The 121,896-nt window shown below is 38.7% G+C and overlaps 4 protein-coding genes across 6 annotated transcripts; 2 read left to right on the plus strand and 2 right to left on the minus strand.

Annotated features, from left to right (window-relative positions):
- The first annotated feature begins 13,197 nt into the window (after positions 1-13,197).
- LOC149081728 (uncharacterized) lies at positions 13,198-38,071 on the plus strand. 2 transcript variants are annotated; one of them, XM_089237148.1, is made up of 7 exons: positions 13,198-13,368; positions 23,374-23,788; positions 32,293-32,560; positions 34,106-34,252; positions 34,778-34,854; positions 37,033-37,136; positions 37,314-38,071. In XM_089237148.1, exons 1-7 carry the CDS (start codon positions 13,356-13,358, stop codon positions 37,955-37,957), a joined length of 1,668 nt encoding a protein of 555 aa, XP_089093274.1. In that variant the 5' UTR covers positions 13,198-13,355; the 3' UTR covers positions 37,958-38,071. The 2 variants fall into 2 exon arrangements, with proteins under 2 accessions (XP_089093274.1, XP_089093275.1); XM_089237149.1 differs by lacking the exon at positions 13,198-13,368 and adding an exon at positions 18,219-18,575.
- Positions 38,072-44,889: 6,818 nt separating this feature from the next.
- On the plus strand, positions 44,890-45,647 carry gdl (gonadal protein gdl). Its single transcript, XM_089237150.1, has one exon. It carries the CDS (start codon positions 45,017-45,019, stop codon positions 45,590-45,592), a length of 576 nt encoding a protein of 191 aa, XP_089093276.1. The 5' UTR covers positions 44,890-45,016; the 3' UTR covers positions 45,593-45,647.
- A 15,276-nt stretch (positions 45,648-60,923) lies between these two features.
- LOC149081730 (uncharacterized) lies at positions 60,924-79,362 on the minus strand. Its single transcript, XM_089237151.1, has 2 exons — positions 77,087-79,362; positions 60,924-63,300 (listed from the first exon to the last, which is right to left on the minus strand). The coding sequence occupies exons 1-2, from the start codon at positions 79,190-79,192 to the stop codon at positions 63,217-63,219; spliced, it is 2,190 nt and encodes a 729-aa protein (XP_089093277.1). The 5' UTR covers positions 79,193-79,362; the 3' UTR covers positions 60,924-63,216.
- Positions 79,363-82,987: 3,625 nt separating this feature from the next.
- Positions 82,988-110,754, minus strand: LOC149081731 (uncharacterized). 2 transcript variants are annotated; one of them, XM_089237154.1, is made up of 3 exons: positions 110,507-110,754; positions 92,417-92,520; positions 82,988-89,969 (listed from the first exon to the last, which is right to left on the minus strand). In XM_089237154.1, exons 2-3 carry the CDS (start codon positions 92,504-92,506, stop codon positions 87,246-87,248), a joined length of 2,814 nt encoding a protein of 937 aa, XP_089093280.1. In that variant the 5' UTR covers positions 92,507-92,520; positions 110,507-110,754; the 3' UTR covers positions 82,988-87,245. The 2 variants fall into 2 exon arrangements, with proteins under 2 accessions (XP_089093280.1, XP_089093279.1); XM_089237153.1 differs by lacking the exon at positions 110,507-110,754 and adding an exon at positions 106,964-107,216.
- Positions 110,755-121,896: the final 11,142 nt, after the last annotated feature.

The following is a 121,896-nucleotide window of genomic DNA, read 5'->3' on the forward strand; positions in this document are numbered from 1 at the left end:
GTTTATAGAGCACCTAAGCTACCCGCGGCACATTTAAATACCATTTAGTGACCTACGGAATGTTACAAATCAGCGCAGTTCCAGAGCACCAGCGGGATTCGCGGCACATTTCCACTTGAGTGACCCGCGGCACATTTATAAATCACTTACGTGATCCAGGATGCTGTTCCAGATCACTTAATTAAGTGGCCGAAGGTTTTTTTTTTTTTTTCAAGCCGAGCACTATTCAGGTCTATCGCCATGGGCAATTTACTACCTAGTGAGTTGTGTTGGAAGTGTAAGTGCGTGTACCTAACAGTCTGAGTGCGTATCTAGTGTTGTGTATGATTTTTCAGTGCTGCCATCTAGATCTCAGAAGTGAAGTGAGTGAAGTGTAATGACTGAATATTTGTACTGTTTGTGGGACTGTTGCTCTCTGTGGCAAGACTTTTTAACGGGGAGATCGGCTCGCATTTGCACCTTGAAGTTGGGAACCACAGAAGACCAACTTCAGGCGACCACCACTGTGGTGACGGTGGGGCTCGAACCCGGGTCCCCGCGATAGTGGATGAAACGTCTGCTACAAAACAGTTTGGAACACGGCATAACGGCCCGAAAGGTATGAAATTTATTGTATGAAAACTAATTGAAAAAAAAAAATTAAACAAAGCGTTGCGCAAATGCAACCAACGTCAGTCAAAAATGTTGTTAACAATAAACCATTCCCATCAATGAGACAGTTTTCAGACAACCGAAAGTGTCATATCACACCAAGTCCGAATCATAGACATGTTCCTATGTTTAATGTAACTCCCCCTTTACCCTGAGAAATACATATCGGGAACCCAAGACCAATCTCACGGCACCCTAGGGTGCCGCAGCACACCATTTGGAGTTCATCAATGTCCAAGAATGGTATTTCCCTTCCGCGTTTCGAGCACGAAAACGTGTAACGCGTTATTTCGAAACGTCACGAAATCAGACGGGTTATTTTTCAAACTCACGCGTAATGTAGGATACATTTGTTTTATTTATCCAATAACAAATTATCTTATCATTTTTATTATCACGGTGATAATAGATATCGATAAACAGTAAAATGATCTCGAACCATCAATAAATATTTCGATACCTCGGATAATAAGGAACTAACGGATTTCTTTTTTAATAACAAATAATGACACAGTATAAGTTTCTCAAAAGAAATCGATTATTAATAACTGCTTTAATTATGGTTGTCAATTAGCAGTTTCACAATATTCATGTGATAAATCCGTTATTATGCATAATAATCAATCGTCTCTGTAAGTTTTATAACTTTACCACTTTTAACGGTGATTATGCACAATACCCAAGCGTCGTTGGCAAATTCAATAAATACTAAAAAGAATTAATGCTTTTTCAGGCGATTATGCATAATGCCCAAGTGTCGTTGATAAATTTCATAAATGCTAAAAATTTATCACTTTTGCCAGTGATTAGCCTGCCCTATATGCAGTAAAAACCTCCCTTTTGCGGATACCGGCGAGACAAGAAAAAATCCACCCGTAAAAGAGTGATAACCGTTAATCAGGGGTTTGAAATGCATACTTTTTTTATGCAAAGGGAAATTTTTATTTGGTCGTAAAAGAGGGGCGACCGCATCTCAGGAAGGGGGGGGGGGTGTCCGTTAAGAAGGTTTTTACATCAATACCCAATAGAACTGGTAAATTTGATAAATACTCGAAACTTATCGATTTGCCGGTGATTATGCATAATAACCTAGTGTAAACGGTGAATTTTGGTTTGAAAAAATTCCCAAATGAGTCTCAGTAGTATGTTTGTTAAATAGCCTACAGTAAGACCCGATATAACGAATTCTCATTCAACGAATTTTTAAAATATCGGCTAAATCGTGAATGACGATTAACATATAAATTTTCTCCCTAAAAATTCAAAAATTTCATTTCATCGAACTACAATCACCGGTAAAAGTGATAATTTTTTCCCACAGTATTTATAAAATTTATCAACTTGGGTATTATGCATAATCACCGGTAAAAACCAATTAATTCATCAAACTTACCGAAACGATTGGCGATTATTCATAATAACCGATTAATCACATCTGCCCTAACACATACATATTGTACTTGGGCTGAATCCTAACAATGGAGAAAGCGAATTTGCTTGGAACGCGCCAACCTGACGGGACTCACTCCGTAAGCTCGTGATGATAGAAAAAAAAAAAAAAGCGGGGGGGGGGGCCTCCCCACGTATATATATTAAAAGAGCAGGGCATCCCTCCCCCTCTCCCCATAATTGCTGGCAAAAGGTCAAAAGAGGCCTCTCTGGTGGATCTTGTTTGCTCAACATTTGACCCCTAGAGTTCGAACCCCCCCCTTCATCTTCGTATATGATATTATGTATTTATAAAACACGGCGCACAATACTGCTCCCTGCAGGGAAGCTCCCAATTCATGAAGTGCCTTCGAATTTTGTGGATATATTTGACTCTTTCTCCTCCCCGGGGTTTTTGAATTGCCCTTCTCCTCCCCCTCCCCCTTAATACATCTGTCGACCCCCGCTTAATGTATTTTTTTTGTGGTTTTGTGGGGAGGGTTTCCTTACTATATTAATAGGAAAATGATTGCTAAAAATATTTATTCTAGATTTTTTTTTTTCTGGAATCTGAATTCCGTCGATCCGGCTATTTAAACATTTATGAAGCATGAATGGATCATTCATACATTTGTGAATCAGTGATTGACCTCAACCTTTCTGGAAACAAGGACCAGTGAAATATCTGAAACAATTTGGCGGACCACTTGCGTCCCGTATTACGGGACGTTCCTGATATTTTCGTTGTTCGACTTTATATTTTCGTTGTTCGACTTTATATTTTTCCCGTTTTTTTCAACGATATTTATTTGAATTTATTATATCTATTGAGAAGTCATTAATACACAGTGTTTTCATAATATAAATTGCTTTGATATAATTATGACAAAAATTATTATGAATATTCATCTCACATATTCGTCAGGTTTAACGTTTTGCCCTCAATTTTTTTTTTGGAATTATAATTACGATTGGTGGTTGTGCCCTCTTCTGACAATGCTTTTGATGACAGTTAGCGATGTCCCGTATTTTACGTACAGTTATTTAAGATCCTAGTTTACCGTATATCAACGAAATATGGTCATCAGATAATTTGAATATTTATGTCGTGAAATAAAGTTTTGTTTACTGCGATTTGTAGCAACAATTTAAATCCACGCCCTTCAGAAGTTTCATCAGTAATTACCAAATTGCATTTGAAGCAATAACTAGCAATTTTTAGCAAAATTTAGTGATATTCCGTATTTAAATACAAATACGCCCAACGAGGTGAAGGAAAAAAAATGGTCCCATAACAAACATTGGATGTCATATATTTCTAAAATACAACAACCCAATTAAAAATGCAATTATGCAAGATCGCAATTCCTGGATTCTCCTCGATGATGTATGGCGAACCTAAGTATGAACGTAAAATTTTATTTGAACCCATATGGATATTATTAATATCAATTACAACGGATGAATAATTTTATCAAGTGTCTGCGGATCACCTATGTTATCTTCGTTGACCACTCTGGTCCGCGGACCATGAATTGAGAAACACTAATCTATATAAATGGCTGTAAATGGAATTGCGTATTTTGATATTGTATTTCTAATTCAATGTCTTTTTTTTTTCCTTTACGAGTAATCATGAGCTTATAAACGTCACTATTCTTATATTCGAAGCACGTTACTTTTGGCATTCTTATGTCACATTATCGTCTTGTTATAAGCGGGGATAATTGTTATAAGTCATGATATAATCAAAATCGCCCCCCTCCCCGCCCACCCAATCAGGAATTGAGTTTTCCTAGAAGCTTTGAGCGAATATTTATTTTTACGAACATCTTAACTGTTTCTCAAACATGATATCTAGCACACTAGAACACAGCAGGAGGGGGGGGGGAATCCCTCACGTTCTCAAACGAACCCCCACAACCGAAAATTTCATTGATTCCTCTATAAATTGATTTTACGGTAAATTTATAATGTAAAAAAAGCTTAAAAAAATGCAGATTCCTGAACACCTTCCTTCCGGTTGGATTCCTCTGAGCCTTCAAGATGAACGGACGGGGGATATGCACGTATGGCTTAAAGAGCATGAGTTTGACAATAGATGTATATGTACCTGTCCCCATAGGCGTACGCAGAATTTTCTCGAGGGTTTTCAGATTTTTTTCCCTTCTGAGGGGAGGTTTACGTTTTTTTCTGTAAAATAACACTATAATCTTGGCTGAAGGTGGTTAGAACCCCCCCCCCCCCTCTTGCGTACGCCAATGCCTGTCCTAGAGGGACTCATAACGAACCGCTGGTCGAACACGAACTTGAAAAGTCATACTATATTCAAAACTATTTTCAAACTTGATTCAACCCAGCTGTCAGCTGAGGTTATGCGAAATATCACTGACTGAAGCACATGATCGTATATGAAATCTTTCTCATTATGATTCGAGCTAGCTTGAGCTCATACGACCGTGTTATTTGTCGAGCTCACGCGTAACGCGCCATCCGAACACTTTCTCACGTTCACTTTTAGGCGGCAGGATTTCCAACATCGGAAGGCACTGTACTAGATAGCGTAAGTGCCTAAGTACGTGCCACAAGTGCGAGAGCTGGCCAGTCATTGAAAACCGTCGGAATTTAAATTCAAGTTCATCTCTGTACTGGCCGCTGTGGTGGTCGAGTGGTTATAGTGACGGACTCGCGATGCGAGGATCCGGGTTCGAACCCCACAGTGGCGGTCGGCTGAAGTTGGTTTTCTGTGGTTCCCAATTTCAAGGCGCAAATGCGAGCCGATCTCCCCGTTAAAAAGTCTCGCCACAGAGAGCAACAGTCCTACAACGGTAAATCATTCAACCATAACACTTCACTCATAGTTAGTAAAACTGGGGGCAGATGACAGTACTACACATAACAAGCATTACACAGAAAAACAAAAAACTTTACGTCAGGTTACACTACACGTTCACGCACATTCCCGCATGTAACGATTCGTTGGGGGGTTCCGCGGGGGGAAGGGTGTGGTGTAGCAGTAGTAGGTAGGGGCTCGGGGATCCATGATGCAGCCACCTCGTTGGGCAATTTGCCTGTTGTGGCGTTGTATTTGTATTTGTACCATACGGCTAGAGTCCCTTGAGCTTCTCTTTTGTGGAGGTTCTATGCAGAGCTGTCTGTACAATATGCATCCCCCCCACCCCACCCCCGGAAAAGGGATGTTCTCAGGCCCTTGTTCTTAGATGAAGTGACAGCTTGCATATTTACATACTTACTCTCGAAAATTATGGTAGTAATCATCATGTAGTCCCTTATGGACAAGGGGATGCTGGGCCATGTCCGGATTGTCCCATACGTTGAAATAGCACAGATTCTATTGACAATTCTGATGAATTCTGGAAGTTGCCGCACTTTTTCCTTCCCACCATATTTTACACAAAAAACAAAAGCTTCATTTCTTCACATCTTTTATTTTCTTTCCCCCCACAGTTCTCTGTGCCTCGTCCCTCTAACTCCCTGTCATGTCATAGCTTCCCTTTCACTTTATTTTAATCCACGGCTCTCTTAGGGTATCCTAAGACAACAAAGGGAGGGGGGTGCATAAAGCCTTAGGTTAAGAACGCCTTGTGTAGAAGGCCACAGTCTTCGGAAATAGTCGTAGGTAGAGCCCGGTAGTTCAGGCAAAATGCCATTAAATGCACTTTTTCTGCCTATTTTCTCAAACTTTTTTTTTTGTTGTAAAAATGCCTTTTTTTGAATCTTTCCTGCCTTTAATGCTTATTTCGACATTGTGTTATGTTAGTTCTTGAAAATTTTAGAGGTAATATTTTGCAGAACTTAGATATTTTAAGCATTGACGACTTCAAAACAGAATTACTCTTTTTGAAATCGTCAACCGAAACATTAATTCTTATCAGAAAGCCCTTCCGCCAACCTCCTGGCCCCATTCAAACCCGACTAGGCATAAGTGTCTTAGAGATAGGCAAACTGGTGTTAGGAATAGAAGTAACAAAGACTTTTTATCTCTGCTGTATATAGTTTTCAGATCACCAACATATCGTCGAATCGGTATCAAGATTGTAAGAGTTCTTGACGAAAGCAACCCATGTATAAGAAATGTATAATTATTTATAATAATATAAATGTATAACAATATAATTTATTATATTATTATATATTAATAATTTTTCTTTAATTTCAGTCAGTATAGCACTAGTTTGTGTGATAGCTCATTTCATATTAAATCGAACTCCGACCTAACCTTGAAGCACCAGAAACATTTTTTTTGGCATGATAATATTGCATTAACTTGGCTAACAATGCAGTTATTATAATCTATTATTGATACAGTAGATTCAGTGAGTGCAGCAAATAGTTTAGGTACTTTTCGAACCATTAATATCGTAGCTTTTAGTTACTTTTCCTTTTTTCCATGAATTATAAATGCCTTTTTATAGTGCCTATTTTGGACGATTTTAGTGCCTTTTTGCCTGCCTACTGTGACCATTTTTAGTAGCTGAACTTCCGGGCTCGAATATAATATAATAGTCTAGGTCTCTAGGTAATAGTTCTTGCTATATCATTTCCACATATTATTATCAAAAATCTACGAGATATGTATTTTACGTTTTATCTTCTATGGGAATCCAACCAATCTTTCCAATACGATTACAAATATCTTGACAATTTGTGCTTTCATAAAATTTTTATCGTGATGGACTTTTTTTTAAAGAAAACAATAGTCCCGCAATCGACCGGTGTAGGATCGACAGGTTGCCGACCGCTACTTCAACATTTTCAAGCATTTTACGGCTAGTCTGACACGTCATTTGTGTCCAATAAAGCACAAAACAGACCTAAAAAAAATTCTAACAAGTATCCTCAAGGAGCTAAAACAAAAAGCCAATAAGACGGTCTTTACTTAATCCTACAAAATGAACCAGAAAATATAGAAGGTTAAAAATAAAAACAAGAACAAAATCTATACGTATTGGAAAGACATATAAATCGCCATCTTAGACACTCTCGTCCATTAAGAAGGATGAGAGAGAGAGAAGAAAAATAGAAAAAAAAAACAAGGCGAAGAAGGGATTTGCTTCACAATGTTAGTTTTTCTACGGTTATAAATTCTTTTCAGAACCTAATGATCTGACAAAGGTGGAGCCAACTTGGTGCTGCAACCAAAACACACTCAAAAAGTACATAGAAAAAAGAGAAGAATGGCTTCTCTGCTCCTATGTGCATTTATTTATTCCCTAGGTGCAAAAAAGGAAGTCTGAGGTCAGTCCATAAACAGTATTAAAGAAACAAAGCATAACGATCATGGCGTTTACCGAGTTTTTCTTATAGTATAGCCTCATAAAAATAAAAAAACCAAACGTAAAAATCGTTTCGATGCTAAGATTTAAGGCGTGTTTTGAAAAACACATACCCGTGGGAAGTCATTTTTTTATATATTATTATTAATTATAGTCACTAAGCTGGCGTCTGTATGCCGGGGATGATCCGTATTATCATACGAGATTAATTTACTGTATATAAAATGAGTTAAAACCATCTGAGAAAGTGTTAGTCCCGTAATAAAATATTGATAATTATATTTTCGAAAAGATTACGGATGGGATTATGAAGTGTGTGTGTGTGCATTAATGGTCATTCACCGGGTCTGGGAACTTTGCGGCTCGCGAAAAATGGGAAATGTGTGCATTGCCCCCCCCCCCCCCCCGAAGATAGCAGGTGCGGGTGCAGAACGGTATGGTGGGACGAGTCAATTTTGTGAGTTAGTTTTATCGTCCCGTATTTTAAGGGACAGAAAATTTTCCAACAGTATTTTGACTCTTTGGTGGAACGGTCGTTTCCATCGTCGTCGTCCCCACTGTGGATCCACGCCTGAGCGAAGGCTGGCATCTTTAGCTGCGGATGGAGCGAAGGCTGACATCTTTAGCTACGGATGGAGCGAAGGCTGACATCTTTAGCTACCGAGGCATCGAAAGCAGTTAGCTTCAGCTGCGGTTGGAGCAATGGCAGTCATCTTCGGCTGTGAATGGAGTTAAGGCGAGCATCTCTATCGGAGGAGCCGAGGCAGATATCATTAGTTGCGAATAAAGCCTAGGCAGACATCTTCAGCTACGAATAGAATGGGGGAAGGCATCTTCAGCTACGAATGGAATGGAGGAAGGCATCGTCATATACGAATGAAGACTAGGCAACAGCTTGAGCTACGAATGTGAAGCCTAGGCAGACATCTTCAGCTACGAATGTGAAGCCTAGGCAGACATCTTCAGCTACGAATGTGAAGCCTAGGCAGACATCTTCAGCTACGAATGTGAAGCCTAGGCAGACATCTTCAGCTACGAATGTGAAGCCTAGGCAGACATCTTCAGCTACGAATGTGAAGCCTAGGCAGACATCTTCAGCTACGAATGTGAAGCCTAGGCAGACATCTTCAGCTACGAATGTGAAGCCTAGGCAGACATCTTCAGCTACGAATGTAATGGAGGAAGGCATCTTCAGCTACGAATGTAATAGAGGAAGGCATCTTCAGCTGCGAATGAAGCCTAGGCAGACATCTTCAGCTACGAATGAAGCCTAGGCAAACATCTTCAGCTACGAATGGAATGGAGGAAGGCATTTTCAGATACGAATGGAACGGAGGAAGGCATCTTCAGCTGCGAATGAAGTCTAGGCAGACATCTTCAGCTGCGAATGAAGTCTAGGCAGACATCTTCAGCTACGAATGGAATGGAGGAAGGCATCTTCAGCTACGAATGGAATGGAGGAAGGCATCTTCAGCTACGAATGGAATGGAGGAAGGCATCTTCAGCTACAAATGGAATGGAGGATGGCATCTTCAGACACGAATGGATTGGAGGAAGGCATCTTCAGCTACGAATGGAATGGAGGAAGGCATCTTCAGCTACAAATGGAATGGAGGAAGGCATCTTCAGACACGAATGGATTGGAGGAAGGCATCTTCAGCTACGAATGGAATGGAGGAAGGCATCTTCAGCTACAAATGGAATGGAGGAAGGCATCTTCAGGCACGAATGGATTGGAGGAAGGCATCTTCAGCTACGAATGGAATGGAGGAAGGCATTTTCAGCTACAAATGGAATGGAGGAAGGCATCTTCAGACACGAATGGATTGGAGGAAGGCATCTTCAGCTACGAATGGAATGGAGGAAGGCATTTTCAGCTACAAATAGAATGGAGAAAGGCATCTTCAGACACGAATGGATTGGAGGAAGGCATCTTCAGCTACAAATAGAATGGAGAAAGGCATCTTCAGACACGAATGAATTGGAGGAAGGCATCTTCAGCTACGAATGGAATGGAGGAAGGCATCTTCAGCTACAAATAGAATGGAGAAAGGCATTTTCAGATACGAATGGAACGGAGGAAGGCATCTTCAGACGCAAATGGATTGGAGGAAGGCATCTTCGGATGTGAATGGAACCGAAGCACACGGATCCAGTAGAAGACAGAAATCCAGTTTAGAAATCGGAGGATCAAAGTTATGCACACATTTTTAATTTTTCTTTTTTTTTTTCTTTTTCAGTTTTGCATGCCTTTATCCAAGTCTAGCGTTTTGCAAAGTGTCCATCAACAAGTGACGTCTTAACGAATGGGTCCACCTAGGCGCGTCCCGGGGCCCTTATAAAACGAGATATGATCAAAAAATGTTGAAAGCAAGAATACAAATCTACCTGTGGTGCTGCAGCCAAAACACACACACACAAAAAAACTTAGAAAAAGAATATTGCTTTCCCTCTCTTTCCCCATGTTCATTAGGATAGTGTTGCTCGAAGTGCGCGTCGTGGCTCCCAAGGGCGTCACCTACTTTTGTCAGGGGTGTCGCGACGGATGTAACTATGCATATGTGTGCCTATATTTATGCTTTGAAGTGGTTCTTTTATGAATGCACAATTCTACTAGGCTATTCTGGGAACCTCAGGTGAACCATGAATAGGGGCAAGGGGGGCCACGATTAGGAAGTGTGTATGCATTAATGGTCATTCTCACTGAGCGTGGACATTTGCAGCCCGTGAAAAATGGTTAATGTGTAATAGGGGGAGGGGCAAAAGGTGCAACTGCCCGGGAGGCAAAATTTAGAGGTCGGCAAATTTGAAGTTGAAACGAAAACCCCGTTTTAAAATCATTGAATTTTGCCGCAATGGGGTGGCAAAATCATGTTTGTCCTCCTGGAGGTGGAAGCCTAAGGATTAAGTAAATTAACCTTATACTTAACTTTTTCTTACGGTTTTGACTTGTCCATATCCGAGTCTGGCGTCTTTGCGAAGTGCCGTCTTAACGTATAGGCCGACTCAAGCACGACCCGGGTTCCTGATGAAAGCGAGATCTGATTAAACATTTCGAGAACAGGCAATTGGTGGGCAGGTATTTCTAGCCATGTAGGGAAACTAGCAAACAGCCTCAGAAAACTCACTTCACCCGGGGGAGGCACATGATGCTTTTAAGACGGCTATGCAGTCAACTCTTCGTTTAAGGCGTTGTTTCTCAAAGTGTGCATCTCGGCTCCTGGGGCAGTCGCCAACCTTTCGAGGTGACAGGGTGAGTAGGAGATATTGATTTCTGTGCGTATTTATGCTTTGAAGTGGTTCTTTTTTTCTGGGGGGGGGGGAATATTTATTAAACAATTCTAAGGAGCCGCAGAGATGAATCATGAATTGGTCAAGGAAGCCTTGTGGGGGACAGTGACAAAAGTTTGAGAATCACTTGTTTAAGGGACAAATTAGGAGTCCGAATGAGGGACGATCAGTGCCCCTTTGAACAGGGTCGGAACTAGAGGAGGCAGGGGGAGAATTACCCCGGGCTTAAAAATTTAGGGGGATGGCAGCATGGCCCCCACATCCTGAAGCAGGGCCCCTAGGCTCGGATCTTTTGCGCACCCCCTTATGATGAATTTATCGCGTGAAAAAGCAAAAAAATTGCGAAAATTGTCCCGGGCCCCAGGGCTGGAGCCTTGTCAGCCCACCCCTTGTGGGGGCCATGGGTGGTAGTTTTACGTGAGAACAAAGAACGCCGTTACAAAATTATCGAATTTTAAAGTTGTGGGGTGGCAAAAATCCTAGCTACGGTCCTGCCTTTCAATAGAATTTTTTTTTACCTTTGGAAAAGGGACAAAATATCTAGTCACAAAGGTTTCCTTTATTGAGAAGTTTCACTGTATATGGGCAAGGGCATACGCAGCTTTCCCCCCCCCCCTACACCTCTGTATATGAATATTTCTGATAGAGATTATTAGAGCTGTCTTAATGGGGCACCGTGGTCTCCCGGTCAAAGAGATGATCGGCAGCCTCACCCTTCCCGCCTAAAAATGTCTATACTTATACTTGAAAATCATACCAAATACCGTATCATTATGATAGTCCCCCCCCCCCCGAAACACCTTTGATTCGTGCGCAGGTGTCCTCATGTGACCCTGCATACCTATAAATTGATAAAATTTCAGCTATGGCTTTGAAAAGAACGCAAAATCAAAATTACATACATAATCAAAATGCATATTTTTATCCTGTTTTACGGGCCCAATATTTCTAGGCTGCAGCAGATACTGCTCTCGCATCTGCCTTGATCGGTATACGGCAATTTCGCCTCCAACATTTCTCTCCGGACATTTTGCCGACCCTGACCGCGTGGGTGACGCAGAGAGTGGCCAAGTGACCAAGTGAGCGACTGTATGAGTGACCAATTGAGTGGCTGAGTGAGTGGGTGAGTGGCGCATGAGAGAATGAATAACCGTAAGACTGACCTTGTGAGTGGGTGAGGGAAAAAGTGAGTGGATGAGTGACGTATGGTGAATGAATAACCGTAAACTCACCAGGTAGGTGATTGAGTAAGTGACCGTATGGATGAATGACCGTAACACTGATCAAGTGATTGGGCGAATGACAGTATGGATGACCATTTGAAGGGGTGAGTGACCGTATGAATAAACAAGTGATTGGGTACGTGATTGTATATGAGTGAGGGACAGTATGTGACCGTATGAGAAACCAAGTGAGTGTGGTTCTTTATACGGTCACTAACTTGACCCCGAAAACGGTGACTCACACATTTTCTGGGTCATTCATACGGTCACTCACTTCTACAGTCAATCACACACTCACTTGGCCCCTCGTACGGTCACTTACCCACTTATATGGGCACTCATACGGCCAATCACTCAGTCACTTACTTAGTCACTCACACCGTCAGGACAGGCGAAATTTCCGGATGCCGCCTAGATCCGGACCCTAATCATCAAAATTCTTCTTGCACCTCATTCACAAAAGAAAAAAAAATCTCGAATTCATAAACAAGAATTCAAAAGTAATTCCTTTAATACGGATGTATCAGATAATAAAGGAAGATCAAGACCCGGAAGGAAGGAAGCCATACTTTCTCTCTCTCTCTATTATTAGTATATTTAGATTTCCTCACGGTCTAGTTATTCGGAAGTGTCAACTGACCCTGGTCATCAGACTGCCGCCTCCACCGGGTATTATAGGAGCCATAATTCCTGGCCCAAGGGGAAGTTCGGACGGAGGACGTGGGGTGGTGATGTTTTCTTATATATATATATATATATATATATATTTTTTTTTTCTTCTGTGTCCAAGCAGGAAGTCCGGCTAATTGGAAAGCTGGACATACGGCGCCGATTCGCCGGGCGTATTTCCCAAGGACTACGTATACAGACTGATAGATAGATAATATATTGAAGAAAAAGACAACATCCCTTTACACCATAACACCATATACACCTCTTTTCTTCAGTGGGTGTGACTCTGACCATTTTTTTTTTTTTCAGCTTCCCAAACAAGTGACCACTTTTTTGTTATTATTATTTATATACTACTAGGTCCCTGTCAGAAAACGCGTTGTTTTCTTGGCAAGTCCTTTTCCCCTGTCCTTCATCGGAGGAGTGGCTATCACCATTTAACACCTCTGCTATAGAAGAGAATTCGGCAAGATAACGATCTGACACCTTCTACAGTGCGATTATCTATCTCTTCGGTCTCGTTTTACCCTTGGGGAGCAGCACTGGCGAGAATTTTTTCTTGGAAAAAAGGGTACTTTTTTGTTGTTGTTATTTTTCTTGTTGGTGCCGAGACGGTTGTCTCTGGCTGGTGAACTAACCTCGTGAGGACCTCTGCTGGTCCTCATTCAGCTATTTCAGCTCGTTCTGACCTCTCTCTCTCTCTCTCTCTCTCTCTCTCGCTGGAGCTGATCCTAACGGGATTTGTTATTATCCGGACGGACTATCACGAACTGATGGAATATTTCCGAGGATAATGAAAGAAATTGGTGAGTGAATTTTTTTGTTATTACGTTATCCATTCGTGAAATTCTAACACATGCATGACCTGCAGATCAAATGTGGCCCTAGGAGTCCTCTGATGTGGACCGCGACCACAGACCTAATTTTATAAAAATGAACTAACCGGCACATTTTTTGCTCATTTAAGAGACCCGTAGCACATTCCTAGATCACTTAAGGCAGCGTTTTTTAACTTGTTTTCGCATTTGGGCCCCTCATCGGACCATTTTTTTCTTCTCGTACCGCTCCTCTCTGTATTATTCAGATCCCCCCTCACTTTCATCTAGAAAAACGAGATCATTTAAAAAATTTTATAAATAAGATGTCTCTGGACCCCCTCTAAGCTAGAGTGTATCTAGCGAGGGTTCTGTTGTGGGTGTGTGTAGCTCTATGGTCATGAGGTCCCCACGGGGGGGGGGGGGGACTGTCTCAAAAGCCACATGACCGCTGGATGAGAGATGAATTTTCCTTTCTGAAACATCGATATCTCCTCACTCAAACCAGTTTCTGTATCTGTCGTATTAACAAGGGAGAGTGACGTCTTTTGCCATATACGTCGCCATCTGGTGGCCCTGATGTCATCTGCGAACTATTAGCAGAATGTTACCGTCGTCCATTTTACGGAGCCATTCAGCATATACATACGCTCCAAGGAGAGGAAATTCTATCTGTTTTCATAGCTTAGTTGGTAGAGCACTCGTCCGGCAAACGAGAGACCGGGGTTTGATGGCAGAGATGGATTTTTCCTTTCCTGAAACATCGATATCTCCTAACTCAGCCAGTTTTCCGTATCTGTCGTACAAAAATTATTATAGTCGGGAGCCAATTCTCCCTCCGGGCAGGAGAGAAACAGAGAGAGAGAGAGAAATACCAGTTTATATATACCAATTTAAATCCTTTAAAAACCATACTATCAGATAATATCACGGACTCCATGTATACGAGTCCGGGTGAGCCTATGGGTTAGGATAACCCTGATTCTATGAGCGTTCCGGTTAAATTCAGAAAGTAGCTACACTTTTTTCACCATAAACACCTTTTTTTACTTGAAGAAGGTTCAACTCTTCACATTTCAGGCTACCACAAGTGGTGAGTCCCCCCCCCCATCCCCCCCCCAGCTAGTTGGTCGGTGCTAGGTTGAGTTGAGGAACACTGACTTTAATGACCCGCTGCATCGATCACTTGAGTAACCTGCGCAAAGTTCCAGAGCACTTAAGCGTGTTGCGGTGCAGCTTGACATCACTCAAGTTATCTGCGGCACATTTACGGATTATTTAAATGATTCGCGTCACAATTTCAGATCACTTAAGTGACCTGCGGTGCCGTTAACCAAGCGGAACATTCCCAGATCACTCAAGGGACAGCAGCACATTCTCAGATCACCTAAGTGACCCACGGCACATTTACAAATCACTCTTGAGGAACAAATGACATAGATCCAGATCTCTCGAGCAGCCCGTGGCATATTTACGGATCACTTAAGTGACCTGCGGCACACATACAGATCACGCGGTGCTGTTCCAAATCATTCAAGTGGCTCGCGACACGTTTTCAAACCAATGAAGTGGCCCGCACCCTCCTAAAGGAGTGGGGGGGGGGAATCTTCCACTGTAACTTTCATAGGCGTAAACTTGTATCCGGCCCATGAGCCCGAGGCCTTTAATATTTGTTAGTATCTCTATCATAGCTATAGAAATATTGAGCTTTATTTCTTTCACTATTTTTGAGCCCTCCCAATATTTCCAATAACTTTACACCTACACGTGCGACCCTTGCGGCCAAATCAGGGGTGAGGGGAAAAAATAATTGCAAAAAATTGTGGAAAAAATGTTTTCTCTAAATTTATAATTTCAAAATCTCTTCGTGTAGATGTGAACAAGGTGTTACCGGTCTATCAATGTCAAAATTTATATTGTGTATGTACATATGAGATGGAATTATTTGCCGAAGAAGCTACTTTTTGATGCGTACTCATGACATATAATAGTGGTTATCAACTTTTTTTTTAGCCTATATTCTTATGGCGGAGCCCCACAGGCCTCTTTTATTTATTTATCAAATTCACTCATTTATTTCATTTTTCCGGAGCCTGGCGTATGCAGCAGAGGTCTTCAAGACCTGTTTTTTTTGTGTCGCGAGCACTGAAAGAAGAGTATCCTTACGACAAGATTCACTTAAGCATGTATGCAATCAGGATTGATTTCAATACTTGAATGCAATTTGTGCATGGTGGTTATTTTATTCAGGTGCTCGCGAGCACGGAATCTGACATGAGCATCGAGCACTCTGAGTGCTTCGCGGAGCACCGTGGTGATGGCGACAGGTTCAGGATGCCTGATACACAGATTTACAAATACAAATACAACGCCACAACAGGCAAAATGCCCAACGAGGTGGGTGAGAAAATTTGCTGATTTTCGGTCATTATGATGGTGGGGCTTTCACGGGGCGTCAAAAAGATGTGCCTCACGGATTAGAATTTTGTCTTTAGCCGACCTGGCTTCACGGGGGTACCTCCAGGAAAAATGATGTTCTGCGCCCCCTTCCTGACAGGAAATGCCCGCCTACCAATATACATACTCCCGATAGCCATATCTTATCATCAGGAGATGCACTTGAGTCCCGTGGAGGCCCATGAGTTAAGATGGCCCGAATTCAATAGGGCCTCTCACTCATGTGACTTAATAGGGGGTGCTGATTAGACTCCAGGGGAGGAGACCCCGAGATGGATGAAGTTCATCTTTATCGAAGGGGCCACCTCTCCTAAGAGCTAATTTTCTGAGGGGCGAAGGGTGAGTCACCCTGGTTGACACAATGGCAGACTTCAGTAAGTTAGCCCTTCTGAACTTAGGGGCCATTCAAGTATCACGTAAGCAGTTAGCTATTTTTGACCCCCCCCCCCGTCAGCAAAACTCAGTAAAATACTGACCCCCCCCCCCTGTCAGGAAAATTTCGTCAGCAGCTTAGAATATTTCATATCTTCAAAAAGGGGTGGTTGATGACGTAAGCCACCTTCAAACCCCCTCCCCCTTGTCATCAAAAGTCAGCAAATCCGAAACCCCCCCCCCCCGATGCTGACGTAATACTTGAATGACCCCTTTGAACTGAGGATGTGGTTTCCGACCAGTGTATCATGGCTATTTCAAGTCTCACTGAAGTGCGTCAATGTCATTTCCGCATTTAAGCTGAATTGCGCAGCTGGTATGCACAGGATGGCAAATTTTTGAGCAGCAATATTTTTTTCAAGTTAGTTTGGGAAAGTGAGGGCTTATTAGACCTTAAATGCACAGTCTGTTTGATATACAGTAAACTGTATTTAAAATTCTCGAAGATGCCAATGAACATGAAAATGAAGTGATGAATGAAGTGATCTGAATATACGAGTTTCTTGTATTTCTTAATTAACTTCGAAAATGTAATTTCTCGTGAAAGTTCCTCTTGCTATTCAAGCAACACTCGATTTAGTGACCTCTTTGAATGTGTCTGTGGAATTTTTTTTTTTAACTTTTTTCCAATTAATTACTTTTCGGCAATACATAGTATATTTAAGAATCGGTAATTACACACTAACACATTAATTTTTTTTATTCAATATTAATGTACACCAGGGATGCAACGAGGGAAATCGGGGCAATGCTCTAGAGCAGGCATCATCAACCCGTTGTTAGCGAGCACCATGTTGCTCCCCTGAAGCACCCAGAGTGCTCGATGCTCGTGCCCGATTTGGTGCTCGTGAGAGCTCTTGATCAACGTCCCAATTAAACACCTTTTACAAATTGCATTGAAAGATTGAAACCATCCGAATTTTATTCATTTGTATGTCAAGCATGCCGTAAGATGATCTTCTTTTTTATGATGGGTACAAGCAGTGAAAAAAATTGAAGACCTCTGCTCTAGAGCCCGAGCTTCAGGATCGTATGGTACAGATGGTAGCATGCTTGTCCAGTTAGCCGAGTTAACCTCCGTCTAAAATATCCAAAAAATATCTATTTCTTCAACGCCTATAAAAGATATGGATGTCAAATGCACCAAAAAAGACAACAGCCCAAGATAAAAGCAATTTTCACGAAAAACACACAAAAAAACTATAAGGAAACAAAATGATATTGACTTTTCATTTGAGAGTAGAGTTTTAAAAAAATTTACTTTCTTGTAAAAATATAATTTTTTTTTATTTCTTTGAGAGTTGGCCTTTACGTAACATTCCCTCTAACTTGGTTTATGACATGGGATCTATTCCAGAGCCTATGGCGGGAGGAGAAGGGGGGGGGGGTCCAAACTTTCAAATGACTATAAAATTATGGGGAAGTTACAGCAGTGGCTAGGAGTCTTCACGACGTCAAGGTTGGTAAGATTTCCCAAGGAGTTTGGGGGAAGGGACATATGAAACATCCCCTCTACTTGAAGAGAGGAAAGAAAAGATGGCAGTGGCAATAAGAAAAAGAGATGAGAAAATATCTTGTGGGGGAATCAATGGGAAAAAGAAGGACGGCTAAGCTTCCCTGACATCCGGTGCAGCCTCCGCAATCAGCGAACAAAGCGAATAACAACCTATAACAAAAAAAAAAGTAAAAATAAATCCGTATAGATATACGTACAAGTGCCAGGGCGCTAACTTTCAACGCAATGAACTCCACGACCATTAATCATCCTCGCAATAAACCCAACCCCTCAATAATCCCAGTGCGACTCTCCACCAGGTGGCGCCCCTTCCCGACACTGGCCGCTCCACCGCATTTGCCATTGGTCGAGAGTGCCGGAGGAGCAGATGTTTACCATTGGTTCAATCACCTGATTACGATAGGGTATACTTTGGAAAGTGGGCGGGACCAAACACAGAGTGATGGACGCTGACTTGTTGGAAGGAAGGCGTCATTTTACAGACTCGAAGGCGTCACCCCGAACTGGTAGGATCTCCACCCTTTTCTCCACCTGGGAGAACCAGTTATATGCTTCTCCGTCTTCCCTTTTTTTGTTGTTGTTAATGGTTGGTGAAGGGGGAAAGGAAAAAAAGGGAGAGAAGTGCTAAGACAAGTGTACATCGCATTAGAAGCGACAGGCCCCAAGCTCGAATTTACCCGAGAAAGTTCGCGGTCCCCGCAGTTTCTTTTCGCGTGTGTTTTTCATAAATTTCGGTTTTGGTTTGTTTTCGTCGAGGGAATACAGGCATCGCCCTGGTTACAGCAGCAAAGAGGTATTGAGTAAATCTTTCGCTTCTCTTTAAAATCGTTAACGGTTTTCCTTGAGGTGTAATCGATCCAAGGAAAAATAAATCTTTTTTTTTTCAATTCTTATTTTATAATTTTTTTTTCATAATTCATAAAAATAGTATTTCATTTTATTTTTCAAATTTCAGAAATTTAATTTGCAAATGACAAGATGTACCGTATTTTAACGTGTATTACGAACTCTATTTTTGTCAAAAATTGCGTCCCAAATATAGGAGGGGTTTCTTATACGTGGGTAGTATTATATACATATCTTAAAAAAAAAAAAAATTTCAAATTTTAATCCCAAAAAATTGGGGGCTGCTTATAGGCCTACCCGTTAAAATACGGTAATTGAAAATTTACATGAAAAATATATATTTTTGGAGGAATAGGTTTAATAGACTTTAAATCAATTTGGCAATAATAATTGTGATATACTGTATATTCAAATTTATGATTTTGTACGTAAACATCACTGAGACCAACGAATTTTTGTGCAGGTAATTTTTTCTTTCTATTTTTCATAAATACCCTCAAATAGGCCTATGGCGAAGTGAAAATTTTTTGACTAATAATGGCGACAAATTATGTTCATTGGTAGCAAAATAATATCTGTGGTTTTTTTTATCTACGTATCGTATAATTAACTCTTAATAGGCCTACATTAAGACATATGTGGAAAAATAGTCTACAGCACAAAAAAAGTGACATAAATAAATATTTATAAAGTGCTGCGAAAGTTATTGAATTTTTGTCATTTTTAATTCACAAATTAAAATTATATCTTGATAGTGTTTTTCTTGAGAAGTTTGCTATAAAAATAGTCTCAGTTTTGCAAATTTTAGCTTAGAATTTTCGTATTATCATCCCAGTGGCGACATTAAAATTTATTCTTATAATTATACATATTATACTAATATGAAAAAAATGACATAAATACAAAACAAAACCCAGATGCTGAAATTTAAAAAATAAAAAAATTGTCTAGATATAGTTGGTGCCATTACAAAATATCTTTGTCATTTAAAGTCATATAGCTAATGCCTAATCCCATACTAAGTAATTCACATTAGAAGTCACAACTTGAAAAAAAAAAGTGATATAACGACGATCATACAAATATTTAAAGCGATCAAGTTTTTTATTCTCTGATATTCTCTTTCTTACACACAATTTTCATTTTCCTACCACTTCGAGAAATGAAAAAATTCAGAAGCAAGAATAAAATTCAGTTAATTAATGGTATAAAAAAAATAAACACTTAATTTTGAAAAGGAAAAAATTTCCCCTTATTCTAAAATTATCAGATTTTTTTTGTTCTCAACTGAAAAGACAATGTACAATTTTTTGAATTCCTGAAATTCCATAAACATTTAAATGTTAGGATCTATTTTATTAAATTTATGGGAATTTCATTCACGATATTTTTCCTTCCAAACATCTTTCCCTTGTTATTTTTCATGCGTAGATTTTTAATTTTTTTTTAAATTCTCTAGTCAAATTCTTTTTCTTGAATGAGATTTTCTAAAATTCCAAGCGTGTTTTTTTTTTTTTTTGAAATTATAGGCAAGATGCATTAAAAATTCTGTTCTAGATTTTTTTTTCTAAATTTTAATGAATATCTCGAATAATTTTCGTAACTATTTAAGAAGATAAATCACGTCTGAATTCTGGTAATTCTCATCAAAATTAAATTACGAGTTTTTTTTTTTCATGTTCGAGTGCATAATTTTCAAAATCATAATCCTGTGATGTTTGTTTCCGAAATTCTAACTAACGTGTTCATTTTCCAGAAATTCAATATCACTATTTTTTGAATAATTCTATTCATATATGATGCTTATATTTTTAATTCCAATCTATATTGTCCTTTCTTAAATTGAAATCCCAAATTTATTATTATTATTTTTCTGTGATCGTTTTTCTTCGAATTGTTTCCTTCAAATTTTCTATCACAATTCTTTTTTTTTTTCTGAACTGCTACTAAAAATGCTCTATCAAAATGTAAATTCCCATTGGTTTTTCAAAAATATAAATCACAATGCTTGTTTCAAAATTTTGATCACGAAAGTAATTTATTTCTCTATAAACACTCCAGTTCTTCTTTCAAAATTTTTTAATAACTATTTTCTTTTACAAATTTCTAATTATGACATTTACTTAAAATTTTGATTACATTATATCAAGGCCTACCTATACTTTAAAATCACATAACAGATAGCGATGTAAAATATAGGCCAACGCCGAAGCTATTATGTTTTTTTTATCCAAGTGGTAATAAATTTTTTCCTTCAGAAAAGTTTGTAAAAAATATCCATTTTCAGTCAAAATTTCTTCATTAAAATATTAATTTTTTGTTTAATGAGCTTTTTTTTAGTAAATTAATATTCACTTTTGAAATTTAATAGAAACAATAGATGCTTTTTATTCTCTTTTTTTTGTGTAAACTCACTTAAACGTCATTCCAGTTTTTTTAATCATACTGTTTTCCCAAAAAACCCAATGGCCTTAAACATTCTATTGGCCTTAAACATTCTATTGGCCTTAAACATTCTATTGGCCTTAAACATTCTATTGACCTTAAGCATTCCTATTTTTGTTACTTTGAAAGAAGCCTACATGTAGGCTATCTGTAGGCCTACCTACCTAATAAATGTATCTCTTCCGTCTTTACTTGGGTTGAACATAGATAAAAAAATTTAACTGGTCAATCAAAAATTTTTAATTGATCAATTGACTGATTAATTGAATTTTAATCTAGAACTTTCAGATGCTAACTATTTATAACAAACGTATTTTTATAGCATCAATGCTATAAAAATAGTTTTATTCATTTAATGCACCTGTTTGTTAGATGTAAGCAAATGAAGGAATAGATTAAAAGAAATTAAGGCAGCCAGTTTGAAGCAATTTAATATGCTGAACAATCCTGGAATTCATTCATTGGCTTGGATCTTTGTCGTTTTTTGGAATATCAGTTATTTAGTTTAGTGACTTCGAAACTACTTTCGATCTCCATACTGTTACTTGTTTCCCTAGAAATAGCACCCAAATTTTACTGGGCACGCGGGGTGGAGGGGGGGGGGAGATTAAGGAAGCTCATGTTTCCCGAATACGAAATCTTCTGTTCACAGTGAAGGCATAAATTTTGGTCCTTCTTAAACTTCCATCAAACTCAAATGGAAACTGAAATCATCACCATTTTTCTAAATATGGTCATTTATATGAAGTGTTATGGAGGGAGAAATACAATTCACACACACACACTCCATACACACGAGACATCTAATCAGTTTTTTGAAATAAACCAAGTTAAATGATAAACTTGTAATAAAAATTTTAATCGGGTTGATCGAATTGATTAACTCAACTAAAATCTTAAAACTTCTTCACAATATTGAAAAAAAAATAACCCATTTAAAACATGTAAAATACCATTTTTTTTCTACCGTTAAACACAAAGCATTGAAATAATTATGTATTTCAAATTTTCCCAATGAAATAAATTCCTCTGATTAATTTATTTGTTGAGAAGATGAACTATTTTCAATTGTTTTTTTTTTAAATCAAAAAAAATCATTTCAAGATAAATTTTCTAGAAACTTTTCGTAAATTTTTCATCTGATTTGATCAGATAAAAGAATTGGAAAAACATTAGTATTCTTCCGACAAATATTCTTTATTTTACAGTCAAAATTAAAACTTTAAAAGTTTCTTTTTTTGACAAAATTTTTAAAAATATATATAATTTAATTCATGCAGCACAAATATAAGCAGCTATAAATATTCTGAATAAAATGGATCTACGTACAATAAATAGATTCATCGTTTTTTTCCCTAAATAAGTCGTAATTTTTTTGGATGTACCAACTATTGAGTATTTTAAGTAAATACAAAAGAGCCGATCTAAAATCTTCTAATTATTGACATTTTAATTAATAATTGATTTTTTTCCTTCTGATTTGTGCAGTTTGAGATTTGATTCGATTCGTTTAACGAAATGCTGCATTGCTTCTTCAAAATGGTTCGCCGTTATCAAAGAAATCGCTAATGTATTTTCAGTGAAAAATATGTTGGCCTATTGCAGTGTTTCTTAAAGTGAGCGTCATGGCTCCTAGTGGTGTTGCTGCCAGCTTTTGTCAGGGACGGTGCGACGAGCTGGAGATATTGATTTGTGTGCCTATTATATATATATATATATATATATGTGAAGTGGTTCTTTTATAAATGAAAATATCTACTAAACTATATATATATTGGGGAGCCCCACAGATGAACCATGAATTGGGCAAGGGATGACAAAAGTTTGAGAACCACTGGCCCAGTGTAATAATAATAAATTAGTCGAATCCCGTTACAACAAACTCCAAGAGACCGGAGAAATCTCTTCGTTATAACGAAATTTCATTATAAAGGAACTTCAGTTTTTTGCATTTTTTTCTATGTGAACTTATCTGGGGGAACTAGAAAAGTGTTTGTTAAAACGTTATTTTCGCTATAACGGTATTCGTTAAAACGGGATTCGACTGTATTATTATTTTTTATTTTGGTTGAAGCCTTTCAGAGAAATTTCAATCAGTCTCCCCCAATCAAAGCTACCAACGTTTTTTTTTTCAATTCGATGTTTTATTTTTCTCTCTCTGTAGACAACAAAATTCCTACATTTTGCCAATGCGTATTCATTCACATACACGTGCAAATTGAATATACAATAGACTACAACCTTTGCGTGGAAACCACTATTGCACAAAAAATTTATGCTATTTTTCTTCTTTTTTCTAGAGCGAGATCATACGTCCATGATACTAGACCACGAAACCACCAGTCCGTACGGGATGGCGTACCATCACCACCATCCGGTGCCTTTCTTCCAACCGTTCGTCGACGCCAGTACAAATTCGTTCCAAATCCCCTCGCAAAGTATGCCGACGCTACAGGACATGCATTGCTTCAACCCTTTCATGCAATACGGCATCGGCAGGTCGCCTATCCTCAACAATCCCTGGTACTCCAAATGCCATCCGCTACAGGGGTTTTTGGACTTGACGCATCCGAATCACAGGCCGACCCCACCTCCAATCAACACGTCGGACAAGAAAAAAGTCGACGATGATCCGAAAGTCTCACTGGAATCTAAGGATCTTTGGAGCAAGTTTCATTCCCTAGGGACGGAGATGATCATAACAAAATCTGGAAGGTATAAATAACTGAGAATTATATAATTTGTTACAGATTTCGGTCTTTTTATCGATTATAATGCTTGAATAATTTGTTTTAGTTTAGCGAAACTTTTTTTCAGATTTTAATCATTCGCTTAAACTGGCTGAAACTACGCGTAGGTATTTTTAATATTGGATATGTATTTTATTTCAAAATACGCTGGGCGCAGTTGGCACAACCACCAAAGGGCGTGGTAGCCCAGGTCGATGAGATACTCGCCTAAACTACCAAAGGATGTTTAGAGGTGTCGCGAGTTCGATACCCGGTTCGTCCTTGTCAGATACTTGCCTGACGCAAGGGTACAACAAAAACGGTGACGTGACCCCCAGAAAAAATTGCTACCGCAGGGAGCGCCACACCAAGGGGTTAGCGCACCATCCTTTTGGTGAGTATAGCCCTCGTGTGCAGAAAATTAACATGGTGCGGCAAAAATGATCGAAAAATAAACTTTTTTACCAACGCTTATTCATTCACACACACACGTGTAAATTAAATATGCAGTATAGGCCAGTACTAGAAACTTTACAATCTAGTAGAAATTTTTAAATTTTTATAATAATTTTTTCTTATTCATTTATTATGGGTGGCTAGTATTTCGAAAAATTAAAAAATACTTTTGATAAATAACGTTTTTTAGGCCGGCATTCACTATAAAAGTTTGATACAAGTTCGTTTATAAAACTTGAAAAATGCAACCAATAGACGGATTAGCCTTTATTACACTATAAAAGTTTCATAAAATTTCATTTATAAAACTAACATTCATTCAATATAAGGTTATTGGCACATTCGAAGCGAAAATGCGAAATGCGACCTCTTATGTAAAACATTCTCTCTACAGCGGGAAGGCAAACCTTCTTGCAACATCTATATAAACAGGTATGTCACTTTGATTTCCAATATAGAACACAGATGGAGGCACTTCTCGAACACAAAACTCGCAAAATTCATACATCATAAAAACGTTGGAGTTAAAACGTATGCACACACACTCTCTCCGGCACGCACCAATTCGTTCGAAATTTCTAGAGGAATGTTGAACCTAAATACGGAATTAGGCCTAGTACTGTATTTATTATTCCCCTAACAGAAAACAATTATACATTTTTTTTGTTTTTTTTTTAATCAGAATTAATTTACGAGAACCAGTTATTTTTTGACTCTTTAAAAAATATCTACCACATACAAGCTGTAATTGTAGGCAACTGTGACCGAAAATAATTTTTGTTATCCTGCATATAGATGGTTTAGTGCAGATATGTGGCGAGTGACATTTTGCCGATTTTTCAAGAGAGCATTTTCAAAATTTAGCGTTGCATAAAAATACATTCACATAGCACATTAGTGAATGCTGAAACTCAGCTTTCCTGTTCAATTACTGCATTTGTGTGCATTACAATATCTCGAACTATGGTTTCCAGCTTACCACGAGGGCCGTAGCTAGGATTTTTGTCATCCCCACAACTTTAAAATTCGATAATTTTAGTGTTTTTTGTTCCCACCTAAAATTGCCGACCCCTAAATTTTCCGCCTGGGGCAGTCCCCCCTCCAGTTCCGGCCCTGCATTGGCCTTAGTGCACGCGATATGTTCTTCAAAATTTTGCTTTCTCAAGAATTGAGTTGAGTCAAAGTAGTGATGGCTTTCATCGAGTTAATGAATCTAATATCCCGCGTTTGGCAATTGGGAGTCGGACTTTCTTGATTGACCTGAGAGAAACGTCGCTTCTAGGTTCATGTGTATTTGCGACAAGCTGGTGGTACCTTGATATTTGATTCGGAGTGCCTTCATTTTTTCCTTGGAATATCCTCTCTGGGAGATTTAATGAATTCGCAACACACGTATCTCTCTTCTTATTGTGTTTTCTTATTCTTCACTTTTTACGGCCACCGTTTTTATTTCGCCCAAGATATTTCTTCGGAAGGGGTTTTGGCGGTAATTTATTTATCATTGTTCCCATAGGCGTACGCAGAATTTTCTCGAGGGGGTTTCAGATTTTTTTCCTTCTAGGGGTGGGGGGGGGGGTTACCTTTTTCCCTGCAAAATAACACTTTTCTCGGGCCCCCCTTTGCGTACGCCAATGATTGTTCCAAACGACTTAATAGATTCGGAAAAAAGGTTTGCAAAAAAAAAAAAACGTTTCGAAAAGAATAGATTCGAGAAAAACGTTTTGCGACTTCCTAAGTAATGTAAACTCTGAGCAAGTGCCCCATTTTCTCATGAGGAAGTAAGGTCCAGGGTACAAAAGCAATGCAGTGAAACCTCGATATAATGATACTCTGGGGAACCAAGGAAAATATCGTAGTAGAAAGATTACCGTTGTATCCAGAGTCAGCAGTTTAACATTAGGGTATAGACATTTTCAAACGAGACTTGAAAAATATCGTTGTAAAGATTTATCATTATACCGAACATCATTGTAGCCAGATTTCACTGTATATGCGTTCTCAAGGTGCTAGAATAGGACTATTCGCAGTATATACTGGGTGGGCAAAAAGTCCGTAGAAACTTTGAAAATGAATAAAAACCGGAAAAATAACCGAAATAAAAAACGGTTTGCAGGGTTAGCATCGCTATGTCAAGGAAATTTTTTTGACAGGAAAAAAACAGCCAATAGGTGCCGCTGTACGAGCAACTTGGGTGGAAATACGCAAATGAGACGGTTATAAGGACTGACGCTCCTAATCCACAATCAGTTCACTGTTGTAAACCTTGTATGTGGGCCTGTTGCACTCTGCCGTTGCTGGATTTGTGACTCGCCTGCAATGTGTTATCCCCCGTGGTGGCGGTTATGTGCAACATATACTGCTGTAATAAACGATTTGAAGGTACAGTATTCTGTTTTCGTTATTTGCGCATCGTTTCTTTGATTTGTGTACGTCAGTGCCACTTATCGGCTGTTTTTTGAGTTTTTTTTTTTTCCCCTATCTTAAAAAAATTCCCGTGACCAAGCGATGCCAACCCTGCAAACCGTTTTTATTTCGGTTATTTTTTTTCGGTTTTTATGAATTTTGAAAATTTCTACGGACTTTTTGCCCACTCTGTACAACATTGGAAACAATTATACATCCTATATGCAACTTCTGTTCAGTTCAAGGATATAATCATGTCAAACATAGGGTTATGATTTCTAATGACGTTTATGTGCCGCAGAAGTGCCAATTTGAAATTCCAATGGTGCAGCGAACGTAAAAAGTTAGGGAAACCCGAAGTTTCTCAACTTTTCGAACCCAAGTAAAATATCGAAAACAATTAAACGGACCACCAACATACAACATGAGTAATGTGATCACGTGTCAACCGACATTAAGTGTGTGTTTATCGGTTGCGACTTTCTTAGGGTGACCATACGTCCCGTATTTCCCGGGACAGTCCCGGTATTTCTCTTTTTTTGGCCGTCCCGACTTTTTGGCAAAAGTGTCCCGGTTTTTCCCGTATTTCACACGAAGCCTACTTGAATTTTTATTCTTTATTAAAGTTGAAGATTGAAATTATTTTTCAACTCAAATTATTTTATGATAGTTACAACTATATACGGGATATTAATCTCCCACATTTGCCTTGGTAAACGTTTTTTTTTCCGTGGAATACATTTTAATCCATTGCAATTTGCAGTAATGCATCATTTCCCGCCATTGTGATTTTTCCGTAATTTCAACAATATTTGGCAACTTTGTTTGGTTTTAGCGTCGTTTTTGGCGATAATTGGCAAAGTCCCGTATTTTTCCGTATTTGGAATCCCGATGTTCCGTATTTCTCTCGAGGAAATATGGTCAGCCTAGACTTTCTTATTCAATTGTCCCGTTTCGGTCAACGAAGTTTATTTGAATTACTGTGCTTAAATAAAATGTAACTGGAGAAGTCTAAATGTTGAAATAACTTTCATAAAACTAAAAATTATGTTATTATTATAGTAATTATGAATTTATCTCACATATTCCTCACGTTCAACGTTTTTTTTTTCCGTGAACTACCTACATTTCAATTCACTGCGAATTCTGGTAGCCCTTAATTTTTCTGTTCATTTGTGATTATCATCCATTTTAGCAACAATTGGTGATTTTGCATACTTATGGCAATATTTCTGGGGAAAATAGGCGATTTCCCGTATTTTCAGATCTCTTTTTCTTCCCGCACTTTCCTTTCTTAATAAAATATGGTCCTCTAGTCCAGTGGTTCTCAACCGGGGCCATATGGCTCCCTAGTGGTACAGGGATACTTCAAGGGGGCCACGGAAGAAAATGCAGAAAGGGGCCATGACAGGTGGTTTGGAGGGCTGTAGAGAGCTGAGAAGAAAAATTAAGGTGGGAAGAAATAAAGCTTTTATATTTTAGTGACTATAAACTTACAGAATCCAACAAAGCCACCCATAAAACCAGGGCCGTCTTTGGACATAGACCCACCCGGGCCTCACCGCCTACATTTTGCAGCAGGTTCCCTAGGATGGGGTTTTTCGCAGGCCCCTCCTCTATATTAAATTTATAGTGTGAAAAACAAAAATGATGAAAACCATATCAGGCTCCAGGCTGCAGCTCCGTCAGTCCCACTCTTGTGAGGGGTCATGCCAGGAGGGTCTCATGTCCATAAGTAACCCCACCTTATATAAATACTGAAAATAAATAGGAAATATGTAGGCTGTTTATTTCCAGCTAAGTATGGGGCTACCATAGCATCACTTTGCCTAAGGCGCCCATAATGTTGAGACGGTCCTGAATAGAACTCGGACTAGCGGGGAGCTCAATAAATTCTAGGCTAGTGGTCTGGGGGCCAATCTTGCTAGCAAAATTTCCGCGTTCAATATAAATTCACTGAAAAAATCAATTCAGTACGTATAAAGGATCTTGCTGCTACATGAGGGTAAAAAACTCTGGGTAAGATAGGGGAGCCACGAGGAAAAAATATGGTTCAAAGGGGGCCCACGGGCAAAAAAGGTTAAGAAACACTGCTCTAGTCATGATGAATGTTTTCTCTGTGAAATTTGTAAATTTTTGTTTGTTGCAATCCCTTATTTCTTTACCCTTTAACGATTTTAGCAATAGTTAGTAAATTTGCCGTAAATGACATTTTTTTTGGCTACAATTACCGATAATCTAGATTTAGTTCATTTTGCCATTTATCGTGCTTTCCCGATGATGTTTAATTTATATTTGAAAGAACAGTCTACTTCTAAAAAAAATATAATAACAACAATGGAACAATTCTTAATTCAGTTAGAATCATAATTGGACTGTACGTAGTCTGTCTATAGGTTGCATCTGCCCTGCGGACCATAGGTTGAGAAATGCAGTGTATAAGGACTACTTAACTACGGAGCCTTTCCTTTTTCCCTCTCTGATGCATCTGCTGCCATCTGTCCATGATATATCACAACTTGTTACGAATGTTGCCCTGATCCGCCAAGAGATGGCAGTAAATATAGACGCAAATTATAATCGATACCTACGTCAAATATCTTTCAAATTTAAACTAAAATTTTTTAACGAATTTCAAAATTAGATCACCGATCTTATCAAAATTCCATCTAAAACTTCTCCAAAAATTCCATCTAAAAACTACCCTCTGTTCAGTGCCTATTCTCGCATGGCCAAACGAGGCACACACACACATGTGCCATTACCCACATATTTTTAGGAGTCGATGGGGCCCCCCGAAATTGGCTATCTTTTGCATTTTAGTCCTTTTTTCTTACTTTTTGAAGAATATCGCCACTTTCTTATCTGTTGAATTTATGAATGTGCAAAGCCTAAATATTTTATTTATTGTTTTTTGCATATTTCGCTGTTTTTACGTGATAGAGCATATTTTCAAAATTTTAACGCATATTTTGCATATTTATTTCGATGAAAAGTAAATTTCTTCCTCTCTATTCCAATTCTGCTTCAGATTGGTTTTTGCGTTTTCGCCTCTGACGAGAGCTCTTAGAGCTGGGATTTTCATGCACTGAAAATGGAACGTCGTTGCTGATTGGTGAAAAATCCTGAAACTCAAACAATCAGCAATGACATTGAATTGTTAGAGCTTAAAAATACTAGCCTCTTCAACGACACTGTTGTGTGGCTATATATATATATAAATAGATTAATCATATGAATCGGTGTCTGTTATGGTAACTTGTAGGAAAAATTGGCTAAAATTTCTAGATGGGGAAATTTTTTAGCGTTTGCGGGAAATTTCGAGAGTTTTATCAAATAAAAAGAATTATTTATTTAAATTTTGCGCTTTTCTAAAACTATATACACACTACTTGCTTAGGCATTTTTACCTATAGACGACAGAACATTAATTCTGAATTTGTGGGGAAAAACTTGCTCTCAAAAGGGAAATTTTGGCTCGATGAGATTAGCTAGTAAAACGAAGAATTTCTGTTTATACAATAAGTAATGGTTCACAATAGTTTAGACAGCATCAACACTTCTCATTATCATATTATTTTGCTAAAACTAATGTTATTTCCGATAGAAATGAAAATTTTTTAGGACATATTTTTCGTTTTATTTACAGTTTTTAAGAGTGTAAAAATGCCTATTTTATAGATAATTTTTTAGAAGATTTTAGAGCATAAAAATCCTAGCCCTAGTAATTACAGTGAAACCTCGCTACAACGATGCTCGATATACCGATAAATCCTCTGTAACGTTTTTTTTTTTTTCGAATCTTGTTTGGAACTACCTATAGCCTAATGTTGAACTCCTCTCGATACAACAATATCATTTGCAACGATAAATCCCTCTATAACGATATTTTTGGGGATATTTTGAAACTGCTACAACGTATCTTTTATAGTTCATTCAAAATTACCTTTAATATATTTTTATACTCCTCACCAGTATTTGTTCTTTCGAAAGCGTTTAATAGCATCGGTATTTTGTACTATATACCCTTAGGATGTGTTAATGAAGTTGCCGGGAAGTTATTTTTTGTGAATAACACGAAAGTACATGTTGTACGGTAATCTACATTACTTTACTGAATTTTATTCATCAACTAATTACAATTTTTTCCTGTGAATAAGCACATACGAATGCATTTTACTGTGATACTAACAACGCCAATATTCAGAAGACATGCCAACAGCATCATAAAATTGGCGGTGTGCCTGATGGCAATGCTACCTCTCGATATAACGATAGCCTTTCGTTTTAAAAATACAACGATATTTTTTCTTGGTCTGCAGAGTATCCTTATATCAAGGCTTCACTGTATACACAATTGTTCCACATTAATGCTTTGTAACTTTGCTTCAAAAAATTCCATGCATAAGAAAGGGGCCCATGAATCACATGCTTGCAAAGAGCCCCGAACCCGTGAGGAACGGGCCCTGCCTCTACTGTTTCAGTCTCACCGTCGACCTCGAGGGCTCTTTTAAACAAAGATATCAATTGCCTGGCATTAATGATATGCAAATAGCATGTTAATTCCACCTGCCAAATACAGATCGGGGAAATCTAGAGCTTTTAATTAATGATCAGCTATATTTTTTATTCTTTCTCCCCTTTGAAACCAACCATACACTGGTGTTTCTGTGAGTGTGGTTCTCGGAAAATTATAAATATTCATCGATATTTGTCAACTGATGCTATTGAGAATTCTTTTAAGGGCATTTCATTATTACCTATTATTATTATTTTGGCCTCTGGTATTTTTTGTTTTTTTTCAAATATTTCTGCCCTTTATTCGGTCGGCCAAGAAGAAAATAATAATTCCATGTCATTCTTGATTAATTTCCATCAGTGTCGCAAGCGTATAACACTTACTCATTTGGGCAACAATGTATCCGAATGGAAACGGAATTACTTGCGGTTATTCGGAAATCACTAATTGTATCGTATGTTTTGCTTGTATTTATTATAACATCCTTGGGGAAAAACCAATAGGCTGAATTCATGTTGAATGTTGGCCAAAACTTATTGTGTTGTCTTCCACTAATATTCAGAGGCTCAACGATGGAGATGTCCTACTTTAATATCATAATTAGGGATACGTAATTTTCGTACTCACGAAAGAGACGCAATAAATGCAAAATTTGTCATTTTGGATGAATAAATAGGAAAATTTGATTTCTAACACTTTTCCGCGAAATCTTGATAATTTACATTTTTTGAAGCGAAAATAAGTAGAGATTTTGATGACACTTGAATTCTAGGACCTTCAACTTAAGTAAGCCCGCTGTGGGCCTTTATTTACTTCAATACTTGATCTCTTAATTAAAGTAAAAAAAAAATGTGTCGTTAATTTGGTTCGTTTTTGGTAAGAAAAAATGAATGCAAAATTTTTGATCAAAATTTTATAGAGCATTATATAGAAAACTTTAATTTGAAAATTTTTATTTATTTATTGCAAATAAATGTTAAATTTCCGGCTTGGAAATTATTTTTTTTGCGAAACTTACGTATAATAACATACATTTGATGTTAATTAATGTGTGTCGTTTTGTTCAGTGTAAAAATTATTTTGTTATAACTTCACACGTTTTCTTTTCAAAGGCGGATATTCCCTGCATACAAGGTCAGCATCAGCGGACTAGACAAAAAAGCCAAGTACATACTGCTGATGGACGTCGTACCACTCGACGATTGCCGTTATAAATTCCACAATAGCCGTTGGATGGTCGCTGGTAAAGCTGACCCAGAGATGCCCAAGAGGATGTATATCCACCCGGACTCGCCGGCTACCGGTGAACATTGGATGCAAAAAGTAGTGTCTTTTCACAAGCTCAAGATCACCAACAACATATCCAACAAGCACGGGCATGTTAGTATCAAACACACTTAATTTAATGTACAATGCACGCCGTATAATGTCATCACATCGGGACTCAGGATTTCTGATAACAATAACGATTGATAAAAATATCCGAAAAAATCACGGTCCTAAAAACGGTGACAATATGTCCCTACGGTTGAACGAGGCGTATGGAAATGGGACAACTCCGTTTTTTTTCCAGCATAACAGGTTTCAAAATTGAATTATCGTGTATTGTCTTATTTTTTTCCATTGTTCCAAAACAGGATTTTTGTGCTCCTTTAATCTAAAATGTTTTTTTCCCCTGTTCAGAAATTGTGAGAATGTGACTGTCTAATGTATATCACAAATTTTTATAATGTACGTTCTATAGGAGGGGTCATCAACGTATGGCCCGCAGGCCATATGTGGCCCTCAGAGCTCTTGCCGGGCCCACCGAATATTTAAAGGAAATATTTGAAAATACATTGAAAGAAGTAAAAAAATTGAATTTTTAAAAAAAAAGAGTTAAATCGATGAAGAAGCGCGCATTCTTAATTTCGGAATCAGTAACAGAAATAAATAATTTCAGAATCTATGAAAGAAATAATTTCAGAATCTATGAAAGAAATAATTTCAGAATCTATGAAAGAAATAATTTCAGAATCTATGAAAGAAATAATTTCAGAATCTATGAAAGAAATAATTTCAGAATCTATGAAAGAAATAATTTCAGAATCTATGAAAGAAATAATTTCAGAATCAGTAAAAGAAGTAATTTTGGAATTGAGTAAACAAAAAAGCATTTTCCGAATTACTGAAAGAAATTATTTCTGAACAAACAAAAAGTTTCAATTTTGGGAAACCATGATTCTTCTGAGAATTACAAATATCGCAGCATGACTTTGTGTGTAAACGGCCACGGCCCACGGCCTTCACGGGAAGTTCTGATTTGGCCCGGAATGTGTGTAAAGGTAAAAGACCCCTGTTCTATAGATTCCCGTGTGAACGTCTTGAAGCTGAGGAACTGTGTGTGAATATATGGGCAGTTGAAAGAAACTGATTAAGAACTGAAGAAAGGGGCTTTCTTTCTTAAAACATGATTTCATTATAATAAAAAAAGTTTGCAAAAGCAGTACTAAACGTACATGGATCGTAGTGGCTATTATAGTCCGATTAGGACATTGCGAACTGATCATGGAAATTTTGGTCAATAAAGGGGCTTTTTGACGTACCTCCTACGTAGTCTTGCCGATTGATAACGATAACCTAAACGGGAAAAAACAAGTCTGGTTCAACCTTAGCTCCAAAATATTTAAATTTTCGGCGGAAAAAGATTGATAACATAAACCAATATCCTGATAACTATAAATGAATTTTTTCCCATGTTATGATATCGGTCCGTTCCGGAGGCTACTTCGCGCAATTGATAACAATACCCGAATGATAATATTATCGGTGATTATAAGTGACGTCTATATTGTATTTCGAGTCGCTGTTTCTCTATAGTTAAAATTCGTGAAATGATAGTTTTTTTCTGATTTTCATTTAAAAAAAAATCTTGTTTTTTTCCAGACCATACTCAACTCAATGCATAAGTATCAGCCGAGACTTCATCTAGTGCAAGCTGATGATATCAGGGAATTGCCGTTCAGCACTTTCAGGACTTTCACTTTCGCTGAGACGGAATTTCTGGCTGTTACAGCTTATCAGAACCAGAAGGTAATGAAAACAGAATCTAATGTTACTAGATTCCGATACCTAAATGTAATTACAGTAGAATTCCTCTTTTGTGGACAAAGGATACTTACATAACATGAAAATTCAAGCATTTACCATCTTCACTTCAAAATATAGAAGACAGACAGCAGTAAAAACACGAAACAAGCACAACTCTGACAACAAAAATACACACACACACACACTCGTGCACAAGAGGTTCCCGCATGTAACCGATTCGTTAGAAATTCCGTAGAAGAATAGTGCTTTTACTGTTAATTGCACAGCATATGCTTTTTTTTTTAACTGCCAAGTGTATTTTTTGGGTAATATTTCTTAATTTTATTTTCTTTAATTAAATTGAGGGAATTTACAGAATTTTCAATAGAATATATAACAATTTTTCTTAATTTAATAAACCTGTTAGACTATTAAACATATATTTAATTTATATGAACATTTTAAATTGTTTATGTTTGTATAATAATATCATTATTAAATTAATTATAATTTTTTTTTCTTTATCAGATCACGAAACTAAAAATCGATTTCAATCCATTTGCTAAAGGTTTCCGTGAATCGGGAGCTGCTAAACGTGGGAAAAAGTAAGTGTTTTTTACTTAAATTGAACAGAAAAAATATATGATCGTTTTTCTTTATTTTCGAAAGTATTTGAGAAAAGAAATTTAAGACTTCATTTCATTCTTCGAAACACAAATAATATTTTTTTCTTTTAAATTCAAACTGTTATTTTTCGAGAATTTAAAATTTTTTATCCTTGTAGAGTTCAGCTGGTTTCAACGCAAAAAAAATTCCTGTACATAACTTCCCTCGAAAACGATTTTCCCCTATAAATAATTTTCGAATCCATGCTCTAAACTTGTGATGGGAAAACTACGGCTCGCGGGCCAGCTATGACCCGCTTACAGACTGTATCCGGTCCACCACAGAGTTTAAAATAATGGTATAGAAATTTTCAATTTTCCAGTACTTTAAAGTTCATTTGAGGTGGGGGGGGGGGGTGTTCTATTTTTTTGCATATGCAAAATATAATTGCAAGAGCTTAAATTGAAAGTTATTTAAAAACTTAATCTGAGTTGAATTTTTTTTTTTTTTATCGAGTTTTATAATAAGTTATATTAGTCTACCAAAAAAATTTTTTTGGTCCGCTCCTAAAAAAGTTTGCCTATCACTTCCATAGAGCAGGAGTGCACAACCTCCGGCCCGTATGTCAAATGCGGGCCGCCAGGAGGTTTCATCCGGCTCCCGAAAGGTGTTTCTGTAGAAAAGTATCAATACACACAATATGGTAAATGCCTTGGCTGACCACATTTCCATCATGAAAATACGGGAAATTCTATCCATATTGGATACCTCCAGTTATCACCAGTAAAATTGCCAAAGACAATTGAAATAGCCAATAATAGCCCAAAAAAATTGTCAAAGGTAATTGAAGTAGCCAATAATAGCCCGAAAAAATTGTCAATGGCAAGTCAAGTTCTCAATTATCACCAAAAAATTTGTCAGACTAGTAAAGTTGCCGATTACCGCCAAAAAATTATCAAAAACAAGTAAAAGTGCCAATTATCGGTAAATTGCTGAAAAATCACCATGGTAGGAAATCGAGGCCTACTGCAAGTCGCAATAGATTGAAATTCGGTTCACTAAAAATAAAAAAATTATATGAAATGAATATACAGGGTGTTTCAAAAAGAATCATCCGATTTGAAAAAATAATAACTATTCAGCTTTTAATCCGTTTTGATAGAATAATGTATAGGTAGAAAGAGGGGAAATCTCGAGTTTCACGCAGTTGCCGACAGGTAGCGCTAACGCTCTTCCTTCCGCCGCCACTTCAGCGTTTGTCAAGATGTCGACTGCTCAACAGAAATCTCGTGTTCTAATCTTCGCGAAGTGCGAGTCCGTAAGAACTGTTCATTGGGCTTTTCGTCGACAATACCCTGGTGTTGAACTTCCTACCGATCAGAGTATTAGGCGATGGTATAAACAATTCCGAGACACAGGTCGTCTGTGTAAAGGAAAATTCCCTGGCTGTCCCCGCATATCAGACGAAAATGTGGAGCGCATCCGACAGAGTTTCGCACGTAGTCCACAGAAATCCACTCGCAGTGGATGCAAACATGCTCGCAAGAGTTTGGGACAAATTTAACTATCGTAGAGACATATGCCGTGCATCGCAAGGTGGACATACTGAGCACCTTTAATTTGGTTTGTAAAAAAACTTTATGATTAGCCATGTAATATAAAATTAATCTTAAGTGTCTATGTTCAATATTTTTCGTAATATATGCATATCAAATCGAGTGATTCTTTTTGAAACACCCTGTATTTGGATAACTAGAGTCATTATAATCGAGTCATAATTTTCATGTCACGAAAATGAAAATAATCCTAATTTGAGTTCAGTAAAGAAAAAAACTTTAAGCCTCATGGAAATACGGAAAAAAAGGGGCATTTTATAAAATATCGTAAAGGTGGCCGAAATCACGTGAACGTCCCGTAAAATACGGTTCATATGGTCACCTTTTATATACCAGTTTCATGCCAAGCGCATATCTGGCCAGCGGACTGAAGATTTGGCCACCACTGTTCTAACCTATAGCATATCTCACGGGACCTAACTCAAAACAATATTCCCGTTTGCGTTGATGATAGCACAGTTATTAAATGTATATTATATTAATTAATAAGCACAGATAGCTTATATATGCGTTTATTATACAGTACGTGCATTCTAAATTTTTCCTTTAATACTTTTCCAGAAAACCCGATGAAGATTTTATAGAGTCTGGGGAGCTATCGGAATCCAATGAGATCCTCGACGTGGAGGATTGCTCTGACAACGAGACTCAAGATGAAATCATCGGTATGTATTTCAGTACCGTGTTACTTAATATTCTGATAATAGATGAATTTCCCCAGAGAAAATGAAATTCCCTCATGCATCTCAAAATTGTTAAAAGTAGAAAATATTAGCTTTACAGTACCATATGGAACAAATCCAGCAAAATTACAGTCTCTTAATTTTCCTATTTTTCAACAGATCGGTTCCCACGAATGCAGTCCAATCCAAAGCAGACGAAAGGGTCGCCAACCAACTCCAGTGGCGAAAAATTTCTACCCTCTTCGAAGATGGACAACGAAGTGCAGTATCTTTACTCCACGAACCCATACCTCGGTTTATCCCACATAAAACCTGGACATATTCCAAGCTACATCCCTTTCGGCTCGTTCTACGGTGTACCAGGTTCCGACCAGAAGATGATCGAATCGTTGCAACATGCGTATAGTCCGGTGCTGAAACATTTCCCGTCTTTGTGCGCGACTGGCGGCAGCATCGCGACCTGTCCGTGCAACGACGGAACTTCGACGTGCCTACATTCGTTGTCGTGTCCACGTATGCAATACAGTGCGCTACAGATGGATACGTCGGTGCCTTTGCTGCAACAAGCTGCGATGCAGCCTTATTTCCCCAGTGTATTCGCCCACGATAGGACGATTCCGTTGCGACCGAGTCCGCTCATGCCGTCCGTACAGAAACAGCAACATCCAGAGACTCTGCTGTCGGATGGAACTCGGAATCACAAGTTGAACAACAACATCGGTGGTAGTGATCGCGAAAACAGTGGTTCACATCTTTCGTCTCAGTTGAAAAACCACAGATTTTCTCCTTATTATGTTCGATAATTAGACATAATTTCACGCTCAAGGATGTTAGTGTTATCATGTGCATGTACAGCATCCTCTCATCATTGATTATATCAATCGTCAAGTGCAATAAAGAAATGTTCATCTGAAAAATTTCATCCTATAATACGTATAATCACATGTACGTATATTTTTTCCCTAGCTCAATTACCTAACGTTTTGTTTATACCGGGGGTCACGACGCAAACTTGGGTCGTAGGAGCTTTCGAGATGGGTCATACATTCTGACTTACATAACCACTTTTTGCTCCACTTCTTTCAATATTTTGGAAAAGACAAAAATTTTGTTATTATGGAATATTTGGTAATCATACGTACTTAATGATTTTGGGTCGCGGCTGAGGAAAAAAGTTAAGAACTCATGGTTTATACCTTGTCCATTATGGGAAGGCTGGACAGTGTATTCCCGGTTTATGTAAATCGATTCCGTTAATGATTCTGGATCAAATCAAAATGGGGATTAAAAAATTGGCATTGGAACTTAAAATTTGCTACATATGAATACTAAATTAACGTGAACTTTTCTCAATCTATTTAAGCATGTTCCCCCATCATGGAGAAAAAGGTCATTGGAAAAAATTCCAGAGAAACCTCGAAAAATGTTTGGTTACTAGGGAATTTAGCTGGAGCCTAATTATTTTTTTTTTCGATATTCCAAACCGACGCCTAGAGCCATAGATGATCACTTTTTGCCATGAGGTTGGAACCGAAGCGAAGGCACCACGAGCACCCATTTCGCAAACCACAACCCATGCTTTCTGCACTCTCTAGCACGGGGGATCATAACGTATGGGTCGCAGGGGGTTCGGAGATGGGTCGTAAAAATCCACTAACAGCCAGGAATTCTTGAGCTATGGATCATGACCCAAAATTGTTTCCCTGGGGCTTCCGAGAGGGGTCATCAAGGTTGGAGTTTGATTTTTTTTTTTTTTACTTTTTTATCGGTGGGACATCGGATAATACGGAATGTCGGATACAGGAGACTACTGTATAATTGCGGAAATTGAATAATTTTAGAATCACTGAACAAAATTATTTTATAATTAATTTCAAGGGAAAAATCTTAGACTTTCTTTTCAAAAATAGATTTCGTCTTAATAAATGATAGGAACAGTTTCATAATTACTTCTAGAGATTATTTCATGATTACTTCTAGAGATTATTTCATGATTACTTCTAGAGATTATTTCATGATTACTTCTAGAGATTATTTCATGATTACTTCTAGAGATTATTTCATGATTACTTCTAGAGATTATTTCATGATTACTTTTAGAGATTATTTCATGATTACTTTTAGAGATTATTTTATAATCACTTTTAAAAATGAGTTCACATTTAGAAATGATCTACCTAATTACTTTGAGATTTGATTTCAGAATTATTGAAAAAAAATGATTTCATAATTACTTTCATAAATAATTTAGGAGTTTTTGTAAAAGAAAAAAATTGCCTAATTACAAAGTTTCACAACATGGTTATGAATTTTGATAAAATTTGATATAAATAGTTCTACTTAACAAGAGAAATAAAAATCCGAAATTGATGAGAGAAACAATTTCAGAATTATCGAAAATTCATATTTAATGGTTATTTTTAATATATCTTCACATCATAATCTCATATCTATATACAGTCGAATCCCGTTTTAACGAATACCGTTATTGCGAAAATCTCGTTTTTACGAACACTTTTCTAATCCTCCAAATAAGTTTACATAGGAACAATGCTAGGTAACCTGAAATTCCTTTATAACAAAATTTCGTTATAACGAAGTGATTCTTCCTGTCTCTTGGCGTCCGTTACAACGGGATTGCACTGTAATAATCATATCTACATCATCATAATCATCTTCTAATCATATTTAATGGTTATATTTAATGCTTTTACAATAAAAAGAAAATCAGCGTATAAATTCTGAATAAATTTCAAAGTAAATTTTTTTCAAATTTGGGGCCCGTTTGCCCATCCGTAAATGCACCACTGTATATTACATTAAATTCTTAAGAATCTGTATACCATCTTACAATCAAATGATACGGTATGGCTCAATGGTCCGAGGGCTTCATGGGAAATTTCGATTTGGCGCGCAATGTGTGTGTCTGAAAGGTTGGTCTAACCAGTGTTACCCAAAGTGAGCAATATCGATGGAAAGGTGCAGAGGGGTTGTAGGAGATACAGGTTTAACATAGGATCTTATGGGTTTTCTTGAGTTGGGGGACAATGAGAAGAAGAATTTCTGTGGAAGGGGGCGATGGGGGGGGGGGAGTTTCGGAACCTATAACTTATACCTTAGTTTCCCAAACTTTTTGTTCCATCGCCCTCTTCTTCAGAACTTTTTTTTCTCATCGCTCCCCAGTTCAAGTCAACCCATAGGATCCTATACTAATCTCTCCCTGGGGGCGATATTGCCCACCTTGGGAAACACTGGTCTAAACTGACACACCATATGCAGATAACTATTGAAGGCTCACTTACAATTTTGGAATTTAGAGTGGGGGGGGGGGGGAGGGAAGCTTAAGAGAGGAATGTATTCACGGGTGTGAGAAAAATCGCATAATCTGAATAATATTACATCCTATTATGGAGGCTAGAATGAAGCTATTTTTTAAATCAGCCTCAGAGGCGGCAAAATCTACCCTCGAAACAGCAACTTCATAACACTGCCAAATATTCAACCCTTCAACAGATAATCAGCAGCAGTATATGAACCAGCTGCGTAGCCAGAAATTTCGTTCGGGGTGGGGGGGGGGGAGCCAAAGTGATAGAACAATAGATTTGACAATCTTTTTCCCTTTTTTCGGTCATTTTCTCACATTTCGGGGGGGGGGGGTCTAATATAGGGAATTTTCCAGGCAGATCCGGAACTAGGTGAGAGGAGCAGCCGGGTCTGGTGTTCCTGGCGCTGGACTAGATCATAGGCGGAGATTGACTTGGAAGTCTGGGGTGGGGGCAAGGTCATTATTGCTGGGGGGGGGCACGATAATGATGATGTCAATACATATATACATTAGATCAGTCGACTCCACGTTTGACTCTGGGGGGGGGGGGGGGGGAATGCCCCCGTATCTCCGCCCATGGACTAGACGGGGCATGGCCCCCACATCCTAGAGTAGGGCCCGTAGGCAGGAATCTTTTGCGGGGCCCCCGACCAGACTTTCACGGGCCCTTTCATGATTAATTTATAGCGTGAAAAAACAAAAAAAATAATGAAAATCATCCCGGGCCCCAGGGCTGGAGCCTTGCCAACCCACCCCTGGGGGGGGCATGAGAGGGGGCACCGGATTAACCTTTCAACTACCCCTTCCACATTACACAGGGCGACCAAAATCAGTGTGATGACAAAGTATCTAGTTGTCCAGGATTTTCCCTAGAGTCCAAAGTGACAGATTATAATCTGTAAAATTATACAAGAAAATTTCCTACATGACAAATGAATACAATAGGTATAAACAAAATTTGGTTTTGGTGCTGCCATCTAGCGGGCAACTTGAGAAACATAGAAATACAATCATGAATAATCGAGTTTTTTTTTGTTTTTTTTGGTGCTCGCATTCTTGGCAACGTCCCTTACAAATGTTTACACCAGATGGGATGACACCACTATACCAGCAAAGACATGGGTCACCAGACATCAGGCGCGGATCTATGGGGGGTGACGGAGGTGATCACACCCCTCAAACGAAATTCGCATATGATAGTAGTGCATTCAATAAATCCGTTGAAAATTACTTGTATCAACGTTTTTGATTAAATACCAAATTCAAGAAAACTTCCGGCTAAAAAACGGAAAAAACCGGGGCATATTTATCAAAAAAGTCGGGACGGAGAAGAAACAGAAAATCGGAACTGTCCCGGAAAATATAAGACAAAAGGCAGGGTCGATATATAACGACGTATGGTCACCCTATTCCACAACAATTCGAAAATCAACCCCTTCCAACAGCGACTAGATCCGCCCCTGCCAGATGTCCCACTTTTTGATGTCATATCAAGCATCCTCCTCCTACATTTTAGAAAATTCGACCTTTTCCCCATAGGCAGGGATAGACTTGGAAGTCTGGGGGGGGGTTGGACCACGATCATTATTGCTGGTGGGGGGGGGGCACGATGACGATGATGTCAGTTCATCTATACATATACATGCATTAGATCAGTCGACTTCACCTTTGATGCTGGGAGTGCAATGCCTCCCTCCCCCCCCCCCCCCCCCCCGTATCTCAGCCCATGTTTTGCTCTACTTTTTCAGATCACTACGGCAAAATTAGATCCGGCAGAAAGTAACGATCCCAAAAGAAAAAACACCATCTGAGGTTTAGAGAAAACCTTTCGCCTTGCTTCAGGCTAAGTAATAAAACTGGCCGGACTGTGAACAATTTATTATAAGCCAGGGGAGAGAGTGATCGTTATTTTTCGTTTTGTGCGGTTCTGTTTCAGTTGGGAAAAATTTTCCTGGGAGGGGGCGGTTTCTTGTCGGTATAGTGCCACCATGCGTTGTGGAAATAAGGAAAACTGATGTCAACAAGCGCCCTCCTTTCTCAGTTTTTGAATCTAGTAACACAAAACAAAGAACAATAATTGCTCATGACAGTTTGCCAGTGTATGACACGCCTCATGACAGTCCCCCGGCGGTCGCAGCAGACCTTCCAGTATATAGGGAAGGAAAACTAAATGTAAGGATGTGATAATTCACCCCGCAGAAGCTCTTTTTCTTTAAAAGAGGGAGGAGAAGAAGAAAAAAGGGAGAAACCGGACCAATCGGCGGATCGAGGTGAAAAGAAACTTGTTTGTTTAAGTCACACACACCTCGATAATTTGTCTCTTTCTCTCCATTGTCTCGCTTCTTGAGTATGTGTGGTGTAGAACAAAACAATACAACTGTTTTCGTCACTAATTTCTATTATACTTATAATACTCCCGTACCTCTTGGTCGCCCCACTATGCGCGCGGCCTAAGTGTTCGAGTTTCCTGTTTAACTAAGTTTGTGGCAGCGTCAAATCTTGATGGCAGCCGAATGTCCAGGAGGTGCGGGAAGGAGGTTGAGATAACCATATCCCAGAGTTGGCTAGGCTAAAGCCCTTTCAGCCTCCCGCAAGGGTCGTATTTATGGGGTGGCACATGAGGCACTTCACCTGGGCAACATGTGGGCTCGAGGCTGTCCCTGTGCTTCATTGAAAAAACGAGACATTTTTACAAAAAAAAGTCGGGACGGCGAAAATTACTGGTGATGTAGTCACTCTAGGAAAGTTTACTCCCCACCGGCGGCACGTGAGGGTTCCAAATTTGTGATGTCAGTTGCATCCGGAATGGCACCACCATTCAACTCGTAAGTGAAACGTGAGTTGTTCAAACCAAGCTGAGTAACCATACACTTGTCAACGCTGAAAGACATGCTACAATCGTTAGTCCATGCTGCAACCATATTCAAGTTTCATTTGAAGCCTCTTCTTTTCGTTACTCATGACATATTTCTAGATCACTCAAGTGCACGGCTGTAACTAGGCTGGGGCAACCGGGCACTGCCCCTGAGCGCCGAGCCGAATGGGGGCCACACACAAAAGTTTGCATTTGTTTTGCCTAATAATAAGCCTTTCAAGAGAGGCCCCAAGAAAAAGTCTGCCCCGGGGCAGCACACTATGGCCCTTCTCAAGTGACTTATGGCGCACCTTCCGATCATCTAGGTTAGCGACTGACAACACATTTCCAGATAACTCAAGTGGCCCGCCGCATATTTTCAAATCACCTAAGTGGCCCGTGACACGTTTCCAAACCAATGAAGTGTCCCGCACTCTTCAAAAGGTTGAGTACCCCCTTACACTAGGGACAACCAACAATTTCCCGAATTTTTCTCAAAACATGTGGTCAACTCTGCAGTGGCCATGCGTCCCGTATTTCTTTATAACAAAAATTATTTTTTTATAGCATTTGGCTAACTGGTAATTTTAGCGAAAAATCTCATTTTGTCGAGCACGCTAAGAAAGTTTACAAAACTTCAATCGGAAATTCATCATTTATTGCAATTAACGAATGAATGTAGGGTGACCATACGTCCCGTATTTTCCGGACAGTCCCGGTTTTATCTGTTTTTTTTTGGCCGTCCCGACTTTTTAGTGAAAGTGTCCCGGTTTTTACACAAAGCTTACTTGAATTTTTATTCTTTATTGAAGTCAAAGAATGAAATTATTTTCCCACTCATAAATTATATTATGATAATTACAATTATAAATAAGAATAATAATCTCTCACATTTGTTTTGGTGAACGTTTTACTTCGTGGAATTCATTTAAATCACTTTCTTTCCTTTCCAAACCGAGCACAACTCAGGTCTATCACCATTTATGGGTGATTTACTACCTAGCGAGTTGTGCCGGAGGTGCAACTGTGTGTGTACCTAACAGTCTGAATGCGTATGTAATGTTGTGTTTGATTTTTCAGTGCCGCCATCTACATTTCAGAAGTGAAGTGAGTGATGTGTTATGATTGAATTACATTTGTGCTGTTTTTGTAGGTCTGTTGCTCTCTGTGGCGAGACTTTTTAACGGGGAGATCGGTTCGCATTCGCGCCTTGAAGTAGGGAACCACAGAAAAACAACTTCAACCGACCACCACTATTACCACTCGACCACTATAGCGGCATTTAAATTCACTGCAGTTTGCAGTAATGCTTTATTTCCCGCCATTTTGATTTTTAAGTAATTTCTCGAATATTTGAAAACTTTTGGCGTCATTGCTGGCGATAATTGGCGCTGTTCCCGTATTTGGGATCTCAATTTCCCGTATTTCTTTTGATGAAATATGGTCAGCTTTTGCTTGAATGAAAGTCTCGGTTTTTGTTTTTCAAATATGGTCATCGTAGTCAACATAGGAATTTTATAAGGATTAGTTGAAACGGTTTGGCAACGGCTGATGATTGTTTACCTCATTGTTTGCTTGGCGGCGCTTCAACCAAAGCTGCATTAAGAGTTTCAAGCGGCTTTGGCTTCAACCGAGGCGAAGAGTCGGCTCGTTGATTTTGAGTATTTGCGACCCAACTCGCCGATGTTCGGCAAGAAAGAGATCCTACAGCAGAAGCACTACCAGCTCCTGCAGGAGCTCCAGAACATGGCCAGGGAGTTACCGGCCATGTACCAACAAAGGCTCCCTTACGAGCTTCTGTCGAGCCTGGCCAACTCGCTGCTCGACGACACGGTGTTCGAGATCGTGAAGGGCCTCAAGGAGATCCAACAAATGACCGAGAAGAGCCTGTTCGAGAACCGACTCGCCGTGCTGAGCACCCACAAGGCCGCCAGGAACCAACTCGTCAAGAAGCACAAGGAGCTGTTGTTGGCGGCCGCCCAGGACAACGCGGATGCGACCCAGCTGCAACAGAAGTTAGACCGGGAGGTCGAGGGACTCGCCAAGATACAAGAGGAGGAGATAAACCGCCTGGAGATGAAGATCATCATTGAGCTGGACCAGGCTGTCAGTGACCAACAGGTGACGCTCGAGAAGGCAGGCGTGCCAGGGTTCTTCGTCAGTAACAAGCCCAGCGAAGTGAGGCTTCAGATGTACTTGCTCGAATTCATAACGATTCTGTGTCAAAATAATGAGCTCGCCCAGGGCAATGTGTGTTGACGAAAGCGTTTTATTGTTTCATCCTGTATATAAATGCATATTTAAATTGCTCAAATTGCATCTCAGTTAACAGGCTCTTTATTGGTTGATTTATGCAACAGCGTTACCAATCGGGGGGGGGGGGTCATAAAAATATACGTTATTACTTGTTATTGGTTCATTTAAAGCAGAGGTCCCTTTTTCTAGTCACGAGCACTACCTGTATCCATCATTAAAAGAAGAGCACCCTTACGGGGGAGTTCGACATATGAATGCATGAAATCTGGATTGATTTCAATCATTAAATACAATTTGTAGAAGGTTTTTAACTTTGACCAAGTGCTCGTGAGCGTGAAATCGGACACGAGCATCGAGCACTCTGAATGTTCCAGGGAACACTGTGGTGCTCGCGAGCAACGGGTTGAAGATGAAATAATAAACTTGTCCACTGCAATATGTGATGAACGAAGTGTTTTGTTGTTTCATAGTGTATATATATAAATGCGTGTTTAAACTGTTCGAAAGCACCTCATTTGTCAGACTTATTATTGGTTCCATGGTTCCCCCACAATCGTGGGGCTGACAGAGCTGAGGCCCGAGTAGCACAGTGGTAAGATGCGAGTCTTCCACTAGGAAGGTTACCTTTAAGGTTCACAAGTTTGAATCTGGCCAAAGAACATTAATCAAATTCTTTACTACTAAGCCTAGGGTGACCACCAATATAGATGGAGCCTTCATTTCCCACTCAACTCCATTGGTTGGAAATTTCCATATGGTTTCCATCCCCCCCCCCCCTGATGTATGACTGGAGTTGTTTGGCTAGTGTATAATTGTATTGTTGTAGGCCTGTGGTGGGACTTGAAAATTGAGATTCTGGATCCTCGTGATGCAAGTCTGTCATTCTGACTACTCGACCACTGGTAAAGATCGGCTGAGGCCCGAGACAATAACCACCATTTATTTGTTCTTTCGTATAATAAATTCACTATAGAGGGGCCCGTGAAAAGTCTGGCTTTGCCCGCCAAAGATCCCAGCCCAGAGACCTGATCTTGGATGTGGGGGCGGGGGCATGATTGTTTCACTTACAGAATAGTGGTAATAGCTATATATAGTATAATCCCAGGGTCGTCATTTCAATTCCGGGGGGGGGGGGGGGCAAAGAACATGTACTCAATATATGTATACATATATATATACACCATTTTCAGTGTATTTTGCTCTTTGACCCCCCCCCCCCCAAATGACAGTCCTATATAATCCCCTCTTTTTTCCTTTAGTGATTTCCTTTCTAGCCTGTTAGCGCTTGCTTTCCGTTGGCATTTTTTTTTCTGTTATTCCTTTGGTTTCTGGGTTGAAATTCCCTTTGTTACTGTCAGTTGGCATCTGAAGGTGACATATCCTTTAAAGGTCGCTAGTAATAATAGGCTTTAGTATAGAGCGCCACATTTGAATTCAGTCTGTTAGCACATTTTATAGTTTTTTTGTTTGTTGGTTTATGCATTGTACCGTTTCCTCAGTATGTTACATTACATTACTCAGTATGTTCATTGTTGTAATACTTCATTTTCACAGGCCGTACGTATTCCCATTTTATTCTTTTGTTACATGCATACGCCTACACAGAATTTTCTCGTGGGGGAGTTTCAGATTTTTTTCCTTCTGAGGGGTTTTTTTTTACATTTTTCCCTGCAAAATAACAGTATAATCTTGGCTCAATTGGGGGGGGGGTGGCGGTTAGAACCCCAGCCAATGGTTACATGTCTAGCCATTATAGTTTTAATCTTGCAATCATGTTTTTATTGAACCCAGAAACTGCTGCAATACAGTAAAACCTCTCTTGCTGTCATCGGCACCTCAAAAAGAATTGCCTACAAAAGAGGGGTGACCGTTAGTCAGGGGTTTGAAATGCATACTTATTATATAGGGGGAAAATATATTTTTTGGCCGTAAAAAAGAGGTGTCCGTTAAGAGGGGTTTTACTGTATTAAAAGAGAGTCCTGTTTTTATGAATGACCAAACGTTTGACCTAAACTTAGAGTGTGTGCAAGCATGGGAATGACTTGTAAAATGGGGAAATTTCTCAATGAGTGACTAAAAGAATGACCTAGAGAGTGTGAAAGCATGCAAGCAACACACAGAGTGTGGCTTAAAGACAAAATCATATTGAGAGTAAATATGATGTAAACACACATATAACTCATGTACGAGTGTATAGCCTATGATATAATCACATGTGAGTGACACTAAAAGAGTGACTGCGCAGGGTGGCAAATTCGAGGAAAGTAGACAAGAATGGAAGAAGGGTGGCAAAATCATAAATGTGCCCCTGGTTAAGTGGTATTAGTAGATACCGTTCGCTTGGGAGTGGAAATTTTAACCAATTTCAGGAACTAGAACGTACAATCATTCTCCCTGAGATATCATTTGAATGATTGACGATACAAACATACCATATCATCACATAGAAATGCTTATTACAATTGAACAGCTATGTATCCAGTTTTATTCAACTGTTTTATCACGGCAAACTGGTGAAAGTGGTTGAAAAATTTCACGAACCAGTGAGGAAGGAGTGATCAAGAATGTTGCATAGGTGTAAAAGCATTGGAAATATTGAGAGGGCTCAAAATTAGTGGTGAAGGCTCAAATCTAACATTACCACAGGTCACTATGGAGATGTTAGAAAATGTGGTAGGTGAGGGCTTGGACCCGTGGGCCAGATACAAGTTTATGCCTATGGAAGGGGCCCTTCCGAAGGATGACTAAACCATAAACCCACCTTTGCTAGAGAATGAGGGACCAGGAGGTCAGTGAGTGATCAAACGAGTGATCTATCAAAGAGTGTTTGCGAGCATGGCAGTGACCTGGCGAGTGTGTGAGCACATTAATGTGTAAAAAGTGACCTAGAACCAGGGTTGGCAGGTTTTTGACACATGGAAGTTTTTGACGGTTTAAAGCGTCACGTCAAAAACCTCAAATACTGCTTTTCAACATATAAATTCCCATTGAAAATAAACACATTGATTGCATGTAATGCTTAAATTGACTATGCAATACATAATATGATTTTAAAATAATCTTCCACTCTCTACAGAATTATTTTGGACAATATACACATCTATATATACTTGTAAAATATAGAATTTGAGTAGAGCATAGCATAAAAACTACAGAAGGATATGTAATGTATTCAATTCAAGATAATTTTCAACCTTCTAAAATTGCTTCAACTGTTTATATATACATATATGAATATATCAGGGCTACCATAAAATTTTTCGCAAAATGTGAAAGAAAATCTTAGAATGTGAAAGAAGTAGTACCCACTTTTGCAAAACACCAGGAGGTACGTAATAAGTAGGCATCCAACCATCAATCATTAGCATTGCCGTATTTTTTTTTCTAAAGCCTCCCCCCCTCTTCGTTTTTTTGTGAAAGGAATTTTTTATCTAGCTTAAACCCTGGAATATATATATATATGTATATATAAACATCTGCTCTACTCTTTTTTTTGCAACAGATACATGTTTAAAAAGTTCTTTCACGCTATAATATTGATTTCTGTTATTATTAAATTATCTAGAAAATCCCAGTTGAAACAATATTCTTATTGTTCATAACATTAGAATACATCCAGCAATCAAAATACTAAATTGTCTTAAAATAATGTTTTCACTAATGTGAAAAATATCACATCAGTTCATTATTAGCTAAAATTTTTCATTGTTACCACATTTTCTATTCTTGGGTTAAATTCTGATGGTATATCTTTAAATGGTAAAAGTGTTTTTTTTTCAAAATCTCATAAAGTGACCTGAATATACATATTTTTTTCATATAAGTTATCTTAGTTGCTTAAGTTATATTGCAATATCACAATTTCTAATTCTTACCACATTTTCTAGCCTTGGGCTACATTCTAATGTTTCTATTTTTAGGAAAATTCATGAATGGGGATTGCATCACACATCTAAATGTAGTGGTGTATTGTCTCTTGGAGGCTTTTGTTTTTATTTTTCCTTTGCCAAGAAGCAGCAATGACTGCATTACCATGCTAGGGGCAGATGTTTTTATATAATCCAATAAAGGCATCAGCTGCCCTTAGAGAACAAAAAACAGTGTGCTAGAGAAAAATCCAAGAGGATTAATATGGAAACTAGTTTCAGAAATTTCATTTGGTATTTGTTATTTATTTATACAATATTGTTGGCCCTGGTGCCTATACAAGAGGTTGCGATTGAAAATGACAAAGATATTGTTTGATATTGGACAAAAAACTAGTGATAGTGAGGGATTTGACAATAGAGCTTGGGAGTTTGTTCCATTCACCGACGGTATGAGAAAAGAAGCTGTATAAAGTGAAGCAAAAATAGGTTTTATTTTAAAGGAATGGTCGAGTCTTCTTGAGATGAAGAGAGAGGGAGGCGATGAAGTCTGTTTTTAAGTTCGGACACGGAAAGGAAAGATGACCAGCAGTTATGAGCAAATCGGGAGAATTTACTTTGGATTGATTCGAGTTTGTTTATATTACTGGAAGTGTAGAGGTCCCAGATTTCAGCGGCATAGGAAACGATGGGGGGAGATATAAGTTTGGTAACAGAGTAGTCTGATATCCTGAGTGGAGTGTTTAAGGTTTTGGCGGAGGAAGAAAAGTTTGTTTAGGCACTTCTGGTAAATGTAGTCAACATGTTTGTTCCAACATAGATTGGTTGGTTGACACCGGGATATTTGATTTGGAAAACTTGGGATAACGTTATATTATTGATGGAGTACAAGTATTCAAGAGGACCTTCTTATTTCAGTGCAGCAGGAAGAATGACAAACCCTGTAATTTGGTGGAAAGGACTTTCTAAATGTAATGCTTTTTCAACTGAGCCTGCATCTGAACTCAGCAATGCTATATAACCACTAGACATGGAGTAGCTACTGCTTATAAGCAGGTGCAAGGGGTGCGGTGCACAGTGCCGTCCATTGTATGCCCCAACCAGTAATATTTCTCGAACGGTCAAATGAAAAGGCAAACGAAAAATTCGGTTTCCTACGTGTTCAGCTCTGGGGCAGCAGAAACGAATTTAAAGTAAATTTCTTAACAAAAGTTGCCTTCTTATTCTTCCTCTTTACGGGATAAGTGTGATCTTAGCTTGGGACGATATATTCTCGCGATTTTTTTTCACGCTGTAAATTAACCAAAGTGGGATCCGCAAAGGTCTTGGCGTAAGAAGCCTCTGGAGCAGGTTGTGGGAGGGGCATGGTACTGATGGCTTATCAATAAGAACTGTCATGTCGACCAAGTTATCTGGCGTAATTAAAAGTGTAAAATTATCTCGGATCGAAATACGGGACGGTTTTTTCAAAAACGTTTTGCTTATTAAACAATCGCTTTGTATTAAGAAAATAAGGTTTATCCAGCACTTCCTCAACGGGGTTCGAACCTGATCCTCACGGCGAGAGTCCAATACGTTGACCGCACAGCGGCATGTTATACGACGAAAAAGTCGGCCATTGTTCATGAAAAACAGCCAGCCGATAAAAAAAAAAACCCGTATCTAGAAGCACGTGAAATGATCCAGGTACTGTATAAGACCCAAATCAATGCTAGTTTGAGCCATTAGAACGCCAGGATCCGTCCGTTCCAGACCGTGTGTAAGTAGGCTTTCTCCTTGAGAATCTCAGTTTCTTTCATGTTTTTGAAACACATACAGTCGAATCCCGTTTTAACGAATAGCGAAAATCGCTTTTTAACAAACACTTTTCTAATCCCTCAAATAAGCGTACATAGGAACAACCTGGAATTTCTTTATAACGAAATTTCGTTATAATGAAGTGATTTTTCTGGTCTCTTGGAGTTCGTTATAACGGGATTCGACTGTATATGCGTTTCACGTGCGTGTTTTTTTTTTGCTTGCAGATAATCTTTTTGCATTAGTGTTTTCTTTTAATCAATAAAATGCTAAATGCTATAGCTAATGTCCTACCGGGTCCATCACTAGGTAGACATTAATGCGGGGGGGGGGGGGGGGGGTTCAAAAATCAATAACCAGATCAGCATTGCGACCCGTGGGACTGTTTGTTTTTCGAGATCAGTAAAACAGTGAAGTTATAAGTGTATTTATAACAGGGCCGTAAGTGTTTTCATGTAGAAGTTTGGGTCGTGAACCTTGGACCCTTTTGCTCAAGAATTCCTGGCTGTGTAAGTGAATTTGTATGACCTGTGTCGGAAGCTCTGCGAACAGAGGCGGTTTTGCCGCCTGTGGGCTACACTAATTTTGTCGCACTTCTTTCTTTCAAGTCTGATTTTCTTGACTAGCAATTCGTTCCTCGAATTTGCTATCCTGGGCTATAATTCACTTAGTACCCCCCCATTCCTATAAACACGCCTCTGTCTCTAAGTCACTCTTTTGGTCATTCACATGCTTGCACACGCTCTAGGTCACTCACTGACCTGTTACCTTTCTTTCTAGATCCCACTTTCGATCATTCACATGCTTGCACACGCTCTAGGTCACTCACTGACCTGTTACCTTTCTTTCTAGATCCCACTTTCGATCATTCACATGCTCACACATGCTCTAGGTCACTCTTTTGGTCATTGGCATGCTTGCACACTCTCTAGGACACTCTTTTGGTCATTCTGTCATTCACATGGATGCACCTGCTCTAGGTCACACTTTTGACTGCTCACTGGCCTGGTTCCTTCGCTCTCTGGGTGACTCTTTGGTCATTCAATTGTTTTCGCACTCTCTAGTTCGCTCGTTTGGTCACTGACTTGGTCTCTCAGACTCTCTAGGCAGAGGTGGATTCACGGTTTTGCCACCCTCATTTTACTAATTTTCTCAGCCACTCATTATTCAAATTTTCCGCCCCTTTGAACCCGCCCTGGGCTATAGTCCCCTAAGCCCCCTTCTGTATATACGTCATTCCCTGCCAATCAAGTGGATCGATGTTATAAGACTATGCAAGTGTTTGGTAAATTTGATTAATGCTAAAAAAAATCATCACTTTTACCGGTTATGTCAGTAAACATGATAAATCGTACTAAATCCATCACATTTACCAGTTGTTATGCATAATCGCCAATACGCGTTGGTAAATATGATAAATCGTTCAGATCCTCTCTATTCTTCAGCCCCCTTTTTTTTCCAAAGAATATCGAACTTCATAACTTCAAATTTAGATATTCCTGCGTCTGGTTCAAAATTGCGTCCCGATGACGATTCGCGAGCACCGTGGTGCTCTTTGAAGTACTAAGAGTGCTCTCACAATGTGTTTGATTCTATACTTGCGAGATGGATACCCGTTTTAAACAAACATTTATCATTTATGTTGGTCATAGTTTAAGCACGTGAATACACAGGCAGGTTATACATGCTCAACCCATGGCCCGCTGTCCAAATGTGACCGTCTGAGTCATTTGATATATATATAGTCCGTGAGACCTCAAACCTAATTTTTTAAAAATTAACTGGGTGGCACATTTTCACAGATCACTCAAGTGACTCGCGGAGTACTTATAGATCATTAGAGTGACCTGCAGCACAGTTCCAGATCATTCAAGTGGCCGGTGACACGTTTTCACACGCTTACACTTTTGATCGCTCACTGATCTGGAATCTCACTCTCTAGATTACTCGCATAACGAAACACTGTTTTGGTCGCTCACATGCTTGTGCGATTGTTTTGGCCACCCATATGCTTGCAAACTGTTTTGATCGCTCACATACTTTCACATGCTCTAGGTAACTCTGTCGGTCGCTCATTGACGTGGTCACTTGCTCTCTAGGTCAATCTTTAGGTCACTAACATGTTTTCACACATCAATCATATTCTTGCACACACACACACACGCTCTAGACAATTCTCATGCTTGCGCACACTCTAGGTCACTCTCCTTGTCACTCACTTTCTTAGTCACTCACTAGGCAGAGGCGAATTTTTGCTTTTACCGCCTGTGACCCATAAAAAAATTTGCTGCTATTCATCCCCATTCTACTAATTCTCTTGGCCACTCATTCCTCAAATTTGCCACCCCTTCGAGCTTGCTGCCCTGAGCTACAGCAGCCCCCCCCCCACCCCTGTAGATACGCTTCTTGTCGCTGGTAAAAGTGATAAATTTATCAAACTTTACGAGACGATTGGCTGATTATGCATAATTGAATTTATCACATTTACCTTATCAGAAACTTTCCTGAGGCGGAATACAACAGAAACGGTGTCATGACCACAGAAAAAGATTGCTATTATCGCTGGGAGTCCCACACCGAGGGGTTAGCACACCAACCTCTCAGTGAGTATAAGAAAAGAAAGGCTGCCGTACGGAATCGGTAAGAAATTGTAGGTCCCGGTCGCGTTATTCCATCCTACACATAAGATTTTAACATATGGTTGCTTTCATTGGTGGATAAAATAACAGTGGTGTGACAAAAATGATCAAATAATGATCACATTTACCTTAACGTATTCATTGATGTTGCCACACGTGTTTACAACGGGTTTTTTTTTTAGTTTCCAGGAAGGTTTACATTCGGCCCAGTAAACCAAGACCAAGTTCATCAGCTGAAAAATTCTCTACCAGGATAAGGCCGTAGGATATAATAAGCGTTAGCCCGAATCAGGCATCAAAATCTCTTCTGGTCGGACCCATTCCTCACCAGGTTCAATCGCCAGGAAGATGGATGACGACTTCACCGAATACCATAAGCCGTTGACAACGGTCATGAAGAATCTCCACGGCGGTAAACTGGTTCTCAAACCCGCCGCGCTGAAACTTCTCTCTAAGATCTTGGACAACTTGCTCTGGAAGATCCTGGACCAGTTCAAGAAAATCGGTTTCAAGAACATGGTGCCCTCGACGGAACTGCTGATTGCCGCACAGATAGCCGCCGAGATGGTTTTGAGTGACGAGGGTGACCCTCTGTGGGGTTGCGCTTTCTCTCACTGCCAGAGATCCCTGGTTCTGTACAAGACGGGGCTCCTCGACTTCAAGCCCCAAAAGGCCGTCACGAAGTCCGTGAAGAAGAGGGAGGCGCCGCGTTCGAACAAGTTCGAGTACGTGCCGTGCGTCGAGGACGTGTTCAAACTGGTATGTCCCGAAAACAGCGTCCACGTCGGGGTGATCAAGGCGGTCGCGTATATCGCCCGGGAGCTGGTGCTGAGGATGGTCAACGAGTCCGTGTTGATAGCGGACGGGAGGGACGTCAAGCCGCTGCACGTCAAGCACGTCGTGGAGTCCATGATGCCGACGACGATGGCGGCCCACGCCAACAGCGAAGCCATGCGGTTCCTTTACATGTTCGAAGAAGGGTTCATCAGTGCCAAGTTCCAGTTGCCGGTCAGGGTTTACAACGCTCTCAAATCCAGTCCGAAAACGCATCACGGGTTGAGAGCTTTACCTAGCTCGTCCGATGCCGGGTCCTCAAAGGGATTCTAGATGAGTTGGCGAATTTTAGCTTGTGTGAGGGAGAGTATCTATCTGTAGTTGCATGTAATGCCAAGTGGACTTCCATCGACCCCCTTCTCTGTGTGTCTGTCTGTAAATAAATCTTTGCTCTGCTCACATTTCTGTCACTTGGTCAATGTCATCTTGTTAAACTGAATTTTTAGAATCGTTCAATGTAAGTTTAAATTTATGATGATACCAGACGTCCCGGGTCAAAAGATTATGTGTTGCATTTGTGCCAAAAAGCATATCTTCTCATTTCCTTGAGCTACATTTCTGTTTACGAGATTGTGACTTACTGGCTTACTGAACACTACCAGGCTCTGTCGCTTGCGCAATTTAAGCACATTGCCCCGGAGGGCGTGGCCATGTCTGAAAATCTTTTATTCATTCTCACAATTTACAAATAGCATAAATATACACTGATAAGGTACATAAAATCAAGAATCTTTGTAAAATGATATGAATCATCTAGTAGTAGAAGCTACGGGTATAACATGGGATCCTATGGGTTAGATTGCGTTGGGTGAAAAAAGTTTCTGAAGAAGGGCGATGGGATAAAAAGGTTGGGAAACTATGGTCTATGGCTGGTTGGCTCAGATGAGCCTCTTTTCTGCACACTCGGCCAGTTCAAGTGCTGGGCCCTTTGCTTCATCTATCACGAAACTTGTAAATGCAAACTCCCCCTCTCTCCCTCCCTTCGACGAGGAGAAGAGGGGGGCCTCAAAAAAATGCGATCCGGTTGAAATTTTCTATAATTTACCAGGTAGGGCCTCAGAAAAACCACTTGGCCCGGGAGCCCATGATGCTCTCGAGACGGCCCTGCACCTGAAGCTTCAAAAAACGACAGAAAGCCAACTTCAGTCAACCACCACTGCGCCATCAGTGGGATTCGAACCCAGGTCCTCGTGATGCGAATCCCTCACAATGCCCATATGTCCTCCAATATTCTCCCTAAAGTCATGCAAAAAATGCCGTAGCTTACTGTGAACCTTTGAAACTTCAGGCATTGCCAGAACTGAAGAAAGGGAAGGGGGAGGAGAGAAACTATCAAACTTGACAGAGAGGCAAGGTTTTGGCGTCTACCCGGAAAGTGAAAGGACGTGGGTTCGATTCCGCGCAAGGGCAATTGAATTTTCTCTCTTTCCTAAATATATTTTCGCGTCACCCAGCTGTTAAAAACCTTCGTATGGATAGCGGAGAGTGACATCATCCTCGGAAAAGATTCCTATTTGAAAACATAATGCAAAAAAACCCACTTTATAGAGTTTTGGAACAGTGAGTGGTAGCAAAACCAAGTCTGCCCCTCCTGACAAAAAATCATTGAATCCTTTCATTTAGGCATGATCATGGGCGGGGGTGGCCCATTGCCTCCCCAGCGTCAAAGGTGGAGTCGACAGATCTAATATATATGCATATATAATATATATATGAATTGACATCATCGTGCCCCCCCCCCCCAGCAATAATGACCGCGCACTCCCACACTTCCAAGTCTATCTCCGCCTATGGGCATGATGAAAATACATTGAACGCGAACGTTTCGAGTGTCCAAATGAATAACATCTTTCGCAAGTGCTTGGCGTGCCATTCAAGAGCAGAGCAAAAGGATCCCCCCCAAGAACAAAAAAGTGGCTCCTGGGAATGCAATTCCCCCCCCCCCCCCGAAGAAAAGACCACACGAATCCATTGGGGGTAACTGCATACAGACTGAAGAAATGCCTACAAATTAAAATTTTCTGCAATAAAAAATGACCAAAACACATGACCAATAGCTTGAAAATGCCCAAAATATGACGTCATAAAAATCCGACTCAATAATAACACTTTCGGGGGGGAACGGTTAAATTAGCATGTTCCTCGAGTACCCCGTGAAGCTACCCTTTTCTTGACTTTATATTCAGGGATGTGTACTCCTTGTACCCACATCCTCGAGCTGGGCCCTGAGGCTGGAGTTTCTGGCGGGTCCCCAGACAGCCTTTTCACAGGTCCCTTTATAGTTAATTTTTGGCGTGAAAAGACAAATGATGAGAATAGCCCCCGGGGCTAGAACCCTACCAGGCCCACTGATGTAGCCGGGGCCATGTCGTTGGGGATGGGCAGTGATGGTAACCAAGGTTTCTAGAATATATATGGTAACCTCTTCCAGCAAAATTTCCCTCAAAAATTTCCTTTTGACTAAATTCCCCCCCCCCTTCGCATTCCGAAAGATGTGCTGCCATCTAGCGGGAAAAATACGTAATCAAGTATTTTACAATAGAAAAGTGTTGCACTGCATTTATTTCTATTTTTTTCAAAAAATTCTTTTGTTTGATGAACTCGCAAAATTTCCCACAAATGCTACGAAATTTCCCACTTGGGCAAAAATTTGAATGGACTAAATTTTTCCCACGCATTCTGAAAAATGTGCAGCCATCTAGCGGGGAAAATACGTAATCAAATATTTTACAATAGAAAAGTATTGCACCGCATTAATTTCTTTATTTTTTTTGAAAAAATTCTTTTGTTTGATGAACTCGCAAAATTTCCCACTTGGACAAATTTTAGCCAATTTTTCCGACGAATATGGGAAATTTCCCACGTGCACTAGAAACTAGTTACCTTTTTTGTTGTTTGTTTGAAGTTTGAACAATAATGTTTGTGCACGTTGTTTATTGGTCTCGCCATATATTGCATAAAAAGTCAACTACACATGACAGATATCTCGTGACCATATAAGAAGTATTTCACGGGACACATTACAGTTTTTTCTTGCAATTCTCTACTTCTAAAATTTTTTTTAAATGTCAAATTTTTTCAACAAAGCTTGTTCAAATTTTCGATCTGAACGGTATACATGCCAGTAATTTCCCAGAGTATTGACCATTCAGAATATTTTTATGAAAATGTCCCGTTTTACTAAATTTAATTTTTCACCCTCGGGCCGTGCCACGATCTCCTATATAACCGGCTTTTGCGTGGCGTTGCGACGTCACTGCAAGTAGTACTAAACCACGTAACCAGTCAGAAACTTTTCTTGAAAGACATCGATATTTTTTCAACAATAAACACATTAATGACCTATGTTAATGACCCATTTAAAAAAAATTCTTTTGCCCTTTCCCATCAGTTATGCACTGCACTATTCACTTTTTTTAAAAATTAAACAATGACTTCATAGATCTTCACACACACATTGTAGAGTCATCTTAATTCCTTAATTTCTTTTCAATTTGAAAAAAAAATCGTGGTTATCTAGGTGGTCGTGGCCGTACCCTGGTGGGCCCATGCCTTAAGACGGCACTGTCTGCCGCCCTACTTGGGAGCCATATGCCGAAGTTGGGGGGGGGGGGGGGTTATTAATGCCTCCACTTCACCGCCTCGTGGCACAGTGCGCGTAATAAAAAAGTTTTAGGAAGAAATAAGTCGTGTCTCCACGGGTGTATATGAGCCGCTGTGGTGGTCGAGTGGTCGTATTGACGGACTCGACCCGGGTTCGAGCCCCACCATCACCACAGTGGTGGTCGGCTGAAGTTGGTTTTCTATGGTTCCCAACTTCGAGGCGCAAATGCGAGCCGATCTCCCTGTTAAAAAGTCTCGCCACAGAGAGCAACAGTCCTACAAACAGTACAAATATCCAGTCACTACACATTACTCACTTCACTTCTGAGATATAGATGGCAGCACTGAAAAGTTATACACAACACTAGATACGCACTCAGACTGTTAGGTACACACACTTACACTTCCGGCACAACTCACTAGGTAGTAAATTGACCATGGCGATAGACCTGAGTTGCGCTCGGTTTGAAAAAAAAAGAAAAAAAAAGGGGTGTATATGATAGCGCACTTTCCCGGTTTACAGGAGGACCTGGATTCGATTTCCGGTGGAGACTAGATGACTTTTCTTTACAGTTACGAGTTCACCTCGGCATAATATTCAGAAAATGTCTATTTCTTTGATGCACAAATCAAATGGCTTTTATTTTTCTGCTCTTCCATGAATTTAAATGCATCTGTTGAATTGGCTGATGTGTCGAAGCATTCGATAAGTGCATACTTCAGTTGTGCACTCTAATGTTGTGCACTTCATACTCAGTGGTAATACTCTATCTCAGCAAATGCGTTGTGAGCAGACAAAAAAATTTGGCAACAAGTGCTTCTTAGTGTGTGTGTAACTACATAATGTACCCACAAACTTAGCTCATGCTCTTCCTTTGCATCAGCGATCAGTAAATTTTACGCAGCATGTTTGTGACAGTTTTTCACTGTATGAAAAATTGGCAGAGCAATTGTGTGGAGAGAAAGCACCAAAGAGCGAGACCCAGAAATACTAAATGCAATTAACTACTCATATATTTAATGTGTCCTTACGTTTTATGTGATTCCTCAATTTCACATGCTTCTGACCGTAAAAGGATTCATGAAACTGTAACAAGAAAGTTTGCATGTTAAATCAACATGAACTCCTTAAATTTACATGAAGACTCTGCATATTTGAAAAATTTTATGCGTCTGATTTTGTAAGCACTTCTGGAGATGAAATACAAAAATTTTCATCCCTACCTTGATGATACAATTTTACAACTGTTAAGTAAGTCTAAAAGTTGAAAAGACACATTTCTCTCCAAATGTTGAGACACAGCGTTAAGAATTTTTTCAACATCACCCATATCAAACGCCCATATCTCGTACAAGAAAATTTGTCATCTTTAGCTTATCGTGCACTAGCAGTTACCAGCGGCTTCGCTCGCGTGGATTTGGTAATTTGAAAATTGCTTGGCGATGATTCCTTCCAATAACATTTGAATCCCTCATTACCCCCTTGGGTATTGCCTTTCAAGAAATCCCGTCTTGGCTAGTCTCTATATTATAAAATATAATACTGACCAAATTTCATATTCATAGCTTCCAGCGGTTTGGGCTCAGTGATGATTGCCCCATTAAAACTTTTGAACCTCTCCCTATGCCCCCCCCCCTTATAGTACGAATTTAGAAAAATCCATCGTTGGTGAGTTTTAACATTAAAAAATGAAACTACTGACCAAATTTCGTATTTAAAGCTTCGGCGATTTCGGCACAGCAATTATTGTCCCATATAACCTTTGAGCTTCTCATGACCACTATAGGGACGAATTTCGAAAAACCCCATTCTTGGTGAGCCTTTACGTCATGAAATAAAACTATTGACAGTTCAAAAATATATAGATAGCTCCTCACTCTCTCTGTCTGGGTTTCGGCTCGGCATGCTTTTTCTGTATAACCTTTGAAACCCCTTCTTAATGAGTCTTTGTGTCATGAAATAAAATTACTGACCAAATTTCATATTCATAGGGGTTTCGGCTTAGCGACACAAAGTTGGCTTTTGATATTGCAAATGCTTTCGGTTAAAAGTGCGAGAAAAAATATTTATTTGAGGCATTTAATAAAGAATTTATATATTAAATCTTCATTCAAAATTTATTGTTATTTTATTTTTTAATTTATTGTTAATTAAATTAATTTCTTAACAAACAACGTGAACCAGCATTTTCTTGTTCATAAGGAACAGAGCCTGGGTTATGTCTGGTCTCAAAGTATTTTCTGGTGTACAATACATCTTTGACAGTAGTAGAGGGGGTGGGGCACATCAAATCAAAGACGGGCCTCGCGTTTACAGGAGATGTCCGGCATTGAAAGGATCCACATTATATACGCTTTGATCAATAGCCAACAAAATTCCTGATTTTCTTTTTTTTTTGGCGTCCTTCCAATATTCTAGTTTTGTTTTTGTCAATTCGATTCTGTGTTTTATCACTAAAAGAAAGGTTATATAGAAGTTTAGGGGGGGGGGATCAGAATAGTTAAGGTAGCTTTGCGCGCAGGTGAAATTGAGACGATCTCCCCCATCATCGGAAGATATTGAATTACGAATACGATATTAAATACTCATTAGTGTGAAGTACCACTATTTATTATACAAAAAATGTTTAATGCATCAAAAATATCATACAATACCAAAATATCTCACATATGGCAAATAATAATCTATCGGTAACAACGACCTATCTTTCAGTATGTAAAAGAGAGGACCATCACAACAGCTTGTTGCATTAGAGCAGTGGTTCCCAACCTTTTTTCCATCCCGCACCTTCAGAGAAAGGCGACTTACCTTCCGACAGACCAGACACGACCCAGGCTATCGCGACTTACCTTCCACTCACACTTTTGGATAACACTTTTTTTATATGTAAGAAAATTCACGGTTTCTTTTTTTACTTAATTCATTACATTAAATATCCTATAATTAATTTTTATGAATTCTTTCACTTAATGTTTAAATTCTTTTTCGGCAATGGCTAATATTTATTTTCGGCTTTTTTTTCAAAGTAATTCAAAAACGAAAAACTACAAAAAAGTTAATATTTTTTAACTTCTGGGAGATTCTTCACTCATTGCCCTAGTCGCAATAACTATAAACTACTTCTGTAACACTTGACTGAATTTTGTGACTTTTTCCTTAGTCATGTGCATTCACGACAGTATAAAATCTAAGCACAACATGCTAATAACACGAGGTACTAATGTAAACAAACCACGAAATACAGTCGAATACCGTTTTAACGAACTCGAAGAGACCGGAGGAATCACTTTGTTATAAAGGAATTCCAGGATTTTGCAATCTTCCTATGTAAACTTCTCTGGGGATTAAAACGATTCAAACTGTTCGTTAAAACGAGATTTTCGCTATAACGGTATTCGTAAAACGAGGTTCGACTGTAGTTTAAGTAAATAATGGTATTTTTTACTAACCGAAATGGGAAAAATCGATCGCTAATTGGAAAAGAAACTTTTACAACGCAAAATTCATACGACACATTTCTGCAAGAAGTCAAAAGATGAGGCGTCAAAATATTGGTATGATTCATATTTTTTTAGGAATTGAAATATTTAATTTTTTATCTTAATTTTTTTCCATCGCGCACCCCACAAAAATGCTCTCCCACACCCCTATGGATGCACGCGTCCCCGGTTGGGAACCACTGCATTAGACATTAAAGACGTCACTAGGTAAAAGAATAAATTAATTTGAACAACATTAAACACAGTAAATTAAAATGCAGTCGGCCCCGCTCAAATCGGTTAAAAAAAATTCTCCGTTACCAAAATTTCTTTCATAGAGACAACGTTAAAATTCCTCACTTAATGAAATAATCTCAACGACATTTTCCCCGTTTAATCGAATATTACGCTTCACGTGCCAACTGTTAATACACAGTGTTTTTATTCAATGAAACATTTGGAATTAATGGAATACATGTTACTAAGTTAAGATAAAAACATTATAGGAGTAGGCACTGTACTCCGAATATTCAAGTTTCCTTCAATACGTACATTTGATTATTTTATTTTTGTTCTCCGTTGAGCCGATATAGAGCACTAACTTTCCTGTTGTAAAGTAAAACTGTTAGTGATCATTGTAATTCAATATAATTTTCCTATCATTTTTGATGCCTGATTTATTCGAGAAGCTTTATTAATTTTGATCCTTCATCAGTTTTCAATATACAAACAATACTAACGTTGTAAAATGGAAATTGCATTTTCTCCCCGCTTAATCAGATATCCAGCTTGATCGCATATGGGGTGCTGGAATCGTTTATATGGGACCGACATTGGTATGCGGTTGTTCTATAGTTCTGACACATTTATAGCTGCAGTTGAATAAATATACATTGAACATTGAAGGACCGGACACACCCCGCTTCCCATCTCAGAGAGATATCGATGAATAAATATACAATACAAACGAAAATAAGATCACAATTTCTCGATTATATTAGTGCATCAGATCGTTGGACACTCTATATCAGTGTTTTTGGAAATATATTCCACCCATTGGGTGAAGAACATTGCACTTCACCAAACGATGAGAGAAATATCTATCCATCACCACCTCATGGGGAACCATTCACCGAAGCCTTCGTGGAATATGTTTCCATCGAAACCTCGGGAATCCATTTCATGGAAATTTCTGAGAGTTTCTTCTGCTTCTTCGGGATCACGACCTGCGATGACATCATATGCTGCAATGTCGAACAAATCGCTGATTGGCTCGGAGGTGGAAGACAGCAAATGCCCTTGCCGTGACGTTTCGCTACTCGTAAAACCGAGTTCATCAGATCCACTTCCACTCATCGAGGGCAACGATCGCTGAACGCGCTTCTCGTAATGCCGCGATTCCTGTTGTTTACTCGCAGCTGGATAAGCTGTTGTGATGTGGTTGATAGCGATGATCGAAACCAAAACGAAGATTACTGGAAAGCTTCCCATTCTGTAAATGATAAAACGTTTCTTTGTAATGCCAGAATTATAATATCAATAAATAGCAACTCTATTTGATCAAACAAAAGCATTTCAATCAAAACAAAAACTACAAACATGTGCTTCTTACGATTTCAGGATTGACAGTGGACAGACTACTATAACTTAACCAAGGGCTTCCACTCGTCCTACTTTTTGGTAAAATGTCCTACTTTTGTCCTACTTTTCCTACTTTTTTACCAAATCCTATCGACAAAATTTGTGTAATTGATTTTAATTGAGCAGGAAATTATTGATATATTGCCAAATATTACAAATGTTGGAGAATGCAATTAATGATTCTGTGAAAGCAGAAATTTTATCATTTTTAAGGTAATTTGGAGGAGGGAGGGGGATGTATGTGGACCATTTGATTGATTAATTTTTCATTTGCTTAGTTTGAGGGTTCAACAAGTCTAGTAGTCATTGAAAACTTCTGTCTGGATGGAAAAATAATTTTGTATTTATTACTTCATGGTCGTGGACAGTAACTAACATTCATCATTCAAAATTACGGTGCAAATAGGTGAAACAACAGTTTGCATTTCAAAGCAGTTGGATACATAGGCCTATTCTAGGTTTGATGATTCTGATGCTACCCAATAGCATTCAGTTGTCTTGTGTATTTTTAAGGCATGAAGAGGCATAAACAATATTTACAATGCTCAGCAAAGAGCTAGAAATGGAAGTGCTTCATTTGTCAAAAATGATTACACTAGCATTGAACAGTAAAATGTGAACAAAACAGTAGAATTTAAAAAATGATGAACAACACAGTAAAACTATCTGGTTCACCTTGCCTTATTTACGTTGGATCTTGTAATTTACACATTTTGCATTGTGCTTTCGAAAGTGGTCTTGAAGGTGCCTCATTTTTAAAAAACTTACGTCTTCGAAATTTGCTGTGCCTTGTCGAAAAGAGTTGACAAGCTCTTCACTTTGGAAGACTCCAAAAAAGAATGTAATATACTTATATCAGGGGTGGGAAGTGACTAAGTCCATTTCGGAGCAGCCTTGGAGCAGCAAAATTCGGGATTCGGAGCAGTTTTGGAGCAGCAAATTCGGGATTTGGAGCAATTTTGGAGCAGCAAAATATGGGATTCGGAGCAGATATTTATAAACTGGAGCAGTGAAATTAACAAGAATATTTTCGTCAACCCTCAACCCTTTTCAAAATAAAACTGCACTGTCTTTTGTTATCAAACATCTTTTCATCAGCTTGATTTTTGTTTTTAGTGTTTTATGCTTTTGACACCTTGTTTGAAAAAAATTTAAAATTTTTTTGCACCCGTCTATTTAAGATGATTTTTGCTTACTGAGACACTATTTGCTGCCTTGAACAGCAGCACTTCAAATGAGCTAGAAAAATTTTATAAGTTTATAATTTTTTAATACTTGGAAAGAAAATGTTGCAAAATGGGAGAGAATTTCGGAAGAATCAACTCGATGTTTGGCGATTCAGCACTCATTATCTGGCGAGATTGGCGATCTGACACTCGTTATCTGGCTGAGATTGGCGATTTAACGCTCGTTATTTGGCGATATTGACGATTTAACACTCGTTATTCGACAACATTGGTGATTTAACGCTCGTTATTTGGCAACTTAACGCTCGTTATTCGGCAACATTGGCGATATTCGGCAAAGTTTCTAAACTTAACATTCGTAATTCGGCGGACATGCGCTTTTTACTTCCGGAATGAAATTTTTTTTCACGAAACATCGGGATTTAACACAATGACAATCGACTACAGTAATTTCTGCTGCTTCCAGTGACGACTTTTTTTTTTAAACGGAAAAACTCAAATTTGCACTTTAAAGCTGAAAGACATTGCAAACTATCTTCAGTTTCACCATCACGGACAATATCGGGGTTTTGCGATGGAAAGCCCGATCAGGGGCCGATAGTTTAAGTATAGTGGAATAAAACACGCTCTTCTCGTAAAGAAACGTTTCGTGGCTAGCAGGAACAAAAATTTTTTGGCATCCTTTCCGATATTCCGGGCATACTGAAGCGAAATTCGCTATTTGGCGCAGAAAAATGCGAAAATACGCTATTGGAGCAGGATGGCGCAAGATATTAGTTTTGGCGCAGTGCGGCGCAATTGACGCAGAGTTCCCACCCCTGTTATATATGAGGAGAGAGACAGCAAAGAATTATCTGTGGTTACTAGTGCACTGTTTTGGCCAAAAATTGGTTTTGTAACCAAGTCATTTGTCATTTTGTTTTGGCTTGACTGAAATAGTGCTAGGGAAAAAAAAGTTAATTCAAAATTAAAATTTTTTTTTTAATTAAAAAAAATTTTTTTTCCCAAAAAAAAATTGATTTTAGGGATTTTTTTTCCCATTATGCTACGATTATGTTGTCTAAGGGGGTTACCCTCCCCCATCCTACTTTTTAGTCCTGCGTTTTCCTACTTTTTCTCATTTTTTGAGTGGGAGGACTGACTTAACCGCACATGCACCTGGTACGCATTCCTCTGTGGAATTTCTAACGAATTGGTACATGCCGGTATGTGTGCAGTAGTTTAAGCGAGGATGTAAGAGAAGAGGTGCGTTGTAAGGGGTGGCATCCTAAGTTTTTGTTTTGGAATTTTTATCACCGGTAAATTTTTAAATTTTAGAATAATAAAAAAACGAGACACTACACACGAACACTCTTTTGAGCCATACCTGAGATGAGAAAACATGAGGGAACATACAAGGCCTCGGGAAGTGATAGAACCAAGAATAGACTCACGCGGGGTAAGTGTGCATTTTGATTACCCCACCCAGTAATTTTTCAGGAGCGGTCAAATAAAGACAAAGAAAGAATTTGGGTTTTCATTTGTTCCTGGGCCTGTAGTACCAGAACTCCTCTCGCTCCCTTAGTTTCTGCCCTGGGAACCCTGGAGTAGGTATTTTGGTGTGAGCAAGGTTCACCTGTATGTTGGAGATTTGAGATTAATTGACAAAAAATCAACCCGAAAGGAAGGAAAATGCAGTAAAACCTCCCAACAACGGCCACTAACGGGACTGTGAAAATGTAGCCGTTATTGGAGAGTGGTAGTTTTGTTTCTGGAGAAAAAAAAAACTACCAAAATTTCCCGAGAGAGAGATCTCTACGTTTATATAGCACATAAAATGACATTTCATTCTCAAAAAATTAATACCCTGAATATTTCTATTCCTATTTCCGAGCACCATTTTTTTTTGGACGGAACCGTCCCTTGGAGTAGGGAGTGCCGAATTAAACAAAGGGTTCCTAGTAACCGGATAACTTGCATATTCCTCTAGTCTAGTGATTGAGTGCTGACCACAGGTCTCTTGCGTTGTCCCCATATCAGTATTTCTCAACCGCTGGGCCGTGGCTCAGTACCGGGCCCGACATCATTTATACAGGGCCACAAGTGTGGCTGGACCCTTCCCCCCCCCTCCTATTCATTTTCCGTTATTCGTGTGTTTAACTGGGCTTTCCACTAACAAAAATAAAAGAAACATGGGCCGCGGGCTTCCGAAGGTTGAGAGAACCACTGTCTTATATATTTATCTCACCAATTTTTTTTCCCCTCTCCACTGCCTTCAATATGCCCATCCAGCATATTGCTTCTCGGTCTTTTGGCAAAGATCAAAGTCTAGTACCCATCCAGCATTTGCACCCAGGAAAAGAAAGCATACATAATCTTTTTCCCGATATAAATTTCGGGGAGGCAACTCCCTTAATGTTCAGCTTGAGAATTATATTTTTCCCCCCGACTTCATATCCATAGTGGTCGTTGATCGGAGGTTTCTTGTAATGTTAAGTCTATGGACTAATTCAAAGAGAGGAAATATATGGTGCTTGAACAAACGCATACAAAAAAAAGAAAAGGTTTCAACGCGATTGGGCCGCCTATGTTTACATTCGAACGACGTACGTTTGGAAGCCTTTGATCAACGTCCATAGTGGGTATTGCCAAAGCCTCCTAGATACTACTAGTCTATCTAGAAGGCTATATAGTATTGCGCCTAGAGTCAATCTAGTGAGATGTCGCAAGAGCTTTTTCCCGTACGGGTTAGGATGATCACTTTACAAAGAAAAACAATGGTAAGGAAAAATTACAAACTAAAAAAAAGAAGTTATGAAGTTTTTACAACAGATACGGAAAACTGGCTCAATGAAGATATATCGGTGTTACAGGGAAGGAAAATTCATCTCTACCCTCACGGGGACGCGAGTCGGACGAGTGCTCTACCAACTAAGCTACGAAGACAGAATTCTTGCCCCTTGGAGAGTATATATATGCTGAATCCGTGCAATGGACGGCTGCAACATTCTGCTCGTAGCTCGCAAATGACATCAGGACCACCAGATGGTAACGTATATGCAGAAAGACGTCACTCTCCCCATTAATACAACAGATACGGAAAATTGGCTCAATGAAGAGATGAATTTTCCTTTCCCGTAACACCGATATCTCTTCATTGAGCCAGTTTTCCGTATCTGTTGTATTAACAGGGGAGAGCTTTCTGCATATTAAGTTTTTATTGGCTTTATGTTGACGGCAGCAATTGAAAACCAGCAATACCCGACATTGCCGGAAAAATCTCGTAAATTCGCTAGCTCTGCGTAGAGGACCGGATGCAAAACCTTGTTTTCGGCCATAAGCAAGGTCCCACACCGGGAAGGGGAACTTGCAGCACTTCAGCACGATGGACAAATATTATTTTTGTTCTTTTTACACTATGAATTCAATATAGAGAAGCCAGAGATCTCAGCTCACGGGCCCGTATCCGGGATATGGGTCAATGCCCATGAAGCGCAATGGATATTGATCGAACGCTACTTGAAAAATATTTTTTTTCATTACTAAATTTATGTATCAGTATTCAACTCATTATACAACAGGTTTACGTTGTAGAAACGAAACATTTAAATAGGTTTTTAATTCAGAAACACTATTTTATCTACGAAACAAGGGTGGCGATAATGTCATACAAAGTTGTACGAAAATGGTACAAAGCTTTAGACTAAGCCAGGTGGGTCGGAAAAATCTTTGTTTTTTAAATTACATTACAAAATATATACACTCAGAAATCAATTTGATGAATAGAAAGAGGCCCTAGAAACTACAAGAAGAAAAATGTATGGTCCAAAGGGAAGCCACGGGAGAAATAAAGGTCAGAAAAAAACTCTGGTATAGTTTCCCCCCATTCATGCTACACTAAAATTATTAAACTGTTTCTCACCGGCACGTCGATGCTATCATAACACTTTTTTTTATTCCATTATAACAACTAGAATTACCAAGTTATTTTCCGTACATCCCCGCTTTATATAATTATAACAGCTGCAAATCAGTGCCTGCCTGTTTCTCACCTGAGCAAAAAGGGCATGCACTCAAGGCCGACAAATTTTCAGGGCCCAAAATAGGCTACTTTCTGTATTGTATTACAAGCACGAGCCCACATTCCTTCCTCCCTGAACACGCCTCTGCCTCATAGCTCAAAGAGGAAATGCATATACTGCATAAGAGGCCCCCGAAAATTCATAATCGCCCAGGACCCAAACTCATGAGGAACAGACTTGCAGACGTATGTGCAGTTCTAAAATGTGTTATACTTTACAATTTATCATTACTTTTACTTTAAATTAAAAAAAAAAATTTAACGCACTGACTCGAAGAATCAACCGTCTTAGCAGATCTATACCAATCATAGGTGCTGGAACCTAGGGCCTGAGAGCCCCCCCCCCCCAATAATTTCCTGAAAAAGAAATGCAATGCACCCTCTCTCTCCTGTGTATGTGCTCAAGTCCCGTGTATTCGGGACGACCAGCAACTTTCAGCCCTCCCAATGTTTTCTTCATTACTTCGCCTCTAATACCAGTAATACGGAATTTTAGTAACATGCCGAACACGATCTCGGAGTTGGTTCTTAGGACTATGTAGTTGATCATTTTGGTTAGCAACATCAAACAAGAACTAAAGAAGCAGCAGCTAAAAGAAATAAATGTAATCTCACCTCTGTATGAATTCCAAAAATATCCAACAGCAAGATTGTTTCCCCTGTTAAATCTCGGCAATAATTTCTAAATCATTCTACAGTGATTTGGCTACGATGCTTTTATATATAATAAGATATATTACAAAAAAAAAGCAATAATTTGTTTTCTTTTATCGCGTAGCGGATTTCCGCCCACAATAACGTCATCAGAACAAACGCTCGTAAAACACAATTCTGAGAAATAAATGTGGAAAGAAATGGTCATCCTAATGCATTTAATAGCTTTTTTTTCCTCTTTTTACACTGCAATAGACCTTTTTTTTACAGAAAAATCAGATCTACAGGCATCTGATTTATCCGCCACAATCAACATTTTCTCTACAGTTAGTTATTGCGATTGGCAATGTAACGCCGAGGGAGAGAAGAAAAAAGGTATTTATTTTAAAGGAGTGGCTCGATTTATGGCTTCCAATATTAAAGTAATGTTTCAGTCAGGGCCGTAACTAGACTGGGGCATTGCCCCTGGGCCCCTAGCCGAATGGGGGCCCCACAAAAGTTTACATTTGTTTTGCCAAATAATGTTTTCAAGAGGGGCTCCAAGGAAAAGTCTGCTCCAGGGCCCCGAGAAGGCACACTACGTTTCTGGTTTCAGTGGATATGAATACATAGAATGTGATCTTTTTCTCACGGAAATTTATTTATTTATTTATTTAAATAACTGGCGATTGCCCCAGGCGGCTAATCTTGCGGGAAAACAAAAAATATTGTTATATAATCGTCGACTTTTACATTAAAGGGTCTCGCAAAATTGCATTTACTTCCCTGTGAAAACCTCAGTTATACACGGCCATAGATGCGAACCGGTCTCCCATTTGAAAAAGTCCCTCCGCAGAGAACAGACATCAATATGATACTTACGTAACAAAAAAAATTCACACAAAAGCATTTACTATCTCCATTTCAAAATATATATGACAGGTGACAGCACCACAACTCTGACAACATAAATACGTTGCGGAAGGGGGGGGGGGGGGAAGAGGTAGGGCTATCGGATTTGAAAACTGAGAAAGGAAGACATCCGTGCGCGCACCCTTAATAACGTAACTTTTCCTGATTCCCACAACAGACGGTGCCACTATATTGATCAATAAAACCGGCGCAATACTTTTCCCCCACGTAAAACATAATTCTACGAATTTCGACGGCTATTGGTCAATGCGTATGGGGGGAAGCACACTCATCATGGCCCCCACATCCTGAAGCAGGGCCCCTAGGCTGGGACCTTTTACGGGCCCCCCCCCTGGCCCCTTTAAGATGAATTTATAGCGTGAAAAAACAATAAAATCACTACGGACCCCAGGGCTGGAGCCCTGTCAGCCCACCCCTTGTGGGGGGGGGCATGACACTCATATCAATAAAAAAAAATTTCTCAGGAAAACAAATTTAAAATCGGAAAAGGGGGACAAAAAGGCGAATTTTCTGAAACGTATGAGGACGCTTAAAACGATATAAAAAAGGACGTCTGGTAACCAAAGTTGGGTGGGGGGGGTTCACACATACACTCAGAACAGACATTCTGGCATGCACCAATTCGTGAGAAATTCCGAAGTGGAATGTGTACGAGATGCATGTACGATTAAGTCAAGGGTTCTTGACCTTTTTCAGCCACGTCCCAAATTCCACAAGATCAGCTTCGCAACCCATGGGTCTGTTTGTTTTTCGAAACTAGAGAAACCAGTGGCAGTGCCGTCTTAACGCATGGGTCTACTCGGGCACGGCCCGGGGGCCTCAGAAAAATGAGAAGTATCTGCATTTTTCAAGAATTTGCGAGGTAGAGCCTCAGAAAAATCACTTGGCCCGGGGGGGGGGGGGCGCCCACGATGCTCTTAAGACGGCCCTGACCAGTGGATGCAATAAGTGTAATTATAAAAACTATTAGTGAATTTGTACAACTTTTAAGTACTATTACAACTACAACTCAGGTCTATCGCCATGGGCAATTTACTGCCTGGTAAGCTATGTGTGGACCTCAGGTGTGTCACCTCAGCTTCACCCATTAGCGCAAAGGGGTTTTTTGGGGTTCTAACCCCCCTCAAGCCGAGATTATAGTGTTATTTTGCAGGAAAAAACTTAACCCCCCCCCCATTCGCACCTGAAAGTTAGGAAAACCACAGAAAACCAACTTCAGCTGACCATCACTGTGCTACCGGTAGGATGTCAGGGAACACTGCTGTAATTAAAATTCTTGTTATTATAAAAAAACATCACTTGCACACAATAATTGTTCCATTGGCATTAACACAAATATAGAAAATACATTTTTCTTTGTGTATTTTTGGAATAAAATAGACCCCAGTTTCAGAGCTGGACAGACCCCCGCCCCCCCCCCCATTGATCGCAGGCATGGCCCCCAGAAGGCCAGGGCCAAGACAATTCTCATAATTTTTTTCTTTTTCACGCTATACATGAACTATATAACGGCCTGTGAGAAGTCCTATAGGGGGCCAGCGAAAGTTCCCAGCCTAGGGGGGCCCTACTCCAGGATGTGGAGGCCATGATGGCAGGACTTGAAACAGATACCTCACACAGTAAATTTTTAAATTAGTCACAGGCAGTGTTGCCAACTTAGTTATCTTCTTCCAACTAGATCTAATAGTTTTTTTTTCTTCTGTCGATTAACTGAAAAAATACCCATCTAGATGTTTTTTATTAAATCACGTTAAAAAACGGGACACATGATCATCGAAATAATGGGTAAAATTAGTTCTGGTTGTTTTGATGCAAAATCAAGTTGGATATTTTTTGACTATTGGCAACACTGGTCATAGACACACCAGAAGGTGCATGACGCAAACACTTACACATATACAATACTCTCCAACAAGTGCGAATCCCAAAAACTAGGAATGTTTATGAGGTGCATGTGCAGTTTTCTAGTGTAAACCTATTTGTCTGTGGCAGGCAGGCCCGTCATTTGCAGGGGGAGGGGGGAATTTCCCCCCGGCTTTTGAAACAACACTAAAAATGGTATATATATATACACACACATTTATACATACATTGAGTACATGTTCTTTGCCCCCCCCCCCCCAGAAAAAGTTGAAATGACGGCCCTGGGGTGGCAAGGCTTGACAAATCTCAAGTGCCATGGCAACTAAAAAGTTGAAATTCATGCCTAGTTTTCCTCTATGTAAGACTACTGAATGGAAGTCTGAGGACAGCCCAATATTGGGGATAAATCCAATTAACTGGCTGTCTGTTAGCATAGAAAGTTCCCAGAGCTGGAAAGGTATACGAGTACACTACTGTGGACCGATTTTGTCAGGAAAAATGATTGGCGATTATAAAATTTTGCTACCGCCTAATTTTTTTTTACTTATCAATCCCTAGGTCTAAGGAACAGGAATACTTTTAAGTACAGGGTATACTGGACTGACTGTCAATTAGTGCATGGAAAGACAATTGGATTTCCACAATTATAACTACACTTAAAATTTCATACATGTTTTTTTAACCATATTTTCTTTAAGTAAAAAAAATTCAAGCCATATTTATCTGGGTATTGTTATCACTATGAGGTATACAATTGATACTATTAGTATTATTCATAAAAGTTGCCAATATGAGACAAACTACATTGTTATTACAGTTTTTCCACAATAGTGGGGGATTGCTATAACTGACATTATTGCTAGTACCATGTAATATAGTTCCCCCAAGGGTAGGGCTGACAAGACTCCAGCTCTGGGGCCCGGGCTAATTACCATAATTTTTTTTTCCTATAAATTCATTATAGAAAGGCTTGTGAAAAGTCTGGCCTTGGGACCCTGCTCTGGAATGTGGGGGGGGGGGAAATGTGGCTGTTACCAATACTACTTTACCGCTCACCCACTGTGGTCATATATTGCCACACTGCAATTTCCAACCAGTGGAGTTGGGTGGGAAATGAAGACTACATCCACGGGGACTTACTGCCTCAGATGTTGGGCATGCTAATGCAAATCTTAAAAAGACACTTAACTTTAAACACACTATAACTTTAGCAATCACACACTGAGAAGTTAAGCTGCCAATACCAATTTCTCAATGGACATGTGACCTGGAATTAGTAAAGCCCAGAAGCATATTTGCACGGGGGGGGGGGGGGGGGGGGCTTAGCAGGATATAGACCAGGACGGCAAATTTTATGAATAATTAATTGGCCAGTGGGGGAAAGGTGGCAGAATTCGGTCCACAGCCATGAAATCATACGTGGGATGTGGTATAGAGTAAAACCTTGACATAGCGATACTCAGAGACCAAGAAAAATATTTTTGTAGAGAGGGATTTTTATTGTTATATTAAGTAATTGTTCGGTAAGGTTTTGCTGTATATCTGGGCTGGAAAAATCCCAAGTGCCAGGTCACCCTAGGAAATTAGTATAGGCACCTAAAATTTTCTGCATGGCCCCCACATAGGGGGAGGGGACTGACAGGGCTCTAGCCCTGGGGCCCGGGACGATTATCATCATTTTTTTGCTTTTGCACGCTTTAACTAACTACAGAAGGGGCCCATTAAAAGTCTGACCGAGGGGCCCGCAAAAGATCCCAGCCTAGGGGCCCCGCTACAGGATGTGGGGCCATGATTTTCTGTGTGGTTACCAAATTTTAATCTGAGGACAATACGAAATTTTTGGAATTTATATTAGTGTATCAACAACAAAGATGGCAGTTTGCAGAATAAAAAGAAAGGAAACTATTTGTGACCTGTTTTTGTAGGAAAGTATGTTTGGTGACTAAAAAATTGTTCTGGGACATCTTTTTGCAATTTGTTGAGCCCTATAGTATATGGTTTTACATAAATACAGTGAAACATGTATGAAACGGAACATTAAAGAGCAAGGCACCAGGTCAGTGAGAGACCTAAAAAGTGACCTAGAGTTTGCAAGCAAGTGAGAGATCAAAAGAGTGAGGGCCTATGTTGGCGAATACCAGAAGTAGAGATGTGAGGTGAGAATATTCTCCTGGATGTAAAAATTGGAGAATAATCGCGAATATTCATTTTTCTTTTAAATAATTTAATTTTTTTAACTAATTTTGTTTATATTGTGAAGTATAAATCAGTTTTCATTGCCTAAAACATTTACAACAAAACAATTTTTGGTATAATCACCCCCAATAACAACTTTAGTTCGAGAATATTCTCCAGGTCATGATGAGAGGTTTTAAAAGTTTGGTTATAAAGATTTTTTATACAAATTTGTACAAAAATTGCCACGTTTTCAAGACAAATAAATTAAATTGGTCGAATGGTTGATGCGTTTCAGCTCTTCAATGGAGAGCCGTCATCAGGACCTCGTGGTCAGAATTCACATGAATGAGTCGTGGAGGGGTGATGTTTACGTCTGGTCGTCCGAAGAGTTCGCCTTTGCATTTGCTGCGTCCGAGTGGTCTTTGGATGCGAATTGGGGAGCCATCTGTTGCAAAGTGTTGAAAGTTTTTTCATGACTGAGGTTAATAAAGCCTGTCCAAGCTGACGAAGAAACACGCCACCCATTTCGTCAGCTTGGACAGGCTTTATTAACCTCAGTCATGAAAAAACTTTCAACACTTTGCAACAGATGGCTCCCCAATTTGCATCCAAAGACCACTCCGACGCAGCAAATATAAAGGCGAACTCTTCGGACGACCAGACGTAAACATCAGCCCTCCACGACTCATTCGTGTGAATTCTGACCACGAGGTCCTGATGACGGCTCTCCATTGAAGAGCCGAAACGCGTCGACCATTCGACCAATTGAATTTATTTGTCTTGAAAACGTGGCAATTTTTGTATAAATTAAAACCAGGCAAAGTTTCTCATTTTTGTGATAATATAAAGAATTTAGAAACCTTTAGATTAATACCTTAAGAAATTATTTTAAAATTAGATAAGTTTTCAAAAATAAGTTCAAAACAAAAGAATTAAACCAAAGTTGATTGATAAAGGAAGCTATTCTAATATAATCACCTTCATTCGAAAATAAAGAACTTGTTTTCTTCAATACACATACACTTAAATTCTGTATCACTCAACATTTCTTTAAAAGTTGTGTAATAAAATCGTAGAAGGCGAAAAAAGTAGTAACCACTTTTGCAAAAATGCGTACAGGAGGTACGCAACGAGTAGACATCCAACCATCAATCATTACATTAGCATTGTAGCATTTTGCTAAAGCTTTTACCCCCATTTTAGTTTTTTTTGCGAAAGGAATTTTTTATCCAGCTTAAACCCTGTTACAAACTTTAATATTGTGGTGTCTACGAACTTCAATATTCCCATCTTAACGAGAAGAGACGGGGACAGAGAATATTCTGTCAAAGGACTATTATTATAAATTATTAGAGAATATTCCTATCGAAAATAATAATTATTCTCAAGTTATTTATCAAGATTGTTTATTATAATACATGTATTACATATATCCTTGATATTACTCTCTGGAAATATTTTGGTAACTGAAGAATATTCTCATCGAGGAGGATATTTGAGAATATTCTCTGAAAGGACTATTATTAAAGAATAATTCTTCAAAGAATAATTCTTATTATTTTCTATAAGAATATTCCCCAGTAATTTAAGAAAGTAGTTCTTCCAGAGAATATTCTCAAGGATATTATATGTAACTATATTATAAATAACAGGAGAATATTCTCATCAAGAACTTATAAGAATATTCTCCCAAGTTATTTATAATAGTAGACCATAGTATAACCAAAGAATATTCTCCGAAAGATTATTCTCGAGAATTTTACATCTCTAACCAGAAGAGAACTCTAGAGACTTTGAAAGCATGTGAGTGACCTAGAGAGCAAAAGACGAGGTCATTGAAAGACAAAAAGATCATGTTGAAACATGTGAGTCATCAAAACAGTGTGCAAGCATGTGTGTATGACAAAAGAGGGAGTGAGAGACCAAGTTAATGAGGGAACCTGAAGAGCAACACCGAAAATGTGCAAGCATGTGAGTGATCATAAGAGTGGCCTGCAGAGTTATGGGCCATATTAGTGAATGACTGGAGTAACTTAGATAGTTTTAAAGCATGTGAGTGACCAAAAGAGTGAGGGCCCATGTTGGTGAATGATCAGAAGATGGATCTAGACTTTGCAAGCATGTGAGTGACCTGTAGACTTTACAAGTGTGTAAGTGACCTAGAGAGCATGTTGAAGCACGCGAGTGATCAAAATAGTGTACAAGTATGTGTATGATCAAAAGAGTGGCTAAGAGCTGTTTCTCAACTTCCGGGCCTTGACACACATATCTCTTTTCCTCTCGGTCAAACCGGGCCTTCCACTCACAAGAAAAGAAATCAGCTGGGCCACAGGCTTCCAAAGGTTGAGAGCCACTAACCATCTACAAGCATGTGAATGGCAAAAACTTAGAGAGAAGCTACATCGCTTTGAGGGAGGGGTTAAGTAAGCTACAGTCCACTTTCGAGAAATGAGTGGTCTAGAAAATTTGACTAGAATTAGGGAAGAGCAGCAAAATTTGTGAAGCCCACGGGAGGGAGACAAAACTATGAATCCGCCTCTGGTAAAGCCTTGGTGGGTAGCAAAAAAATAAAATAAAAAATGTGCACTGAACCGACAGTTTTTTTAAACAATAAATCAAAATTAAAATTTACTCATGACTCAATTTAAACTTTTCTGGACTAATGAAACATTAACAGGCATCTAACTGACAGAACACAAACAAAAAAAAAATATATATCTATGTGTGAGCGATTCACGATGATCAGCAATATTAACATAACAAAGTTGTCACATGGATTATACCTGAGCTGCTTCAGGGTTACACTTGATTATAGTTCTTAAGTCGAAATTTGTCAAAAGTCGGAAGATTTTTTCCCTGACCAACAAAGGCAGTTCCATGAATTTCGAACGCTGCATGACCAAGTTGCTTTTCTGCAACAGAAGTGCTCTGTCATTCGCTACAATAAACTGATCCATTATCATCTCAGAATACTCAGGATATGGTTCAGCATAAACTGTTTTAACTTCGGAAGGTGCCACAGTACTCAAATTAGAAAAATAACAAACTAATTTGTCTTCATCGTCCTCATACAAAAAATCCCTCAAAGAAACATTACTTTCTTCGATAAAATGATTTCGCATTTTAAACACTTCATCCTGGTATTTCTGCAAATCACTTTCACTAATAATATCAGATATTTCTGACTTATTATCACATATTACTGCATATTTGATCATGATCATATCAGAGGAAACTGGAAAACCAGAATCGGTGAAAGCAGTACGTCCAAAATGATTTCTTATGCAGATATTAGCATTTTTTCTTATTAAGAACTTCATAATTTTATCTGAGGATTTTGCAGCTGCTAGGTGCAAAGCTGTGTTGGAAGAATAATCAATGGCATTTATATCAGCACCAGCATTGATGAGACTCGCAACCACATCAAGACTACAATGTACAGCTAGATGTAAAGGCGTTTCACCTTCCCAACAGTTTTCAACATTCGGATCTGCCCCCGAATTTAAAAGTAAATTTACTTTATCTCTGTTATTCTGATGAACAGCTACATGAAGAGGACGATTTTGTTGCGCATCTCCAGCATTCACATCACAGCCAGCTTTTAAGAGGAGTTTCAGCATCTCAATCTTTGATTCGTTGAGGCAAGCTGTATGTACAGATGCGAATTCTTCATAGTTACTAGAATTCACATCAGCACCCGATTCAAGGAGGTGCTTCAGAATATCAACACTGTTATTTTCAACAGCCATGATTAAAGGGAAATTACCAAAGCTGTCCATTTTATCAACATCAGCTCCAGCACCAATGAGACGTGCAACTATGTCAAGATTGCAGTTCTCTACAGCCACGTGCAGAGGTGTTCTTTTCATCCAGTTCTCAGTGTTAGGGTCAATCCCAGAATTCAGCAATTCATCAACTTTGTGTAAATCATTCCGCCGAGCAGCAACGTGAAGAGTGTTCTCATCATTATCCGATAAATAAATGTCACAACCTCTTTTTAATAAAAACCTCATTACTTCATACTTAGAGTCAACGTAATCTAATTTCATGAAAGAAGCAACTTCATATCTATTTTCTCCATCGTATTCATAAAATGAATGAATATGCTCTTTCTCAAAGCGTTTTAGCAAGTCAAAACTATTATTATCAACCGCTACAAGCGAAGGGAATTTGAGCACATCCGCTTTATTCACATAAGCACCTTTAGCGATGAGACACGCAACTGTATCGAGGTTACAATTTTTAATCGCTAAATCCACTAGTCTCTCCTTCGATGAATTCCAACAATTCGGATCGGCGCCAGAACTCAAGAGAAGATCCACCATCGGTAAGTCATCGTTAGAAACTGCGTAGTGCAAAGGACGCGAATTAGATTCATCTCTGGAATCAACTGTAGCTCCAGCGTCAGTGATGAGGAGCTGGGCTATGGGCAAGTTACCCTGCTTTACAGCAACATGTAGAGGAGTGGTGGCAAGAGTCCTTTCTCCCCAGTCATTCACAGCTCCATATCCAATCAGCAACTCAACCAAGTCCAAACGATTCCTCACCACAGCGGAATGCAACGGAGTGTTTCCAGAGCCATCTTTCGAATGGACAAGCGCACCGTTTTTTATCAACGTCTTCGCTACGGCCACGCTGTCCACCACGTGCAAAGGCGTTGACCCACGCCACACCAGGTTGATGTTCGCTCCGGATCGAATGAGCAGCTCCACAATGTCTAAACGTTGTTTCTCTACAGCTCGGAATATAGGCACGACACCACGTTCAGGCACATTGAGATCTGTTCCGGCTTTGATCAAGTTTTCTATTATGTCCATGTCATCATCGGCACACCATTGTGGACCATCATCACCGTCGAGTTTCCTAATCTTGCGCGCTGGAGCAGCCATGCTATCTATCACTTTGAGCCGAAGCAACTCCTAATGCAGCTTTGCTTTTGAGTTCACCAATAAATTTAATGATTCTACTTTCATAGATGAAGACATTCCCCCTCGAGCACTTTGTCAAAGCTACGTTTTTTTGTTTGAACGAAGAGTAAACAAACAAAAGCATGTGGAGGTTTTCTACTACCACGTGGGCTAATTGTGGCACCATCTATTGCGGAGAAAGATAACTACACACCAGAGAGATATAGTGTGACCATATTATACCCGTATTTCCCAGAACACTCCCGGTTTTTTCCGTTTTTCTCGCCTTCTTGACTTCTTTTCCGCAAAAATCGAATTTTTTTCTTCGTTTTAAAAACGACGCGCTTACTTGAATTTTTATTCTTTATTTAAATCATACATTGATATTATTTTTCAACTCATGAATTAAATCATGATAATTAAGAATATTGATCAGGGTCGCGCAGCGTCCCCTCTCGGGGCCCCGGGGCAGACATTTTCTGTGAGCCTTGGTCCCTGGTGCCCCAGCCAAGTTACGACCACTGATATTGATCTCATATACGGTGAACGTTTTATTTTATGGAATTAATTTTAATCGGCAGTAGTAATGCTTCATTTATCGTCATTGGTGATTTTTCCGTAATTTTAGCTTTATTTGGCAACTTTGCTTTTTTTTGGTATCATTTTCAGTGATAATTGGCGATGTCCCGTATTAGAAATAACAATTTTCCGTGGGCCTATTTCTTTCGGAAAAATATGGTCAATCTTTATCAGACGTCTATTTCACGAGATATTAGTTTTTTTTTTCCTGGTAATATTCGTCGTTCAGACTTTTGAATAAAAAAATGTATTTTTTTTATTGCAGGCGTTGATCCAGAACAATGTGATTGGTGGAGCGAAATGCGTAGGTTCTTTTGATCGTCCCGTATTTTGCGGGACAAACGAATTTCCAGGCTCTCGTTCCTGTCGAATCTCTCCGGCCCCCTCCTCAGGATCCATGCCTGAACGAAGGCAGAAATCTTCACCTGCGAATGAAACCGAGGCAGATTTCTGCAGACTGCAGCTGTGAATGGAGCAGAGGTAATTTCAGTCATATATTGCTGTCCCGCCCCTAGAGGCATACAGCGGGGAGCAGAGGTAAACATCTTCAGCTTCGAATGTAGTGGAGTCGCGCGGATTCCGGGTGATGTGTTGGAGAAGCAACTGACATCGGATCATCGTTTTGCGGGCCAGAAAAATTTTTCTCATCCCAATGGAAGGGGGCCTCTTCTTGGAAGAGGCCAATGCCCCCCCCCCTCCCTAGATCTGTGCTTGTATCAACGAATTTCATTTGAATTTTTGATTTTTACTTGACTGACCATATGACCCGTATTTTCCCCAGAATGCCGGCTATCCCAAATTTTTCTTATAAAAATGTCCTATTTTTTCCATTAAATTCAACAGAGACAGTTTACATTCAATTGTTTATTTGAATCGAGGAATAAAATTATTTTTCTCATCTTATTAATTATTACAATTATGAACAAAAATAAAAAATAAAACACTCTCTAGAACTACTGGAATTTCCATTCCTCCAAGAATTACTGGAGTGGTCAAAATGTCCCCCCCCTCCCTCCCACGCAGAGGATCCGATAAGGCAAAGCAATTAAGTGTTACCAGGGATGCCAGACTTATCGTATTCAGGGTATCCTGTGTCTTTATGCGGCCTTTATCTCGTCAATCGTTCGTCTTACAGGTAAGATTCTGATTTGAAAACTGTTCAAAATGTGTTCAGAATCACTCTGTACGAGCTTCGAGTAACAATACAGTGTGTTGTAGGATAAAAAAAAAAATCTAAATTTTTACACGGTCCTTCGTCCTCTAATTTACAATTAGAAAGTTGTTGCCCTGTTTCCTTGAGTAATTAATTCTAAATACAATATTCGCTAAGATAGTTGAATTTAAAAATCGGAGAAAAGTTGGGAGGAGGACACACACCACCAGGGCCGTCTTAAGAGTATCATGGGCCCCCGGGCCAATTGATTTTTCAGAGGCCCTAGCAAACAAATTCTCGAAAATTTCAACCAGATCTCATTTTTGTGAGGCCCTTTTTCGCTTGAGGCCCCCGGGCCGTGCCCGGGTGGGCCCATGCCTTAAGACGGCACTGCACACCACACGCTAACGGAAACGCTCCTCTCCCTTATTTATGCGTAAACATTGGTGTTTTGCTAATGAAAGAAGAAAGCAAAGGGGGAAAAAACAGTTGGACTCGGTTATAACGACATCGACTGTAATGACACCTTGATTGTAACGTCAGTAAGTTTCATTCAAGTATTACGTCAGCATCGAGGAAGATGTTTCGGATATGCTGACTTTTGATGACAGGGGGGGTGGGGTTGAAGGTTGCTTCATCAACCACCCTTTTTGAAGATGTGAAATATTTTAAGCTGCTGACGAAATTTTGCTGATAAGGAGGGGGAGGGGGGGGGAGTCAAAATTGCTAAAAATCTGCTGACGTAAGTAATACTTGAATGGCCCCTAATAATCAGTGGCCCCGGCTGATTCTCATTGAAAAATAATGTTAGTGAACATTGCATATAGCGTCGATACAAACGGAACGAACTAGGATATAACTCCACATTTTTATTTCTTATTGCTTATCATAATTATGATAAGCGTGTCATACATTACTTTGATTATAATCAGAGTGATGTACGACACGTATTCGGGACATTTCGTCCCTCAATCCCGACCTTTTTTTATTAAAAGTGTCCCGCTTTTTCAATGAAAAGTTTACTTGAATTCCTAATCCTCACTAGCATCGGTGATGAAAATAACTTGAATAATTTACGAATTATTCTTTTTTCCATATGTGACTACAATAATATAAACACTAATTTTCACATATATTTGCCACCCGCGCACATACGCGCGCGCGTTCAGTATTTTTTCCATAAAATACATTCCGATTCTCACCAGGAAGAAATTTATCAGTAATAACTATCAACGACAATAGGGAACATTTTTGGCGAGACTGAGACATTTTCCGTAGAAATTCTATCGAATTCCCGCGTCTCTCGATCAAATATGATCACCCGCAATCAATTATTTAGCTGAGCGTAAATAGGGTGACCATACGTCCTATATTTCTCGGGCATTCCCGTATTTTCATTGAATTTTATCCATCTCGACCTTTTCTGTAAAAATGCCCCGTTTTTTTGACGTGTTTTCTACGAAGCCAACTTGAACTTTTGTTCTTTATTGAAACCGAGGATTGAAGTTATTATTCAACTCATAAATGATATTATGATAATTACAACTATAAGTATATTCTCATATATTGCATATTTGTCATGTTAAATGTTTTATTTTCGTGAAACTCACTTTTTTAATCCACTGCAATTTGCAGTGATGTTTCGTTCCCCGCCATTGGAGATTTTTCGTTTAATTTAGCGATAATTGGCAACTTTGCTTACTCTTAGCATCATTTTTGGCGACAATTGGCAATTTTATGAATTTTGCCCTATTTGGAATACCAATAACTCGTATTTTACTCGAGGGAATGCGATCAAACAAGGTTTTTAATGGATTAATAGGAGATGATCTGCCTTTATTCTAATCATAATAAATCTTCATGCACACTCACTATTTGATTACACCATATTTGAGAGGTCTTGTAAACGTGAACGTTGGTTGTAACGACATCTCGTCTATAACGCCAAGATTTCGAGGAATATTCGATGTAATTGTACGATTCGATTATTTTTTGCACATTATAACCATATAAGCTGTGTATTCAAAAACAGAAATCCAAACGAAGTCTCTTGAAAGCAATTTATTGACACTATAGATGTTAGTCCTTTATTCATTGTGACTTTATACATAGGCTACATTAATTTATATCACAGAATGTACGTAATTACATAGCCAATGTTAAAATATAATGTAAATAAAAAGACCTTATATCTGAGTGTATAAATCGTGTATGCGAATAAAACCCGACGCCGGCATCAGGTCGATTTGTACATGGATTTTACATGAGATTATCTCGTGAAAAAGTACAGTATTTATATAATTAAATGTAACTATATATAAATAGACTAAAAGTATTTAACATCCAAAATGTTCTTCATCGCAATTGGCACTGAATGTCTTGTACAGTGGTACCTCCCATACGACCCAGTTAGCGCACATCTCCCATTAGCGGACACTATTTCGAATTACGACGACAGGACTCAGTGTATTTTACTATCCTTAACTTACACTTCTCGTTTAGCGAACAAAATTTTTGGTCCTATGGGTGTCCGTTATCGAGAGGTTCTAGTGTAGTCTTGCGGCCATTTCATATAGCGATGTCACTTTTCCTTTTTTTATTTTATTTCGAGAAAAACACGTACTGAACGTTAACTTTCGACTACATGTTGATTAATGTTCCAAATTGTATAACCCTTTATCTACTGACGGTGAGTACCAGGTTAGATAATTTGTGTTATTTACCAACTAATTCTAAGAGAAAAACATTTTCTTTTCAATCTTTAATTAGAACTGAAATTAATTACCAAATAATTGACATAATATGTATCTATTACTATCATATTTATTTTCTATTTTTATCAATATTTATTGAAATTTTCTTCATATTCGACTTTTCATAATCTGGTAGATAAAGGGTTAACAAATACAGTCAAACCCCGATGTAAAGCTCCCATTTGTCTTGCAGATTGTGGCGCTATAACGAGTTTGGCGTTGCATCGAATCACAAATTCACATGTTTAATCCATATATACATGTAACATTTGTTCACTGGAAAATTTTGGTGCTAGCGGGATTGGCGCTAAATTGGGGGGGGGGCGCTACAACGGGGTTTGATTGACTGTATTTTCGTGAGACGTGCATGTGACTCGAGATTTTCTTTTTTTCTTTATATTATCCCCCCCCCCCCCATCAAAGGCAGAGCTTTACCATTAAACTTTTAATTCTATTTTGAACATCACAGTATAACTGAAAACACTGTTGCAAAACAAGCCTATCTCGGGCACCATCAAGTGCCACGAAACATATACACATCGTTGGAAATTACTGTCTTAAGGCAGGGCCACACTCGTGTCAAGCCTGGCCCAATAGTTATTCGAAAATATTTCGAAATATTTCCAAATATTTTCTTGATGCAATGAGGCACTAGCAGCATAGGCTGGCTACACACTGGTCTAGGCCGGATCAATGTTCCGCATTCCTTGGCGAATATTTGCCAAGAACAAGAACAGATCCAGTTTTTCCCGGAACACTCTTCGTGTTGTGACTGTTGGCGTTCTTGGACGAATGTGTGGCCAGACGGATTGAAAGATGGATGGGGGGGGGGGGAAGGAAAGCGGCTCCTTTGAATTGGCCTTCCGATACCTTCTAGCCTCCAATGTAACGGGCCTACAACGGTACAATCATTCAATTATTACACTCCACTCCACTCATAGTGATTGCAGATATAGTGATAAAACTGATTGCAAATGGCGGCACTACACACAATAAGCATTACACAAAATACAAACTTCACGTCTGGTTCACTACACGTACACTCACATTCCAACATGAACCAATTTGTTAGAAGTTCCGCACAGGAATGTGAAGAGGTGCACGGTGGTTTAGTAATAGTAGCCTCCAACATTTGACAACCATTGCCAATAGTGGGACGGCCACACTACAAAGAGAAAAGGAAGTTATCAACTATACAGGAGATTCATGGAACAAGAACAGGAGGCCTATAATGCCGTGGAAATCGAACGATTTAAATTGAAGATGAAACCGAATATATGGATTTTATAACTGATTCATGATTGATTTCAACATGCGATTTAGGATTTTATATTCGAATTAGGATTTTATATGCGATATAGGCTTATACGGGGTGCTCTGTTAATGGACCGACAAATTCAGAGGGTTGTTAGTAGACATCAAGAGGAAGAAAAATTGCAATGGAACATGGTGTCGCAAACCACGTTGAGAGGGTGAAAATCGCGAAACACGCACGTAGGTTTCGACGTCACACTGGAACAACACCCCCCCCCCCATTTTTCCAAAAATTGGAACCCAAAAAAGAAGGGGTGTTTTATACATGGATATTAAAAAATACCCTTGATCAAATCTTTTTTCCAAATTTTAATCTAAAAAAATCAGGGGGGGGGGGGGGGGGTTCCTCATATACGTTAAATTACGGTACTTTTTGCATTCTAAAGTACTCTCTCCAAGCGTCGCTGTACACGTGTCCCTAGAGCATGGGTGGAGATACTGCGTCCAAGGTGGAGTCGACTGATTTAATGTGTATATGTATATAAGAATTGACATCATTATCATCGTGCCCCCCCCAGCAATAATGGCCGTGTCCAGACTGACTGAATGAAGGACTTTGTTTCATTAAAGCAGAGGTCTTCGAGGTCTTGCGAGCACTGCCTGTACCCGTCATCAAAAGAAAAGCACCTTTACGGTGAGTTTAACTTACGAATGCATGAAATGACGATGATTTCAATTCCTGAATGCAATTCCTCCAAGGTGTTTAATTGGAACGTTGATTAAGTGTTCGCGAGCACGGAATTGGACACGAGCATAGATAATTCTGGGTACGTCAAAGAGCACCATGGTGCTCGCGAGTCGCGACCAACGGGTTGAAGATGCCTGCTTTAAAGTAACGAGCCACCTAGGATTGTTTTTCAATCCATTAAAGTCCCGGACCTTAAAATATCGGACCTTGTAAAAGCGAAAGATTTAAGAAGTTAATATAACACACACACACACACACTTATATACTTGTAGTTTTTTCAGTTTCTTCATAACTTGATTTTTTGATTTATTCCCTTTTTAAAACTGACGATTCAATTGGTATTTTCAATGAAATATTACTCTCAAGACAGATGGCCCGTGGCATATCTATCCGCCCAACCTCGTGCAGCAACCTAAAGTGCAGCGTCATACTTTATTTGGAAATTCTCGTGTTAGACGCGCTTCTTGGCTATAATTAGCTGGATCTTCCCGTTTTCTTCTTAATAAAATACAGTGGATTCCTTCATAATTCGAACTTATGGTGTACAAAATAATAACGCGAATGATGGAACTTGATTCCGCTTTGCATGCATGAAGCAGAAAAATTGTAAAACGAAAATATAGCAACAAAGGTGTTTACACTTTGATACATGAATTGAAAGGTGTAAAAATGATCTAACTCTTAACTAACTAACCGAACGGCGACCCAATCCCTATTGCGGGGAATTTCTGATAGGACGCCGCCGGATTATGCAACCTCTATTCGTTTAAGCGTCCATGTTTCTAATATAAGGTAATAATACAGTTATCGAGATTTTATACAGTTATTGATTTTGGCTCTTGCTGCGGGTAACTGGCGGGGAATAATCTGAATCGAGATGTCGGCCGTGGGTGCTGAATCGTTAATTAATGCTGGTCGAGTCTGATGCTTGTGCTAATGGTGTAGTTATTTCTCGAATGTTCTGATCATAGTTTTTGCTTAAGTTGGGAAATTTTTTTTGGAAAAATAAACTAAAAAAAAAGTTTGATTTTTTTTTTTTTGCTTCTATTTTTACAAACAAAATTGATTAAGTAAGTAATACCCATAGAAAATGGATTGCATAGATAAGATCGCTAGCAGTTAAATATAATACCATGTATTGTATAATACCATAACATAAGGGCCAGTTCCCTATTGTCGAAATGAGGGATGGAAAAGGATTTGGTCGCTCATGGCACGATGATATTTTTCTTAGTCGCACAGAACACGTAACCCTTCCGAAAGTTTAACGAAATATCTTCGGGGTTTTGCACAACTTCCTGTTTTGTGTGTTAAAACTTTACCGACCTTTCCTGGGTTTTGTGAACTAGAAAAAAAATAAGTATTTTGATGGTTCAGCAAGAGTTGATGCTGTCTCTTAGACAGATCAGACCTGATGCGTGACTTATATCATTGGAATATCAATAGGTTTCACGAGGTTTTATCACAAACGAATGTCGAGGGTTTTTTTTTGGAAACGGCAGGGGTTAGGAATATCACTGTGCCGTGGGTTCAGGGAATTCCACCGGTTCATCCCATCTCTATTATATCTGTGGTTTGAGTTTTCGACAACGAAGGCCTATAGAGACGTTCCACTTGTCCTCCGAACAGCGTCGCGGTGATCGAAGAAGTCGAGAACCCTTTCTGTCTCAAAAGTATCTGGCTCCTGTGGAAGAGGACAGTGGCGATGATGGTCGAGCAAAGCGTCAAGAAGAGTATAAGACCGAAGCTGATGCTCAGTTTGGCGGTGGACAGACAAACGCCGTAAATTATTTCTTCCCTGCGACCGCGATATATCTCTGTGTTCTCGTTGGTTCCGTTCAGCTCGAAGGCTAGGTCAGCGAGTGCTACAGCCCGGAATTTTTGTTGAACACCTATACCTATGACTTTGTCTGAACGCTTGACGCGAAGGTGTCTCGGACCGTGGACCATCGCTTTACGAGCGCCGGGCTCGAATTGACCCTCCAGATCAGTCTGGAGAAGAAAACCAGCTATAGGTGGACGAGTGTTGATCTCATCTGATTTGGCCGAAGGTGTTTGCTGCTGCTGATCGTTTTGACCGTCGGCGTGGTTGCTGTTACCATCAGACTTGTCTTCAGCATTTTCATCCATCCTCCTATCGGCTATGACGCTCATCAAAACTTGTTGACGAGGACTAAATTGAGGTACGGGATAGGGATTGTGACGCTGTTTCGGTTTGAACGTGACAAGCGGGAATCTTTGAAGATACGGTATGCCATCGGGTCCTACTGGATTTGGATTTCTCTCCTTGTCCCACAAATGCGGAGGCAGTGTTGTGTTCCTTCCCGAATGTTTCCCTTGAATATATGCAGGTTGTGGGGATGTACCGCGTGGAGCTGGACTATACCTGAATACCGGTGAGCCATTCGGTGATAGTGTCACTGATATCACTGAGGGCAATGCGTGAGAACCGATAGACACCTTTTGGTTCTTTGTAAACTTTGTTTTGACTGTTTCGACTCTCGTCGATTCGTACGCTTGGTGCAAACTATGTTCAGCGTTGTAAAATCCCAGGTCGTGTTCCGCTTGTGCTTGTTTCAGCTGCTCCGTAGTGATGTGGTGAGGATGCGCAAAAGAGTTCGGTTCAGGTTGAGGTTCGTTCGAGAAATGAGCGTGTAAATGCTGATTTGTAAACAGTTGTGTACCTTTGTTCCTTTGTGCGTGGAGTTGCTCTGTAGTCAAATGATGTGGATGGGCGAAAGAATTCGGCTCCGGCTGAGGCTCCTCGGCGAATACTTTCTGAGCTTTTAAGAGTTCTTCCGTAGTTATATGGTGGGGATGAGCGAAAGAATTCGGTTCTGGTTGTGGAACGGGGCCCTGTTCCTGCAGTTTCAAGAGTTCTTCTGTTGTTATGTGATGGGGATGAGCCAGAGAGTTCGGTTCCGGCTGTGGCTCAGCACTGATTCTCTGAGCTTTCAGGAGTTCCTCTGTGGTGATATGGTGAGGATGAGCAAACGAATTCGGTTCCGGTTGTGGAACCTCACTGATTCTTTGAGATTTGAGTAGCTCTTCTGTTGTTATGTGATGTGGATGAGCGAACGAGTTTGGTTCAGGCTGAGGTTCTGATGCAAAGTCAGCTTTATGGATGTTTGGATGATGTGGCTTGGCCGCAAAAGCTGCCAAAGCATCTAGTTTGTGTTTCTTCAAAGAATGTTCCGACTGTTTGAGTTGTTTCAGCATCTGCAAAAGCTCGATATCCGCGCCGGATTGGTGATTATGGCCGTAAGTACTCGGAGGCTCAGTAATTTTACTCTTGTATATCGTATCTTTATAAACTGGAAGTGATTCTTTTTGTCTTCCGGGTTCCGGTTGCTGTATGTGCAGTACATCGAATGGTATTGCTTGGAAAACCTCAGGTGGTTTTCTAGGTGGCGGATGGCTATGAGGCGGACGTCTGGGACTCGGTTCATGTTTCGAAGACGAATATCCGTTGCACGACTCGCTGCAACCGTGACGGCATATTTCCACAACGCAGCTGATGTATACGTCTAATTGGTCGGGAAATTTGAACGCGTACAGATGCGAGTAAGCTATCAAAGAGGCTTTGTTGCTGAAATCACGGACTTTAACGAAAGGAGTAAGCAGCGTGGAGCGTAGAACACAACCGTTTTCATCGATGAGATTGACGACGGATCCACCGTCGTCGTGGGCGCGGCACTCCTTAACTTTCATGTCAAATTGTCTAGTTCGATCGTTAATAGCTATGACGATCGTCAGAGGACTTCCCAACGTTACCAGCCCGGTAACTTCTCTGGCCCACGGGCCTTTACCTTCCTGTATCTCCATCCAGCAGTCTATGTCATCACCCCGAAAGTTAAGTTCCACAACATCGAGGTCCGCTATCTTAACGGATTGGTCGGATGAAGGTTTCTCATACGACTCCAGCCACTCGCATCGAAGTCGCTTGGCTTCGTCCCAAGCCTCCAGCACGTCTTCACCGTATTGTATTATGATAGTGTTCTCGTGGAATTGCCCCCTGAGGTCTTCGGTGGTGCCGCAGGTGTCGTAAGTTATGTGGAAAGACGTCTTGAGTACTCCAGCGTGAGGGCCGACGTGAATGCATCGTTGGTGTTGATGTTTCCCAGGCTGTGAGAAAACGACTCCGAAGAAAGGTTCGTCGAATTCCATGTGCACCGTCATATGGTCTTTAGCACACACGACATCTAGTTGTTTCAAGTGGTGACTCAGCGGCTTCTTCGGTGACAAGAAATCTCCATTCATTGTCCGGAAATCCTAATAATTACAGTTAAAGTAATAATTTTTCACAAATTGCGTATTGAGAAAGTCATTCATGTAGCAAAGAATTGGGATTAACCCCTATATGTGATCCCGTGTATATTTGAATATAAAGGATGGTCATAAAATAACTTTGCTGATATATAAGCCCCTAGCGCCTGTGAAAGTAAAATAAAATGAGGATAAAATTCGAGGTATAGGTATTTCAAAGTATGTACTCAAGGATGTGAAAAAAACCCCGAAACTCTGTTCTGTGCCCGGCGACAATGAAACATTTCGAAATATTCGAATGGCCAATATCCACTTTTATGCATTGCAAAATGATCAGCGCATCAAAAAAAACAAAAAAATCGTAAATGGCTTTGGAACGGTACCTGTAGCATCATAAATGCGGGCGCTACATGCATACAAAGAAAGCTCACTAAGGGGTTGGTGCGCTAGACGCTCTCGAAGAATTTCTTCAAATAGGAAGTCCCTGATCGGGTGTCTAGCCTCTAGTTCACCGGTCCTTTGATGAGATCTTTCTTTGTCTGCGCGTCCTGCCCCCGCATTTATGGTGATACAGGTACCGTTGTTCCAACGCCATTCATGTGTTACGGAAATTATGTCAATAGTCACTATTTATCATGTATTATGTCATGTTTCGTTTGCAAATAACCATTAATGCATCCCACTTCTGACACTGAATTGTTCCGAATTATGTCTCTCACAAGCACTCGATAAGCAAAGTTCACGGACAACACAGATTTATTTCACAGAACAACAATTACACGTATTCACAAGCAGCGGTTTCGACGAAACACGTTAAACAGAGAAAGCGACCTACAAATATATAAGATATCTTTTCCAATCTCTAAACTTCAACAAACAACTCCTAGTTCTCTTTTGGTGGCACCACTTTATAGCCACGGGAAAAGCTTCGAGAAAATTCTACCATATTCTCGGAAAATCCAATCCTTTCCTTTCGCGACATGACATCGCCAACTCGCCAGACTTGCCAAGTTTCGAGGCGCGAATGCGAGCCGATCTCCCTGTTAAAAAGTCTCGCCACAGAGAGCAACAGTCCTACAAACAGTACAAATATTCAGTCACTACACATCACTAACTTCACTTCTGAGATATAGATGGCAGCACTGAAAAATCATACACAACACTAGAAACGCACTCAAACTGTTAGGTACACACACTTACACTTCCGGCACAACTCACTAGGTAGTAAATTGCCTATGGCGATAGACCTGAGTTGTGCTCGGTTTGAAAAAAAAAAGATTTGCCAAGTTTGTCGTCAGTGTGGCGTGATTCACAGAGTGATGCATTTAATGGTTATTTACAAGCGAAACATGTAATAATATATAGCTAATAAATAACGACTACAGTATTTATATAATTTTCATAGCACATGGTTTATACTGCACCAATCACTCTACAATGCATAAAAATGGGTGTTGCCATTTGAATTTTTCGATATCTTGTTGCTGTAACCGTAACCGTGAGATCTAAGGTTTTGTTCCTAATCTCATTCTCGAACGCATACTCTTAAACACCTATGTCTCGAATTTCATTCGCATTCGTTGATTTTTGCTGCCACTAAGAGCTCGTATAATCAAGACAAAGCTATAGACAAAGTTATTTTATGACCACCTTGTACATGTCAAATACATGGTAAATAAAAAGCCCCATTTTATACCTATTTCTTTTCTTTTTTTGGTATTTTAGAAAGTACATCTTTTAGTGTCATTTCAGTACCAAATACGACTATACTTTTTTTACTAGAAAGAAATTGATTACTTGTAGGTGCCATTTTTTTTGAGAGAGCTGCTGAAATTTTATGAGTTCAGATATTTATAAAAATGCACAAAATTAGGGAATTGAAAATAAAATTCAATGTTAAAACTACTCAAATTTGCTAAGCAAGATTTTATCTGTTTATAAATACAGTTAAAATCAAGACAAACGTTATACTTTAACCACAATTAACCATTTTGAATAATTAAAAAATCCACTCTAATTTATTACATTTTGGTGCTGATACATTGCTTAAATTAAAAACATCACTCATTTAGATCCGTATTTAAAAAAAAAAAAATTCAATACGTTTTTATGGGGCTGAACCACAGAGGGTTAAAGGATCACGAAAAACTGCTATTGTTTGAAATTATTCATTGCAAAAAAACAATTGTTGTTGTTTCTTCTTTGGGATTTATTCCGAAAAATATTTTTGTGGAGATAAAAAAACCTATAAAAATATGCAATTACAATATAAGGGGGGAAAATACCGCACCAAATATAGCATATTTCTGACAGACGTTGTAAAAGGAGCGTTCAATCCAAAACAATCAATCAGTGACTTTATGAGACTATTCCATATGTCTATGTATATAGCGGAAAATTTTCATTTCCTTTCGTTGCGTCCAACAACACAGCAATTGACATCGATCTCTTACCTCTTTCTCGATACTATTCCATCCGATTTTCTTCTGTTCCGTAACTGATATCCAAAGCCCAAAGGCAGTGAATGCAAGCAAGAGGTACATCACCGAGTCACAACCTGTACAATTGGAGTGAGAAAAAGAAAAAAAGAGCAGAAATTCTCAGTTTTGAAATACAGTCTTTACAGAGGTGTAGAACTATTCTTTTTTCTTTGAATACATATTTTAATTATAAAATTAATTCATTCATTAACTCTTTCCCTACTATATCCGGCCGATCCGGCCCGTCATGCAGACTACCAGATCCGGCCCAGCCGGCCGAGGTAGGGGGGATAGGCATTTCACATTCTTTTATTCCGTGGGCGGGACGCAGTGACGGATTGTTGACGGCTGCTGAGTGGGGTTCTTGTCGGAGAAAGAGGATTATTTTAAAGCTAGTTACCTATGAAAGAATGACTATTGACAATGACAATACCTCGGATGAGCTTTGAGAAAGACGCGTGGTTACTATCTTTTGAAATTTCGCCAACATTCTGATTTTCATTGAAAGTTTATTTAGTTTTCTTTGAAACTAGTAAAAGATCCGCCAGCTAGCTATAGGTTTAATTAGTAGTCGGAGAATTTTTTCCGTAATACAATAGGAAAAAAAGAACATTAATTTAAATACATCAGAATATCTTAATTTCTTTTTCTGATTAAAAACTTACGAAAATTTTATTTTTGACATTTTTTATGAAACACTCAAAAAGTTCAGATGCACTGTACATCGGACCTATTAAATTTTGAAGGAATCAATGTCGAAAAAGACAACTAAATATTATTGTATTTGCACATCACTGTCGTTATTGTTAATTAACTTACGTACAATTTCAAATGATTTCTAGAACTAAGATTACCGAAGTTCGACCTTTCCCTATTTTTTCTAGCTGTTTGTGTTTTTCTAGCAAAATATACGCACACCAAGAAAATAAGATGTTTCCGTCAAAAAAGTAATTAAATATCGGTAAAACTGAAAGGGAAATTTTTATTTTTTATTTGTTTTGGATTTAGTGCGAATTCCATCTTCCACATCCAACTGCAGTGGTTCTCAACCTTTCGTCACTCGTGGCCATGCCCCCCCCCCCTCCCCACATATTGAATCAGATTGGCTCGGATCTCCTGCATCACGGGCCTTCTTATGCGGGAGGGGGGAATTAAGAATCATCCCGGACCCCGGGGTTGGTGCCCTGTCAGCTCTACCCTTGTGGGGGTCATGCCAACATCTACTAGAGAATTTTCAAGGCCGCAACACGAGCTCGTGACGTCACTAAACTTAGGCGACTGCTTGCGCTACGCACTGTGGAATCGACTTGATATATGTACCGTACTCAATTATTCCGCGAGTAAAATTGGTGCTATGAAATATTTCTGCCTTAACGTTTTACTAGATGAATTTAGATTATATATATTTATATTTTTTTATTTTACTCACCCCCCCCCCCTCATTTTTCAGTTCAGACAAAAATACAAAAAATTCCCTGTACTTGTCTAGGTTCACAGAACCATTGAAAATATGAGCCACAGAAAAAAAATTATCCTTTTCCTCCTTGAAAATGGTTTTAGGAAAATAAATTTATGACTGAAATGAAATTTTTCTCAATCAAGTTTCATATCACACACCTACAGAGAAAAAAAAATTAACAGAAAGTGGAAGTTTTTTTTAAATTAATATTTTCTAGTGGGTTTATTATGTTTTCTAGTGGGTGTTGGTCATGCTCGTGCCTCCCTTGCCCTGTTCATAGTTCATCTGTGGCTCGCAAAATAATTTAATATAGATATTGTACATCCATAAAAGAACCACTTCAAAGCATAAATAGGCACACACATACACATCAGTATTTCCAGCTCGTCGTGACGCCCCTCACAAAAAAGTGGGAACACCCCCTAGGAGCCACAACGCACACTTTGAGAAACACTGCCCTGTCGGCTTAAAATTGGTGATAACAAAACTAGAATAGATTTTGATAAGCACCACTCCTTGTCTCCAACATTTTCAGCTTCTAATCCACTTGACAGAAGGTTGAGATGCTTGAAGAATTCACTATCGCAAAGTGGACAATACATGTATGAGAAGATAAGTAAGGGCTGTTATACAGGCGAGTTCCAAGAAAAATTGGCCTGGCCTATACTCAATACATATATGCTTGTAACAATAGCAGAATTTGGGTTGTGGCTCTCACCATCGGTTTGTTGTGCTGTTTGTTATCCTGCTGCTTTTTCGTGTTTGGACATCTCTTTTCATTTTTAGCTCTCGTTTTGTTTGTATCAAAACAACGGCTGGATTAAGGAAAATATTCGCCCATGGGCAGGGCACTGCAAAAGAAAGACTTCTTGAAAACAGAAAGACTTATGGTGAAAAGATTCGGAGCTTCAAATGATTTGAATGATTTCCTACTGCGATTGGAGTTTGGGAGGTCCTTACTTATCTGAAAACACGGTATTTAAAATTCTTTTCAAAAAAGAGGATTTCTTTTATCAATTCATAGATTGGGAGTGGAGAACTACGGCTCTGTGGGTACGTACACGTGGCTCTTCAGTAAAACTAAGAAAAGCATAATACAGTGTAGTTTACTAGCAAAAAAAAGAAAAACTTTTTGTCTCGTGAATAAGTTTTGAGTTATTGTGAAAGACAGCTTTGAGGCTCCTTGGACTGAAAAGCTAGCTGACCCCAAATGGCGTGTAATTCAGAGATCTCTATAAGTATTTTGTTGGGAAATGCAAAGGTGTTGTATTAGAGAAAATCTACCTTTATTCTCGTGTATTTCCCAGGGCACCTTTTTTTGACCACCAATGCGTCTGGTATTGGGTTCCATTGTGTGATAAATAAGGATTAAAAGTTTGTGGGATGTTTATATAGTCTAAACTCTGTCTTCTACTAACAGACATGCTACTAGTTATAAGCAATCTTCTTGAATAGATAATGTCCACAACATAGGCGTACGCAGAATTTTCTCGAGGGGGTTTTCAGATTTTTTTCCCTTCTGGGGAGGGGTTTTTACTTTTTTTCCTGCAAAATATCCTGCACTATAATCTTGGCTCACTCCCCCCCCCCCCCCCCCCCGCGTACGCCAATGGTCCACACAATTCTGTAATGTGATTAGTTTAGGGATTATTTTTAAGCTTTACATTTCTCTAGTTTTCGTCATCTTGTCTTGATACATATTCTGTTTAAAACAGTAGGTCGTAAAATATTTTGTCACTCAGCCTCTTAAATCTTTATCGATTAATAAGTTTAATCCGATTTCTGCTGTCACAAAATGCCGTTGATGAGGACAATTGGCGAAGTTGGTTATGTCAAATAGCATAAGTAGCCAAAACTTTGCATCACGGGAAATTTACTGTGTGAAGAAAGACGAATCTTCTTTTCATACCCGTTCGCTTTGTTTGGTCGGAGAAGAGAGCGTTGAAATACTTTGCTTTCTACGAGTAGTCCAGTCATTGTTGCGAAAGGTTCTACAATGTGCAGCAGAAGAATAGACGAAATAAATATGGGGGGGAAAGAAATTTGTCTCGAAGAAGCTCTCCGAAATTCTAGGGTCCATAGATTTGCACCCCTCTGGTAGGTAAAGAGTTAAGTCAAAACAACAACAAAAAAATCATGTATTTCAATTTTCAGAAGAAAATATCTTCAAAAATATTTGTCAGAACTACAGTCGAACTTGGTTAATTCGAAGCTCAAGACGACAGCGAAGAAAAGTTATGATTATCCAATTAATCTATACTAGATTCGCAAAATGACTACAAATTGCAACGTAATCATCAATATTCACGTAGGATTAATACAAATACAAGTCCACAGCAGGCAAAATGACTAACGAGGTGGCTGAGAAAAAGATGCCCATAACAAATATGGATGTCATATATTTCTAAAATACACCACAACCCTATTTTATATATAATTAATCTTAGTTGCAACATTACTCCGCCGTTCTGGAATCGGCATCATTGTGGAATTTCTTGACCCATGCTGAAAGCCTGATTTACAGAAAACAGTCACTGATACCATCAGTTACGAAACTGTTTCCACAAATTGTGCTAACCATTTACTATATGGTATTAGGGAAGTCCACTTTCATTAGAATTTGTTGGAAGAAACTGCTCTGAAGAAAGAAATCTGTTTTTGTTGAACAACGCAATTCGTATCAAGTGGTACACAATTCCGGCTAATCAATGTTACAAAAACAGACATTAAATTATTAAAAACCAAAAAATACAAATTATCATTATGAATTCTTCCAATCCAGACAGTCGTTTCTGAAATTGTTCTCTAGTCAAACCCTTTTGGCGGATTAACGCGGATAATTCTTTTTTACGAATTTAGATCATGTGGTTTTGCTGGTTTCTAAGTTGATAAAACTCATCCAACCAAGAATTGAGTAAGGGACTCGTGGTTGTCAAAAGTTTAAGAACCACTGACTTACACATTGCTTAGTGGACAAAATGCATGGTCGTTCGAGCCAGAAGTTAAAACGCACCCACTGTTGGCCTAAGATTTTTACGCTTACTTTTAAAGATTTACTATTTAACAAACTGGTCAGCAGCCAGTTGTCGTGGATAATAAAGATACAATTAGACGAGAGAAGCAACGTCTGACTGCTTATTGGACCTTCCCCCACCACCACTGTCTACATTTGTTCATACTAAAATCACGATTCCCCCCCCCCCCTTCCACAATTCGAATATTCCAAATATTTGAAAAAATTTTAACACTAAATTAAGTGGAAAACTATGCAAAGGGAGTTCGCAAAAGTTCGAATTATCAAAAAATTCAAATTAAATAAGTTCCACTATAATAGTCTCTTCCCGAGCCATCTTCTTGTTCTTTTGGGGCGCCTTTTCTTCCGATATAGTGCAAATAGATATCTTTTTTGAAAGAAAACCTCTTTTGGGAGAGATTTCAGTTTTCTTTTTTTCTTTCTTTTTCTTTATTGGAAACGATTCAAACGCACCAGATCTTGACAAATTTTCACGGGCATTTCCTCATTTGGTGGGAATCGGGTCGAAGCGATGTTCCCGATTAAATCGAATCCAGTTGAATAATTTAGTTTGCTCAGGAAGGAAGACCTCGTTGCATGTTTATTCCGTTTCTTCTTCTTTACGGTTAACTTAATTGACGAGTTTGATTTGGAAATAGAAACGTGAATACGGTATATTGATACTGGGCCTGACATTGACTCCAGATACCGAGGGAAAAATTAGCATTATGCCTCCACCAACCAACCCTCCACTCAAAGATACTTGTTTCATGAATTTTTTTTTTTTTGAAATTTGGCTCCTCGAAATTTTTTGGGAGTGAATGCATAATTTGCCTACATGAAAATGGGGCCCAGTAAGGTAGCGGTCGTCAAAATTTCAGACATTGCGGGCCAAAAAATACTTCAATGGCGCCGGAGGACCAAAAAATCATATCGTGGTATTTAGTAGTGTCTAAACGCGTGTGCCCAACGGAGCCCCAGTGCTTCCAGCAGGGCCGCAACTAGATGCTTGGCCAGCCGGGACAAGCACGCATTTAGGCGCCCTCCCCCATAATGTTGAAGGAGAGGTTAAAGAGGGAAATTGGCACCCCTCTATTCCGATGCCAGGGGCCGCCTGCACACCCGTAGTTGCGGCCCTGGCTTCAAGTCAAACAAGAGTCCTATATTATTTTATAATTCTATTTATTGTGAGACCCATTCTTCACATTAAATATGAATTTTCATCAATTCTGAAATTGTTTTTCATTGAGCACGAATTTTCATTGATCCTGAAATAATTATAAAAAAATGAGTTTTCATCAGTTTTGAAAATGCTGTATTTCCCGAAATATTTCTCGTTAGTCATGAATTTTCAACAATGGTGAAACACTTTTGAAGCTATTTCCTCTCATTAATCATGAAACTATTTCTCTCATTAGTTCTGAAATGTTTTCTTATCAACTCAGCCACCTCGTTGGGCATTTTGCCTGTTGTGGAGTCGTATTTGTATTTGTATAAAAGTAACTTTGAAATTGCTTCTTTTTACCAATTCTAGAATGCATTTTTTCATTGAGATTTTTTCCAACATTTCTATTAATTCTGAAACTATGTGAGCCTTTTCGTCGGCGGGCCACTGCGAAGAGCTTCGAGTGCTCCATTGGCCCACGGGCCATCCGTTGAAGACCTCTGCAGTAATGACTTATTTGCATATTGCATACATATTTCACTTAATTATTCTCTCTCTTTCTCATACAATTCTCGTCAACAAATGACTACGTAGGACATTCGATAGGGAAAAAAGGAGTGAAATTTAGTGGTATTTTAATGCGTGGGACAATATAGTGTCTCAAACTTGCGACAGAAAAATAGTTCAAAAAGTTTTTATTTATAGTTTTATTTCTTCTCTTCAGTATATGAATACAGGATGGGTGCAACCCCTCCCCCAAATTAGTGGTGAATCGTTGATCTTAGAAGTATACTACCAATGAGAAGAAGCATCCACAAATATCGTGTGTCCCTCATATACGTCATTTATATTGCAAGAGATTGTATAGTTATCAAGAAATGAATAAAACATTTTTAGTCACCCTGTGTTCAAAAACACAATGAAAAGGTTGTTAGCCTGTCTTTCCTGAAAATATTCCATGTTTCTAAAAACAATTTTTTTTTTGGCCAGGGCGAGACAGGGCAACAACTTTCTAATTGGGTTTCTGAGGACAGGGTGTCCGTATAAAAAGTAAATTTTTATATTTTAATAACTATACAGCTCTTTGCAACATGAATGGCTTATCTGAGTTTTTGTGATACTTTTTGTAACTGGGAGTACAACCCAAAAAATCCCTATAGGAATCATCCCGGGCCCCTGGACTAGAGCTCTGCCAGCCTCGCCCTTGTGGGGGGGGGGGGAGCATGATTCGAAAGTAATGTAAATGTTGTGGCACTTCAAAATTCCGCCAAATGGCTGAAAATTGAGCAAAGGAACCCCGAGATAAACACCAATTTATAAATGTGTCACGAAAATTTAGAGCTTTAGAAAAATGTTCTCCCACTCCGTATTTTTTTTACTGCATGCGTTTTCGTTTTACAATCTTGTATATACATGATAATTTTCTCAATTTAGTAGCCTTGATAATGGTAATACAGTCAAACTTTGTTACAAAGACCTCGGCACTTCGCTTATAATGTCAATAATTGGCGGCGGTATGGGATGATCCCCTAGAAAATACCGTAAATGAAATTTGTTTATAACGTCGATGAAAATTCCACGAACTTGGTTACAACAAATTTTTCTTCTTTAACGATGGTAAAAAGAATTTTTAAGAAGTTTGGTGCTCCGTAGTGCTTCTAATTAACATGCCCCGCATACGGGACATTCCTGTATGCTGTTATCTATGCACCCTACATGTTTTTTCCTTTCTTATTCGTAATTCGATTTAGTGTTTTTCATAGTATTTGAAAACAGAACTCAATCATGTCTAGGGCTAAGTTAAAAAAAAATTTCCGTAATTTTTCCGTAAATTTCCAAAATTTCCCGTAATTTTGTCCTTTCTGACTTTTTCTATTACAAAAATAACCATTTTTTCACGGTGTTTTGAAGTTTTGAACTTTAGTGATCTTTACTAGAACTAAATGTATTGAAGACAATGTATTGTTCCGGATAATGTCTCTCACAAGCACTCGAGATGGCAGTTGGAGGACAACACAGATTTATTTCGCAGAACAGCTATTTACGCGTATTCACAAGTAGCGATTTGATAATCCGGTAAACAGAGTGCCCCTGACATGTCACTAACGCACACAAGTATTTGTCTTTTCACCACTCAAGTTCTGCTTTGGCGGCACTTTTATACAAGCAAAGAAAGATTCGAGAAAGTTTCCCTCCATTCTGGTGAGATCCTATAATTTCTCTGGCGTCATGATGGCTCGAAAGTATCGGAGCTGTCGCCAAACTTCGCTAAGTTTGTTGCCGAATTGGCGAGATTTACATAACAATGCTTTAATTCAGCGGTACTCAACCTTTTCTGGCATTTCAGTGTATAATTTCTATGGCGGAGCCCTGTTTAACTCGGGGAACCCTTTTTAGTATATTATTTATATGACGGTACCCTTAGGCCTCTTTGTTTTTTTGTTCATCAAATTTATTGATTTATTTTATTATCCTCGACTGGCCGCGGAGCCCCTGGGAAGTGCACACGGAGCATCGGTTGAGAACCGCTGCTTTAATTTCATTTTTACAAAGATAATGACTATTTACAGGCAATAAATGACATAATAAAGGAAAAAGTAGGACTAGTTACATAATTTTCATAACGTTATTTTGCATAGTTTAATATGAAATGACTGTATTATAGTATGAAAATTATAATACAGATCATTATAAATATGACTGTGAATATTTTCATCTCACTTATTTGTCATGTTAATTTTTCCATTTCCCAATAATGGATACAACCTAAACAAATATTCAATAACCGTATTCTTAGATCGAAAAAGAGCTTTTGATTACGTCGACCTAAATATCCTAACTAAGAAACTTTACTCAGCTGGCATACCTGACAATCTATTGAAATGGTTCGAAACATATTATTATTATAATAGACGACAAGCAGTTAAAATAAATGAAAAAATTGGTATATTTTTTGAAGTAAAAAAGGGTGTACCTCAGGGATCAGTTTTAGGACGCGTACTTTTCTTCATATGCATAAACGAATTTTGCGAACTTAAACTAAATGGAAACTTAATATCTTTTGCCGACGATACAGTACTGCATATAGAAGAAGAGAAATAGAAAATTTATTTAAAAGTAGAAGACCTTTTCGTAATAAACAGTTGGCTAAGTAAAAACAAACTGCAGATAAATATTCAGAAAACTAAATATATTTGCTTAATCTCGATAATATTCAAATAAAAATTCATAACCATTCCCCTACTCAAAACATATTACACTGTAACTGCCAAGAAATAAACAGAGTTTTCGACTATAACTATTTGGGCATAATAATACAGGACGACTTTAAATGGAATTTGAACTGTGAAAAAAATAACTAAAAAATTCGAACTTTTGCAGTAATATTATAGACTTGAAAATACAAATGCATGGATATACTCAATTGTAACATATGAAATCTGTGCTTGGGGAGTGCATACTATACTAACATAAATGAATTAGATAATGTATATAATATTCGCAATTAAAAACTAATTCCTCTGACCAAAACAAACGTACAGGGTGGGCAAAAAAAATTCATAAAAACCGGAAAAATAACCGAAATAAAAAACGATTTCAAGGGTTGGTATCGCTAGGTCACTTTTAAGACAGGAAAAACTCAAAAACAGCCGATAGGTGCCGTTGATGTACAATTGACACATTTTTAAAAAGAAGTATGATAAACATGTTGGGGTAAATCGAGAAGCTATTCATACTTAGAATAAGACAACCATAAGTATTCTTTATGGGCATTGTATAATATTTTATGATGTGTAAATATTGTTTATAATGTTTTTAATTACATTTTTAATTGGGTTGCTTTATTTTTGAAATATATGACATCCATATTTGTTATGGGCATCTTTTTCTCAGCAACCTCGCTGGGCGTTTTGCCTGTTGTGGTGTTGTATTTGTATTTGTATAAGTCAAAGAAAAGATTCGCAAATAACGAACAGAAAATGCCTCCAAATCGTTTATTACAGCAGTGTTCCACATGACCACCACCACCACAGGGAATAACACATTGCAGGCGAGTCACAAATCCAGCAACGGCAGATTCACAAACACGGTTTACAACGGTGAACTGATTGTGGATTAGGAGCGCAAGTTCTTATTACAGTCTCATTTGCATATTTCCACCGAAGTCGCTCGTACCAGTGCCACCTATCGGTTGTTTTTGAGTTATTTTCTTTTCCTGTCTTAAAAAAAATTCCAGTGAGCTAGCGATGCTAACCCTACAAACCGTTTTTTATTTCGGTTATTTTTCCGGTTTTTATTCATTTTAAAAGTTTCTACGGACTTTTCCCCCCCCCCCCTCCTCCTGTATATACAGAAAAATAAAATTTGTTATAGCAAATGAAGAATGATTAATAAAGAATCAAAATAGATCATCTCAACTAGATTAAGTATTGAATATCAAGTGCCAAAAACGAATAAAACTCTATTCAAAAAAATTTTTAGTTACACTGCTCCAAAAAATATTAAATCAATATGAAACTACTAATAAGAGATTAAATTACAATATTTTTGGTTTCGCGAAGAATATTGTTTTTGAAACACTAATGCAATAGAAATATTTGCATTGAAAACGATTTTTTTCCCACTTTTACAATACACGTGTTTCATTTTTGAACATAAAGATATAAAAATATGTACATTTTTTCAACAATTTGCATGATCACTAATCATCAAAATTCGAAGAGATCGTTATAAGAACCGGATATAATTATTTTAATTTGCAATTTTTACGACATATTTTTTGGTGACACATTAAAAAAAATTTAATTATTGTGCGTGTATAAATGGTTACTGTTTATGATAATAGAATGAATGTTGCTTTGGAAAAATAGAAATTTAATATTATAAATTATTTTCGTCTTTCTGGAAGGACAAGTCCCTTGAGGGTCACAGAGCGGTTGTACAATATATGTATGTCCATCTTTGTTTATTTTTGTAATTTTTGGTCTTGTCATCAGTATTTTTTTTGTATTTTGTAACGTGCTCTATCCAAAAAAAAAAAACATTTCAAATCCCTGCATATTTTCTAGGATTGTGTTTTTTTTACCAAGGGATATTTTTGGGCCATAATTTGGTGTTTTCCCTGAAAGTTCGTGATATTTTGTGGCAAGAACTGATGATGTCTCATATTTATGACCAAAATTTACCGTTTTCTCTCGATCACCTTTATCATGATGAACTTACAGCACCTTGCACAACATTTGATTACGTCTGACAACGTTTTCGTCAAAAAAATATATCGAAAACGGCACAATCTCGGTTATAACAAAAACAAAATTCACGAAATCTTCGATGTCGTTACAACCGAAATTTGACTATACTTCATCGAAAAAAATCCAATTTTCAAGTTTTCCAATTCTTTAGTTTCCTCAGAGGCCAGTGGAAAGTTCATGCGTAACGATGCTTGTTATTATAATTACATGCATTTTTTTCATAATTCTAAATCTGAAATACCTTGGGATTACAGACGCGTAAAATTCTATCGTCTTTAAGGATAAGCATCAATTACAAGTGTATACAGGATTTTATGCATCATCTCGACATACTATTATAAAAGGTGCGAATCCTTAGGATAATTTCTTATCCGCAACCGGAAAACGTTCTTACGAGCAAAAGCAACATCGAGCAAATGTTATTTTGAAAATTGTAAGCCACCTTATACAGTACTGTACTAGCTATAACACTCGGCGCTGCCCGGGTTTTCTGCAATTACTGGGGGGATTAAAAAAGTGACACACATAATACTAGCAGCACTAACTAAGTGATGAACCATTGTAAAGGCATATACATATCTGAAACGCAATGCTAGGGAACTACAATAACCAAAGTAAACGTTCCGAAAGTAATTGTTGAGGCCCAGAAACCATTGTTGCTCTACAGTTTTCCCGCCCATTTCGGGCATTTGCCCAGCTCTGACTAACTTTTAAAGTATAGTCCTCCTACCACGAGATGAGATTTGGCTACGGCACGTCATGTCACGTCAAACGATTCTATTTTATCCTAGAAGGACATGGCAATCGTGAAAGCTCAGTCACTGATGAACTTTTCTCGATGTGCAATCGTTTTACCAAAAAAAAAATTGAATAAAATCATCCGACGTGACGTGACATGACGCAGCGAAAATTCATCTCGTGGTCGGAGGACTTCTCAGCCTTTCTGAAAACAAGAGACAGTAAAATGTCTGAAACAATTTGACGGACCATTGGTGTCCCGTATTACGGGACATTCCTGCAATTTTCGTTGTTCCGATTTCATTTATACATTAGTCACATTTTTTAAATGACACTTATTTGATTCTTACTGAGGTCGTAATGTGTGCACACACACACACGCACACACACACACACACACACACACACACACACAGCGTTTTCATAGTATAAACTATATGATAATTATGGCAAAAATTTTTCATCTCACATATTTGTCAGGTTTAACGTTTTTTCCGCAATTTTTAAATACAATTGGTGATTTTCCCTACTTGTGGCAATGTTTTTGATGGTAATTGGTGATTCCTGTATAAGATTCCTATCAGCCGTATTTTCCACAATGAAATATAGTCATCAGATCACTTGAATGCTTTTTTCGTGAGGTACTGTACACTTTTGTTGATGATAAGATTTGTAGACAACTGCGATTTGTAGCAGCCCTTTATTTCCACACCCTTCAGCAATTTTATCAGTAATTAGCAAATTGCATTCAAAGCAATAAATTGAAATTTTTGGCAAAATTCGGTGATATATCCCGAAATTTAGAAGCGCATTTTCCTGCATTCTCCTCGATGATGTATGGTGAACTTAAGTATTGAAGGTATAATTTTATTTGAACCGATATGGATATTGCTAAATATCAATTACAACGGGTGAATAATTTTATAAAGTCTGCCCTGTAGGCCACCTATGCCATCTTCGTGAATCAGAGGTGGTCGGTGCACCATAGGTTGAGAATTGCTGTTGTAGACCAATGTTCCTTAACCTTTTTTGTTCGAACATAGTCCCCTCTGAACCATATTTTCTGTATATGTATAAAGTTGATCTTCGATACCCTGGAGGAAAAGTTCAGTGAGCTACCCCTCTTGTGGTACCACATGACGATGAGGCGACCCTTCATAGCGGTCATCAAAACTAGGATTTTCGCCGCCCGGGGGAAACATTATTTTGCCACCTCCCACAAATTTAAAATTTGATAATTTTGTAACGGTGTTCTTTGTTCCTACCTAAAACCACCGCTCCCTAAATTTTGCACCCGGGCAGTTGTCCCCCCTGCCCTCCTCTAGTTCCAGCCCTGCTGCCGTCTCATCATCATGGGCAAAGCGATATTCTCGGACTCTTATGGACATGAGTCTCCTCCAGGTTAGCCGTGAATGGGGGCCTCGCGTCGAGATAGCCCTGGTTTTAAGGGTAGTTCTGCTAGATTCTGTGAAATCAGTTCCAATTTTATTTTCCTACTTTTCTGCACAAAGCTTTCTTTCTTCACATCTCTCTGAATTTTCTCACAGCTCTCTATGCCCCCCCCCCCCTTCTAGTCACCTGTAATGGCTCTTCTTACATTCGGTTTGTTTCCCCGTGGCATCCTTAGACTATCCCAATACCGAAATGGGACATTTCAAGACACTTTTGTAGATGACCGGAAAATTCCTTTTTTGAACTGGGCCGTAAAAATTTTCAAGATTGTTGATGATGAAGAATGAATATAAGGAATACACCTTTCAATAATTGTAGCTCATTTGAAATATTATTCATTTCTGAACAACAGTGCTTTTGAAAACTAATCCATATTTATTCATAGACGTAATAGGTTTTTATGAATGAAAATCTGACCATTATCAAAGAACAAATAATTTCGGTATCGAATATCTAATACGAAGATTTTCTTGAATATTTGATAAGAAATTGCCTAAATACCGAGGGCATTTCAGTGCCCGAAAAATTTCCAAAACATTCGTTTTTAAAATTAATTTTTTTTAATTTTTAAATATGAATTTTGAATTTTCTAACTGCGTTCGAATTTTTTTTTGATCTACAGCAAAAGTATTTTCAATATACAGGGTGTGCGAGAAGTCCAGGGCACAATAAAAAAATTAATAGCAAATCAACCAATTGACATAAAAAGGTGCGGTTTGCACTAAAATACCTATCATGGTCCTAGAGCTTTTTTTTTCTTCGGATAAATTAAAAAAAATTCAAATTTCACTCACAGGGGGCCGCTGTGGAACGAAAAACTCTATATAACACATAAAATGTAACACAAACAGTACATAATTAATGTTTATTATAAATTTGCGTTGCATAAAACTACTATAATTCAACATGAGCAAAGCATCCCTTCGCCCGTTTAGATGTAGCAGGAGCTAGAAAGGCGCTCATATATTGAAATTTGATAGTTTTATGGTAACGCGTATTGTCTTAAACATTTATTATGAAAGGTTTGTGTTGCATTTTATGTGTTATGTCGAGTTTTACGTTTTACAGCGACCCCTGTGAGTGAAATTTGAACTTTTTTTTTAATTAAAAAAAATCTTAATTCTTAATTTCAAAGATTCAAATAAGCTTCGTTGAAAATTAATGAAAAAACGGATATTTTATGTGACGACCGAAATTACTGGAATTCCCACTAAAATACAGGTTGTATGGTCACCCTATACACACATTACTACCTGGCTCACGGACTGAAAAGGTTGTGCACTCCTGCCTCAAAGAGAAATGCTTTTTCACCTACCCCTTAAAAGTATTAATATCATGAAATATGAAATTTTAAACACCCTCCAATCAAATTTAATTTACAGAAAAATATATCGACTCAAATCAAGAGGATTTCAGTGATAATGATAACAATTAATCATACCTGTTGACTTAATATCAGAATCGGTAATAAACCAAAGGCTCGCTTTCTACGATGACATATCCAATGTTGAGGTGTTGGCTTTCATGAAGTGAGCAGCGAAAGATGAGGCACTCATCATCGAAAAACTTTCATAAAACTGACTTCATTATCATCAACGGGTTCGATAGGGAAAGAAACTGAGTTCGCCTACAACAAATAACCCTTTTTTTCTCTATCAAAGGTGGGCCACGTTTTCTAAAATGGATCATTGTCGATTCCTTTCGTGTATGTATTAGAAGGCCCCGAAGCCGGGTCCCAGTGACCGTTTTGTAAGAAATCCCACTCTCTCGAACAGAAAGCCCCGTGACCTGAACCGACGCCTCAACATATTCATCGTCTCCTCATTGCCCATGCTGAGAGACGCCCTCGTGAAATTTTGCTCATTTCGGTAAAAACAAAACCAAAAAAAAGGCGGATATTTTTCTTCTTTTTTTAAAAGTATTTATTACATGTGACGAACGAGTTTTGGTCTTCCTTAATAACACCTCTTATTCTGTTGTTATCGTAAACGAATCTGATTCTTATCGGGAAAAAGTAATTAATCTAGTTTTTGTAATCAATTCTATAGGCCATTTGATGACTAGAAATATGAATATCAATCAGATCTCATTTAACTGACTTTTTTATTGGATAAGGTTTCTCGTATTATAACAGGTTAAAAAGAAAATACAGTCGACGTTCGCTACAACGACCCTCTTCGTTTCACGGAAAATTGACGTTATATCGAAAGTTTGAAAAAAAAAATTAGCTCCGTAACTTATTCACACCTGAGAAAAAACTACAATAGAACCTCGTTTATCCGAACATCAATTTTCCGAACAACTCGGTCAATTGAACACTTTTTCAACCTAACTCATTTTCATTTTTCTATAGTCAATGATGCTCAACAGTTGGTATTTTCTTGGAACTCGATTCCTCTTTTCTCCCAACTCGATGACTTTGCTGTATTGTACAATAACTCACTTCCAAACAATTATACATACTGTACCTGTGTGCTATAGATATGTTAGTAGTGGGGCAGATCCGGGTACATTGTAGTATGTAGTTATAAACGATTGACAAGCAAATGACAAGCAAAAAACGACAAGCAAAAAACCAGAGATGTTACTGTGTGTACCTCTCTGGAGCGAAAATGTTAAGAGAATTCCGTATGTAGACCGAGTAAAAAATTAAATTATCCATTTTGTTACAATGTAAGCATTTGCAATGAAAATACATGAAATTAGAAAGTAATAAGTAATCGCACGCACTTACGTACGAAATTTCACGGCCCTCCACAATTGAAGGGATTGCAATGCTCCAGCCCGGGAGCCCGGAACGATTCTTATCATTCTTCGTTTTTTCGCACTGAAAATTTATCAGGAAGTGGCCCATTAAAAAAAGCTGGCACGGGTCTACCAGAGATCTCTACCCGGGGGCCCTGCTGCTGGGTCGGGGGGAAGACATGCCGAATTCTCCAATATTTAAGGTCTAGTGCAATTTAGGTGAATGAAAAACACGTATTTTGTTCATTTGTTTTACAGGTGATGGGCAAGAGGCAGTCACAGTTCGGACGTTCTATTGAATTGAATGGTCTTTGTAGGTCGTTATACTGGATGGAAAATAACAAGGGAGGAACTGGAGAAAACTGGGACTACCAGTCGTTTTAACGGGACGGTCGCAATAGCACAAGGTCGTTATAATGAGCTTCCACTGTATTTGGAAAAGAAATAATGCATGTGTTGCGGGTCAATCTAGCTCAAATTAATTTCACAATCATCTTTTATAGCAATTCGACGTTTCTTCAACCTTTCTGAATCCAAGGACCACTAAAAGTTCTGGAATGATTTGCCAACCAGCAATTTACATTATAAAAAGCTTTATTTCCCATTCGAACCTATGTGAATATAATTATTAGTTACACGGAACTGAATAATTACCATTCAAGTTATTGAGTGTGCTTGTAGGCCCTCTATTCCCATCTTTACGGACCTCCCCCCCTTCCGTGGCCCGCAGGTTGAGAAAGACTGCTATGTATGTTACGAACCCGGCTAAAAACAAACAAAGCAATTTTATCTTCTGAAGTTCGTTAGGCTAACATATATGGAATCCGGGACAATTCTCATCATTTTTTGCTTTTTCATGCTATAAATTAACTATGGAAGGGTCCGTGAAAAGTCTGACCGGGAGGCCCGCAAAAGATCCCAGCCTAAGGGCCCTGCTCAAGGATGTGGAGGGGGCCATGTCCACACCCATGGGATCAGAAATTTTGTCCGCTAATGGGAAGGTACGATACACAGTGGAACCTCGTTTATACGCCGTTTGGTTTCGGTCGCACTTGGTTCCTATACATTTTAATGTTAAAATGCATATGTAAGTGTGTGTGCGCGCGCGCGCGCGCGTGTGTGTCTGTGTGTGTATAAAGGTGATATACTGGCGGTGATGCATAGTCACCAATCGTCTCGATAAGGACACACAGTTTGATCAAATTTAACTACATTTATCACTTTTACAGGCGATTATGCATAATTCCCGAATGAAGTTAGAAAGTCGGATAAATATGAAAAAATTTAAAACCTATCTTCTCTTTATTAAACCAATTTCAATTAATTATTTTTACCCACATGTGATACGTTCACTACGCATATTTTGTAATAAAAATTAAATTAAATTAAAATAAGTGTGAAGAAGATAAAAAACGTTCACAACAACATTAGCAGTCTTGTAATGTTGACTTTCTTTATACGTACCAGCAAGTGAATACAAATCCAACACACATTACCATTCAAATTCACTAGGGCCCTTAGTTCAGTTAATTAAGTAATTAATTGACGATTTATCATATTTACCAATGTGATCTTGGGATTAAACATAATCTCTCAGTTGTATATGACGAATTCTTGGTTTATGGTCAAAAAATGATTAAATTACAGTTTGGGGGGGGGGGAAATAGAATTTGCCTGATTTTACGGTCCACTATTGAGAGTGTCCGCTGGGGAGTGAAATACTTTGATCGTTGATCATTTTTGTCGCACCATGGTCATTTTCTGCACACGAGGGCTAATTAGACCGGGACCTACAATTTATTGCCGATTCCGAACGGCAGGCTTGTTTTTTATACTCATCGAGAGGTTGGTGCGCTAACCTCTCGATGGGAGACTCCCAGCGGTAGCAACATTTTGCTGCGGTCAAGTCGCCGTTTTTCATTGTACCCCTGCGTCAGGAAAGTTTTCTGACAAGGACGAACCGGGTATCGAACTCGCGACACCTCTAAACATCCTTTGGTACTTTAGGCGAGCATCTTATCGACCTGGGCTACCGCGCCCCGGGGAGTGAAATACATTAAAGCGCTATCCCACGGAACTCGGTATCAGAAAAGTGTCCCTCTCAATTAACCTCAGCCGTTAGATTCCGGCACGTATGACTTAATTCAATGATTTTTAACAAAAATTTTAAATTTATTTTCTCCCGAGAAAAATAAAAATTATTTAACGAATAATAAAAAACTAAAATAAGCGAACTTACTTGAGTCTAGAAATTTTCAATTTTTCCCGTTGGTAAAAGTCGATTCATATCCATGTTGTCATTGAAGATTCCAAACTAGTCATATACCATCATGTATTCAGACACTACATGCACTAAATAAACACACTAATTACTAAACAAGGCAGTGGCTATATCAAGAGTGATATTTGTGATGTAAAAAGGGAACAAAATCGAATGTTTTTAGATGTTTTTGTTTGTTCGGTAGGAAAAAAAGAGGGCCCGAGAAAATGCGTTATGGCTCCGCACGAGAGGAACGAAACGCATGAACAGCAAACATGCCGGCTATCGACAAGGCATGTACAGAAAAAAAAAAACCCTTAAAAATGTAATAAGAAGAAGAGCCAATCATCAGCATCATCAATCTCTATATACGGGTCACCGAAAAACTCAATTCGCTCGAATGATTCCGGAACCCTCATTACGCCACTTGCTTTTGGATTTCGATACTGTCTCTGGGATTTCGAACCGCGCAGCCCGTCTCAGACGATTTTTATCTGTTTTCTACGTCTTACTCCATCGACTTATGGCAGAAAAATGGAACAAGGGAGTTACTGCTTTTCTCTCTCCTATTTTTCCCGTTATGATTATTACTATTATTACCGTGGATGAAAATTATGGATTTGCGTGATCCTAAAGAAATGAAAATCTCGAAAAGAGAATAAAAAGTGTTTTTTCTCATGTTTAACTTCCCCCCGAGGGTCGATTTTTCTTTCGTGTCGTTTTTGTTTTCTTCCAGTTTCGATTCGTGTTGTTTTTATGTTCAGTTGAATTTTAGGGTTTTCTTAAAAATTTTGTTATCACGATATTGCTGAATATTTAATGCGAAAGAGTTACTTACTGATCTAGATTCTAGCGAAATGAATGAATCCACTAAAATTACGCTGTTTCCAATTCAAAAACGAATTTGAATATTTTACAATTGATATGTTTGTGTTTTTGCCTTTTTGCATCACAGAATCTGATTACTAAGCGGTATTCTGAACTGGAGGAGATACTCATTTCAGTATTTATATTTGTTAATATGAGGTCATCGTGCTGGACTTTCATCACGAGGATCCAGGTTCGAATTCCGTCGACGACATAGTGGTCGTCGGTTAAATTTGGTTTTCTGTGGTTTTCGACTCCGAGTCGCGAATGTGAGCAGGTGGCCCATTTGAAAGTCTCTCCGCAGACAGCAGGTAGACCTTCAACTTACAACAAATGATACTTACACAACATAGACATTCAGGCATTTACCATCTTCGCTTCAGAGTATAGAAGACAGGTTGCCGCACCAGCAGCACACGAAACAAGCACAACTCAACTTTGACAGCATAAATACGTTAATGGCCACACATACGCTCAGAACAGGTATTCTGGCATGTACCGATTCATTGGAAATTCCGCACAGGAATGTGTACGAGGTGCATGAATGGGTAAGTAGTAGTAGTATTTATAGATATTGTTATTAGTATTTATAGTTTATAGTTATCTTTAACGCGTTACTGTTGAAAATTTCCCATGAATTGGTACGAGCAACAGGCAAACTATCCAACGAGGTGGCTGAAGTAAAATAAAAATGCCCATAAAGTAATAATATGGATATTGGAAAAAAAAATTCATCAAATCAAAATAAAAGCAATTTTCACAAAAAAACCATAAGGAAAAATATGTTACTTTGCTCTTAAGAAATTATAGTTGTTTTATCTAAGTTTGAATAGCTTCTCGATTTATCCCAATACGTTTATCGTATTTATTTATGAATGTTGTGTAGAATACACAACACGTGGGGGCAGTGCCGTAACTACTACTCATTCCTGCACCCTGTGAAAGAATTTGTATTTAGGCCCCTTCAGAGATCCTTCCAAGTGGGGCCTGTGCAGGTACACCTGTTGCACCCGCTTAGTTACGGCACTGCGCGGAGGTATACGGTAACACACTATTCCATTTACTAATAACTTTGTTACAGAAAAATTCCCTGCGACTATACAACCCGGAATTGTCATTTACCAATCGATAATGGTGTGCCGTTGGCGTTAGAACTGGTGTGCCGTTAGAACTCGATAGACGGGGTATTAACAACTCGTAATCCATTCTATCCATCCCGTTGAAAAAATTTCAAATACTTCGATCATATTCCCTGACCGACGCCTGCGTTCAACCAATGTAAATATGTTAGAAAATCAAGTCACCGTTCCACAAGTAAAAATTGAATATCCAATTATAATTAAATGAAAATTATAAAAATTTATTTGATTGATATTAATTATATATATTCACACCGTTCCAATAAGAAAATTAGATCTACATGGAACTGTGAATTAGTGAACCATCGAAAGTTTTCAGGTATTCTGATTGTTCTTTGATTCACAGAAACGATGAGAAACACTGCCATAACGTATACGCGAATGTCTGAAATGTACGAATTTATCTATTCGGAGTGCAACTGTTTGTCTTCCAAATTAAACCATCAGCGAAGAACGACGAAAACTAGTTTTTAACTCAACAAAGGTAACAAAAAATTCGGCCAAACTGACCAAGTGTTTGCGTCGTCCGGAGAGAAAGATAGCCAAGTCCTGGCAGGGAACGTACGCAGGATCGACCTTTGAAGTTGCCACAAGAAATCTCTTGCACAGATATTTTGACTTACTAACAAATCTTAAAAAATTCTAGGCGCCAAAACTTCTTTTTACCCGAAGAAAAAGGTTCAAAATAATGCTTCTTTTGACTTCTTCAGAGCATAGTGACATCTTTCATGTTGTAGATGATATGCTGCTATAAATTCCAAACATTTTTTGCTGCTCTCAGCCTGCACTTTAGTAAGTGCACAGAGAAAATTTTAGGAGCCAATATGATAAGCGTGTAAAGGTATTTTATTTTGATATGTTTTTAACTAATTTTTACAAAAATATATTTAATTCGTGATCGCCTTGGTGGGGGTGGGGGGGTGGGGGGTTACGGTGAGTCCTGATCATCAGTGACTATCTTTCTAGGAATTAATGAGAAATTATGTTTATGGCCCCTTTAGACTATCCCAGGGCCATGAGCGAACCCCAGGTTCAGCCCAGGTATCACCCCAGGTTGGGAAAAAGCGGCTTTATAAACATTCACCTCGTCCTGAAATAGATCAATTCAATGGTATTTCAAGTCCGTAGACATTTGCTCCGAATGCCCATCGTTAAAAATCTCACGGAAGGTCTCGCTCAATGACTTCCGTTTGATGAGAATGGGTAACAGCACGAGGTTCATGTAAATGGTAATATAATCATGTGCAAACCCCGTGTAATTATTTTTCCCAACGGAAATCACTTGGTGTTTCTTTTATATATTAATGGTTCGTTTTTCTTTATTCGTTCAACCTCATAGAACAATTTCTTCGCCTCCGCCATCTTTCTGTTTTATCGTTATACTTCGATGGATGTCTCACAAGAATTGTTTCCGACTTGGTCCAGTGGCCACCTCCCGTGAGAGATCTTAATAGCACAAGTACAGGGTGTCCCATAAATTTGAAAACATTTAAAAAACTTTTCAAAAATTGAAGGAATCGGATTTGAATGCGTTTGTGCGGAAAAGTTATTCCCGTGAAGGGATTTTTTTTTTTGTATAGAAAAAATATTTTGTGCAAGTTTTTCTCGATAGAGGACGATGCATAAAAGCAAATCACTGGAAATACGCAAATCAGAGTCCTATAAAATGCAAGGTGTACGATTAACAGCTAATTTCTGCACTTTCCTGTTACTGGCGCTTTCATGAGTTTCTCATTGTGACGTTGACACTGGTGGATGAACCACTATTGGCGAAGTTGTTTTGCCTTAGTCACGAACGAACGTTTCGGACGCAGAAGAGATTGGAGAAAGGTTCAGTTCCAATCAACAATTATTTGCTTTGGTGCAACGCCCTCTATCAACAGAAATTCGAACTAGATTTTTTTTTCGTACTAAAAAACATACCCCCCTTCGTGAGAATAACTTTTTCGGAAACCGCATTCAGTTTTTATGAATTTTCAAACTATTTACGAATTTATTTCCTACCGTCGGTATAAATAACATTAAATTTCTTGAGTTCAGAGCTACATCAAAATCCGTCCTATATCTGCTTATAACAACAACAGGGCTCCAAAACCATACCCAACTTCGGATGTAACGTCATTAATTAGAGGTCCAGCCCGACTCTTATGAGAGAACAATAATTTGAACTGGTGGCTAAATAGTAATTAAGGCACTTATATAACCGGATGGACTCATCGTCCTCCATATCTTAACAAAACCAGGTTTTTTTTTTTTGTTCAAAGTGACATTTAATCGTTAAAAAAAGAGCGAGATAAGGAACAGTGAATGGTTATACCGATAATACTCACTTCACACTTCACACAAAGATGGTGGACAAGTCAGCCTATGCTGTCAAGGAGCCTTAATAATAACGACGAGAACGTTCCTTATACCGACCGCAGACTGAAACGCTGCAATGTATGTAACGATTCATTTTTGCTTCCGTTTTTAAGGGATTTTCTTCAACAAATTTCTAGAATTAGAGCTCGTCACATTGAAGGAATGAATGCTTGTTGATGCATAATTATTGAAAAAATATATATATTAAATATGTTTAACACTCCGATAACATTTTTTTTCTCCTGCCAATGGATGCAAAATTTTCAACTTTAAATTGTATATCTATATTTTCTTTTAGAAATTTTTACAAACAAATGCGAAATTTTTGATTGGAAATTCTTTATTTGCAAAAATTACGCATTTCTACCCATTTGTTATGGGGGGCCCTAACTCTATTTGTTAAGGTGACTTCATGTATTCCAATAAACGGCACCTTTCATTTCAAAGGCTCCCCAATTTTTCAATTCTATTATCTGAATATTTTGCTTCCGTGAAGAGTGAAATTCTATCGATATGCTCTGCTCAGTCAATAATGTTTTGAAAAAAGTTCGAATATTAAACCTTTAGACATAATTGTGTAGTAGAAGGAAAGCCTCGACTAATTGCCTGAGTGTCACCAATCGACTTCAAAGACAATTTCGTGTAGGTCTGCGTCTACACATTCTATGTGTGTTAGAATGCTTTTTCGTATTGTATTTCCTTCCGGTATTCCAGAAGCGCAGCCACGCCGTTTATTCCATGTGGGAAGTGTCGGCAAGGTCAATGTTAACAAACACAAAAAAGCCTTGCCTGCGTAGGTGGCCATAGGCTCATTGATCTGCGTGAATGTTAACGACCTAGAGCCTAGGGCTGAACGGGTTATTTTCGTTGTTGCGTTTTATTGCTTCGTGAGATCGCGAATCCTAAATTCAGAGGCAATTTCTGTAATTTCGTGTCTCAGATATTTGTTTTCAAGAACATTATTAGGTCAGATATGTATCAGAGGATATGAATTCCGCTTGTATACCGTATAAAGCTTGTTTGGGACTACTTTTTCTGCAGAAATTCGCTAGTGGGAAATAGGATAGAAAGCAGAGAACTGTGAATTTTTTGGTTTCTTCAGTTCAAATCATGAATGAAATATAGCCTACAAGTTGTCCCAAATCGGTTGCACAGTGGATATCTGTGCAACCGTTGACTTCGAAACATACTTGGAATTCAAAAAATTCGTCCATTTTCAAAGGACGTGCATTTACTCAAAGTGTCTTAAACTTACCAAGGGGTCGTATATATTTGAAAAAACATAAAAATTAATTTTTTATGTAGACACTGTGTGTTAAATTTCCAATTAGTGAAATGTAAATGCTACTTTGAGAAGTCATTTTTACAAAAAATTTCATATTTTCGAATGCAATATTATACTTCATGACATTCATGCATTTGGCCCCGAATGATTAAGGGTGTGGGTTCACATATTGCGAAATGTAAATTAAATGGTTGACAAGTTTATTAAATTTGTGTAATATTATTATTTGTTTATACAGTCAACACTTGTTATAACGACAACCCCACGTTATAACTATGATTCCATTACAACGACCGGTAGGTTAAGTCCCAAATGTTTTCATAGAATGACTATCACATATTTTTTCCTTTCGTTGTAACGATCCTCTCAATATAACGTCCATTTTCGACGGGGTGAGGGTGATCGTCATATTGAGAGTTGACTGTACATCTTAGTATGTGTGAATTTATATTTTTGACGTGGCTCAAAAAAGGATTTTTCCAAAAATAGGCATTAGTTTTGGAGAAAATATTTCCTGTGTGCTAAATTCGCTAAATGGACCATCCTCTGTGCGGCGCATACACCCGAGTGGCTTGTTGGTAAGATACTCATCCACCACCGTGACGGTTGTCGTTATGATCCCAGGTTCAAACTCAGGGAAGAATTAAGATATTTTCCGTAACGAGCTTGAGGCGACTACCAGTAGATGGCGTCTTCATCTCCAACCCACTTATTATTGGCAGTAAATTGCAATGTAGCGATATGGCCAGAATTTGTGAAGAACTGTGTAGCCTAGGATATATAGGGTGGTCAGATCATGCGACTGAGAAACCGGGACAAATCATGATCTTTAAAAAAAAACTGAGAGGGCATTACAGTGTTTAAGCAATGGATAAAATTGCCTATTGGTACTGAAGCCCGGGGTTTGTCTACGGTTTTTAGATCAATGTTCTTCAATGTTTTCTCAGCTGAAAAAATAATGACCGCTGAAATGTGTATAGGGCCCAGGCTCTATTATATTATTGGAGAATTTTATTTATTCCGATCTTTATTTTTTTGATTTTTTTTAAAATTATTTTTCATCAAATAAGATTTTCCATTGTATAATCCTGAAATATTTCTTAAATTAATATGAATTCCCATCAATTGCGAAATTTTTCTCATTAAATATGATTTTTTACCAATTCAGAAAATATTTCTTTCAATAATTCGGGAAATATTTTTAATTATGAGTTTTTATGAACTGCGACATAATTTTTTTGACAAATTCTGAAATTATTTCTTAGGCCGGTATTACACTATAAAAGTTTTCTAAAAGTCCTTTTATAAAACTTAAGAAATGTAGCTTAATAAGATTATCGGTTGTTTTCGCTCAAATGTAACACATGAGCTTTATTGGTTGGATTTTTTAAGTTTTATAAAAGGGATTTTATCAAAATTTTATAGTGTAATCCCGGCCTTATTAATCAGAAAATTGTTTCTCACTGAATCTGAAATTAAAATCATTTCTTCTAATTATAAAATTATTTCTTTTTAGTTATAAAATTATTTCTTTTTAGTTATAAAATTATTTCTTTTTAGTTATAAAATTATTTCTTTTTAGTTATAAAATTATTTCTTTTTAGTTATAAAATTATTTCTTTTTAGTTATAAAATTATTTCTTTTTAGTTATAAAATTATTTCTTATCAATTATAAAATTATTTTTGCTACTTAAAATTATCTCTCATTGAATTTGAAATTATTTCTGTCATTAATTCTGAAAGTAATTTTGAAATTACTTTCTACTTTTACACTACTTTTCGAATATCACCAATTTCATAATATGTACATACATTTCATTAGTTCATTGAGGTTTGTTCATAGAATTTCTATGTATAAAGTTATGTTCTTTTCGTCATCGAGCCGCTGCGAAAAGCTACAAAGGCCATATCTAGCCAGCGGGCCGTGCGTTGAAAAACTCTGACTCAGATAAATACCGATATCAATTCATGAAGTAGGCATGATTCAAGTGAAAAGACACTAAAAGCGTGAAGGATCATTTCAGCAATAATTGACAACACGACTAAAGAGACTGGAGATCCCTCAACTCCATATTAAAAAAAAAGTGATTGACTCCAATTATAGATTTAAGAAATCTGTTCCCATTAATGTAGTTAATGTTAATGATAAATCAGATATCGTTAAGTTTATTATTTTATACGCTTACCGAAAAACCATCGAAATGACACCTACTCGTTAAATTCATCGAATTATTTTTCTTGAGATACGATAATTGCGAAGGAGTTGAGCATTACGAATATATAATCTGAAAAAATTAACCGAATGGATGGGGGGGGGGGTAAAAAGCCTAACCAAGGGTAATCACTTCTTATAATCTTATAATAATCTCCTTATATAGGGAGAGAAGAGCGTCCGTCGCTTTGAAAGTGTGGTTTTTTTTTTTGAGAATCGTCGTTTTATTTAATCTCTTCTCGTTCCAGTAACGTCCTCCATTATTCAAACGAATCGGGGCAATTTCATCTTTTCACTCTCGTGAAATGTCTTCGGATCCGTGATTCCTGCTTTCTTTTACAGTGACCATACCGTAGAAAAAAAAATATATATTAGAAATGGGCCAGACGTACAATTAGTTAAGGATAACGTATTAAGTACTCAGCCATTGACTTCAATCCATGTCTTTAAGGACGTAAAAAACCAGATCGTTATATAAATATATAAAATTAATTGAGCATTTGGATATACAAGTTGGAGATATATATATCTTCGATGTTTAACTCTCTAACCAGCCCAGCAGAAATCACTGCACCACCTTGTAAAATGTTTTTTTTTTTTTGTTTATATACAGTCGAATCCCGTTATAACGAACTCCAAGAGACCGGAGAAATCACTTCGTTATAATGAAATTTCGTTATAAAGGAATTCCAGGTGTTTGCATTTTTCCTATGTGAACTTATTTGGAGGACTAGAAAAGTGCTTGTTAAAAACGAGATTTTCACTATAACGGTATTCGTTAAAACGGGATTCGACTGTATATGAAGTACGCTTTCTTCAGATTTTTCCACTGGTGCAAAGTGAAGGTTCGGAAAATGCGTCCCATTAAGAATTTAGCTTCACAAAATATCTGGGCTTATTGCTAAAATAGAAGGCTTTTAAGAAGTGACGTATAGTCGGCTCGGTCAAACGGATAAAATCCTCCGGTCCCAGAATCTCTCCCATAGAGACAATGTTGAAGTTTCCTCCTTAACGTGACAACTTTCAACTTTCCCCCGCTTAATTGAGTATTGTGCTTTACGCGTCAACTGTTAGCGCACATCACAACATATATATAATGTTTTTATTGAATGAAATATTTAGAATCAATAAAAAATATGTTACACTAAGTTAAGATAAAAAGAAAATGCTTTGTGAAATATGGCCCCAAGTAATCAAGTTGTCTTCAATGAGTAAAATAGTTTATTTTTGTTCTTTGTTGAACCAATAGAGGGCGCTAGCTTTCCTAATGAAATCTTAGTTATATTGTGTTCATTAGAATTAAATATAATTTTCATTTCATTTTTATGTCTGATTTATTCGGAAGATTTATCAATATTGATAAACTATAACACTAACGTTGTAAAATGGCAATTGAATTTGTTCCCCCCCGTATAGTCGGATATTGTGTGTGCTGAAATCGTTGGTATCCGATTAAGCGAATGAAAAGGCAAATGCTTTGGAATATGGTTGAGCTTTTTATAATCTATCTCGTGAGAGGGTTAAAAAAAAGCCTCGATTATTTCATCATTTTGGTACTCACTTACGGTTATTTTTTGCACACGATGACCAAATTAAACCGGGACCTTTAACTTATGGCTGATTCCGAACGGCAGGGTTAGGCATTTTTGCATTTTTTTGTAATCACCGAGAGGTTGGTGCGCTAACCCCTTTTTGTGGGGACTTCCTGCGGTAGCAATCTTTATCTGTGGTCATGTTGCCGCCGTTCTTGTTGTACCTCCACGTCAGGAAAATTTCTGACAAGGATGAATCGAACTCGCGACACCTCTAAACATGCTTTGGTACTTCAGGCGAGTACCTTATCGACCTGGGCTGTCTCGCCCGAGGGTTGAAAAAGACAAGTTGTTGTGAACTTCACTGATTCAAACCTCTTATTATAATAATCCGTACTGATGGTAGAGTGTTTTGAGAAATTAATTTTCATCTTATCGAGTGGAAATAAATCGTGTATTTTTGCATTTTTCTTAGGACTACTACTTAACCGTACATGCACCTCGTAAACATTCCCCTGGAAAATCTCTGAACAATTGGTACGTGCAGGTACGTGCTGTGTTTGTTTGTATATATGCGTGTCCCTAATGTATAAATTATGTTGTCTGAGGTGCAGACATGAAGAAAACATTGGGGGGGGGGAAAGGCTGAAAGTTGCTAGTCATCTCGTATATACGGGACTGAAGTGCGTACACAGGTGAGGAAAGGTGCATTGCATTGTTTTTTAAGACATAATTAGCGGGGGGGGGGGGGATTAGCCCTCTTACGAAATTTACTCAGGAGAGGGTGCTCAAATGGCTTCAGCCCCTACGTTCCAGCTTGTTTAATTTGAATTGTACCGACCATAAAGCTCTTCCCAACAGCACCATGGGCACTCGGGTTAGTCATGGTCTGTGGCCCCACCCAGTCCGAAGTACCTATCTACCAATTTCCACACTCACACTCAAAAATGATCATAGTACCGAATTTCATTATCATGAGGCCTCCAGGTCGGCCAATGCACTTGATCAACAATTCCAATTAAACAACTTGCACACATTGCATTCAAGGATTGAAATCATCCTAATTTCATGCATTCGTGTATCGAACTTGCTGTAAAGGTGTTCTTTTGATAATGAGTACAGGCAGTACTAGCGATTAGAAAAAGGTTAAAGGCCTCTGCTATAGGAGGGCATGTCCTCCTTTTTGAAGATGTCATTTCAAGCGTCCTCCTACGTTTTGTGAAAAAAAATTGACCCTTATGTCCTTTTTTTCAGGTTTCTGGAATTATTATTTTTTCTGGAGAAATGTGTGTTTTTTTCACTTTGAAACATTTGTGTGCGTGCGCGCGCACACATAATGTTACCAATTAGCATCGACAAATGTTATATATATATATATTTCATAGTTAAAAGTCTGACCGAGGGGCCCCGCTACAGGATGTGGGGGCCATGGCTGGAGCCTTGCCAGCCCACCCCTTGTGGGGGGCCATTGCTCTTCTTGGAGGCAGTGACGGTATAATTTCCGACAATTTGTCGGTATAATTCCCAAGCATTCCGAAAAATGTGCTGCCATCTAGCGGGAAAAATACGTAATCAAGTATTTTACAATAGAAAAAGTATATATTACATTATATTAATTTGTTTATTTTTTTCGGAAGATTCTTTTGTTTGATGAACTCTCAAAATTTCCCACAAATGCCACGAAATTTCCCACCTGGACAAATTTTGACCAATTTTTCCCTCGAATGTGGGAAATTTCCCCACGAGATACCATCACTGCTTGGAGGCAACTTGGAATTCTTCTGGAAAATTCGAGGGCGTTGGTCAAAGCGTGTAAAAATAAGTGGGAAAAAAAAAACGCATGAAAAACCATCGATTATAAGCTCGATCATGCAAACACTCTTACCGATGAAGACGTATATGTTTCAGACAGTGCCGTCTTAACACATGGGCCCACACGGGCACGGCCCGGGGACCTCAAGAGAAGAGGGGC

This window comes from Pholcus phalangioides, unplaced genomic scaffold (assembly GCF_987345545.1).
Source record: "Pholcus phalangioides strain wild (caught in Gottingen) unplaced genomic scaffold, Ppha-v1.0 ptg000009l_1, whole genome shotgun sequence".
NCBI lineage: Eukaryota > Metazoa > Arthropoda > Arachnida > Araneae > Pholcidae > Pholcus > Pholcus phalangioides.

Bases quoted from the DNA above. Each gene is read 5' to 3' on its own strand.
- LOC149081728 (XM_089237148.1), top strand. The intron at 23,789-32,292 runs GTATAAATAACT...TTCTTTTCAAAG, and splicing joins ATCATAACAAAATCTGGAAG to GCGGATATTCCCTGCATACA. The intron at 34,253-34,777 runs GTAATGAAAACA...TTTCTTTATCAG, and splicing joins CAGCTTATCAGAACCAGAAG to ATCACGAAACTAAAAATCGA.
- gdl (XM_089237150.1), top strand. From the start codon at position 45,017: ATGTTCGGCAAGAAAGAGATCCTACAGCAGAAGCACTACCAGCTCCTG.
- LOC149081730 (XM_089237151.1), bottom strand. From the start codon at position 79,192: ATGGCTGCTCCAGCGCGCAAGATTAGGAAACTCGACGGTGATGATGGT. The intron at 63,301-77,086 runs GTATAATCCATG...TATCATTTACAG, and splicing joins GTAACCCTGAAGCAGCTCAG to AATGGGAAGCTTTCCAGTAA.
- LOC149081731 (XM_089237154.1), bottom strand. From the start codon at position 92,506: ATGTACCTCTTGCTTGCATTCACTGCCTTTGGGCTTTGGATATCAGTT. The intron at 89,970-92,416 runs GTAAGAGATCGA...TGTAATTATTAG, and splicing joins GGAATAGTATCGAGAAAGAG to GATTTCCGGACAATGAATGG.